Genomic DNA, 121,896 nt, shown 5'->3' with positions numbered 1-121,896 from the left:
AAAGCATTCTTTAGTTCTGTGAAGGGATGTAAGGGATATATGCACTGTACTTCACTTTAATATTGTATGCTGAAAAGCGTATATACTACTGCACGATTTTTTTTGGAATAGATTTGAGTGGTTCAAAATGTAGGGCCGCAATTTATTGACAAAGGAAAAAGTGGGTCTCGAGGCCTGACCAGTTGAGAACCACTGCTCTAGTGTGGACATGTAGTTGAAGCATTAAAAAAGCATAAATCGGCTATACTGTAAGTACAAGGCCCTTTAATTGTTAAATTGTGTGTAGGAGCTTTCCATTATATTACACCTTTTGAAATGCAGTTGAATCAACAGTTAGTGTATATATTTGACTTTAGCCCTGTTTTAAGTCATCTGTTGTTGTTGGTGTTGTTGTTGTCGTCTTGCCAGGAAAAAACACCATGATTCAAAATGAAGGCAAACGAGTAAAGAGGAGAACATATATATTTTATTCCTTCTATAAAAAAAAAAAACATGTCTCAATTTTGAAGGAAGCGGAACTCACACTTCTGTACATATTTATAGGCGTGCAGTCGGTAACAATATGTCAATAAAAATGTGTACCAGCATCAAAATATACATTTATGGAAACATACATTCATGTAATCTGCATGGAAATATTGATAAATATTAGACTGACAGAGGCGAGCCAATGGATGATATGTTTAATGAGCTCTGGAAAGATAAGGAATCTCCACCCATGCTACACCTTACTGTAGCTTCACTGTGCAATATCAGATTGGACAGGCGGATAATAAGGCTGGAGAATACAAAGCTGCTGCTGACGGATGTTCCGACAGTGGGGGGTGCGTAGTATGCCTCCCCTCCTCAGGCCTCCTCATGCCTCCTCATGCTCCATGGCGCTCTCTGTCGTTGTGTTCGCTGAGTTTCCAGCGGTGTCGTTGGCGACCAGCCGCTGTCGTTTCCTCTTCTTCCCAAATCCTCCTTTTTTATTCTGTCTTCTTTCTGATGGATGGAAAGCAAATAAAAAAAGGTAAATAGTACAAATACTTTGGTTTCAGTTCGCAGAGTACTTTGTTAGGCTTTCACTCATCGCACATCTGTATTTGGTTACCGTTGTGTAACTGTATGGTTTGTTTAATCATTTATAAACAGCCTCACCTCAGGTGCTCCTGTAAGCACGGTAATGCTGCTGTCGCCCTCTTAATGTCTATATCAATCATTCTGAAGCTGTGCAGATATACACTATATAGATAAAGGTCTTGGGCCACCTACACATTACACCTACAGGAGCTTTTATGACATCCCATTACAAATTCTTAGGCATTAATATGAAGTTGTTCCCCACTTTGCAGCGACAACAGCTTCCACTCTTCTGGGAAGGCTTTCTACAAGATGTTGGAGTGTGTCTGTGAATGTTTGCCCAGTCATCAAGAAGAGCATTTGTGAGGTCAGACACTGATGTTGGACCAGAGGCTGGCTCTCTGTTCTAGTTCATCCCTAAGGTGTTCAATGGAGTTGAGGTCAGGGCTCTGTGCGGGCCAGTCAAGTTCTTCCACACCAAACTCATCCAACCAGGCCTTTATGCACCTTGCTTTGTGGGGTACAGTCAGTCTGGAACAGAAAAGGGTCTTCCCCAAACTGTTAACTGACATATTTTTCATCATAAACAAAACTTGAAAATCTCAATAGCTTGTTAGAACCACAGATCTTATTTTGAGAATCTTACCCAGCAAAAATGGTCTCTGAGACAAGGGAACTTGTCTCAGAGACTAACTCTTTTTCATCTGTGCAAAACTCTATGGATTACTTTTGGCAAGGAAATAAGTAAAATGTGTCAAAAGACACTATTTACATTGCTCACAGAAAGTGTATATTTTATTTCCCATAAAGATTTTAGAATGACGAGAATAAGTATTACAGTTGTAAAAGCCCTCAGCGCCAGAGTGAAAAGAAGTTTTCCATTTCCCTGTACTAGATCAGTGTTCACCTTATAGGCCTTAAAGTACCATAAACTGTCTGAATGAAATGTGTGTGTGTAAGACACCAGAAGCTTCCACTGTGCAGCTGCAGACCTCAAACAGCTGCTCTGTTACATTTATATATATTTATATATACAGTTTGCATATATTTCTCAAAGACAGACTGGCAAATGTTTCATTCAGTTGCTCTGACTCCCTCAATTAACTGTTAATATTTCAACACAAGATTTAGAAAAAATGCTAATAGTGGCTTGAAACATCTTTCACACACTGTTAATGTTCTTCATGTTTTGGAGTTGAATATTTGGATGCAGGGTAATTATCGTTAAGTGTTATGTCAACTGGTGTTGAGTCCAGTGTGTCAGTGAAATGTTCTCAATTCCTGATATATCGTTTCTTGGAAAAGGAAGTTTTGACCACAAAGAGAAAAAGCTTTTCAAATCTCAACACAGATCTGATGCATTGCGAAGACACAGATAGATCAGATCATATAAAAGCCTGACGACTTTAGATCTAAACTTTAGAAGGGTTGGACTCAATGAACAAACTTTTACAGTCCATCATGAAATATCAGGTTAAACCGTATCCATATATCTATCATGTGCCATTAAAGGAGATTAAGCCTGGATAGAAAAATGTGGTTTTGATGTTCGGGTATACAGAAGATGGCTTCAGTATTTTTGGCTCCGGTTTAAACATGGAATAATTTTCTGTAATACACAGAAATGAGGTTGATTTAGAGGTTGGTTGGACATCAGAGGGTCAAAGTAAAAAGCCATCCTAAAACTTGACCTCTCCTCTAACATTTTGCGACCATCTGCCAAGGGTAATAAAAAACGAAATAATATACTCCCCACAAAACAATCTATCTTGACCTGTTTCTGGGATTTAAAACATTCTTGCGCTTAAAGAGGCTGTTTATGCTGTTTTGGGTTTCCCTTTCCTGGAGTGTGTTATACCGGTTATTCTGCATGTGCATGGTATGCAAAGGCTAAAATCCCTGTGTTTATTTTTATTTTTTAAGCAACCACACATCTCAAGAACTCCAACAAACATTTGTCAAGAATTAAATATGTCAATTTTGGTCTTCAAAGGTTACTGTGATTCCAAGTCCATTTACTCTTTTAAACGCGAGAACATTTGTCAACATTGTCTGAAGATAGAATAGGCATTACGGAATGAGGGAATGATATGCAGCAATGACTTAGCGTTTGTACAGGGGTTGCCAGGTGAGCTTCCTACAGCTCACCTGGTAAGCTGAGATACACTCTCTACAATATCAGGATGATACGTCCACTACTGAACCACAAGGCAACAAAGGTTCTGTTCCAGGTTCCTCCTGGCTCGTAGGCCTTCAAGTACCGTCCAACCTCTGTTTCAGCCCAACTGGTGTTCAACCTAAATTCTCAGACATTGCACCACTCCTTTGCTCCCGAGTTATGCCTGAATCCTCTTGAAGAAACTGGTACTGGCCTACCATGCTGTGAATCGAACAGGTCTTTCCTACATCCAAGCCATGGATAAACTAATCAGCTCGCTACTCCCTCACCACGAGTGGGACCCATGAACCCCTCAACTAAAACACACCTGTCAACTTTCTTCCATAAAAAGGCAAAAATTAAATATAATCCAGTACCAGTTACCTTGAGTGACATGGCTAGTCCAAATGGAGTGATGGAAATTGCAAGTAGAAATTGTGGTGAAAATGTGCGGTCATATTCCATGCAAAGCCAAAGTAAGCAGGTGAATGCAGTCAGAGTATAACTCCTACTAACTCTGTCACCTGCTCCAGTGAACACACCCACCAGCATTAATGAGTAAAAAATACCACCTAATAAATAAAACACACATAGACCTTATATACATAGCCTTTTACATTTCTCTAGAACTCCTCTTCTTGCTTCCCCATTCTCCGCTCCGCTGTGTTTCCCAATTCCCAACATTCACCTCACCATGAGAAGTTCCCTGCTGGGTTGAAAATAGATTAAATGGCATTCCATAAAGTAATGTTGGGACAAACACAAATGATTCAGAAATAATTATGGTTTCCTTTCTTGCTTTTGGCCTTCTTCCTCTCCCGTTCTATCCGAAACATGTGCATGGACGCTGTACACAAGTTATGGCAGCGATAAAGAAAATGCAGATGGTGCTTTCACTATGTCGTGCACGTTAGCTTGCATCCATCAATATGAACTACTGGTTGCCTCTGGGCAGCTCCACAGAAGAATTGTGTTGTAAAGGACCCGTTCAAAGGCACATCACTTGCATTTTGGGGGGGGGCAGCAACGGAATTCCAACTTTCCACCCACAAACCTACACAACAGTCTCAAACTGACAACATTTTGGTGTGGAGCCATTCGCTTGCATGACACCGTAGCCGCTGGCCGAGAAGTGAAGACTCCACACTGGAGGTGGGCCGCAGATTGCTTTGAATGCTATTTAGTAGTTTATCTCTCGCGTCAAAGGCAAAGTGATGAGAAGATGGTTCAGTTCTGCATGTTTACATTAGATATTCTCCTTTGTTCCACACGAAAGGCAGCAGGCCACGCCAAGATGCCCCGCTGTCATCTGTCATCCATTAGTAATGAGAGCCCATCTTCAGATTGGGGTTTTAAATCCCCCCTCCTGTCTCCTCTCCTCATCATCTTTCTTAAATCAGTCCTCTCCTTTTCCAACTCTCTCCATGCGTTCTTTCTCTCCTCTCCTCCTCTGCCATCCCCTCATTCCTGTAGTCTGTCCTTCATTAGGGATGCTGTCACAATGGCTTTGATTTTGGACAATGCGCTGATGAGTAAGAATTAAGGCAGGCTGTCCTTAAATGACTCTATTTCTCTCTGTGTTTGTCCGCATTCACATGTATATACTGTGCGTGATGGCACACGTGTGAATATGAGTATTACCATATGTTAAGCTCTCTCTTACATGGCTTAGTTGTATACTAAATTCTGATTGGTCAATTGGGAAATTCCAAAGTGTGATCATTTTTCATCAATTACCACACCTCCTACCAGCACCTCTCCTCAGCTCATTGGTCACCATTAGCTGCCAAAATCCACTTTAAGACACCAGTACTGGCCTACCTAGAAGTTGAGTACTTGATTCTGATTGGTCAAATTAGACATTTCCGAGGTTGTTAATTTCTGCTAACAGACCGCTGCTAAGGGAAACAGACCGTTGCTAACGATGATCAAGGGAATATGTGCAGTCATGTTAATCTGCAGAAAGAAGTCAGCTTTGGTACACAAACATTAGTAATACTATCTTAATGTTCACTTTTTTAATATTAAGCACAACTATGGATTCATGATTGCTTAACTGTCCTGTAAGAGAAGCAAAGAGATAAAAAAAAACAGAGCGCCATGGACGTCAGAGAAATCAACAGAAGAAGACAGACAGTAACGCTAACTCGAACTCTGACAATATTTAAAGACTGGATAATGGAAAAAGTTACTGTGAACAGACTTGGAAAGTTAGTGGTCAGAAAATCTCGATCGGCGCTGCCGTAATTTTAAGCTGCTTTCGCCGAAGTTCCAGCCTTTGGTGCGCAGTTGAACGGACTATTGTGTCTTAGCGGAGCCACTTTTAAATCAATAAAATAATGTTTTATCAATATTGTGAGTCTTGTCGTTATAATATTTGGCCGTGAAATAAGCGGGATAATATTCAGCTAGGCGTTTATTAATTAAAAAATGTTGGTGTTCTTTTTTCATAATTGTATTTAGCCCTGGCTAAAATGTGTTAGGATATGAATAAATTAATATTTTCTGAAAGTTAAAATACATAAATATGATTTAAAAAGGTTTATAAAATGTATTTAATGCATGACTGAGTTCAAAGGTTGAAAAGGTTAAGAGTTCATGATCATAGTTTGTTTACTGTGTATATGAGTCAGCACGTGTAGTTCACAGCCTAACTTGACACAGGTGTGCAACTCGATTTTGACAGGATAACAACTGGTGACTTCTAGAATTGTGTGAGTAACATCTGTTTTTAGACTTGTTTCTAACCTGTTTCAGTGTGTGTACTGTATAAATGCTCTGTAGCTTATCTGATTGAAATTGTGATTTTAAATCTCAAAACCGCTACAGTATTTTTCAGGTAGAAACTTGGGACAAGTAATTTGACAGAAACCTTAAAACTGAACTAACTGACTCACTGCCAAGGTTAACTTTGATTTAAACATTTGTAGAATACTAAAAGCTTTATTGAGTAGGTGTAACTGTATTAAGGGTTAAACTCATAACTTTATAACTTAGGGTTTAATGTAATTGTAAACTATTGTGCCACTGAAAAGACAATAACAACTCAGGAGGGAGCCAGTCTAGATTTCCTTTTGAGGGCCACCAGCTGCAGCGAATTAACTAATTAAAGGGGCGTGGTCCCATAGCTGTGAGAAATCAGCAATCAGGTGTCCATTTTAGGCAGCACTTTCCTAGAGCGTCAGACGAAGACTGACAAAGACAATAGAGTCCTTTTGGAGTCACGAGGGAGGCAAAGAGGAGGTCAATCTTACTTCAAATGAGCTAAGTATCGCTGGTGTTTTTATCCTCTCTTGCTAAAATCATGTATATATTCTCCATTCCTGTTATGTGTCTTCTCGCAATTATCACTGGCCCCGTGTATCTCCTAATCGCTATAACCGGCCTGCTCTCGTCTATCCCACATGCTCCACTGAGATCCAACATCTAGTTTCAGGTGGCCTGTGGAACTGCCAGTCAGCTGTTCCTAAGGCTGACTTCATCTCTGGCTACGCTTCCCTCCAGTCTCTGGATTTCCTTGCTCTCACTGAGACCTGGATTACTCCATTCAACACGTCCACCCCAGCAGCTCTCTCCACAGCATATTCCTTCTCCCATACACCGAGACCCTCTGGCAGAGGAGGTGGCACTGGACTCCTGCTCTCTCCCAACTGGAGCTGTTCCCTCTTCAAGCTACCTAACTTCACTCCTTCCACCTTTGAATTCCATGCCGTCACAGTAACTCATCCTATACAATTAACCATTGTAGTTCTCTACCGTCTACCAGGCGCCTTGGGGGACTTCTGGAGGAATTAGATAATCTCCTCTCACACATCCCTGAAACTGGCCCTCCCGCTGTACTTCTCGGAGACTTCAACCTCCAGACAGGGAAGATATCTGAACTAACATCTCTGTTAACCACCTCTGCTTTCTCATTGTCTCCATCCCCACCAACTCATAAAGCTGGCAATGTCTTTGATCTCAGATTCTCAAGGAACTGCACTACTTCTAACCTCTCTGTAAACCCGCTCCACACATCCGATCACTTCTTCATTTCATTCTCTCTACCCCTTTCCAAACATAACAAACTAATCTCTTCTCATCCGGCACCTGTCCGCCGTAACCTTCGTTCCCTCTCCCCCTCTACCTTTGCCTCACCGGTGCTCTCAGCCCTCCCTTCCTCTGACTCGTTCCAACTCCTGCCTCCAAACTCTGCTGCAGAAACTCTCCTCTCTACTCTTTCATCCTCTCTGGACTCTCTCTGTCCTCTCACATCTCGGCCGGCTCGTCAGTCCCCTCCTGCTCCCTGGCTAAATGACGCACTGCGTGCTAATAGAACCATCCTTCGGGCAGCAGAGCGGAAACGGTGAAAATCCAAACACCATGACGACCTCCTAACCTATCAGGCTCTCCTCTCTTCTTTCTCTGCTTCGATCTCTCAGGCAAAAAGCACTTTTTTTCAAGAAAAGATCCAATCTTCCTATTCCAATCCCAATAAACTATTTTCCATCTTCTGCACCCTCTTGGACCCCCCCAGAGCCCCTTCCCCCTCCTCCCTTATTCCAAGCGACTTTTTTAACTACTTTGAAAAAAAGGTTGATGATATTCGCTCTTCTTTTTCTGACTCACCCTTACTCACCGCTGGGTCACCAGACCCTCCTTTCACCCACACACTAACCTCCTTTTCCCCTCTCTCTCCAAGTGAGGTTCTTACCCTCGTTACCTTTGCCCGTCCTACCACCTGTCCTCTGGATCCTATCCCCTCAAACCTCCTTCAGACTATCGCTCCTGATATTCTACCGTTTCTCACCCATTTCATCAACACTTCTCTAACTTCTGGTCACTTTCCAAACAGTCTCACGGAGGCAAGAGTAAACCCTCTCCTAAAGAAACCCACTTTCAACCCGTCTGATGTTATAAACTACAGGCCTGTCTCTCTCCTCCCGTTCCTGTCTAAAACACTTGAACGCGCTGTATTTAAACAACTCTCCTGTTATCTCTATCAGAACAACCTTCTTGATCCGCACCAGTCTGGTTTCAAGGCAGGTCACTCCACAGAAACTGCCCTCCTTGCTGTCTCTGAGGAACAACACACGGCTAAAGCAGCATCCCTCTCCTCTGTCATCATCCTTTTGGACTTGTCTGCTGCATTCGATACGGTGAACCATCAGATCCTCCTTCGCACTCTCCAAGAACTTGAAGTTTCAGGTTCTGCACTTTCCCTCCTCACCTCATACCTCAAAGACCGCACCTACAGGGTAACTTGGAGAGGGTCAGAGTCCGACCAATCGTCAATTAACTACAGGGGTGCCTCAGGGCTCTGTTCTTGGTCCACTCCTCTTCTCTCTGTACACAAACTCGCTCGGATCAGTCATTACCCCACATGGTTTTTCATACCACTGCTACGCTGACGAAAATTAATTCTGTCTTTTCCCCGTTCTGAAACCCAGGTCGTCGCACGCATCTCTGCTTGTCTAGTAGACATCTCTCGGTGGATGTCTGCTCACCACCTCAAGCTCAACCTTGACAAGACTGAGCTGCTTTTTCTTCAGGGAAAAGATTGTCCCTCTTGACCTAACAATCAACATTGGCACCTCTGTTGTTTCCCCGACTCAGACTGCAAGGAATCTGTGTGTGACCCTAGATCAACCTGTCCTTCTGCAAACATCGCTGCAACAACCAGCTGCTGCAGATACACGCTTTACAACATCAGGAGGATACGTCCCCAGCTGACCCAGAAAGCGATGCAACTTCTCGTCCAGGCTGGTCTCGTCATCTCACGCCTAGACTACTTCAACTCCCTCCTAGATGGTCTACCTGCATGTGCCATCCAACCTCTGCAGCTCATCCAGAATGGTCTTCAACCTTCCTAAATTCTCCCACACTGCGCCGCTCCTCCGCTCCCTTCACTGGCTTCCATTAACGGCCCGTCCAAACAGCGGCTTTGGAAAAAGCTTACCGGCAGGCGTGTCTGAAGCTCGACCAACAACCAATCACATGAATCTGCCGCCCCTGACACACAAGCAGTGGTTTGATTGGCTAGAGCTTGTTCTGGCATATGATTTGATTGGCTGACGCTTCCAACAAAAGCTTCAGAAGCTTCAAAATTTGAACATTGCTCAACTTTTGGAGCTGGAAACGCCAGGAAAGCTCCGCTCTGCTTGCCACAATGCAGTTCGGCGAAAAGGGACGTCACCCCATTCAAAGTGAATGGGCAGAAGCGTTGGAAGAAGCTTCCAACGCCGCTGTGTGGACGTGCCGTAACTGCTAGAATCCACTTCAAGACACTGGTACTAGCGTACCATGCTTTGAATGGATCTGGCCCTTCCTACATCCAGGACATGGTTAAACCGTACTACCCAGCATGTGCACTCCGCTCTGCATCGGCCAAACGGCTCGCTGCACCCGCACTACGAGGGGGACCCAAGTTCCCATCAGCAAAAATACGTTGGTTTGCTATCCTGGCTCCAAAATGGTGGAATGAGCTCCCCATTGAAATCAGGACAGCAGAAAGCTTACACATCTTCCGGTGCAGACTGAAAACTCATCTATTTCGACTCCACTTCGAGCAATACAATTACTAACAAAGCACTTATATACTAACAAAGGACTGGCTTATCTAAAGCCAGTTGAGTAGCACTTGAAATGTTTTGGCTCTATGAAACCCCAGTTCTCAGAGTAACATGAAGTGAGATGTCTCACTATGGGATGCGCCTCAACGCGTATGCAAACAGAAGCATCAATTTCATTACGCCAATCCTGATTGGCTGGTGATCTTGACGTCTACGTCAGGGAATCCACCCACCCTATAAGTAGCTTGCGCTACGACGCAGCGTCATTCAAAATAAGCACCTCTTCTCGCTTCGCAGGGCCGTCTGGTGAGACATCTCACTTCATGTTACTCTGAGAACTGGGGTTGCGTAAGTAACCTATAGTTCTCATTCATAACACTCAGTTTGATGTCTCACTATGGGATATTGAAACTCCCGTATTGCTAGACATGCTTATCTCGAAAATCACCAAAACAACCAGAACTTAACAGGTAGAACCCTGTCTCAACACGGGGCCCAGCACTGCGTGGGCCACACATGGAGCAGAGACATCTAGCCTGTAGAAGCGGACAAAAGTGAGCGGTGAGGACCAGCTCGCTGCTGCACAAATGTCTTGGATGGAAACACCCTTGAACAAAGCCCAGGATGTAGCCAGTCCACGAGTAGAATGAGCACGCAGGCCCATTGGTGCCTGCAAACCCTGACTCGTATAAGCCAGAGCAATCGCTTCCACAATCCAGTGGGAGAGCCGTTGCCTGGTAACGGGCTTGCCCTTCTGAGGGTTAGCCCAGGATATAAAGAGTTGGTCATTGCAACGAAACTCTTTTGGCCTGTCCATATAGGTGCGTAAAGCACGAACTGGACACAGCAAATTTGGCCGCTGTTCCTCAGAGGAACACAGCGGCGGAGGAAATGCCACAATGTCAATGGGGGTACATGAGCCTACCACCTTAGGTATAAAGGCAGGGTTGGGCTTCAGCAACACTCTCGTTTGCCCCGGGGCAAACTGAGTGCATGAAGGATGTACAGAGAGCGCATGAATGTCACTGACTCGCTTGGTAGATGCCAGAGCCAGTAACAGCACTGTCTTCAGTGACAGGTGTTTCATGTCAGCTTCTTCCAGGGTTCAAATGGAGGTCGAGTGAGCCCATCTAAAACCACTGCCAAGTCCCATAAGGGCACCAGTGACCTGGAAACAGGAAGGAGCCTGCGAGCCCCTTTCATAAAACTGCAGACCAAAGGATTTTGGCTAGCCGTCTTTCCCTCAAAGCCCACATGGCATGCAGCAATAGCAGCCAGGTACACTTTGATCGTAGAGAAAGCTCTGTGTTTATCAATTAGGTCCTGTAGAAATGATAAAATCACCCCGACAGGACATTGAAAAGAGATGTTTCCTTTTTGAAGGCACCACTCCTCAAACACCCTCCACTTACAGTCATAGAGAGACCTGGTGGAGGAAGCTCTTGCAATCTGAATAGTGTTTATCACCTTCTGAGGGAGCCCCACTGTATTCAGATTGTACCACTCACGGGCCAGGCCCATAGTGCCAAGCGCTCTGGGTGTGGGTGAAAGATCTTCCCCCCCGCCTGAGACAGTATGTCCCTGCGTAGTGGGAGCTGCCACGGCTGCCCGCATAGCAGCTGACATATCTCCGCCAGCCAGTACATTGCAGGCCAGTGCGGAGCTATCAGGATCAGTGTGTGGCGTTGTTCTCTCACTCTGGCCAGAGTTGGGGGTATCAGAGCCAGGGGTGGGAACGCGTACAGAAGGGCCGGAGACCAAACGTGCGCGAGCGCGTCCACGCCTACGGTGCGTTTTTAAATCGCGCATTGAAAAGAACAGCTGACATTGAGCATTTTCTTTTGATGCGAACAGATCTACCGCGGCTCGGCCGTAACACACCCACAGCTGACTCACAACCATTGGATGTAGTGTCCAGTCTGCATATATTGTTGCCCCTCTGGACAGCAGATCTGCCCCGAGGTTCATCACTCCTGGTATGTGCGTCGCTCTCAGAGAGAGGAGACGTCCGCAGCTCCATAAGATCAGTTTGCGTGCCAGCATGTGTGACTGGAGAGAACGCAAACCCCCTTGACAGTTTATATACGATATTGTGGTCGTGTTGTCTGTCCTCACGAGGACATGATGTCCTTTGAGAAAAGGCAGAAAGCGTTTTAGGGTGAGGAACACTGCTAAAAGCTCCAGATAATTTATGTGTGACCGTTGGAGGTCTCTGCTCCAGAGACCCCTCACAGGTCGACTTTCGTATATACCCCCCCAGCCCGTCAGACATGCGTCTGTGGTGACCACCTTCCGCGATAGGACAGCACCCATAGGCACGCCCCCTTCTAGAAAAGTCGGGTGTAGCCAGTGGCGCATTGCCATTCCGCATTTCATAGTGACCATCACTCTCCGCGCGCCATGACGCACGGGGTCCAGTCTGAGGGCAGCTACCCAGCGCTGAAACTCCCTCATGTGTAAGCGTCCCAGTCGTACCACCAGGATGGCTGACGCCATGAGCCCCAGTAACCACAGACATGATCTGAAGAGAACATATTTGCGTAGCCGGAAATGAGCGAGGCAAGCTCTGAAGGCTTTCACTCTTTCTGCTGACAGGCGGGCTGTAAAGGGCACGGAATTCAGGTGTAGGCCCAGGAAGAGTACAGTCTGGGCTGGGGAAAACATACTCTTTTCTGTGTTTATTACGAAACCCAGATCGAGCAGGTGTTTTACGAGGACATTCGTCTGCGTAATAGCCTCTTGCTCCCACTGTGCGAGAAGCAGCCAGTCGTCCAGATAAGTTGCCAAGCGAATACCCTGTTGTCTTAACGGGGCTATCGCGGCTTCCGTACACTGTACAAACAATCGCGGGAGACATACCGAAGGGAAGGACTCCGTACTCGTAACAGACACCCTGAAAGGCGAACCTCAGATATTTCCTGTGTGGGTAATATACTGGGATGTGGAAATACGCATCTTTCAGGTCGACTGATGTGAACCAGTCGTTCTGGCGCACGAGACGCAACAGAGATGTGTGAGTGAGCATTCTGAATTTGTATCTTTTGAGATATTTGGTCAGAGCTCTCAAATCTAGTATAGGACGAATTCCGTTCCCTCCCCGTTTGGGAACGAGGAAATACTTGGAATAAAAGCCGCTCTGACTCTGTTCGGCGGGTATTATCGATATAGCCTTCTTTTCTAGTAGCGAGAAAATCTCTTGCTCTAGAATATGGGCCGACTCTCTCCGGGCTTGTGAATACAGAATGCCCGAGAAGCGAGGGGGGGTGACAGCGAATTGGAGCCTGTAGCCCCGTGTTACTGTCTTGAAAACCCAAGCAGAATCTGTGAGCATCTTCCACTTTTCGCTTCTTAAAGCGAGCGGAGATGTCACATCTCTGTCGTCTGTTTTATGGGGCCCTCTAGTGTCTGAACACGGTGGTACCCCAGGTTGAGAACCCCGGCCGACACTGCGCATGCGCGTGGCGGTGGTGCCTTCACAATCCCGTCTAATGTCCGCCTTTTGAGAGAGGCCGTAGCCGCTTTCAAAAGAGGGGTAGACGACATACTGTTTATTGTTTTTATTGTTTTTCTTTTCATTTTTCTTTACTGCGCCCTTGGCTTCAAGCCAGGAAACGACAGTGGAAAATTATTTATTAGGAAACAATAATGATGACATGTGTTTGTGTGACTTAAACAGGCAGTGGAACTTGCCGTCTTTGATGTTAAGTCCATTTCCCTTATGGCGCAAACTTGAGGATGACGTTCTGGCATCACTCGAGGCGGCGGGAAGATGGGGGCATGATGGCACCCCGAAAACACATGAGCATCTAACACTGGAACGTGTTCTGGAGCTGGAGAACAGGGAGCTTCCAACTCTCTCGTCGAGGAGAGGAGAGGAGGCTGTCAGGCCGCCCGCTTCTTCTTCCTCGCCTGGTGGCTGAAAACCTGGGTTGGCTGTGCCTGAGTGGCAGCTGCCGGAACCGGAGATCTTCTTGGCCAGCTCATCCTCGCCTCGTGCCCGGGCTGGGGACCCGGGACGGGCTGTGGTCTCTGCTGCTTCGGTATCTTGAACCGGGCAGGACGTGAGGCAGCTTGAGTGAAGGCCTGCCGCGGGACCGTTGAAGGTGGCGGCTGGACCCTTCGGGGGAGACAGAGCTGGAGAGCCTCGTCTTCCTTCTTTTTTGATTCGCATCTCAGCTGCATTGAAGCTAGAGCGGAGCCAAATATGCCCTCGGGAACAATAGGCATGTCCAGAACATCCTCTTTTTCCCGGTCTGGAAGGTTCGTCAGGTTGAGCCACCTGGCTCTCTCCTGTACCACCATAATTCCCAGTGCTTTGCCCGTGGCTTGGACTGCACAGCGCTGCACACGGAGGCAAATGTCCGTGATCGCTGCGATCTCGTCCCACACAGCAGGCTCAGGTTTGCTCGACAAGTCTTCGCAGAGCTCCGCCTGGTAGGCGGTCAGCAGCGAGGAGACGTTGAGTGCCCTGGCGGACAAAGCTGCAGCTTTATAGGCCTGTTCGGTCATCGCTGACTGAAAACGGTCCGCCTTTGCCGGTAGCGTGGGGTTCCTGCTCGGTGTCGAAGCCAGCCTCGGTTGGAGGAGGGCTGCCACCAGCGGTTCCATGGGCGGCATGCGGAGCAGGCCAAGCCTCTCCATACCGTCACAGTCCAGGGAGGAGGCACCCTGGATTGGGACCTTGTTGCTGAAAGGGCGGTCTCTCCAAGAGACCGACACCTGGTCCAGCATCTCCGGAAAGACTGGAAGGAACTGCCTCTTCGTCCTCGCTGCTTGGGGCAATTGCTTCCCCTCGTAGTGAGATCTGGAGGTCTCCTTAGCTACTTCAGGCCATGGGTTGTCCAGCCTGGACGCAGCGCGTTGACACACGGCCTGCAAGTCCATACTTAGGCAGGGCGAAGCTGGTGTGCTTTCGCCCGGGAGAGCGGACATTGCTCCCGGCTTTGCAGCCTGAGCCGATGAAATGAAGATGTCATCCTCGTGCTCATCCGAGTCGGACAGGAGTAACTCAGAGGCATCCTCTTCTTCCTCCATATAGTCCAACTCCACGACATCCTCCACGGGTGGAACCATGGTGAGGTCCAGTTGGGAGCCCCAGCTTGACACAGCGCGGGGCTCCGTTCTCGCGGCTCTTGCCGCCACCGGACCCCAGCCTGACACGGCGCGGGGTTCAGGATCAGCGGCTGCCACTGTTTTTGAGCCCCAGCCTGACACAGCACGAGGCTCAATCTCTGCGGCAGACGCCAGGGCGTCGGCATGGAGTGGACACGCTAGTAACAGGTACGTTACTGAGAAAAAAATCCAACCTTGTCCTTAATCCGAAAGGAAAAAGAGACGGCGTAGATTTTATTCTTTAAAGAATATTAACTGGTGTGTTAATACCTTTCGTTTTTATCTCCGTCTCCTCTGGTGTGAGAGAGAAAAGAGAACGTCCTTGCTACCGTGGTGTCGGTGTGGAGGGAAGAAAAGCTAGCAACAGGTATGTTACTAGCTTGAAGAAAAAATCAAACCTTACCGTAATTTCGAAAGAAAGAAACGGCGAGGCAGATTACAATATTATCTGGTGTGTTAATATTGTTCAGTCTTCTTGCAAAGCAAAAAAGTAACCGGCAAGCGCCCGTCGACCGCATGTTAGCTTTGGGTTCAGTCTGTGGACCGTTAAGCTAGCCCGGCTACTGATAATTCGAGATGTGCTCTGAAGCGAGAAGAGGTGTTTGAATGACGCTGCGTCGTAGCGCAAGCTACTTATAGGGTGGGTGGATTCCCTGACGTAGACGTCAAGGTCACCAGCCAATCAGGATTGGCGTAATGAGATTGATGCTTCTGTTTGCATACGCGTTGAGGCGCATCCCATAGTGAGACATCGAACGGAGTGTTATGAATGAGAACTGATGTACTTATATGATTCTGTTTTCTTCTAGTTTGTATCTTCTTGGTCAAATGCACTTATTGTAAGTTGCTTTGGATAAAAGCGTCAGCTAAATGCAATGTAATGTGTATAACTGTCAATCTTCTTTCTATAGAGCCGAAGTTCCTCCCTTTCCGGTGGACAATCATGGGAAATTATTTCGGAAAAAATATGTATTGTAGTCAACGGCGAGAGAGAATTTATCTTTCGATCCCGTTTGAATTGTGCCATGAATAACACATATGATGTTTGTCAATTTTTAAAAGATAATTTTGCAAGTCAAGAAAAAAGAGGTTTGTCGTAACACTGTGAAGTAACACTTATTTTTGTGTGAAACCGCTCAATGAACTACATCTCTGGTCTCGCACAATATACGCCAACGAGGTGAAAATCATTACACGTCTGGGCATGTTGAGAGCTGCAAATACACAAAAGGGGAGTTAGTCGGTTCCGTAAGAGCCAGCATGTGGGACCGGCTGTACAAGGTTTCGGTGAGTGTTAAACGAGTGTAATGTGTAACGTTAATGCCAGCTAGCTAACATTAAACTATCAACTAGTTTTCTCGTTAAGGACTGCATGATCGCTGTGTATGCAGTGTGGACAGGGCCGGTTCTAGCCAATTTGATGCCCTAGGTGAGATTTTAGAAGATTTTTAAAAGTAAAATGCTTCAATCTGGTGCACCTTGAGCACAAAATGACTAGAGAATGGCTTTGCATGCAGACATGTTGCACCTACAAATGCCCCTAAGACTGTTTATGCATCTGACAGTGGATATTCCAATTGGAAAAAAGGCGACTTTTAGGGATAGTGGGTTTAATGTACGCTAAATCAGAGACACATATGAATGCAATAATCTCATGGGGTGAACACAAAACAATGGCTGAAACAAACACGTCTGTCCTGGTAATGATGGGAGCTGAACATCAAAAACAAGTACTTGAAAATCAAAAATACATCAAAACCTTTTCTGAAGTTTTGCTGCTCACAGCTACTCAGAATATCGCACAAGGTGGATATGATGAAACTGAAACATCAGAAAACAGAGGTATTGAATCTTGTGAGTAACCATGATCCATTTATTTAAAAAAGAAGGAAGGCCCAGAAATGCAAAGTACACAAGTAAACTTACTCAAAATCAGATATTAGAAAGTTTGCCAGGAATGCTGCAGGAGGGAATTATAAATGAAGTCAAAGCCATTAAGCATTTTTCCGTTATGGCTGATAAAAGACAAAATGCCAGCAAAAAGGAGCAGATGTCCCTTGTGGTAAGGTAGTATGATGGTGTGGTACAGGAGAGCTTCCTTGAGTGCCAGGAAGCAGAACACTTAGATGCAGGTAGTTTAACCAATAAAATAATTTCCTGCTTGGAGAAATATGGGCTGGAATACAGAGATAATCTAGCGGGTCAAGGATACGATGGCGCTGCAGTGATGATTGGAAAATGTTCTGATGTCCAAGCTCAGGGCCGTGGGAAGTAGGGGTGCTGAGGGTGCTGCAGCACCCCCTGGTGGAGGACAGGGGATCTGCACTTCCACAAGATATAATACCAAAAAAAACGAATTTTCAACCTTGGTGTAACAACATTCATAATAAAGTAAAGATAACACCCTTTTTTCAACCCGGTTACATTTTCCATTTGCCCTGTACGATGGGCGCTGTAGTGATGAAAGTGAGGGATGTTGGCTTATCAGGTGCCCGCAGCTCACAGCCAAAGTGAGAGAGAAAGAGAGAGGGGATACCGCGGGGATACGTTATCTCAGTGAGTCTATCTCAGTGAGTCTCAAACGTTTTGATCACAATTTATGTAAACAAATATTTCCAAGGTACACCTTTATAATTATTAGGATAAATCAAAACAGGTTTGAAATCATTCCAATGTATACTATAGGACAGTAAACCAAAAATATCGTTTAAAACTGGAGAGATTTAAAATATGCCTAAATAAATAAATGTTAACTGGTAAAATAAGATATGAATGAACAATACAAATAAAATAAGTTACATTTATTTGTTATTGGCTATGGTAGGTTATTGGAAATGTTCACATACTTATTGGATTAATAAAATGCAAACCGATCTGTTGTACCCCCTAGATCAGTCTCTAGTAATTGGGCGCTCAAAGTGCACCAGATTGAAGCATTTGACTTTAAAATGTTAAAAAAATCTTCCCAGGGGGGCACCACCGGACCCTCCTAGAGGATGTGAAGTCCACCCCTCCAATTAAAACATGTTACAATACTAAATAAATTTGAAATCTTGTTATATAAGCTGTCCACCATGTCAATATGTTTCTCTGTTTGTAGTGTATTGGTCTTTTGTAGAGGTTTTTCATTGCCAGCTAAAATCTTGCCTATATGGCAGCACATTGGTCAGAACCAGCCCTGGTGTCATCCCCACAGCACCCCCCATTTGAAACATGTTCCCACGGCTATGTCCAAGCTAGAGGGAAGCAAGTAGCCAAGTATGCATTCTAAATCCACTGCAATGCTGGATGTTTTTTCTCGTTGTTGGAAAAGCTGTATGTGTTCATGTCAAGCTCATTTGTCCACCAAAGATGGCTTGAAGTCCAGAAAGAAATGTTCAGTGGCCCACCACGGGAACTACAGAGACTTAGCGACACCAAATGGGCCTGCTGCTACATTGCTTGTCGAAACCTCATGGATAGGTTAACTGCAGTATTAAGAGTATTGGAAGAAAACTCAGATGAGCCCAATCCTACCAGGGCTGTAGAGGCACGCGGGCTACTTTGTCAAATTTACATTAAGTTCATTGCTCTAATTACAGTGTTCAGAAAGATCCTAGGTGACACAAAGTTCTTATCAGATATGCTCCAGTCATCGAAAATAGACCTTTGCAAAGCTATTGATCTGATCGAGACCCTCAGGCAGACTTTTGAGGAATATCGCAATGAAAGGGAAAGCTTCAATGAGCTGTGGAATAGATGAATTGAAACATGTGATCATTTCAATATTTCTAAAGTGATCAAACTGAAAAGAGCCACACAGACAGCAAGAAGACTAGATGATGGTGTAGTCACATCCACACTTGGACAGAGAACCCAAGTTTACTGTAAAGAGGCCTTTAGGGTAAACATATTCCTTCCCATCATAGACTCCATGATTAGTGAGATGGAGAAATGTTTCTCAAAGTCCAACTGTAACATAATGGAGGGAATACAGGCCCTAAATCCGTCAAGCAGCAACTTCTTGAAGGAAGAAATTGTGTTGTTATTTGCAGAAGTTTATGGCTCAGGTTTTCCAGATCTGAAGAACGAACTAAATCAGGCAAGAAGACTTTTTGAAGGAAAAAGGGCAAAGGGAAAAGAGACTCCCACCACTTTGATGGACTTAGTCAAGTTCCTGGATCCTTTTAAGGACGTCCTGTTTGAGATTTTTAGTTTATGTAAGATTGCAGCTGTTTTGCCAGTGAGTAGTGCTGGGTGTGAGCGCAGCTTCTTAACCTTGAAGCTTGTTAAAACTCACCTGGTCAACAATGGCAAGTAAGCGGTTGACACATTCAGCTGTGCTCAGCATTGAGAGTGAGCGTGCAAAGCCACTGGACCTAGATATTTTTGTTAGACGCTTTGCTGGACAGCATAATAACCGCCGCCTTAAATTGGCTTAATCTTTGTATACTGTAATGTGTGCAAATGTGTGTGTGTATATATTAAAGGTGTTCACAGTTTCCAGCTATAGTGTTATATTAAAAAGTTTAATTCAGCGTATTTCTATATTCATTTAGAGATCACATGAGATTCCATAAATGATGTATGCTCATTGCAGTGGCTATATGCTGTATGATTGTTGCTACTGTTTGGCTGCTGTGGTAGTGGGTGATGTAACTTCTCATTATTGTTTGATTGTTGTACAACGAAATAATAATTGATCAACTATACCTGTTATGTGCAACATATAGTGAAACATCTGTTATGGAAATTGTGAGATCAAATGTATTAACATTGCTGACTGTAAGCTGTATTCTGAAAATCTCATGTCATGTGGTTTGACTGATTAGGTCAAATCCCTGTAGTGACCTTTGAATGTGTGTGAGTGATCAACGGATGTTTTTGCAAGGGGGTTTGAGGACACAACAGGAAGTTAGGATAAGGTGTTATCTGTTTCCCTGCTGCTCTGTGTAGGGTGTGAGTTTTGCATACGGTGCATGGGGGTCTCAGCTGACCTAATCAAATGTTGTAATGTAGCTAAGCTTTGATAAGAGAGACTGTTTCACTCAGAACAGGACGTGCTCTTTGGAAGAGACGTCATACTTGCACACACACACTGTAAAGAGAGGGGACGGACCAGACGAAATCAACACCAGCTGACTCACTGCTTGGGCGTCGCCCAGGGGTGAACAACAAATTAGAAGATATGAAGGGAGGAGCAACCGACACAACTCCTCCTCCTCCTCCTTATGTGTTTAAATACTGTAACATTTCAATACTGGACACTATTGTTCTGACTGGCTGTAGTGATACGAATATCGCACGGTGGTAGAACTTGAGTCCGGGGTACTCTGTATTTTGTACGTATTTCTGTACTATTGTCTTTTACCAGTAAACTTAGCTTATCTCTTATCTCATATCTCGGTGTCTGAGTCCTTCTTCTTATAGCAGACCACTCATCAAGGGACGGCGCGGAGCAGAGGTGGACCTTCCACTACCGCCATTGGGTGGTGCTCCAACAATATATATATATATATATATATATTAGGGCTGTCAAACGATTAACATTTTTAATCAGATTAATCACAGCTTAAAAAATAATTAATCATAATTAATCACCATTCGAACTATGTGCCAAAATATGCCATTTCTTTATGTAGGCTATATTGTTGTGGGAATGGAAAGATAAATGAAAGAAGGCGGATATATCCATTTAACATACAGTATGCATGTATGTTTATTATAACATTGTTCTGTGTGTCAACATGAAAGACAGCCCACACACCTATCAATCATCAAACCGTGGTGATTTCTATCAAGATGTACTACAGCAAAAAGTATTCTCTGTCAGGACTTCCTGCAACAACACCACGCCGTTATCTTGATTCTGATTGGCCAGAAGACATTATCAAAGATGTTCTATTGAGAAGACGATCACTAAGTGACAAACGTTTTCAAAACCGTTTCTAGTCTTCGGTATTTCCAGACAAGTGACTACTGAAATCAATCTTACTAACTGCTGGCTGTGCAATTTACTCGGCGTGAGTTGGCGGACTTCATTTTGCTTACTTTAACATCATTTTTCATGGTGGAGCCAAGCCATTTCTTGGTATGGCTGTAGCTTACCCCAGCCATACCCTGGCGCTGCCACTGGTGGGATGTATGGGGCGGGCCATTCTGCACATGCGTTAAATATTTTAACGCAACTAATTCAAAAAATTAATTACCACCGTTAACGCGATAATTTTGACAGCATTAATATATATATATATATATATATATACATACATACATTTGCACACAGTACAGTATACAAAGATTAAGCCAATGTGTGTGTGTGTGAAAGTTGAATATTTCTATTAAAAACCGTAAAACTAATTGTTGTACATTTTTATTGCATGCAAGGACTGTGTTCAACATAAGTTGAGAATGCAGAAAATGAAGTCTCTGAAGTTGAAATGTGTTTGGGGGTAGATAACATTTGCCCCCCCAGCTGGAACCTCATGCCACCCTTTCGCCACCCCAGGTATAACTTGCTAGAACCGCCCCTGATTAGAAGACATCCAAATGTTTAATTTCAAAGCTAATATTACTTTTTGTTTATTGAGTAATAAATAACCGGTTGTGTTGCATTTAAAGAAATATCGTTTGTGTCATATTTGGGTAACAGTGAGGTAAGTGAAAGTGTTTGATATACATAATAGTAGGCTTATATCTTACTATTCTTTGAGTTTAATGGAGGCACCCCCAATTAGATGTACTCATTTATAAGACAAAGGATTTAAATAGTGTATACAGGTAACGCGTCAAAAGATTTACATAATACCCAGGGCCCTGCCCATAGTGCTTTACATAAAGAAAAGTTCTCAATGCGGTAAGTTACATGAAGGGACGTGCACAGACATTTGGAGGGGCTATTGCTCTAAACTGGAAAAAGGGCCTCCCCTGGAAAAAAAACACAAGACCTTTTGAAAGTTCTAACTTGTTTTTAATGTAAAAGAAACCAAAAGATTTTTACATTAACTAATTTGAAGAGTAATTCACATAATCATCTCATAACAAAATAAGCTAAGGTGACTTGCATTCGGTAGTTCATAAAAGGAAAACCAGGGACATTTTTTGTTTTTGCGGTCCTTATCTCATTAAAATATCTCATGTTAATAACTATTAAAGAGAAAATGGGGACAATTCTGTTCTAATGTAGTTTGAACATTGTAACTTCTGTGCAGACATACTGATAAAATAGGGCTTCTAACTAATTACCTTAAATAAACTCACTAATGAATGAATCCAGTTCAATAAGCATTATTCTTATTCTTATCATTCTTTATGAGCGCAGTAACGGTACGGTATCTAATTACTTATTTATTTAGTACTCCATAACTTCATAACAGAGATGGTCAAACTGAAGTAGAGACATGGCAGAAATCCTACAATGAAGCAGGACAGTGAACTGTTCTCCTGAGGGCGATCAAGAGAAGAGAGAGAGGGTGAGGGAGTTTACAGATGAAAAGACACAGAAAGACAGAAGCACAATAACAAGTATATTTAGGTGTTTTTTTGTAAATAACAGACGGTGTCAAGAGGAAAGTAAGTCCCCTGGTTTGTCGCCAATACTCTAACTGCCATTAGAAAACTCAAAATCAATTTTCCAAAATCCGACACTAGAGGTGGTAAGCCATAAGCCTGTTTTTCAGGTTTCAGGCTCGAAAATGACATTCCCAGAACAAATGACTATATCTTCCCTTCTAAAAGGGTTAAATTAATAATATTTTTCTCAAAGTAATGATAAACCTGTGAGTTGGATGTAGAAAAGTCAGAATCAATATAGGTGTTTTTTATTTTAAAGACAATTCAGATTGAACATGGTAAAAAACTAAATTATAGTGTCCGTCCAAAAAATATTTGTTACTTATAGTGAAAACTAACCTTGGATGATGGGTTAGTAGACTAAAAGCTTTAGGAATCCAAAGTACAACATATAATAAGTACCCTGTATCAAGATTGATGCAAAACAAGTGATATTTGACCTTTTTAGATAGATTTAGCATAAAAAACCTTCTGGGGCCATTTGGGTGGATTTTCCTTATCTCTGGCCCCCCTTCTTTGATTTTGACATGTGACATCTCTTTCTGACCGTTAGAGCCAATAGAATCGAAGGGAAATCGTCCCGCACACACTCATGTTAAAAAAAAGGTGGCGTCCTTGCACATTCTACACCGAACAAAAATATAAACGCAACACTTTTGTTTTTGCTCCCATTTTTCATGAGATGAACTCAAAGATCTAAAAACAATTCCATAAACACAAAATAATAATTTCTCTCAAATATTGTTCACAAATCTGAAAAGATCTGTGATAGTGAGCACTTCTCCTTTGCCGAGATAATCCATCCCACCTCACAGGTGTGGCATATCAAGATGCTGATTAGACAGCATGATTATTGCAAAGGTGTGCCTTAGGCTGGCCACAATAAAAGGCCACTCTGAAACGTGCAGTTTTGCTTTATTGGGGGGGTCTGGGGGGTCCGAAAACCAGTCAGGTTTAACCCTAACCTTAACCCTAACATGTCACCCATTGAGCATGTTTGGGATGCTCTGGATCGGCGTATACGACAGCGTGTTCCAGTTCCTGCCAATATCCAGCAACTTCGCACAGCCATTGAAGAGGAGTGGACCAACATTCCACAGGCCACAATCAACAACCTGATCAACTCTATGAGAAGGAGATGGGTGACATGTTAGGGTTAGGGTTAGGGTTTAACCCTAGGGTTTTCGGACCCCCCCAGACCCCCCCAATAAAGCAAAAATGCACTTTCAGAGTGGCCTTTTATTGTGGCGAGCCTAAGGCACACCTGTGCAATAATCATGCTGTCTAATCAGCATCTTGATATGCCACACCTGTGAGGTGGGATGGATTATCTCGGCAAAGGACAAGTGCTAACTATCACAGATTTTTTCAGATTTGGGAATAATATTTGAGAGAAATGGTTATTTTGTGTATATAGAAAATGTTTTAGATCTTTGAGTTCATCTCATGAAAAATGGGAGCAAAAACAAAAGTGTTGCGTTTATATTTTTGTTCTGTGTATCTTGCTAGATAGCGTAGGAATGGCCTGCTCTGATATTTGAAAAGGGAATTGCAGTTTTATTGCTTATAGATTATCAGAACATTTCAAAGGGGACACAGTCACATTGGATATTAAACTATGGATTAACTACAGCATAGTTTTTTATCGTTTTAATGCCATTCAAGACCAGTTTTGACCAGACAAAACCAAGGTAAGCCATGTTAGCGTTGTATGCTACCTAGCGCCACATGTTTTGATGTACGTTTTTGTTGATAACGTCGCAAGTTTGTATCTTTCAGTGTTGAGGTGGGCACCGTTAGATTCTGTGTCTTTACGATCATAAACGATGTGTTGGATGTGCAGCTAGGATAAGTAATAAGGGAGCTGGGAGTGATTTTCGGTGCAGTAATAGGTTAGCATTTTTCGCTCGGGGCTAATTCAGAGGCTCACTGTTAGCATAGTGTGTTTTTTTTTAGGAAAAAAAATGAAAAAGATCAGTTAAATGAGTTTTTTCCCGTTACACGGACATAAAATATTCATAGTTTATTAAATGGTAAGGTTCCTAAGACGTTGTTTCCTGCAAATGATGCGACTTCGGCACCGGAACTGGGTCTGTGGGGCTTAAGAGGTTTTAACGCACCGGCAGATGACAATAAAACTAATTGTGGGCTTATCATGTTGATTCGGCCACAACAGAAAGACAAATAAATAAACTCTCGCTCTCTCCAGAGGGGCAGGTCAGGGCAAACGGGCCGTTGCCCGGGCAACCATAGCCCGTACTTGTACACGTCCCAGGGGGGGGGGGGGGGTGGGGGGGGGCTATTGGATCGCCGGAGCTGTATTAGATTAACATTAACATGCTTATTGTAGTTGTAAGTGCAATGCCTTGCGGCCTGTAGCACCATCCTTGATGGAGCATATGTGTTGGCTGGACCTGTATTTTACAGGAGAGGAGTGAGCAGAGGGTCGAGTTGTCGATTCTTGTTATGTTTACTGTGAATATCTTCCTCACCCTCAGACTTTGAGTTGCGAGCACTACTAAAGAGACGCGCTACCATGGAAACCAAACAATGGTGTAGCTGTATTAAAGTCGGAGTGGAAACAGTACTGAGTAAATCTGATTTTGTCAGAAATCGGGAGAAATGTGGAAGAAATATGATCCCGGGAGAAAACCGGGAAAGGGCAATGCAATCGAAAGTCTCCCGCGAAAATTGGGAGGGTTGGCAAGTATGATATACCGTCCGAAGTTTTCAATGGGATTTGAGGGAATTACTATTTATTTACGAGTAGCAGGCGGGAGATGGGAACATTTTCAACTTTATGCTGGAACATTTTTATTAGAGGATATTATTGTTGTAGTTTTAGAATTTCTAAAGGGCTGTTGGGAAAAAACTCAGGGGAGATTGCTACTCAATACCTAAAACAAGCTGGATATGTAGTTCAGTAATATTTGATTTGTGCAAATCTGCATTAAGTTTGTTTATTACTCAACTGTGCAATACACACACTGAATATATTGTACGTTTCTACAAATGTGCACACTTTGACTTGATCTTCTTGTCTATATATTATTTTTATTTTATATCAGTCTAAAGAGGACCAACCTATGAAATCCAAAGTCAGCCAGGATGGATACAAAAAAAATTATTCTGAATCCACATAGAACAGCAGAAAACAGGAGAACTTTGTGAGGAACATCCCTGCAACACTGGTAATTTGTGTTATTTCCTGCCACTTGGACTCTTGGAATCTCCTGTAGGTTTTAGTCCTTCCTGTCTGCTGCTGGTGTTACACGCTGCTGCCGGGCCTCCTGCTGGCACACACATCACATCACCCCGGGCTGGCCTCTCCTTGTTGGCCTCTTGTGCAGAGAACTGATTTTAGAGTCTTTCGGTTTGTTTTCAAGGCTCTTCAGGGGCTAGACGCTCCATATATCTCAGATCCTTTAACCCTTTTCAGTCTCCTTCACATCTCTCAGATTGTCTGACCTGAGGTAGTTGGCTGTTCAACAGTCTGGGCTAAAAGGGGAAATATGCTTTTACTGTTGCTACTAGACTGTAAAGCTTCTCTGACATGAGGATTGCTCAAAACACATTTCTACCTCTTAGCCTTATCTGGCTCTAGGTGTGTTAGGTTACTGGTAAGAGTAAGAGTTAATAAACTTACATTGTGATCTCCTTTTCGATGACAATCTTTGGAATTGTTCCCAAATGACAGTAGAATTTGTTTTGTGTCTGAACCCACCATCATGTGTCTTCAATGAGTTTACTTGGGTTTTCCAAAAAAAAGAAAACGGACTATTTTTTTCTTTTCCAGTGGAAAAAAACATACTATTTTTATTACAGCATTTTCTGTTCATGTTTTTTTTTTTTTAAAGATGCCATCAGTTTTATTTACGGAATCACCCTTTGATGTTTTATGACATGTATAAAGTCATACTCTGCGTATGTAGTGAAGGAAATATCTGAAGTCCTGCTAAATGTATTTCTTCAGTTGAAGTTGCTGCACACTGAAGTCAAGTTCAGTAAATATGTAGTCACTTCTCATCTCTGCTGTGTGTGTCATAAATACTTGTAGCAGTTCCCACCTAAACACACATGTGAGTCCTATCAAACCTGGTGCTAATGCTAACCACAGGTATGCTAACAGAAAAGAGATATTTACATGAAACAATGCTAATCTCTCAACTGCTTTTACTGCGGCAGTAGGTGTCTTTGCTTCTTACTTTCTTACACAAACACACGCAAACACACACACATGTAGACAGTGATGAGATGGAGCTGGTATTTCATGAGAGTGAACCATATCTCTGCCATCTTAACTGAATCAAGCACTGTGCTGGAAAACTGCACGTACGTAAACAGAAATAGAAATATAATCCTTGCGTTATTTTACTGAATTCCACATAACAAATACATGTATGACCACATCATCAACTCTCTCTACCAAACATCTATGTGCTTTGCCAGTTTAATGTTTACCTAAATACTCCAATGGTAAAACTTGAGCACTTTTTAAAAACATATTTTGAATGTCTCAGCTTAGAAACAGGAATAACAATTTAAAATAATGATTGAAATGTCACTTTACAAGATCTTGAATCTTAAGAAATTTAGGAAAAAGTCAAATTGGTTGTTTATTAAGCAGTTGGGTTTTGGAAAGCAAACAAGCCTTTAGGTGATGAAGACTTGTGGGCACCGCAAGCATAATTGTGTTTGTTTCAATTCCTTTGTATGGCTAGATGCCTTCATGGTTGAATGACTCGCCCTTTAAATCCAGATAATATCAGACTTGGATGTGGCCACGTCTCGGAGATCTTAAATTGACTAGACACACTCGAAAAGGGAGGATTTTTCCGAAATGCGGTTATTATCCTTGAGCTTTTACTGACTACTTGCACAACACAGAGTAACACTGGAACCACATGTAGCGGTGGAGGGAGGGGGGGGGGGGGGGGGGGGGGGGGGGGCATGCCATAGTACACTGGCAAAACTGGAGATAAATTGGCACTGTCACGTGAACACATGCTAAAACACGGTACAGCAGAGCAACAGGACCTGAAAGATCACACAAACAACCAATAATAAGGATCCACAACGGAAAGATCTATTGTAGTTTGTAGTAAGCAGCCAACGGTAGTTTCTATCCTTGTCTCAGTTTGAGGACCATTTATCAATTGAAGCAAATAAGACTCTAATAGCCATGCTAGCTTCTGTGAAAGTTTTGACCACATTTCGGATTAAAGATGGTAATTGAGAGAAGTCAGAGTGTTTTTTATTTATTTTGTGAGGGAAATAATGTTTGCACCACATTTCATGACAATGAAACCCTTACTTAGGACATTCCTCTAAAAGGCACACATGTGCACCTCATGGTGGCTCTAGGGGGAAATGCAGGGTCACCAGTCATTAGAATAAATAATTTGATGCTTTCTGTGTCTATCATACAAATTCATCTTAAGATATTTCCCAGATAACTCAAACATTTTGAGTTCCATGGTTCCCTGAGAGAATCTAGTCAAAGTCTATCACCCTAACCCTATGAATGCTGGTACAAAATAACACCACAGTCCATCCAGTAGTTGTTCATATGTGTTAGTGCTGGTCAGTCCGACTGTGATTTATAATCAAACCAAACTCCAAATACCCAGAACGTTCAGGTTAGATGCCTGAAATAAGGACTAACACAAGATTAAGAGATTTTAAGAAATCACTAAATAACCCTTTTGTAATTCTTAAGCTTTTTGGTTTCTTTTTTGCCAAAGGAGACCATTCAAAAACATTACGCCAAACACGAAGCTACCAAAGATAGTTTGGTTTAGAGTTGCGGTGGTCACGCAAAGTCATGTGATTGCGGTGTGATTCTTTCAAAGCCTAACGTTTTTACTTCTGCCAATTTTATCCGTGTTTGAATGGAAAATCCAATGTCAAAGTTCCAAAATTCCCATCTGGGCTACATCAACAAACAACAAAATCAACTGAATAATACAATTCTATTGGCTTAAGTCGAGATAACCAGTGCAACCACTGACGGAAACTGCTGGACAGGTGCAGGCAGGCCAATAGGAAAATAGTTAACGTCCCAATGGCCCCTCAGTCGTTTCCTGTCGTGACCTGAACTAGTGCAATGCTAATTTATGGTGTCTCCAAAAATACGTCATCCCTGCGGCACATATTAACAATAATACCAACATTAAGCTACACTGTTAGGTGATGTCATACCTTCACGGCACACAAAGGTTTACCAACTCAGCCTTTTTTTTATAATTTGTACCAAAATATACCAAAGGCTTGTATTAAGACAACAGGTGCAGTAGGAGCTTTTCTCTGTAATTACAGTTATAAGTTCACTTGTCCTCATACCATTTTACAAGCAAGTCAAATAAGTCTTAACAAGATTTTCTAAGGGACCAATGAGTTGGATTCAATTTTCGAGTACACTGATATAACAGACGAGGGAAATGCCGTGCAGAGGACGAAGGACACCTGCAAGTTGTAAAAGTATCATAGAACCAGACCGACGACATCTTTGGTACATTCAGTACTTCAAAACAGTGAATACAAGGAACACCTGTGGAGCATCCTGAATCTCTAAATTCCTGAGGGTTTGACATAGGTTTATAAAATCAGATTGAAAGGGACTGAATCCAGCCAAATTGAATCGGTCACACTGACACAAAACCTCACGAAAATGCCTGAAATCCACCCAGAACCAGACTCATCCCGACCCACAACTTTGAGGGAAAGGAAGATCAAAAATATCTATACTGTCTTTTACTCAGGCCTGACTTTAAATCACATTAAGGACACTCAAGGGGTAAAAGTGAGAAAAAAGGACTGAGTGTGCAGAAAACCCCTTGTCTCTAATGAATAACTGTTGTCAAGAGCTTTAGTTGCCCAGAGGCTACGTCTGCACTGGGATCGCTATGTGCTAACTAAATGCATATGATTATTGGGAAAATGTACTTTAGCTCGCCGTCTGTGTTGTGTTACAGTGCACTGTAAGCTCTACCCAGATCCATGTGTTGCTGGGCGAGAAGGCCACTGAGTTCTACACTGCAAGGGCTGCATTATGAGGTAGCAGTGTCTGAAACTGTAAAATCTTAAGTAACTTCATTTTTGTCAGGCGGGATTTGTCGGAATTGTTGTTGGAAATAGATCCTTGCGATATAATCCTTAACCATATATTTAAACAATATTGTTTTTCTCTCAACCCTCAATGAAATACGACAAAAATATTGTGTTTCAAAATTGACAAGCCACATTTTCCCAAAGCCTAAGTCTAAATAGTTGGAATCCTTTGAAATAGTTTTTTACAGGGTCATACGGTATGTGTTTTTAACCTTCAGTTGCATTACATTATTTTAGAATACGCACTGACACTTAAATCTTACAATTTCAGGATAAAGACATGGGAAAATTGCAGAGTTTGGGAAAGAAACCACGACAATCAAGACTTTAAAGTAATTCCATTCTAATCCTGATTGCAAGGAAGTACTTTTATCTTTTGTTTATGTAGTACATTATGAGTGGCATTTTATGGTAGAGAAGGCTACTGCTGTTATTACATTTTAGTGGGGAGTAGACTCATTTTCTTGTGTCTGGAATGCTCTGTCTGAGAAAATAACCGTATCGTGAATCAACTAACTTCCGTACTCAGCTGTATAGTGGACTGATTGATCAATATTTAGCTCTGAATGTCTGAACTCAATGAGGGACTTTTAAGATCACACTAGGTCCTTTGCTGACAGCAGTAAGTTCTTTATCTGATGCACATCTGTTCTCAGAGATGGACTGCGGTCAAATAAATAAACTGTCCATGAAGTTTGAGCCAGACTGGCCCTTCAACGCTGACCCAGAGATACCTTTACAGATCACACCTGCATCTCCTGCACTACAGACACATGGAAAACAAAGTACGTACAACATTATATAAAAAACATTTCTTTCTTTTTTCTTTTTTTAATACTGTGTGGTTTTATATAACCTGAGCCGACGTTGAAAAGTGACTTGTCAGGCTATCAAAAGATAACCTTGACCAATCAGATCACTCAGTGCACAGCTTTGGTAATTTCCTTTTAGTATTTCAGAATATTGGTTTGTTAACTGATCACCATATCAGAGTGTTCCCAGAGTGCCGCCCCGTTCTGTGTTATTGTCAGCCTATTGTGTTTTGAACTTGTTTTTGGCTGGCTAGCTATAGCGTGCAGGACTATGCGTGTGATATTGGATTGGACCAAGCCTTTATTACATTAAGTATTGTACTCAAGTACAGCTGCCGTATTCTCTTCCCAAGAGGAATCCCTTGTACAAAAAAAGCATAGCTCTCTTTTCAGCATTCAGAGAACAAAAGTAATAACCAGGCAACAAACCACAAGGGACTACAGTTTTTCTACTATGACTTATATCCAATTATTTATACTTTGCTGCATTTATGAAACAATATACAGCAGCACTAACGGAATGATCATGAAGGATGGACGTCAGGGGAAGTTAGTCTTAGTTGCATTAGCCTTTAGAAAGATAAATGCAATGCAGATGCATGCAAATAGATTTTGACCATGGATAACCACCATTTTCCTTTTGTTTACATTTGTGTTTGAATGCATCATGAAACCCTACCTACCAGCTTCTTTGATTTTTAAACAGGGGAAATGCATTATTTCCCTGAATAAGTGCTGCACTGCAGTAAGTAAATCAGTCTGACTTGGGGGGATTATAACCATCATAAATACAACTAATAAGCTTTCATTCTAAGTTCAAACATGTGTCTTAAGCCACCAAAGTAATTCTAACAAATATAATAAGCAGCCCAAACCTCAGAACCTAGGAAAAGGCTGGTTTAGTTATCAACATGTGGAGAGAGCTTGAATAATTAAACGGTCTCTTTAATCCCCAGCCACTGCAGTCTACATGTTGATGTGTCGTGAGCAAGACTCTATCCCTGAAAGTGCATAAGCGTGTGTGAATCTTTACCTCTCCTGATAAACAGATAGCACCTTGTAAGGTAGCTTCTTTCCCCAGCTTATGAACGGGTAAATGCTTGCTTGTTATTAAGCATGTAAATGTTGTTTGATTCTAACTACAACAGCAAATTCAAACTGATCCCGAGCATCAAGACGTTTTTGTGCTAGTTGAGGTTAAAGAGCAACTTCCAGGTTAAAGACACCTGTGAATAAATGTGTAGGAAAATTATGAATACACTAGATTTTCTAAAGAATATACAGAAATATACACTACAGTGACATTTGGCGTCGTTTTTGTAAGAAATGTTCACTTCCGCATAAAAAAGCCTTGGCACGTGAACTCCCGTGTGTGACGTAACATGGGGGAAACAAGGGGGAGAGCGGCCGGTGTAACGTATTAATAAACATGGATCCCAATGCTAGTTTCGACACAGAAGACACAGAAGAAGTTGAACATGAATATTCGAATGCATATGACGGACCACAACCTTATAATTATGAGCCTGCTAGGCGTCCAAGAGACCAGGAGCAGCCAAGGATTAGAAGAAATAACGGCCATCTGAGAGAAATTGAGCTGTGGTGTGAGGAGAACCAGTGGAGAACTGGGAAGCTATCTTGGTGAGTGACCGGCGTTAGCTACAGAATGTTAGCTAACGTCACATGACAACATTGTGAAGTTAGCTATCATATATCAGGCTATAACTAAATTAACATTGATAATATAGTAACGTTACTGGCAGGACTGTTGATACTGATCCATAACAGAAACTAATGCGCAAGTATCAGCCGTATCTCGTGTTACCTAATGCAACTCCACACTACGGTGCTGTGTACCGGAAGGGAGAAGCGAGATACGGCTGATACTTGACGATCTGGCGGAGAAAGGTTGTGGAGCCTCCGTTGATATGCCGTTGTAAATGGCTTGATGGAAAGCAGGTGTGTAGTCGGGGAGGGTGCACAGCTGATTGCAGCAGGTGAGTGGAGGTTGAGCCGGGAGCCAGGAGTGACAGCCACCACGCCCACACAAACAACACAGACAGGGGGAAACAAACAAACACAAGGGAGACGGCTGGAGCAGTACAGCCACCACAGCGTTACCTAATGCAACTCCACACTACGTCTTACGGTTCCGGAGGGGAGAGAGAGAGAGAGAACAGCAAAGGGGGGGGGGGGGGGGGGAGAGAGATGTAATACGGTTTCCTGATAAAGCTGTAGAGAGTATGTGCTGCAGGGAGGTGGATGCACAACGCACCAAGGAATGAACGCTAGCTCCGGTCTTTTTCCCGTGAGGGAAACTGTGGACTCGATGTCCTGACAGGCTGGTATAACCTGCACAAACACAATACTGCACCATGATTACAAATGGTGAAATACAATGTAAAACTACTAAAAAATACCAGCTCACTAAAACACAACCGCTCAATTCAACGCAACTACTAACTATACCCGTAGTCAGAGAGCGGAGATGTTTACCCTTTGTGATGTAATATGACGCGTTTCACGTATGACCTTAAAAAAAAGCCGTTTTTAAGAGCAGAGCTCAAAATTGCTCCTTTCCCTCTGAATTCCTGCCCTTATGTCTCGTAAAACATATCAAATCCTACATTCACTTTTTTAATTGTAATTTTCAAGCAAGTTTAAGCATAAATGTAGAAAAAAAAAAAAAAAGCAAGATGCTCTTTAAGGGTTAGGGATAGCCTACAGAATCCCCAACTTGACAGGGTATGGAGCTATTGAATGTCATCCTGGCCGATTTCAAATAATGTAAGACGTCTTAAGACAAATCATGTCTATCCGGCGCCTGGCCTTTGTGACTCAGTCATTTGAAATGCTGTCTATCAGCAACAGTCCTTTATTTACAATGTTTTGTTTCTTTCATTTGTTGCAGTCCTACTGTTTAAAATAAAACAGAAAATAAACTGCTTCAACTGGCTTTGGGAAACATCAGAGAGCTGTAGGATTTAGAAAAGTAATGTATGGGATCACTACTACACAACATATTTTGGATTATTTATGGTTTTACAGACTCAAACCCCCTTCAGCTGGTTACAAATATCCACATATTCAGAATGTTGAGTTATTTTTGATTTCCAGTGAAGCACGTCTTTAGCATTGCAGGCTATGAAAGCCTAACCATCTGTGGGTAAGCAATTCTATTTAACAGTAAAACATATGGTTCACCATTTGATTATGCTTAGACACAATGGCAAAACTGGTTGGGTAAAAATAAACACACTTAACAGTCCTTACAGTGAGCAGTGTTCAAGCCATTAATGGTGCCCAGGGGGTGAATCCTTCAATGTTCCTGTAGAGGCACTAGCCTGTCAAAACAAGGACAGATTGGTGCTCAGTTTTTAGCCAATTCTTATACTTAACTCGTCGCATGTAGACAATTGGTCAGGAAACCTTGGCGTCACTTTCTAACTCACTGGCTAGCCTTGCACATCAGAGTATGACGCTCCATACAATCGCAATAAACTGGTAATTTAAGTTTCAATATATATATATTAGGGCTGTCAAGTCAACGTGTTAATAACGCGTTAACGCAAAAAAAATTAACGCCACTAATTATTTTAACACGATTAACGCATGTGTATTTTTTGTCCTCGGCCGCCCCGTAGTTTCAGAGCGCTTTAAAGTTTAAAATACCATCTACAAGCTGAAGCTGACAGCCCCGCTCCTGGGTTATGGCTAGAAAGGATCCGTCTTGTGTAAATATGACATCACGTTCTCGTTGTAACTCTTGTTGTAATCAGAGCGGCTCGGAAACACATCTACAGCAGTAACATGCAACATACACATTAATGCAGCAGCAATATTAATAGAGAAACATCAGACATAATAGTGAAACACTGAAAGGGAAAATTGTATTGCACCAGGAGCTATCTTGGGACTTTTACTGTGACAACGTTGACTTGCCTGTGAATAAAAAATAAACCATAGTGTTGGTGATCTACAGTCTTGTCATTCTTCTTTGACATAATTAATAGATAGTTTAGCTTCTCACCATCATTTGCTGTGGCCCACTGATGTTAGTTAACGATCGTAACTGAAAGGCTGCCTGCCAAACGTAAACATTCAGCCACGTGACTTGCAAACTCTCGCGAGTGTTACACAAGACGGATCCTTCTATTTCGTATATGGCTTCGCCAGGCGCGCCGGATTCATTTTAGAATTGGGGGGGCCAAAAAAAGTGCGTGTGTATGGCCCAATCCCAAACTACGCCCTAGACACTCCCCCTCCGTGACGGAGTGAACTCCGTGGAGTGACACATGAGGCTCCCTCCTGTCAGATGGAGGGAGTAAATACAGCGGCAAGCTTTGGGACAAACTCCCCTCTCTCCGGCAGAAACAGGAAATGCCGTAACGGCTACAACGGTTTCAAATCAGCATCTCTTTGACAAAAAATGTAAATGAATAACTCAAATAAAACTCCAAACATCTTTAATTGTGTCTTAGTTTTAAACCTGATGTTTATAAGCTTCTTAGTGTTTGCAACAGTCTGTAAATATACACAATTTTATAATAAAATGCACACATTCACCTTTTTCTAGACTAAACACAGGTATGATCCTAAGTTAAAAAAAAATGAGGTTATCATGAGGTTGTTAACATCGCAATTTATCACTATCGTTTAGTGGTTTTGCAAAGAATTAACCACTCTGTTTTTGTACCATTCTGCGTTGAAGTACCTTCTCTTTGCCCAAATAATCTACTAGCGGTCTCCTTTTTTCTGATAGTTAGCTGTACAGCTTTAACCGCCTCAATGTCCCGACAGCAAACCTCCATGCAGTTGGAACCAGCCTGTTTCGGTTCAACAACGGCGGCGGTGGGGTCGGCGGCGGTTTTGACAGTTTCTGCGGCCGCAGACTAGAGCTGCTGCTTTTGGGTTCATCTGGCTTCGCTGTTTGAAGAAGCTCCAGCCTCCGGAGGTGTGGTAGTCAGGGATGTGACCTTCCAGTTGTTAAATTTAAGTTTAGATTGACCGTATTTAGTTTTCTTCTGCGCTGGTTCTTCTGACATGTTTGCAAGTGTATATATTCTTTATATCTCTAGGTTAACGGCTGACACACACAGCAGAACAACGTAACAAATAAAGTAAACAACGTAACAAATAAACAAATCTAAGCTTTTTTATTGGTTGTAATTTACATGGATACATTTGAATGGTGTGACAATGTCCTATTTGATTGGGTTAAAATGTACATATTCTTCCTCTTATGTCTGCCTGCTTTATTTTACCTAATGCAAAGTGACCTGCTCCATCGAAATCGTTCGCATTGACCCGAAGACACATTTTGATTCCTAGCTTTCTAATGAGATCAGGATTGTTTTTGTACTCCAAATATTAAGCAAAATATGTCACATTATATAATGACTGTTACAGAGTCATCGTTTTGAGAAAAAGGCCTTTAAAGTGTTTCTCTTCTCTGGAATCCATCGATCTGATTGATTATTAGCGGAGCAAATGATCAAAAATACTACGGAGGGAAGATATTTTCGTTTGGATTACTGCACTCACGGGAAACACCGGCTGTTGTTATGCCTGTTGTGACGTTAAATTACTCAGTTCTCCGCTTGTAATTATGCCATTACAAACTTCAAACCTGTATTTATCATCTGCATTTGCCGAAACAAGTTTAATATTCTGAAAGCCAAGACTTTGTTTATTTGAAATCAGATGAAAACGAACTGTAACGGACCCTGCCGTGTTATCTATGATTACTATGCCTTACATTCATAATTTCAGCGGGAGGGAGGGGGAGCGGCGCTGCGGAAGAGCAGAGTGGCCAGTGAGAGGCGAGCTGTGGTCTTCCCTTTACAAGCTTAAAAAATGCGTGTAGCTAATGAGATTGAATATATATAACAATACAAAATAACAAAATATACACAGCTAGATCAGATCGCGTTTTAGATGCGACTTTAGAGTAGAGGGGAATTATTGAAACGGGATTTGTACAGTGTTCCGCTCCTCGTGTATATACGTGTGTGTTTGTGTATTTTTGCGTTTGTGTGTATTGTGTTTGTTTCCCGGGGAGAAGACTCACGAGAAACACCGGCTGTTGTTATGCCTGCAGTGACGTTACATTACTCCGTTCTCCGCTTGTAATTATGCCGTTACAAGCTTCAAAGTTGTAGGCCTATTTATCATCTGAATTTGCCGAAACAAGTTTAATGTACTGAAAGCCAAGACTTTGCTTATTTGAAATCAGATAAAAACAAACTGTAACGGACCCTGCCGTGTTATCTATGATTACTATACACCTTACATTCATAATTTCAGCGGGAGGGAGGGGGAGCGGCGCTGAGGAACAGCAGAGTGGCGAGTGAGAGCTGTCATCTTCCCTTTACAAGCTTCAAACATGCCTGAAGCTAGTGAAACTGAATATAACAATCAAAAATAACAAAATGTACACAGCTAGATCAGATCGCGTTTTAGATGCGACTTTAGAGTAGAGGGGAATTATTGAAACGGGATTTGTACAGTTTTCCGCGGCATCTGCTGCTGCGAAAATGTGGGGCAGGGCTGAAAAGTGGGGGGGCCAATGGCCCCCTGGCCCCCCTGCTTCCGGCGCCCTTGGGCTTCGCCCTCTAAGGCTATCGCTATTGGGTAATCCCCCTGCGAACCCGCGCAGCACTGAAACACTTGTACTCCATGCCCACCCGCAAGGTGGGCCCCACCCTCGGGCTTCCTTCCGGTATAAATAGGAAGGAGGCCCGACAATCTGCTCCCTCTTTTCTTCAGCAAACCACAGCAGTTACTGAAGCCCAGAACCATTAAACATCATGAGCAACAACTGCGTCCGAAATTGTCCCTCATGTGGCTCAGGATATATCATGAGCTATGACCAGCACGCAATGTGCGAATCCTGCCTGGCTCTCAGCCAGCAGGTCGCTTGCTCACACTGTGCCAGTCTCCCATCAGCCGACAGGAAGCGAAGAGCGGACGCTCTAGCTGCTGCAGCCGACGAGGACGATTGGCCCGTCCAGGAGCATGTGGACGGCAGCATGTCCCTGGAGCCGAGTGCCGGGCAGGAGTCAGACGACTCCTATCCCTTCTCCCTCCATGGTTCACCGTGCAGTTCTCCCCTCCCTCCTCTCCCCTGGACGGGGGAGACAGAGTCGGAGCAGGGGGCTGGTTTGGTGGCCGAGCATGCGGTCCCCTTCTCCGTCGCCACAGGACAGCGCCCTACGTTGAGCTCCCCCAGAGAGTATGTCGCCCGCCAGGCCGACCGGGTGCACCAGTGTGCAGAATATCATTGCGCTGCTCTCCAACTCGGTGGTGACACTGGTAGAGCGGTCCACCACCGAGGCAGAGGAAATCAGCAAGGCAGCCAGCACGGCGCTCACTCTGTGCGCGTCCGTCGCTGTCTCCCAGGTTAGGATTTCCGCGTGGGTGACACAGATCCAGCGCCACCTCTGGCTGCAGCAGGCGTCTGTTACGGAGACGGCGAGAAAAGTGCTACTGGACGCTCCAATCAGCCCGTACAGTTCCACGCCATGGTGGAGTCCATGAAGACGGCCGCGGAACAGGCGGACGGCATTCGCCAGCATGTCAGCTGGCTCCAGCCTGCTGAGCGCCCACAGCGGCACCAACGCCCGCAGCAGCCGCGGCGTCCACGCCAGCCACAGGAGGCCACAAGCGGAGAGACGCCCACAGCAACCGCCTCGGCGTCAGACTCGCCCTTCGGCGGCTGCAGGGGCTACTTCCCACGTCTCCGCTCCCCCGCCACCCCAGAGACAGGGTCTCCCGGCGGCGAGTCAAAGGGGAGTGAGGCTCCCCCGCTCCTGGTCTGCTCCGCGAGACCCTCAGAGCCGGTAATCAAGCCGGCTGCCACTAATCTGTTGATTAACTAAACAGCAGGGCTCCCTGCAGAAGCCTGCTGGATCGGTTAATAACCTGCAGAGCTCGCGGCATTCCTCCGTCCGAGATACGCCTCCTACACATGGTCATAATAACCCATGAGCGCCAGTATAACGCCTCATGTGGACAGCACTGCACACACCTCCACTCATCCCCTGAGCGTGTACACGCCTCATGATGACAGCCGGAGTGAAACGCAGCGTGTGGAGGCTTCCTCGCAGCCCTTTCGCCTCACGGGCAGCGGCGGCGAGGGCAATGGCGTGGCTCGTCACCATGACGACCAGCACAGCACATCACAGAGGAGCCAGAATGGGGGAATGAGCAGTATTCCAGGCTGAGTGACCCCAGCGGCAGCGCCCACAGCGCCACGGCGCCGAGGGCTTGCTGCAGAAGCCTGCTGGTTTTAACCTATCGGTTAATAAACTGCAGAGCTCGCTAATTAAGCCGCCTGCCACTAATCTGTTGATTAAGTAGACAGCAGGGCTCGCTGCTGAAGCCTGCCGGTTTTAACCTCAGTTAATAACCTGCAGAGCAAACGGCATTCCTCTGTCCGAGATACGCCTCCTACACACGGTCATAATAAACCCATGAGCGCCGTTATATAACGCCTCATGTGGGCAGCACTGCACACACCTCCATCCATCCCCTGAGCGTGTACGCGCCTCATGATGAGAGTCGGAGTGAGACGCAGCGTGTGGAGGCCCCCGCGCAGCCCTTTCGGTCCAAGCCCACCTTGGGTTGCCTCACGCCCTTTGTAAGCCAGCTGCCTATAAACTGTTGGCTAATAGCCAGCAGGGCTCATTGCTAAAGCCTGGTTTCAACCTGTCGGTTAATACATTTCAGAGCGCGCTGGCTGGCTTCTGTCCCCCTCCTCACAGGTCGGAGGAAGAAGCCGCGTCTCCTCTCCTCTGTCCTGTGCGCTCGCTGTCCTGCTAGTGGCGCGCACGACTGCCTTGCGCCATTCTCAGCGCCCGTTTGTGCATTATAGAGAGCGCTCGATCGGGCAGCCTCTGTCTGCACAACGGCTGTCACACTGGCTGTGTGAAGCTGTGTCACAGGCTTATGTCTCCTCTGGGGTGGATCTCCCGGAGAACATCAATGCGCACTCCACCAGAGGAATGTCCTCCTCCACGGCTTTGCAGGGAGGAATGTCAGTCGAAGACATTTGCACTGCTGCATCTTGGTCTTCCCCCTGTTCATTTATTCAATTGTATTTGAGGGATGTCTCCGATTCCTCTCGGACACACCCTGTACGGAGTGTCTTGTCAGAGTGAGTGACGTTAGGGATCCAGCTGTGCGCCTCTCTCCTGCCTCTCGGCACGCGGAGAGCGGCCCTTTTTCCCTCTTATGAGAGGGATGTTTCCTTTTTTTCCTTTGACACATTTTGTACGGAGTGTCCTGTCAGAGTGAGTGACGTCAGGGATCCAGCCGTGCGCTCTCCTGCCTGTCTGCACGCAGAGAGCTGCTGTTCCCCCTCTTTTTGTCATTGGGCAAAGTATGACCTTCGTCTCTACTTTTCACAGCGGCAGGTATGTATTGTTCCCAGCCTTCGTCCTCTCATGGAAGATAGGCATTTTTTGCTATGTTCCAGGGACGGTGATGCGCCATTACGCATGGCACAACAGGCATGGGGTGTTATTTAGCAGGTATGTCTGTGCTTCTAGTGCCGGGCGGACCCAGTGGGGCGCAGACTACATCATGCTTCGCCCTTAACCCAATAGCGATAGCCTTAGAGGGCGAAGCCATATACGAAATAGAACTGAGGTTACCTACTGTAACCCCAGCTTCTATGAGTAAATGGCGCAGCCCTCTAAGCGCTGGGCTCCACTGGCTCTACTAGGGTGTGTGTGTGTGTGTGTGTGTGTGTGTATGTGTGTGCGCGTGTGTGCGTGCGTGTGTGTGTGCCGTGTGTGTGTGTGTGTTTCTTCAGACAGCTGAAGAAAAGTTATTTTGTATGGGAGCAGATTGTCGGGCCTCCTTCCTATTTATACCGGAAGGAAGCCCGAGGGTGGGGCCCACCTTGCGGGTGGGCGTGGACTACAAGTGTTTCAGTGCTGCGCGGGTGCGCAGGGGGATTAGCCAATAGCGATAGCCTTAGAGGGCTACGCCATTTACTCATAGAAGCTGGGGTTTCAGTAGGTAACCTCAGTTTCTAGCCATAACCCCGCTCCTGCCGTCCGCTTGCGGCAGACCACACTTCCACGCTCACCGGCAGGCACCGACTGGCCATCGGGAGGACCGGGAGGGTGTGTGTATGTGTGGCGCGAGAGAGACCTTACGTGTATTGTTGTTGTTGTTAGCATCTGGTGCTAGCTAGCTGCGCTAACGGATATAAGGAGCTGTTTAAATGAAAACAGAGGAGCGACATTTCGCCGACAACTGCGCCGAGCACTTCACTTCATGCAGGTAGCCAGACAATGGGACATAGTGGGAAAAAAGTCAGCACACTCAGCACGGATAGTGCACGCAACATGATTGTAGCGTCCAGGCAGCTCCCGTTCGAGCATATGGCGCCTTGAGTTGCACATAGCTCCAACGATCCATCACACACACACACACACACACACGGCACACACACACACACACACACACACACACACACACACACACACACACACACACACACACACACACACACACACACACACACACACACACACACACACACACACACACACACACACACACACACACACACACACACACACACACACACACACACACACACACACACACACACCACCCACACACACACGCACACACTTTGTATTTTATTATTGTATGAGATAGGTTCCAGATTGAATTGAGGGGAATATTTGTAATGTTCAGAGGTTGTTGTGTTTAATAATGAGAATATTTGTCATTGTTCAAATGATAACAAACATTTGCATAAAGCATATTTGTCCACTCATATGTTGATGAGAGTATTATAAACTTGAAAGATATTCCTCTAAGGTACATTTAGAACAGATACAAAATGTGCGATTAATTTGCGATTAATCGCGATTAACTATGGACAATCATGCGATTAATCGCGATTAAATATTTTAATCGACTGACAGCCCTAATATATATATATATATATATAAACAGTTTAGTCAACAAAAAGACTCCGTTAGCCTTAGCTTTACTGGCTAAGTAAGCATGCTAACATCCCAAACAAACATTTACCAGCCTTTATAGCGCCAGGCAACACAAAATCCACCCTCAAAGTCGCCCATGGCTGTAAAAGTAATAACTGTGCTCAATTTATACAGGGTAGTTTACTCATTGCAAATGCAATACAGGTGACTGCTTCTTGTTTACTTGACACGCCCGGGCTTATCTTGCTGGTACCAGAATTTAACTGCTTGCATACCAGCTACAAAAATGCTTCTCTACCCAATGTCAGAGCAAGACTGCAATATCTGCAACCTCTGTACTAGATCTTCACCTTTGAACACTTTTCTTAAACTTGAACCCGTGACCTTTAGATTCTCTGTCAAACAGCTGGGCCACTGTTCATTAAGTGCATATGTCAATCAGATAACATGAACGTAAATATAAATAGATTTTGTGCTACCAATTGAGACATTCCCCTGCAGCATAACATCTCAACAGTCTGTAAGAAATGTTGCTAAATCGCCAGTAGCACAAGCTACAAAGTCCTCGGTTAGCCCCTGAAAGTTTGCTGCCAGCAGCAAGGAGAACCACAGAAGAGACAGAGTGGATTGGAGATGAGACCCATGTCCTTCCTCATCATCTGAAAAGAATAAGACAACAAGAAAGCAGGAATTAAAAGACTAGAGCCGTCTAATCTGAAACAACAGAGGAATGTCAGAGCGATGACAGCACCCTTTTATCCCAGATGTGCGCTATTAGGTGCAAGGGCCCGATCCCTGCGCCAGACTCTGCTGGATCCGATTTCTTTCTCTGCTAATGCCACCGGACATACTATCAATATCTGACAATGATCATGATAATCACTTAAAATGACATGGCTTCCATCGTGGAAGAAGTTGAAAACACACAGGCATGGACACTCACACACACACAAACACCCAGTCACCAAAGCAAGACAATATTTACAGACATTTGAAGAGAGATAACTCTCGGCTTTCCCACTAACTTTGAAAGAGTGAAAAACACAAAGAACTTAGACAAGATAGAACAACAAAAGGTCACAACCACAATTTGGTTTTGGAGGGAACGTGCTGCAAGGTTCTGAAGGTTTTAGAAAAGCAGTTTGAAGTCGGTCATTAATTAAATGCAGAGTTAAAAACAAAGGCCAAACACTGTCTACTATACAATAGTTTCATTTCTGATGAGGGCTCAGCGTAATTGACTAAATACTCTGTGTTTTTGTTCTCTTCAGTACAATTTTAACTAGTATTGACAGCAATTTCACAACAGAGAGTTTTCAAAGTTTTTCTTGCAGTTGGAGATTTTAAGGATTCATTACGGCTCACCAACACAGAACACATGATGAGCATTACCCTCTGGAGTCCTATCGCTGTGAGTTGCACTACATCGAAAAGACCTTGATATCCTTGGATGGAAGCAGCGTTAAAGTAAAACTTCTGATGAAGCTGAGGTGCTGTGAGGTTTTAAGATGTTATCTTGCAGCAGCCAACATTCAGAAAAACAAGGCCTTTTTTGGCAACGTGAAGCCAGGCAAGGTTGACATACAGTCCGTTATCATTTCATCTTCATACTTCATTCTCTACTGTTTCCATTTTCTTTACCTGGTGCTCAAGAGAGAAATCCTCTGTGAGGGGCTGTAGATTTGTCTTTGAGTATGTTGCATTAAACACTGAGATGCCACGCAAACACAGTAATTATGCAGCATTATCAATATGTTTCCTAGTTTTACTCTAACGGAAAGAGAAATTATTTAATGGACGTCCTCTAACTTGTTTATGAAATGCTAGTTTTTGAAAATATCACTTTTTCCTTAACATGTGACTCAGATATTTTGCTTTCCAAAAACCACGCCATGTAGGAATATATTTTAATTTTAATAAAACAGATAAACATTTTGAAAGTGGTTTCCTACCCGCAGCCTTTCAGTTGTTCCACCACATGCCATCATCAGAAATGTTTTGTACCATGCTAGTGTCATATTGCATTTACCATAAACAAAAGCTCCCAAACTGTGTTGTTATGATTTAAAGACAAAATCACAGCACAAACAGGTGAACACTGCATTTCCTAAAGGTTTCCCTGACAGCAGAGGAAATGACATATTGGATAATAGCCCTGAGAAGTAAATCACTGTAATTTGTATTCAACCCACAAAATCAATATGTATTTAACCTAAGTAATAAAGAGCCAAGACAGTTGACGTAGTAAGAGGAGAAACAAAGTCAAGCTGAAGTCAACCTTGAATATCTGTTATGTAACTTCCGCACCTCAGTAAAAATTATTCTGTATGTAGTTGAATCCAAACCAATATCAGAGGGAGGACAAACTCAGCATAGGGAGGAGTTTGTCAACAAAAGAAAACTGGAAACTGCTGTTAGCAAACCGTTTCCTACCACAAGTCCATTTTGATTTATTTTAACCTTTACCAAAATAGTCCTATAACTCTAACACAGCTGTAATCGTGCCACAGGTTTATTGTGATATTTCAAAAATACAGCAGTAATTGATCATAGGATGAGAGAGAAAGGCAAACTCTGATACTTGATATTGACTAGTTGACCATGGAAACTTGCTTTATAAGGCAATGTATTGATACTCCTTTGCTGTGAACAAGTTTGATGTATGTACGTTTACTAGTAATAGTTTATGAAACTAGTCCATTGTTTCCCTAAGTTTGATGTTGTCATGTCCATTGTTTATCACCTAAGTTACAGAATGTCAGTAACTTCAGCTTCAAAGAACTTTCACCTTTCAACCAAAGACAATAAAGTTTAAAGGTGTCCATATGGAGGGATAGCAGGAACATAACACCTCCGTAATATGCAATAAAAACCCTTAACCTTTGAAACTTGTCTGGAAAAGGTCCAACAGTCATGGAGCTTCTTCCCTGCTCTGCTACTGCTCCCGAAAGGGAAAACTGTTAACATCAGCCTACAAGTATTAACTTGAAGTTGCACATGTTTTTAAAGAGGTCCAATCTCCCATTTGGTATTATAAATTGCACAAGCGTGTCAACAGAGTACATTACTCAAGACTTAACAATGCTGGAAATAGACAAGTGTTGGTAGTCCAACATAATAAAGAACAAGCAGCAGCTGGTCTGTGGTTAAATACAAATTGTATATGAACAACTATTAAATGTGTATTGTTTGCGCCTCTAATTTCCCCCCTTTCTCCTCACCTGTGGGACACTTTTTCTTCATCCTGCACCTCTGTGTCTCGCTGTGCGACGGACAAAGTGATGCTGCCTTCTCTTCAGGCGTTCTCCCGGACGGCCCGCCTATCCGGGTCCTGGTCTGCTTGCCCCACCTGAAGCCGCAGGTGACGCCTTCACGGAGACAGTCGCTCCATTCGCTCCATTCTCCCAATGCAGCCAAGAGACCGTCCTCTAAGAGAGAAAAGGATTGAGATTTGTCAAGGTCAGACAAATAGGTAGTACTTCAAGTTCTTGCTTTTTTAACCACATATCTTAAAGGGAGACAGTATTGGGGAAAAGAGGATTGCAGAACCCAAGTTTTCCACTAGTTTAGAATGTGATAAACCAAAGGAACGTCATGGGTGTTGTAGGAGCCAAAATTCTTGTTTTTGCCTTACATTTTTTATTTTGTATTATTATCTTAATTCTTATTGTTTATCACTTCCGGCAATGGTCATGTGGGTATGGTTTATTGGTATTTAGGTCACCTGTTGGATGCCGGTTTGGAGAGGATATGATGTAGGAAGAGGGTGAATGGCGCTCTGATACTTTCTGAGTTGTATATTGTTTGTTTTTGTTTTATTAAACACCATGGACTACAAATGACTACAGACTTTTACATGGAGCGCGTCACAGCAAAGAGCACTTTTTAGCCTCTCAGTAGCTAACTCATAGGGAGTTATTGCCGCTACAGGTGTTTCAACAAGTACATTTTAAAACTTTTAAAATGCACTTTCCTCTCTCTCGGCCTTAAGCTACTATAAAACATCAGATCACCTGACAATCGGTAATACGGCTCTATATTGCTGCCTGCGCCACTTGTCCCTATTGAAAAATAGGTGCCGGCGCATGATAGCAAAATGAGGTAATAATAGAAACAAAACTAACTGTCTGTTTTCGCTGCCATGCTCTTCGTCCAACCTCGCGGTGAACATGGAGTAAATCGTGTATAGTATAAAGGGAGCTTATGTTAACAGGATCTGTCATTTTAAAGCTTCTTTTCATGGTCTAATTGAGAAGCCCTGCAATGCATTCTGGTTGTACAGCATTGAGTATTTAGATGGCGACATATTGTCTAAAGTTGTGGTAAAGAGTACTTTATGAGAGTTGTCCAGTGCAAATCACCACCTTCAGAAACTCCCTGCGCCCTTTTCCAAAACACATTTCATTGATAAGTTAATATAGCCAATAGTTTTAAAACAAACTGCCCTTTGTCCGGTTTCAATTACGGAAGCTAACAAGTGAAATCCTTCTTCCAATCAGGAGCCAAGTCCTAATGCCTAGCGGCATGACCATGAGTCGTCCAATGCTGTGAAGCCGCATGGCCCCTTACTTTCGAAATCAAGGAAACCAAAACCAAGGAAAGTTTCAACTGTAAATAACTTTTTAATTTGAATGTTTTGGCTTAATTTTATCTTCCATTAGAGAAATGCAAGAACCGAGATGGTTTAGATAAATCAATAACTCACAACAATCACCCATGGAGCCGTTGCAATATTTTAAGACAACGGTTTTCCTCAGACACCGGCAAACACATTGCTATCATTTAAGATAGATGAGTACCAGCTGAAGCATTAATACATGGGACGTCACACTCCTATTAACCGGTTGCTGATTAGTGATGTCACCGACAAAATCAATCACTGCCATTTTTCCACAAAGCCCACAGCGGAAAAACCATCAGCCATAGCCAAGTTGGGACAACATTTCCTGGAAATCATCATTATCATTGTCAGAGTTTGGTATAAATGAATAGATTTCCAATGACTCTTTGCTGGAGTTGCTCGAGGTGTGTACCAACAGTGAGGCATGAACCCTTAACATCGCCATCAAAACCAGATGTGGTCACGAAGCCAAGAAACAGCAGAAGCTGCAGATGGCGCAGGTGGATAGCAGAGGGGAAACTCAACAGTACATCTCACTTAGTTAGAAGGGACAATAATAATAATAATACATTTTATTTCTAGAGCGCTTTTCTTGAACCCAAAGGCGCTTTACATTTGGGAGGGAGGGTAGACAAACAAAACAAAAACAACACCAAAAAGAAACAAAGAAACAAAACAAAACAGAAAAGCAATCAGGAGGAAGTTGGTACAAAACACAACCAGATAAGGTATTACATTATTAAACTTCTCAGAAGACTTTAACGTGAATCATGTGTTGAATTGAAAGTTTGGCTGCATATTAGAAAATAATTAATAAATAAAGAGAAATAAATGGAGCACATGCAAGTCCACAGAAACAGACAAAGATAAGAATCAGTTCTCAAAACAAACACTTAAATACTTCAAGACAAAATACCACAAAGGCTGAACTTGTAGTTCGCATGTGTAACTAAACTGTTATGCGTTAAGAAGTTTCTTTACTTTGATATTGTCACTTTCTTCGAGAATAATCATTTTATCCATGAGAAATCGTTTAAAAATAGCTTCAAGATGTGTTTTCTTGTTCATGGTCTTGTTTGAAACAAAGTGCAGTTTACCAAAACAGTTGCAATTTATCAACAGTCGTACATTTTTGACCAAAGTCCGCCTGATGCAACCTAAAAGATACATAACCAAATAAATGATCAACCCTTCAAACATAAAACACTGCAGGAAATGACCACAGAGCCAAAGAGAAACCACATTCAAGGAAAGGTTTTACCAGGAATATGTCTGCTGTTCGTTTGACCGATGCTTCCATTTCAGAGCTGCTTGCATTTAACAGCTGGCTGCTGGTCAATAGGCTTTTAGTTCACTGACTTCAAGTCACTAAATATAAAACATTCATACCTGTAAGCTGATTATTTATAGGTTTTTTGGAGGATAGCGTTTCATGGAATGAGTATATTTACACACTGCTAAACTACACTTTGACTTTTTCATCATTCTACCAAGACATAATAACAGCTGCAAACTATTTTTGGGGACAGGAAACAGTTCCTTTGTTGGGGAGTATTTTCAGCGGCAGATTAATCCACATTTGGGGCTCTATTGAGCATTTGGGACAATGTATGTTCATGGTAATTAAGGAACACTTTATATAGTTCAACAGTGTGGCTCATTATTGTGTTTTTTATAGTTTTCGGACAACAATAGAGCTCTACGGCAGAGAGAAAGATACTGTATATCACGTTTTGATACACACAGATTACCTCTAATTATTTGACTTGATTTCTTCAAATTTGTATTGGGTTATTTAAAAGCATCATTACTTACCAAGGCAGTCAGTTTGGTGGGCGTAGGTTCCTGCCGGGCAGTGTGTCACACACTTGCCGCTGGACATCTTGAAGCCTGGTTTACACTTGGTACAGAATTCCCGGTCAAAACAGTGCTCACAGTCCAAAGAGCGACACCCTAAGAGGAGGGAGAAACAAAAATAGTCGTGAAACTACTACTACTACATTTTGTCAGTTCTAATCCCACCCATGTTCACTTACTGTAAAGTGGGTAATGTATAATGTAGAAAACAAAATGTAATATTTGTTGAAATACTTTTTTTACGCTGACAGCAATCAATAAATGAAATAAAATGTATATAGATATCTGTGCCTGTGACTGTATGTGTGAATGTGAGTTATGACAATATCCATGTTTAGTTGCACAATTTGGAAAAACAAATCCTTATTGCAATTAATTTCAACGTTGTAATATTAGAGGGAATGACTGTTTTAAAAACATTATTCGCATTATCATTGAATAATATGTTTTAATGATGCTAACTTTTCAGGAATCTTTAGGATTTTAGGCCTGCACCCCTTGAATATTGCACGAGTTCATATTGTGATTTTGATATAGGTTTGATTAATTGTGCAACCCTAGCCATGTTTGTAGTTTATGTTCATAAGGAAGTGTTAATGTGGGGGATGGGTTTGTAGCTAGGCCTTGGAACAGCGTATTTCCTGTTAAACAAAATAGGCCAGAGTGTTGGAAAAAAAGCAGAAAGACATAAACCTTAGAGATGTACAGTGGAGGAAATAAGTATTTGACCCCCCTGTAGATTTTGTAAGTTTGCCCACTTACAAAGAAAGGAACAGTCTATAGGTTTATTTTAACAGTGATATTAAGAATATCTAAAAGAAAATCCAGAAATTGACGTTATATAAAAAATTAAAATGTATTTGCATTTAACTGTGGCAAATAAGTATTTGATCCCCTTGCAACCAACAAGAATTCCGGCTCCAACAGACCGGTTACATAAGTCCTCTTCCTTTAGGAAAGTACTCCTAATATCAACTTGTTACCTGTATAAAAGACACCTGTACACAGAATCAATCAATCAGATTCCAACCTCTCCACCATGGGCAAGACCAAAGAGCTGTCTAAGGACCGGGTCCGCACCCTCTGATGACTGCACAAGGCTGGGATTGCCTACAAGGCCATCGGAAAGCAGCTTGGTGAGAAGGAGACAACTGTTGGTGCGATTATTCAGAAATGGAAGAAATACAAAATGAGCATCAGTCACCCTCGGTCTGGGGCTCCACACAAGATCTGGCCCCGTGGGGTATTGATGATTATGAGAAAGGTGAGGGATCAGCCAAGAACTACACGGGAGGAACCTTTTAATGATCTCAAGGCAGCTGGGACCACAAACACAAGAAAACTGTTGGGAACACACTACACCATAATGGATCAAATCCTGCAACGCTGCAAGGCCCCCTGCTCAAGAAGAACATGAATGACCCGTCTGAAGTTTGCCAATGAACATCTGAATGATTCAGAGAAGGCTTGGGAGAAGTTGATGTGGTCAGATGAGACCAAAATCGCGATCTTTGGCATCAACTCGTCATGCCATGTTTGGAGGAAGAGAGATGCTGACTATAACCCCAGAACACCATCCCCACCGTCATGCATGGAGGTGGACACATTATGCTTTGGGGGTGTTCTCTGCTAAGGGGACAGGATGACTTACTGCATCAAGGAGAGGATGTGCGGGGCCATGTACCGTGACATTTTGGCAGATAGCCTCCTTCCCTCAGCCAGGACACTGAAAATGGGTCATGGATGGGTCTTCCAGCAGGACAATGACCCTGAACATACGGCCAAGGCAACACTGTAGTGGCTAAAGAAGAAGCACATTTAGGTGATGGAGGGGCCTAGCCAGTCTACGGACCTTAACCCCATATAAAATCTGTGGAGGGAGCTGAAGCTTCGAGATGCCAAGCATCAGCCTCAAAACCTTCAGGATTTGGAGAGGAACTTCAGAGAGGAGTGGACCAACATCCTTCCTGAGATGTGCACAAACCAGGAGAAACTACAAGAAGCATCTGACCTCTGTGTGTCCAACAAGGGTTTCTCCACCAAGTACTAACACATGTTTTGCAAGGGGATCAAATACTTATTTCCTCCACCATAGAGACAATAGGTTACTTACAGTATACTCTGCTAACGTTAGCACACAAGTTCAGCACTCACACAGCAAGCTCAACCTTTAGATCTTTTTAGAACTTAATCGATCGTTTTAAGACTCTTGATCACGGCAACTGCCTGACGTTGTAATCACACGTTACTACAGCTTAAGCACTCACAACTCTCTTTCTCTTAGCGACTGTAACTCCACAGTTGCCTACACTCTCTTCGGGTTTGCTAACTATAGCTACTTTAGCTTGATAGCTAGCCATGGCTCTTTCCCCACCCTCGGGTGCTATTTCCTGCTCTAACTGTCTCATGTTTGGTTACTTCCCTACCTCCTTTACTGGTACCGATACATGTGTTAAATGTAGTATAGTTGTTAGGTTGGAGGCGGGAATCATAGCCATAGAAGCCCGGCTCCGCATCTTAGAAAGTAACTCAGCTACAGTAAAGCCCATGATAGCCGGTGCGGACCGGCAAAAGGTAGCTCCTCTTAGCCGTCCCCCGGCAACTCCTGAGCGGCAGGGAGATTGGGTGACTGTTCAGAAGGGGCATAACGCGAAACCCGCAGGTCCCCACCAACCCGTTCACGTATCTAACAGATATTCCCCACTCAGCGAGACACCCGCTGAGAAGCCAACTCTGGTTATTGGCAGCTCTATTATGACGAGACACGTGAATTTAGAGACCGAAGCCTCCACAGTCACATGCATTCTGGGGGCCAGAGCGGGCAACGTTGAGGCGCATCTTAAACTGCTGGCTAAAAATAAACGTAAATACAGTAGGATTGTTATTCACGTCGGTGGTAATGATGTTCGTTTACGCCAATCAGAATGCACCAAACTTAATGTGGCGTCGGTGTGTAGTTATGCTAAAACAATGTCGGACACCGTAATCTTCTCTGGTCCCCTTCCCAATCTGATCAATGATGACATGTATAGCCGCATGTCATCATTTCAGCGCTGGTTGTCTTGGTGGTGCCCAGCAAACAATGTGGGCTTCGTAAATAATTGGACAACCTTCTGGGGAAAACCTGGTCTGATTAAGAGAGACGGCATCCATCCTACTTTGGAAGGTGCAAATCTCATTTCTGCAAACATTTCAGGGCTTTGTGGACTTAATCCATGACAAACTGGAGTTGAGACCAGGAGGCAGAGTCGCAGTCTTACACGCTTCTCTGCGCCCCTCCTAGGCAGTCACAGTGGCGTTTTTTCCTGGAGGCCAAGGGAAGCCAGGCTTACCCTGATTTTTCAGATTGTAGTTATAATATTAATAAATAAAGGAAAATACTTTGTTTAGTTTCGGAAATTCTTTGTTGTGTGTTGCTGCCGGCCTGTCTCTCCCCCATTGTCATTGAGGATTTTACAAAGAGTGAAACAGCGCCCCTCTAGGTGTTATGGTGAAACAGTAGATTGCACTCTCTGTTGCGAGAGGAGGCCAGCCGAAATTGGCTTCCCTTGGTGAAAAAAAATTGAGGGATTGACCAATCAGACAAGGCTCACGTCATGCCCCTGCCAACCTGTGATTGGTCAGGGCCATGCCAAGGGAAGCCAGAGGCGGCTGGCTTCCCTTGCTTCACAATCCAATCAAATCGCATCAACTGAGTGGTGCAGTGACGCGTCCCAAAACGCGGAAGCAAGATGCGCTCGGTTTCCCTCGACAAAATAGCAATGGGATTTCTCCATAGGATTTAGGAAAATAGCTCGAAATCAGGTCAGTGGAAAACGAACCTGTTAGATAAATGCATGTTTTGTTCAGTCGGATAATATCCACATGTCTACTCTACTTTTATAATTTTCGAATCATAAATCTAATCGATAGAAGATAGATAGCGTCACTGCACCACTCTCACTGCCGTTAGAAAGTAGCAAGCAACTGAAGCAAGTGCAATTATGGAGGGTGGAGATTTGGAGTATTTAATACAAAATTATTGTACTAAACTTCTGCTGCAGCAGCAACAACAAATACAATCTGATGACAGGCCAATGCCCAAACTGGCTGTGTACAGCGAGGAACAAAGGAGCGAATCGGACGTAAAACGGTCTCTAGTTTGTGAATGAATGCTTATTAGAGTTTCGGCTGGAGAGTGCGTGCGGACCTGTCGGTCAGATAACAGGCGTGTGTAAGTCATGCATCTGTATGATACAAATGTGTGTAAAATGATACCGGGTGCTGTAATCACTCATGTGGTTAGGTTATTACATTGACCACCACACCCCGACCCAAAATAAAGGACGTATTATTGGCTTCCCCTAATTTTTTCCCCACGCCACGCTACTTGGCAGTCATCCATAGGAATCCCGAACCCAATAAAATACCCAATATTAACGGTGTGTGTGTCTGCCCAAGGACAATTTAAGGTAAAACCTAATAGAGGTGTCATACATAATAACCTAATAAAAGTAAATGTAACAACTACTACAGTGCAACAAAACAGGAAGATTAAATGTGGTCTCTTAAACATAAGATCTCTAGCATCTAAAGCAATATTGGTAAATGATTTAATATCAGATTATAATATTGATATATGCTGTCTCACTGAAACTTGGTTGAGACATGAAGAATATGTCAGCATAAATGAGGCCACTCCACCCAGCCATATCAATACACATATTGCCCGAGGCACGGGCCGAGGAGGTGGAGTTGCAGCAATCTTTGACTCAAGTTTACTTATCAATACTAAACAACAATTAAATTATAGTTCCTTTGAAAGCCTCGTTTTTAGTCTTACGCATCCAACCTGGAAAACTTTGCAGCCAATCTTATTTGTTACAGTGTACCGTGCACCAGGTCCTTATTCAGAATTCTTATCAGAATTCTCTGAGTTTTTATCAACTTTTGTACTCAAAACAGATAAAGTAATTATCGTAGACGACTTTAATATTCATGTTGACGATGATAAAAATAGCCTTACTGTTGCATTTAACTCTATATTAGATTCTGTTGGTTTTTGTCAGAGTGTAAATAAACCAACCCACTGCTATAATCACACTCGACCTTGTTCTGACTTATAGTATTGAAATTGAGCAACTATTAGTCGAACCGCATAATCCTGCTTTATCCAACCATTTCTTAGTAACTTTTGAAGTACTGTTACTAGACTACAAAGCATTAGTCAAAAGCTCCTGCAGCAGAAACCTATCTGTTAGTGCTATAGCCAAATTTAAGGAAGAGATTCCACCAATACTTAACTCGATAGCATGTCTGCATGTAAGAGAGGAAACTTATACAAAATGTACACCACCCCAAATTGATCATGTTGTTGATAGTGCTACAGATGCGCTGCGAATAAAATTAGACTCTGTTGCTCCTTTGAAAAAGAAGAAAATAAAACAACATAGATTAGCTCCATAGCATAATGCCGAAACCCGCAAAATAAAGCAAAAGTCGAGACAACTTGAAAGGATATGGCGTTCCACTAAACTTGAAGAATCTCGTTTAATTTGGCATATTACTCTCAATGAATATAAGAAAGCACTGCGTATAGCGAGAGCAGCCTACTACTCTTCATTAATAGATGAGAATAAGAATAATGCAAGATTTCTTTCAGCACTGTAGCCCGGCTGACAGAGAGCCACAGCTCGACTGAGCCTTCTATTCCCATAGCACTCAATAGTAATGATTTTATGTGCTTTTTTAACGATAAAATTGTTACTCTTAGAAACAAAATTAATGACTTCTTGCCTTTGACCAGTATAGTGTTATCAACAGCTCCCGGAAACATAAGTTCTAATATTACACTAGATAGTAAACTAGAATGCTTTTCAGCCATAAACCTTGAACAATTAAATTAAATGATTCTCTCTTCTAAACCATCAACGTGTATCTTAGACCCGATTCCAACTAATCTGTTAAAAGAAGTTTTTCCATTAATTAGCACTGCTTTATTAAATATTATGAATATGTCTTTATTATCAGGGTATGTTCCACAATCATTCAAAGTAGCAGTGATAAAACTGCTTCTTAAAAAGCACAACCTCGATCCAGAGGTTTTAGCCAACTATAGACCTATTTCTAATCTTCCGTTCCTCTCAAAAATTATTGAGAAAGCAGTCGCAATACAGCTGTGTGATTACTTAAAAAACTATGTTTTATTTCAAGATTTTCAGTCTGGCTTTAGAACACATCATAGCACAGAGACAGCTCTGGTTAAAGTCACAAATGACATTCTAATAGCCTCAGACAAGGGACTTGTCTCTATTCTTGTTTTGATCGATCTCAGTGCTGCATTTGATACTATCGACCATGATATCCTATTGCAAAGACTAGAGCACTTAGTTGGCATACAGGGAACTGCTTTAGGCAGGTTTAGGTCCTATCTATCTGAACGCTCTCAGTTTGTACGTGTCAACGATGAATCTCCCATGCAAACCAAAGTTAGCCATGGAGTGCCACAGGGCTCAGTGCTCGGACCTATTTTGTTCACATTATATATGCTTCAGGTAGGCAATATTATAAGGAATCATTCTGTAAACTTTCATTGTTATGCGGATGATACTCAACTATATTTATCAATCAAGCCTGATGAAATTAATCATCTAAATAAAATTCAAGACTGCCTCAAGGAATTAAAAACGTGGATGACCTTAAATTTTTTGATGTTAAACACGACCAAAACTGAAGTTATTGTACTTGGCCCAAATAATCTACGAAAAAAATTATCTAAAGATATACTAACTATGGATGGCATTAATTTGGCCTCCAGTGAGACTGTAAGGAATCTTGGTGTTATATTTGATCAGGATTTATCCTTTAACGCCCACATAAAATCAATTTCAAGGACCGCCTACTTCCATCTACGTAACATTGCAAAAATGAGGCATATCTTGCCTCAAAACGATGCAGAGAAACTAGTCCATGCATTTTTTACTTCAAGGCTGGATTATTGTAACTCCTTATTATCAGGATGTACGAGGAAGTCAGTCAAGTCGCTTCAGCTGATTCAAAATGCTGCAGCTCGTGTACTAACCAGAGTTAGGAAAAGGGACCACATTACTCCTGTTCTGGCTGCCTTACACTGGCTCCCTATAGAACACAGGATAGAATTTAAAATTCTTCTTCTCGCCTACAAAGCCCTTAATGGGCAGGCGCCATCTTACCTTAAAGAACTCATTATACCCTACTGTCCTCCTAGGGCATTGCATTCCAAGAATGCAGGGTTGTTGGTTGTTCCTAGAGTCTCTAAAAGTACAATGGGAGCCAGACAGTGGCGGCTGGTGGAAAATATTTTTGGTGGGGCTGTTGATATAGTGAGTAAAACATTTTTTGGGGGAGAAATGACCCCTTAAATTGGAACTTCTGGTGATGTAATGGCCCCATAAAATCGTGGTTCTAGGGCCAGGAACAACCAGGCTGAGTCCGGCTGAGTATGCTAAACTAACTGCGGTCAAGCCAGCCTTCACTCGGGAAAACCTAGTGAAGCCAGCATCAGAATGTCCTGATTTTTTCTGAGTGACTTGATGGGGTGTCCTGCTATCACCCTGGAGTGAGATGGATCTATGATACTGGACAGTTTTTGTTTTATTCTCATCTAAAAACAGGGATGATAGCTCATATATGAGACTTCAAAGGTCTTTTATTTTGAAACTGTACATCAGAATGTCCTGATTTTTTCTGAGTGACTATATGGGATGTCCTGCTTTCACCCTGAAGTGAAATGAGTCTTTGATACTGGACAGTTTTTGTTTTATTCTCATCTAAACACAGAGGGAGGATTTTCTTTTTTTACTCTACCGTAATGCATAGGATATTCGCGCACCGCAATATCACGTGAGGGCTGGCTTGACTAGGTTTTTCCGAGTGGAGGCTGGCTTGACCGCAGTCTAAACTAGAGAGAGAATCGCTGTCAAGGGGGCTACAACTACAACAAGATGAACATATTTGACCGTGATTTAATTGTAATACACGTTTCAAAATGATGCCGAAGTAACAACATACTGATACCGGTTAGTAAAAACCATGAATTAATGCTTTGACAAGTCTGCAGACAGACGGCAGGCGAAAAACCTTTTAAAATGCGTGTTTTCTAATGGAGATTTGGCTAAGCTAACGTTGTAAATGCTCCGACCGTCCACACTCACAACAACGGCCTATACAGACATAAATAAACCAGCGACTGTATTCGCCATGACACAGACAGTATGTGGTTTGTACTTGTTTAACTTTTGTCTAGTTTCTGAACAGATATGAAGAGCTGTGAGCTCTGAGTGCTAAGAGCTAACGGCTGTGTTGTTTTTCTGGGGAGCTCATTGAAGATGACGTCACGGCTCCGCCTACACTGCGTTACTATAGATACTACCCCAGTTCCTCACGAGTCTAAAAAAACAACTCACGTCAACGCACGTAAGCAACGTGGGCGCCAACGTGAGCGCTCTCGTGACCAAAATATTTGACGGCGCTGATTGGCTGAAATTATGTTTCGGTGGCACAGTTTACTATTGAGACTTTTGCAACGTGCTGGTTGCTGCTGTTTGGCTCGGGGGCAGCGCCCCGTAATGATAAACTAATGCCAAGGGCAAGGCCAGGCAGGAAACATGTGACTTATCAGTAACTTTAGACATCGTAAAACAATTTTAAACAAGATTTTATTGTAGATTATACATTTTACTGATACCAATTGTATGATATTTACCTTGTTCATTAAAAATAAAAAATATAAAATATATATGTTTTTGAAATATATATATATATATATATATTTTTTTTTAATTTAATATTTTAAAAAATAATAATAATTGTATGTGGGAAGAGGTGGGGCGGCGCCCCTAGCGCCCCTATGGGCCGGCCGCCACTGGAGCCAGAGCCTTTTCTTATCAAGCTCCACTTTTGTGGAATCAGCTTCCAGTTTGTGTTCGGACGGCAGACACCTTATCCGTTTTTAAGAGTGCGCTTAAGACCTTCCTTTTTGATAAAGCTTATAGTTAGGGCTGATTAGATTCAGCCCCTAGTTTTGCTGATAAAGGCTTAGTTTGTCGGGGGACATCTTACTTCTTCCTTCTCTCTGTCTATACCTGTGTACTCTCATGTTCCGATTAACCCAGCTTCCCCAAATGTCTTTCTTTTTGGTGTCTATATACGCCGGGATCCGGAGTCATGGATGATCCTGCGGTCCTGTGTCACGGATCGCGAGTCCTGGATCTTGAGTCGTGGCTGTGGTCCTGGATCATAAGTCCTGGATGGATATCCTCGTGGATTCATCTTCCCATTATACACACATGCATTTCCAAACATTTGGACTACCTATGTTGCAAATGTATTATCTTTTCAATTTACACACGGCATCTATTGCACGTCTGTCCGTCCTGGGAGAGGGATCCCTCCTCTGTTGCTCTCCCCGAGGTTTCTCCCATTATTCCCTTTAAACTGTGGGGTTTTCTCCGGGAAGTTTTTCCTTGTACGATGTGAGGGTCTAAGGACAGAGTGTGTCGTATTGTCATACTGATGTTCTGTACAAACTGTGAAGTCCACTGAGACAAATGTAACATTTGTGATATTGGGTTATATAAATAAACATTGATTGATTGATATTACAAATGTTAGCATCGCAGGCTCACAAGTTCTCTGCTCATGCAGATACAAAATGTTGCTCTTAGTTTAGGGTTCTGCTAAATGTTGCCCCGAGCCCTTCTTGGCATCTCTTAAGTCAAATACATTTTCTTGTGAATGGGAATGAACTCAATGAATGAACCAGGCACTCACTAAGGAAAGTTTGTTTTCCCTTTTGTTGGCACAGTGTTTTTCTGGAATGAATTAAGAGTGATTCATCTCAATACCAGGGTTATTCTAAAAGTGTAAACTATGTAGATTGGTATTGTTTGTTTTTGTTGTGAACTTTAAAAAATAATCAATTCCTTCATTATAAAGGGCCTGAAGACAGATGAGTCATGTGTGCTGATGTGAGTAAGGCTAGCTATCAGTGAAGACTCTTTAGTTAGAAAGATTTTTGCAGGTTATAGGCCTTTTTCTAATATCGTACTCATGCAGCGGTTGATGTCCTTCCCTCTCTGTCCAAAGTATCCAGGGGGGCAGGCGTGGAGACAGGTTCCATGGTGAGACATCCCATCCCTCTGCAGGAACAGGAAGAGTCGCTCGGGGCAACGCACACAGCCATTGTCCCGGGAACACTCCAGACAACTTCGACAATCATGTGATGTCTCTCTGTGAGCTGCAGGAGACAACAGAGTGTGGATTAGGAAAGAATACTGGGTGGGCACTATATTAAAGGAGAAATTCAAATACTTTAAAGGGTGTGGAAGAAGGGTGGAGGAGAAGATGAAGGAGGAGAACATTTCTTGACTACTGAAATACATCTGAAGATATACTGTAGTGTAGCAGTGATTAAGCCCTTTTGTATGTATACATTAATGATGTTGTACACCTTTTATATAGAAATCTCTTAACAAGTGCTTTTAACTGATTTTGTATTATTGATTTTTCAAATAAAAAAGTATACTTTCATTAACACTTTGAAATGTAGAACATAGGTCCTTTTATTTAAAAGATGCCATACAGGGTGTTTTAAAAAAAATATTTGTAAACATCTCTTTTTTAATACTGTTTCTTGTTTTTGTGTATTTAAGTATAGAGGCTGTTCTAAAAGGGGATTAGTAGGTGGGGTGTATATATTGATATATTCACTGTCAAAAATGCTTTATGGAAAAAACTATTTTATTTTGCGATATTATAAAGACCAAAAATCTACATTAAAATAATATATATTTTTTTTATATTATAAGTAGCCTTTTTCAATGTTTTCTTACAATCTACTGTTAATTTTGGAATTTCAGCCAGAAAAAGAAAATGTCCCCCATTGTTACATTAAAATCAGGTCACTAAAATAATAGTAAATTGTATTTTATAGGAAGCTTTGATAGGTTTGTTTTTAAATGTTGACTGACATTTTAGCTATAGATGTATTTTCCAAATTATTTGGAAATGAATGATATAATCAATAGAATGGCAGTAGTTTCTTTCTCTCAGGTTAAATGTTCAATATTACCTATTGTGACTGTGGCTTTGCTAAATGTAGATGCCAACAGAAAACAAACTATACAGTATACTCTATAGCTTGTCAGCATGAATCTGTGTTTCTACACAGACATACAATCTATCAAATATGCTGAAGAAAAAAGAAAATACTCTACTCTCTCTTTTGGCAAACAAAGAGAGTTCAGTCCTGATTTGTAAATCTCACTGACCATATATTTCACTTCTTGGTAGAATGACAGTTAGGCTTACAGCTAAGCCAAAATAAGTCTTATTATATTATAACAGCGAGCTAGATCTCTCCTCCAAAGACTCAACATACAAAGTAGGAATGCTTCCGATGAGACAGGGATAAAAGGGGATATGGAAAGAAGTAAAGATTGATGGAAAGATGAAGGGCAAGCAGTGAGTGTGCGTGAGTCTGAGCAATCATGAAGTGTGATCCTAGATATGTATGTGTGTGTGTGTGTGTGTGTGTGTGTGTGTGTGTGTGTGTGTGTGTGTGTGTGTGTGTGTGTGTGTGTGTGTGTGTGTGTGTGTGTGTGTGTGTGTGTGTGTGTGTGTGTGTGTGTGTGTGTGTGTGTGTGTGTGTGTGTGTGCAAAGGTGAAAGGTTTAATCTTGATAAATGTTTTTAAACAGGTTCCCGAAAAAGGTCATTACAGGTCACAGTCCACGCAACAGACCATTAAGTACCATTACACCGGCAAATTCTGCACATTTCTTATACTATCTACATACATAAGAGTATAATTAATGTGTATAATATCAGTTAAAATGAGTGCTTCAACATAGTTAACATTGCAGGAAAGCAATAAATTAGACGTTAAGTACTTTGTCAGGCTTAATATTTATCTGTAGATAGATACTGTCACGATTCTTGTGTTATGTCACGTTTTTAGTTTTGTATGTCTTGTATTGGGTTTATTTTTGCTGTTTGGTTCTCCCTGTCATGTTTTCTTCCTTGTGTATTGTCTGGTCCCTCTCCCTAGAGGTTTCTCAATACTCAAATTTCCCCTCCTCGACTCCTTTCCTCGACTCCTATCCTCGATACTTGGTCCCGCCCACAGGAGATGCAAGCGGAGGACTGAGGAGGGGAACCGGGGAGAGAGGAGGGGAAGCAGCAGGCGGTTAGAGAAATGAGAACTCCTCTCCTCTGAGCGGTCATTTTAAAGAGACGTCCATTAATGACGACAGGAGGCACAGCAGCCCTCTGTCTGATGGACAGATGTGTTCATGACCACTTATATATTTACTTTAATTTATTCACAGTGCGGTATAATGAGACAATAACAGGCTACAGATGCGGACATATACAAACACATATAGTTATATACATTTATAATTTCAGAATCAAAACAAGTATGAGAGCACTATGAGAGTACTAATAACGTAACACAATCAGAGACTGGATACATCCCCCCCTCTCTCTCTGGTCGCTGAAATGGGGAATTGAAATTACGGGCCAAAAGTTGTATTTACAAGTATTTAAAGTAAGCATAGGATACCAAACCAACTGAGACCCGTCTGTCCGCCGCATCTACGCACTGTACAACATACACCTACACACTGTACCACACACACGCACTTACAGCTCCCAAAACAGGCTACAGCCGTTGTGTATTTTATTATGTGAAGCACTTAATGGTCTTAGAAAGATATCGACTCTTTGTTTGTAGATATCTACTAAACTAAAGCAAATAAAGAGAGTAGGCCTGTTATACTGAGTGATATATATTTTACACACTGCTCTGCTTTCTGCACGGACCTCACAGCTGTTCTCTCTGTAAACATCGCGTCGCGATGAAAGCAGTTACTAAAATAATATCCAGAGGATGCATGCAGAGCTCTGATTGGCTGAGATAAGTCCGGCCGTGCGTCACGCCTCCACCGTTCCCGGAAATGCATCCGTGGAGGAGCTGTGGAGGACCCATCAGTGTCTCCTCGGTCATAGCTCCTCCAGAGAGGCTCCTCGACGCTCATTTAGAGAAATTAGATGTCCTTCAACATGGCGCGCTGAAATTCATTTCCGGGTCACTACCGGAGGACCGAGGAGTCGAGGAGTCGAGGAGTCGAGGAGGGGAAATTTGAGTATTGAGAAACCTCTCCTGTGTTTTTCCTCCCTGTCGTTAGTTTCCCTGGTGTGTCTAATTGTCTGATTGTGTTCACCTGTTGCCCTTGTGTTTCTCCTCCCCTGCTAGGCTGTTTCTCGTCTCGTGATCACCCCTCCCTGTATTTAGTCTTTTCTCTTCCTGTGTTCAATGTTGGTTCGTCTTTTGTTGGTGACTGAGTTCACCGGGGAGTGTTCTGTTTGTCTAAATTATATTATTATCCTTGAAATAAAGGTATTATCAGTGTTATCTGCATTTGGGTCCTGCTTGCTTCACTCAACCGTAACAGAACGAAACAACCAAGGATGGGCCCAGCAGATCCATTTGAGCAGGAATTATTGGATTTTTCCTTTTCTTCGGCTTACTGCTCTGATCGATGGAGGGGAGCGTCTGGGGTTCAGCAGCGAGAGGCTGCTCTGGCAGAGGCGTGCCAGATGGCTATGGAGCAACCAGGCTTAGTGAAATTCTTACCTAGCTGGATTTTGAGCTTCCTCTCAGTGTGTGATTTCCAGCCTGACACCATACGTCTCGGTGTGTTCCATCTGGAGTCAACCCCATGCTTCTTCCCCAGTTCCTGCTCCTGTCCAGGAGCCGTTCTCCGGAACTCGTCTGGCTTTCGGAGGTCCACAGAGCCTCCAAAAGGCTCCTAAGAGAAGGAGTCGCAAGTCCAGGCTAGCAGCCCGAGCCCCAAGAGCCATGGTTCCGACCCCAGTTCTGGCCCCAGCAGCCATGGTTCCAGACCCAGTTCTGGCCCCAGCAGCCATGGTTCCGGCCCCAGTTCTGGCCCCAGCGGCCATGGTTCCAGACCCAGTTCTGGCCCCAGCAGCCATGGTCCCGGCCCCAGTTCTGGCCCCAGCGGCCATGGTTCCAGACCCAGTTCTGGCCCCAGCAGCCATGGTCCCGACCCCAAGTCTCCTCTCAAGTCCCCTTTCTAGTCACCTCTCGAGTCCCCTTTATAGTCACCTCTCGAGTCCCCTCTCAAGTCCCCTCTCGAGTCCCTGCTGGGGTGCCGTTGGGGGTTCCGCTGGGGGTCCTGCCGGCTTCATGTCCTGTCCCGTTGGGGGTCCTGCCGACTACTCTTCTGCCGGGGGTCCTGCCAACTCTATGTCCCGTGCCGTTGGAGGCCCCGCCGATGATTCTTCTGCCGGGGGTCCTGCCAAACCTATGTCCTGTGCCGTTGGGGGTTCCGCTGGGGGTCCTGCCAGCTCCATGTTCTGTCCCGTTGGGGGTCCCGTCGACTACTCTTCTGCCGGGGGTCCTGCCAACCCTGTGTCCTGTCCCGTTGGGGGTCCCGTCGACTGCTCTTCTGCTGGGGGTCCTGCCAACCCTGTATCCTGTGCCGTAGGAGGCCCCGCCGACTACTCTTCTGCCGGGGGTCCTGCCAACCCTATGTCCCGTGCCGTTGGATGCCCCGCCGACGATTCTTCTGCCGGGGGTTCTGCCAACCCTGTGTCCTGTGCCGTTGGAGGTTCCGCTGGGGTTCCTGCCAGCCCAATGTCCTGTCCCGTTGGGGGTCCCGCCGACTACTCTTCCGCTGGGGGTCCTGCCAACTCCATATCCTGTCCCGTTGGGGGTCCCGCCGACTACTCTTCTGCCGGGGGTCCTGCCAACCCTATGTCCTGTGCCGTTGGAGGTCCCGCCGACAACTCTTCCGCTGGGGGTCCTGCCAAGTCCATGTCCTGTCCCGTTGGGGGTCCCGCCGACTACTCTTCTGCCGGGGGTCCTGCCAACCGTATGTCCTGTCCCGTTGGGGGTCCCGCTGACTACTCTTCTGCTGGGGGTCCTGCCAACCCTATGTCCTGTTCCGTTGGAGGTCCCGCTGAGAGTCCGGCCAATCCCATGTCTTGTTCCGTTGGAGGCCCTGCCGCGGTCCTGCCAACTCCTGGTCCTCTTCCATGGGGGATCCTGCCGAAGCCTGTCCCACCGGCTCCGATTCCTGCCCGGCCTCCGGAGCTGTCCCGTCAGCACCTTCCTGCCCGTCCTCCGGAGTTGTTCCGTCGCCGCCTGCTTTGCCCTGAGTGCCGCGGTCTTCGCCCTCGAGCCCGGCCCCCTGAGAGCCGCGGTCTTCGCCCTCGAGCCCGGCCCCCTGACTTTCCCGGCCGAGGTCCTCGCCCTCGGGCCCGGCCCCCTGACTCTTACTGCCGCTGCCTTCGCTCTTATGCTCGGCCCTCTGAGTTCGCCCGCTGTGGCCTTCGCCCCTCCATGATCTCTGCCTTGCCCCTGGGCCGTCGGCCCGAGACCCCCTCCATGGTCTCTGCCTTGCCCCCGGGCCGTCTGCCCGAGGCCACCTCCATGATCTCTGCCTTGCCCCCAGGCCGTCCGCCCGAGATCCCTTCCGGGTCCTCTGCTGTGCCCCTGGGTTATCAGCTCAATCCCGTCCTCCTGACCCCCTCCACCCACCCTGGTGGTCCTAGTGATGCGTTATTTACGGCTAAAAAGCATGCTAAAAAACCCAAGATTATAGAATTAAACTAATAAATAAAGACAAGGATAATTATGTGTTATTGTTGAGTAAATAACAGTGTGTTATTTAGAAAAGAATAACAAATTAGAAGGATTTTTTTTATTCAAAAATACAGACTTCAGTATTTTGAGGCTCTAAGCCCCATTTATTTTCCTCACAGACGGGGAAAAAAAGTCCGACATTATACGATTTAAAATAAAAACAAATAAATAAAAAGATAAAACACTGGCATGTAATTTAGGTTAGAATAAATAGAATGGTTTTGAATAATAGATGAGTAAAATCTACGTCACTTTACAGCCCCGCCCACTTTTGGGGAAACGAACGCTGTCATTTGAACGGCGATCAAGCCTGAAGCCACAGAGATCTTTTGTGTTACTGTCGTTTCTTCTTAGAGGAAGTAGAGAAACACGTAACTGTGGATTTGTTTTAATGTTTGAGGTGCAATAAACGACACCGCAGCTTTTTGGCATGTTAAAACTATTATTTTCTGCCTTGCTCATGAGAGTAACAGCTGGCGAAATTACAGCCTCGCCTACGGATTTCAAATGTGTGCTCTAAAATGATATTTATAAATGACTTATCGTTATTATAAGCAAGACAATAAACGGCATGAGTCCTAAAACCCGGAAGTAAGTTAGCATTTTACCACTACCGGTTCCCTCGTCTCAGAGTCAATGGGATTTCTCCATAGGACTTTGGAGACGGATCACGTTTTGTTCTACCACATTAAATACATCAGCAGTGACCCCTTTGGTGATTTTTGTACGTCATTACGCCGAATACATAAACACTCCCGCTAAGTTTGTTTGCCCCTGTTCTGCTTGAAAGCAAGTACCTGCGCTCTTGCAAACTGTTAAAACAAACGCTTCAACTTGTACAATTTTGAATCTGTATTTTTGAATACCGATCTTAAGTTGGCGTGACGTTGAAGTCATGCGACCCTGCTGTACTCAGGTGTAGTTCGTTTATAGCAAGGGGAAACTGTGGCACGCTTACACCAATAGCGTGTAATAGCGCCGCATTAGCGCATAAAGGTGCACCGCATTTGCACTTCAGATGAGGCTCCCTCCATGAGATGAATTTATTTCAATGCCATGCGATCTACCCACACTACGTTTGCGATCGACGTATTGGGCACCCCTGGTTTATAGCATAACGTTTTGCTTCTGGCGATTAGATTTATGATTCGAAAATTATAAAATTAGACATGTGGATATTATCCGGCTGAACAAAACGGGCATTTATCAAACAGGTTCGTTTTCCACAGACCTTATTTGGAGCTAACTTCCAAAATCCTATGGAGAAATCCCCTTTTTTGTCGAGGGAACTCATGCACAGCTTATTTCCGGGTAAATACGTCATCCCTGCACCACTCTATAAGAACTGGATACAGCATCGGAGGCGGGGTCTCGTTCTTTCCTATGAGAGCTGCTATCTCAGGCACATGAGGACAAAATGGCCTGAGATTTTCGAGAGCAAAACGTCAAAGATTACCCGTCATGCCTGGCTGTCGGAGCAGAAGTACCCGTATGAAGTTTATAGAGCATGCGCAGTTGAGTTGCCCCTTAAGCCCCGCTCTCGGCTCAGTAGAATGAATGGAGAGAGAAAATAAATCGGGATTCGGCTTTTAGTGCCTTTAACAACTTTAAGGATCTAATGATTCTAATAAGATCTATACAATAGTTAATACTGGATAGTTTATTTAGTTTCAAAAAAAGTATCCGCTGATTTACAGACGTCTCTTTCCCCATGTTAGTCAATGTGAAAAAGTATTTCTGGGCCCAATGACGTCACGGGCTGATACAGGAACTGTAGTACCGCCGTTTAGACACAACAAATATTATCCTCAGAGTCTTGCACACTTCCTGGGGGCTTGTGCTCCATGTGCATTTAGAGAAATGGGATGTCCTTCGACATGGTCACAGGAGGGGTGGGATGTTTATCAGTAATCCAGTAACGCCTGGATTCCACCAGTTCCGTCTACGCCGTGTTCTGTCTGCGCCGCACCGTGCTCAGCGATCGCGGCCACTCTAGTCAATGCGTGTGTGTCCACCAGACGCGCCGCGTCGCGGCTCAGAAGCGTCGCGGCTCAGAAGCGTCCCAGAAGCGCCTCGGCGCTGGGCTCTGCTAAAAATACGAGGCTGGTCTATTTTTGACGGAGACGCGAGGCGTTGTGTAGCACCGGGCAGGAAGTGGAACGGTCAGAGCATCCGGTCAATCCCCAAAATAAACACATTTTGCAGACCACCCATCCCTCCGTAGTCTTTCAAGTAGGAGAATAATGCCATTGTTCTCCGGTTTACAGGCACTGTGTGTACATTATATAATGAATAATTATGATGATGAATGCATTTTCTTACCACTAAAATGCAGCAATACATCTTTGATTCATGTCGTTTATAACTGGACTATTACAATTATTATTGACTTTGTCTGTACAAAGTAGCCTAGTTACTTTCTTGTAGAAGTACAAATGTCCAGGAAATATGCCCAAATCAACCAAAACTGCGAGCCGGCACGCAGGACGCTCTGCTTCTGAAACACGCCCGGTGGGGTAAGGCGCTGCTTGGAGGTCGGAACAAAACCGTGGCGCAGACGGAACGCGGTGAGTGGCACGGGACAGAAACATGGAGAAAGGTACCAAACTCTAACATGGTCATTTTACATCTCTTATTAGTTATTAATGCAAAGTTGGATTTTCTTATCTCTGGACTCAGAGGGTAACTTGTTCTTCTTTAACAAACTACATATAGATAAAACTTTAATGCCTTGGCAGTGGCAATAGCTTTGGTTTCATATGTGATTTGATTACATTAATTAATGTTTAAGTTGAGATTTACAATACATATTTTAACTGCTATGTATAAAGGGAATATTGCTGTTAAAAAGCACATTCTTTTTTTAAAGTGTTCGCAATGTTATTGCCCTTTTTTTCATATAGCAGTACATTTAAAATAAAAGTGAACAACTACTTTTGAATTCATAATTTAATTTTGCGCATTTCAAAGTAATAATTTGCGATTAATCACAGAACATGCGATTAATCAAGATTAAACATTTTAATTGTTGCCCAGCACTAAATATAATTAAACGGAAGTATAATCAAGATCAAAAATAGTACATTTGTGAAATGTATATGTCTGCAAGTTAAATAGTAAAAAGGAGAAATACAAAATAATTAAAGGGATAGTTGAATTTTGTGTCAAATGTTTTTGGGCGTTTTCCATTTTTGTGCATGTAAATGGTCTGCAAAGGCTGTGTTCCCTGTGTTCCCTACAGAAGGAGTCTTTTCTAAGATGCAGTCTTTAAAATGCCAAATTACACGAAAAAGAAACAAATATCTGATTAAAACCTTACCAAAGTAAAGTATTCAATAAAGACTCAGACTTGGCAGGTCAAATCTTATTTTCTGCTGTTGACAGACTAAAGCAATTATAACAATCTAAGAAAATAGTGTAAAAAATATTTTTAAAACAAGTATTTGAAAGACTTGCCAGGCAAGTGCCATCTGTGCTGCAGCATGTATAAAATAGTTGTATGCTGTTCCTTTATCTGTGTGTTTCTGCTGCATACTGTCCTGCTGATACACTTTGGAAGAATCGAATGCATCATGTCTGATAGTAGCAATTGACTTCAGATGTTTTTTAGGGATAGGAACCATTTCTAAGAGATCCTGCTGAAAAATCCTCTGTACTTGAACAATAACAGGTGCCGAGCAGCCTTTTAACAGAGCACTTAACCCAAGTGACTTTGGTTTAGTAGCTCATTGGCAAACAGACTCAGCAACTCCTGGGTGTAAATATAGGACTAATTCATCAAATAAAAAACAAGTATGTGAGATCTGTACTGACATAAGCTTTCAGAGAACAAGGGCTATTTTTAAGAGCTGCCATTCTAAAGCCATTCAATCACACTAGGAAATCCATCAAAGAAGAGGAAAAATAAGTAGTTTCCTTACCAACAAGAGTCGTCATAGACCAGAACACAATGCAGACTCTTCACATACACCTTCTTGAATTCTTCCATGCTTGAAATATTAACATCCACTCCCCCAAACTGCACTAAGGGTGGAGTCACTTTTTACATTCATTCAACATTAATAACATTTACTATTAATTTTTACCCACAAGTATGCTTTTATAGTTTTCTTCATTCCAAGTTCATCCATTACAGTGATAGATCAAGAGTCAAATGAAAAAGTAAATTGTGAGAGGATGAAACAAAAGAAAGGGGGTAAAACAGCCGAGGCTTGCTGTAGCTTACTCTAAATGAACATCATTGCAACTAAATTAAGAATCACCATATTGTAGTGAGTATGGTTTGCATTTGAGTAAAATAAGGTAAATAAATACACAACCCTGCGACCACGCCATGTGACAAATCAATCAAACCCCTGCGGGACTACAGGTGCATTATGTGACTCCTGATTTCAGTTTGAACCTTTTTCAATGAGACGTGTGAGGACTTTGAGAAGAACACTCTGGGACAGAGAAGCTAAATGGACTGGTTTCACTCTGCAAAATTAACAAAAAGATTGCGCTGAACTTCAGGGTGCTCCATGCGGTGAATATCGGCCACTCATATGAGTAGTACAACACTCTTAAACAGGTCCTGTAGTTTGTTATAGATTTGTATGCATGTAAATGGTCTGCAAAGGCTGAAATCCCAAAGGTCCCTCTAGAGCAGGGGTGTTCAAACTTCTTTCACCGAGGGCCACATTCAGAAAAATATACGAAGGGCTGGGCCACTCACTAGAGGTTTATTGCCTCATAAGTTCAGCTATAAGTTAGCAAAATCAATCAAATGTAGGTAAATGATGCTTGTGAGTGTTGGCAGCTCATCCCTTAAAACAGAAGCCTCCGATTGATTATAATAAGGAGAAATAGGAAGGGTATATTTCAAGCTTGTTATGTAAATAAGTCATTGGGCTTTTTTCTTATCAACTAAGATATACTAGAAAATGTTTCCAACTTTAATTGAGTGAATTTATTTGAAAAGTGGTGTACATGAATACTACTGTGTGATATATTTTTACATTTATAGTTAAGAAGTACAATATAAGACAGGCACAAGTTTCATTTGTGGGCCGTATTACATTATACTTTTTGAATTTGCTGAGGGCCGATTCTAAATGGTCCGCGGACCGCATTTGGCCCCCGGGCTGTAGGTTGGACACCCCTGCTCTAGAGGGAGTTCACTACCAAACACTCCCGTCCTGCCTGAAACGCCTCCATTGTAACACATGCGTTTCTATTGACTAGTGCTCCAACACATTGTACGTGATAGGCTAAGGTACATTTCCAACACATCTTTAAGCAGTTGACCAATCAAAACAGAGCCGGCTAGCTAACCAATCAGAGCAGACTGGGCTCTGGTTTCAGACAGAGGGTGAAAAGAGGTGCTGCACCACAGGCATGTTCTTTAGTGAGGTTTATTCAGAGAACATGTTAACACTAGTTGGCTAATTTTAGTTTTAATTTTGAGTATAATGTCTTTAGAGTAACATTACTTTGACTTGGCTACAATATGTTGGCACTCTTTCCATCCCTATTTCATGTTGCCAAGTTGCCACTAACAGGTGATTTACTGTAAAGATAACAAATCCCCAACAGCCAATCCATCCATCAGCAGTAAGTCCTGTAGAATTTTCACTTGAAAAGGTGACTAGATTTCCTTCACACACCTCCTGCATTACATTAACAACATGCATTAGGTAATGTCAAACTATAAAAGTGACCCCTGGGTAAAAACTGGTTTTCTCATAACTTTACAGTTATCTTTATTTCCTGTTACAAACAAAATGTCCAAGCTGCAGTGGAGTTTGTTTTTGAGATTTTGGAGTCTTTTACATGTAAGCATGACTATCTGCCCGATATTACTATGCACATTATAGCTGCTCTGTCACTGGCTGAGTTATGGTTTAAGTTTTTAAAAAGGTTAAACCTGCGTTGTCTGGGTCAACGTCACATAATCACTCAAATCAGATAGTGTCTTTAGCCAAACCAACTTGCAGTATAGACTGAAACAAGCTGCTGTTTCCTTTGAAATACCCTGAACTCTAAGGTCCATGTATCTGAAAGTATTTTCATGGCTTAGTTGAATACTCGATTCTGATTGGTTAATTTGGACATTCCAGAGGTTGTTAATGTTGCCAATTGACTGCTGCCAAGGATAACAGACCATTTTGTAAGGATGATCAAGGGACTATGTGCAGTCATATCCATTCGCAAAAAGAAGTCCGGTAAATTTAACGTCAGCTGTGGCCAACAAACATTTGTTTTCATTATTCAGAATACACAGCACCACATTTTGGATTAATGATGGCCATCTGTCCCCAGTTAAGTAAAGAAAAAGGGAGCAAGAGAGATTAAAACTTTAGAGAAATCTAAAACTTTAGAGAAATTATGAGGAAGAACACAAACAGGAAGTAAACACTAAAGGGAACAGCAAAAGAAGACAGACAGGAAGTAAACACTAAAGAGAACAGCAAAAGAAGACAGACAGAAAGTAAACACTAAAGGTAACCTGGTATGGGCTCTGGCACTGTAATGACTGGTTAATGGTCAAAAAAGGTTTGAACACACTTGGACAGTTACAGAAGACATCCATCAGTGCTGCCGTCATTTAGTGTAACGTTGCTGTCGTTGCAGTTCCAAACATTGCTATGCATTCAAACAAAAATTTGTTCTTACGGGGTGTTCAAAGTAGACCATTGGTTGAAATTAAGACAATACGACAAAGAAGGAATCAAGCTCAGAAATGCAGAAAATAATGACTATTTTTAACCCTAACCCTAACCCTTACAGCCATTGTTGTTGTAAGTTTGTTGATTCAATGTGATTTACCTTCAAATACTCTAAAGTTTAGATACATTTCTGATCTTTACAAACAATTTCGCCAAAATAGGCATAATTGAGTGCTAATAAATGATAACTACATTAATTTACATAGTGGCACATATGGAACTAGTCGGTGCAATATACGGTGTACTTTAGCTGCAGTTCAGCTAAAAAGGTTCTTGTTGTTTCATACATCTGATTAAACTATGTAAACTACTTATACTACCACAGCTAATCTAGCTAGAATCACATGCAAACACCTAAACACACAGAGCCATGTGCACTGGATTATGGGAAACAAATTCGAGCTTCACCACTTTGAACTTGGACAAACACTGTCCTTATCGGCCAATCATTACATTAGGGCCTAGAAATGTTAACTGTTAAGTAGCTAATCCCTGTTTATCGGACACACCTTCCGAAAACTCTTTGGAAATGTAATAAGACAAGAACAACATGGAAAAGGCATTAGAGGATTAGATGGTAAGAGGACAGACGATATCTGGGAAATAATGTGGTTCAGAGAAAACAAAGCCCAAAAGATGGAGACAAATGATAGGAGAAGATGTCAAGGACACTTTGTTGTTTCCCAATTACTCAGCCACCTACACTATTTTTGGGCTTCTAAACCAACATTTTAAGTGATTTTCTTGTCAATCTGTCATTATATTGTGCTAGTTTAAGTAGCAATGAACTTTGACTTTTCACATGTAAAGGATATGTTTCAAAGGAATTTGTTGAACAGAGTTATAAATAGTTTTTGAATTGAGATGCGAAAGGTGAGTAAGAAGTAAAGAAGAGTCCAGTGCAGACCATATTTCCTCATAATGAGGGCCTATAGGCCCCTTGTCATGTCTGCCGATATCTGGTTTTCTTATATCTGTTTGTTTTTATCTGTGTCTATGTTGTTGTCAGTGATGTATTGTCTTATCTTTTTAAATGCCTTTGTGATGTGCTGCAACCCATTTTCCACTCGGGGACTAATAAACGAATACTACAGACGTGTAAGTAATAACTAATTTCCATGATTTTGGACGTGACTGTGAGGTCTGGACTCATCGTCCGAGAAACAGTTCCCTGCACATATGCTATCGATCTGCGGGCTTAAGGGACTTTAAGAGGCGCGGCAGGTTTAGGTAGCGTAAAACGCTGACCTCTGCCCTTGCATGGGATTGCGCTGGGTTTTTAACAAGCACCAGGTGTAATAAGGTCCGTCAGGGTTCCAGGGAAGCATGCTAGGGTTTCAAAGAGGCATTCCACCCTGAAACTGAATTCACATCATGTGCTGAAGGTAAGAAAATGGTTAAGAATTATAAGATTTTTTTAATGAAGCCAATAAGGTTTAATATAAAATATTTCGTTGTCAGTTGTGGGAGGAAAACAACTGAAAACAATTCCAAAGGTACTAACACACGTATATAATAATATCAATGCAACATATGATATATTCTCAAAAGCAATTGATCTACGTATGACAGAATATCTTTATATCTTTAGCTTTGGTAAAGCTGCAAGCAGGTATAAAAATGGTAATCTTGTTTGCACATCATTGATAACCTTAAACGTAAGCCTAATTTACCATGATCATATGATTTTAACAATGTTTATTGACATATAAATTGTATGCTGTGAACAACATTTTAGGTTAGCTGTGATTATGACTTTTTTCCAAATCAGTAACCTCAATTAGAAAAGAAAATGTACATCATGCTATGAAAATCCATATTGCAGATCACAGGGTGAGTTCAGGTGGGATCACAAGAATTCCGTTTTAGGGTGCGATTTCAAGGTAACATACAGCAGCCCCCGCTTCTGTAGATGGTGCCAGAATACCCACAATGCACCACAATGTGTACACTAACAGGAAAAACGTACCAGGTGGGGGTGACGTGTTAAAACAACACAAGATGTGAAGTCCCTAATGACCCACGTGTGGATATCCAGACAATTGATAGCAGTTGTGTGAAAGATGTGCTGTTGTTGAACACATTTTTCACCACGTGACGGAGGGAAGTCAGAGCAGCGTGTGTTACATCTTCATCCTCCCACCACACACTGTGAATGATGGTTTCCTCCAGTGTGACCAAAGCGTTAAGCAGCTTTCATTCTTGTGCTAATACTAAGATGTCTATAACCCATACTTCAAAGTAAATGAGTCCAAATTTGATTTTTGTATTTCGTATGATTACAAGATAAAAAAAATCACAGCAAGGCATCTGTTGACTTTTAGGGCTGGGCAATAAATCAATATAATATTGATTTTGTGATATGAGAATACTTATTGACTTTTGGATGTCTTACCAAGTTTTGCCCTCCTGCTTTTAAAGGCTGCATGATGGTATGATAGTATACATTTTAGTTTTTTTTTACCACTAAGTCATTAAATCCACATTACTGATAATTATTTACTGAGGTATTAAGATACTAAGTACATTTACTCAAGTACTGAACTTAAGTACAATTTTGAGATACTTGTACTTTACTTTCCATGTTATAATACTTAGCATTACCCAACTAAAAGGTAAATGGTGTAGTTTTCCTCCACTAAATTGATTTAATACCTTTAGTTACTTTACAGATTTGGTTTAATGATGTGAAATATAATATATATATATATAATCAACAGACTTTAGTTCCACCTGGAGTAAATTCACAAGCTACCCTGCAGTATACAAAGTCATTCAAACTAGCTGCACCTTCACCAGCTCTGAGAACACTTTCATGATCAATCATTATAAAACATATCATATATATTATTCTGAAATCTCATCAAACCTGCAGAATGAGTACTATTAGTTTTTGTGTTTTAATTATTTTTGTACTTTTACTTGAGTAACCTTTTGAATGCAGGACGTTTACGTGTAACAGAGTATTCTTTCACTCTTGTACTTCTACTTTCACCTAAGTACAAGATCTGAGTACTTCTCCCACCTCTGATTATTTATCACTTAGAATCTGATTTTGAAAAATATTTTTGATGAAAACACCAATAATGAACCCATTGCAAGGTTGAGATTTATGTATTTGGTAACAAATATTTTGATATTTAAAATATTCCATATTGCCTAGCCATACTTGAAGCTCATCATGGACTGTAGCATTCCTGAATTTATTCCCAACATGCTTTTGCGTTGAATGTCATGTGTTGCTCCTCCAAATGCCTCAAGAGACTAGTCAATCATTTGTCTTCTCACACGTTTCATTTTTCCCCCCAGTTTTTTCTGTTGGTTCATGATTGCATGACATGTACTTAGAGGAGAGTCTTCACTGCTGTCACACATGTTCTGATGAAGGATTGCTCCCCTATGTGATTAAAGGAGCCCTATAATGCTCATGTTCAGGTTCATACTTGTATTTTGTGTCTCTACTGTGACATGTTGAAATGCTTTAATGTTCAAAAAGCTCTTTATCAGAGCAGAGCCCAGTTCGGCAGTGTTGTGATTGGTCAACCGCTTAGAGATGACAACATATGACGTGATGTAGTTGTATCTGAAATTGTCTCCACTTATGTTATAAATAATAACAGAATCAATTTTAAAGGAGCCATTCTGCACTAAGAGTACTTTTACTTTTGATACTTTGATTACATTTTAATTCAAACTTTTCTTAACTTTTTCAATTTGAAATCAGGCCTTTTCCTAAACTATTTTTTAAAGGATCGTATTTATACTTTCACACTGTTTATTGCTGGTGCAGATCGGTGAAGTTTACATCCTGATTTATCATGTTATTAAGGATATCTGAATTAGTCCTCAATATTAAATTAATTATGTGGAAACAGCGGAAAGCCAGCTGGGATCTGAATACTCAAGCAGGGAAGCATTTTATCTCAAACATTGATCAGTCTCACTCCCTCTGAATTCTCACAGGTGCTCACAATTACCCACAGTAAGCTTACAGAAACACTAATGGACAAAATAATGGGTTCAACCTCCTGACTTTTACAGTTCAATTTTCCAGCTCTGAAACACTTTTTTTTTTTTAACAGCTTAAAAAACCAGGTCCAGATGTGAGAGAGGGCGAAAGGGTGGGAGAGGTGGAGAAAAGGGGTAAATAAAGGAAAGGAAAAAAGGGGTACAGGGGGAATGAAGGGGAGAATCAAATGACATAAATCCCTCTGTTGTGAAGTGATGCATTCTGACAGCAGGTCAACCTGTCGCGCCAACAACCAGCATTTGACCCTTTAGACCGCAAAACGGTGCCTAGATTTAAGCTGTTCTGATCTATTAGCATCAAATGCCTTCGTCAAAGACTCAAAGTAATTTTAAGCAACATTTTTATTGTAATTTTGTAAAATGTTGCACAATATCGTGCTCAAAATGTATATGTTTCAAACTTATACATATATTTTTTTCAACATTTGTTCAATTATTTAGTACTGCCTTGAGACAATGCATTATTTTAAATCACGTTTACGCACATTTAATGGTTCGATCTATTTTTGAACCTGCAGTCATTTTCGTTGCAATTAAATAAATAAATAAAAAACGATATGTACTAGTGCAATATCCAGATTGCGGTAGACAACTTTTTTAATGAAAATAAATATGGTCAACCTCTCGAATATCGCATATCATATCGCAGTTGCAATGCAAGATATTTTTTTCTAAATTGTGCAGCCCTATTTTTCTTCAATTATCTAATATTATTATAATAGGTTATCTATATTATATTATTAATTCTTAATTGAGCATGCCATCTTTGCTAAATATTGCATCGAGTAGAAGTTTTATTATATGTTTTCCTCTGATAGTCTGACTTTTACCTGGTATTATTGAAAGTGTGTAATCTAGCTGTCGTATGCAGTTACTCTGAATGAGAGTCAGTGGAACCTGATGGCTTAATGCGCCCCCCCTCAACATTTCCTAACGCCTCACCTCTTGGCGTGGAAGGTTACGAAGCTAAAATGACGGTGTAATTGAGACCGGATCCCCCTCTATTAGTTCCAAATTCCTGAGGAAATACCAGACACCATTGAGCGTGAGGGTCACCACATACCTGTGAGGCTGTGGTGAGACTGTTTTCAGAGGGTGGGGGGGTGGGGGTTATTAAAACTCATTTGCCACAAATCTGGTTTCAAGGGGAATTTGCAACAACTGTGGAATCTCTGCTGCTGCAGAGCTTTACAAGGAGTGACAATCCAACCCCTTATTCGAACCGTGAGAATGTAACATGGTCAACATTTAACGATGGTCTAGATTCAACTTCTCCCGAAAAATATTTTAAAAGTCGTTGATTTCTAGATTTGTAGCAATGGACGAAAACACTGTTGCAAAATGATGAAATATAACCTATTCAATGTCTACTGCAGTGGTGGATGTTGATAAAGAGAAATCAAGCAAAGAAAATATATTTATAAATGTCAAATTTCTTTAGACGTCTAACAATACTGAAAACTTTCTGTACTAAGAAACTTTTTTTCTTCTGTTTTGCTACAAAATATATAAAAAAACATATAGATATAGATTAACGGTAAAGAAAATCAATGTCGTAAGTTAAAAAATCTAATAAATAAAAAAAATATTATTAATGCTGTTCCCTAAATGTTAATTTATCTATTTGAAAATATATCCCATTGTAAAATAAATATAATAAATCATTTTAAAATTAACATTTCTTAGCGTTTGCTTTTTGCATATTGTGTAGAATCCGGAAGCTTCCATCAAGTAGAATATCAGCTCAGTGACGCTTTAAAATAAAAGTTATTGCATTGAATCCGGTTTTTTTTCCCAGCGTACTCACCACTTTGCTTCTGCACGGCGCCAGAGCCCATTTTGATCACCTCACACAGCAAGATAATCACAATGGCAAAGAGTTGCAAATGCATCTGGGCTGCTGGCAAGCGCCCGCTTCAGCGCCAGGCTGCGGACATCTGCCTCCAGGACTCCAGGGGTGGCAGGTTGGAGATTTAGTCCCACAGCGAGGGACAGAAAGACAGGAAAAAAGGGGAGAAGACAGGGTTTAAAAGATGATGGGATTGATGGAGAATATAATCTTTCAGGCCCAAAGCAGCGCTGAAAAAGATTAGTGTAAAGGTGAGAGGCGAGACAGAAGGAAATCCTCTTCTTCTCCTTCGTTCTATTTCATGCAGAAGATTCAGGGCTAAGATGAGGAGACAGGCAAACCTAAACAACACAAGAGGAGCTCATGAAAGTCTGAAAGAGCGGAGGTGAGGAGAGCAGAGAGCCTCGTCTGCTTCTCCAGACTGGCAGCTTGGAGGGAAAACTCACCATTTAACTACCACTGTCAAATTTGCGATAAACGAGCTCCACTTATCCCGTAGCCATCTTTAACCCTTTACGTGCTCTTAGGGCCTAAGTGGTTCCATATTTGCAGCTTGATCTTTAGCCCCCTCCTCCTGGCTCTATCTATTGTTGTTCAGTCTCTTCTTTTTATTTTATTTGTTTACTGTCTCTCCCTGTACTGGGCAAATTGGTTTTCTGTGGCAATCATATTAAATGCAGGCAGTCGGTAGACTTCATTTGAGACTGAGACTGAAACTGAGAGTTTAAAGATGGATATAGTGTAGCTTTGTGATTGATTTGTTGTTCCTGTTTGGGTAAGGAGTCGATTTGTAGTAAGACGTGTAAGATGAAAAGGCTGTGTTAAAGACAGTAATTTGTGAAGTTATAGAGTAGATACAGTATCAGTATAAGGCAAATTAACCTTTTGGTTGATCATAAACATTTAGGTCGGGGCCAGTAACTGTTAAGAGCAACTTCCAGGTTAAAGACACCTGTGAATAAATGTGTAGGAAAATGATGAATACACTAGATTTTCCCAAAAATATACAGAAATATACACTACAGTGACATCTGGCGTCGTTTTTGTAAGAAATGTTCACTTCCGCATAAAAAAGCCTCGGCACGTGACCTCCCGCGTGTGACGTAACACGGGGGACACAAGGGGGAGAGCGGCCGGTGTAACGTATTAATAAACATGGATCCCAATGCTAGTTTCGACACAGAAGAAGTTGAACATGAATATTCGAATGCATATGACGGACCACAACCTTATAATTATGAGCCTGCTAGGCGTCCAAGAGACCAGGAGCAGCCAAGGATTAGAAGAAATAACGGCCATCGGAGAGAAATGGAGCTGTGGTGTGAGGAGAACCAGTGGAGAACTGGGCAGCTATCTTGGTGAGTGACCGGCGTTAGCTACAGAATTTTAGCTAACGTCACATCACAACATTGTAAAGTTAGCTATCATATATCAGGCTATAACTAAAGTAACATTGATAATATAGTAACGTTACTGGCAGGACTGTTGATACTGATCCATAACAGAAATTAATGTGCAAGTATCAGCCGTATCTCGCGTTACCTAATGCAACTCCACACTACGGTGCTGTGTACCGGAGGAGAGACGCGAGATACGGCTGATACTTGACGATCTGGCGGAGAAAGGTTGTGGAGCCTCCGTTGATATGCCGTTGTAAATGGCTTGATGGAAAGCAGGTGTGTAGTCGGGGAGGATGCACAGCTGATTGCAGCAGGTGAGTGGAGGTTGAGCCGGGAGCCGGGAGTGACAGCCACCATGCACACACAGACAACACAGACAGGGGAAAACAAACACAAAGGAGACGGCTGGAGCAGTACAGCCACCACAGCGTTACCTAATGCAATGTCTTACGGTGCCGTTTACCGGAGGGGAGAGAGAGAGAGCAGCGAAGGGTGGGGGGGAGAGAGAAGTAATACGGTTTCCTGATAAAGCTGTGGAGAGTATGTGCTGCAGGGAGGTGGATGCACAACGCACCCAGGAACGAACGCTAGCTCCGGTCCTTTTTACTGTGGACTCGATGTCCTGACAGGCTGGTATTTGTGCAACCTGCACAAACACAATACTGCACCATGATTACAAATGGTGAAATACAATGTAAAACTACCGAAAAATACCAGCTCACTAAAACACAACCGCTCTACTCAACGCAACTACTAACTATTCCCGCGGTCAGAGAGCGGAGATGTGTCCCCTGCGTGATGTAATATGACGCGTTTGACGTATGACCTTTAAAAAAAAGCCGTTTTTAAGAGCAGAGCTCAAAATTGCTCCTTTCCCTCTGAATTCATGCCCTTATGTCTCGTAAAACATATCAAATCCTGCATTCACTTTTTTTATTGTAATTTTCAAGCAAGTTTAAGTATAAATGTAGAAAAAAAAAAAACCTGCAAGATGCTCTTTAAGCAAGAATATTGGATAAATCATCCATACAGTACATGACTCAAATGAACAAAAAATTCTTTCTCCAATTTCTCAAATGTATAGATACCAGTATACTGTACACTTTTTGACCACTTTTTAGGTACACCTTGTTGGTAAACTTCCAAAGTATATGCCCTTTTCCCTTCAGAACTGTTTAATTCTTTGATTAAACATTTCTCAAGGTGGTGGTCCATATTGACATGATAGCATCATGAAATTGCTGTGGTTTCTTGTCCAAATGGTCATATCCCAACTTCTCTGTCAGACACATCATAGGGCCAAAAGAAAAGGCAAAACCCCATTGACTTTCATTAGGAAAGAGATCAGAATCAGAATACCTTTATTAGTCCCACAGAGGGGACATTTACGTAGTTACAGCAGAAAAAAGAGCCACAGAAAGCTTATTGTTACATATGTTACATGCATTAAAAAGTACTAAGTTATGATAATAATAAAAAAACGTCTGTATATCAGCGTATGTTTCTTTTAGGGGTGCATACACTTCCCAATATGAACACATGATAAACCCTAACCCTTTAAATCATCCAGTCATTATCCCTCTCCATGCATTAGACTGAGCAAAGAGCAGCTAAGATGGTGTGGCTTAGAGAGAAAACACAAGTGCCCACGCTCTATGGCCTCATTGATGAATATTTTTGTTCTTGAGAATCAAGCCATTTTGAAGTGATGCACAACTGAGCAACTTTTGTAAGAATCAATGTGTAAGCATCCAACCCTGTATCCAGATTCTTTATGCATTCACTCGTTGTCTACAGTATTTAAGGGGGCCCAACTGTGCCAACCAAATATCCAACACACCATTATACCACTAAAATTAAATATATCTTTATTCAAACTTGATATTACTGCTTTCAACTATACCCTAATCCAGTTTTGTGAAATCTGTTGACATAAAATATTTAATCAAAGTCAAAGTTTCAGTTTGGTCAGTTCAGGCTTTAACCAGTTAAGCCCCATGACCCCGGTACCGGGGGCAAAACGCAACATCTTGCAAGAAACAGCGTCTGAGGGCTTCTTAACATTTAACAAACTATGAATGTGTCATCCACTTAACGGGAAGAAAACTCAGCTATCAGACAATATTAACAATTTTTAGCTAAACGAAACACAAGGGTCATACCTAGCTTCTGAATTAGCCCTGAGTGAAAAAATTGTAACGCACTTCGCACAGAACTCACGGTAAAATATCCTTATTTCTTATCGGATCTGCACAAACAAGATATCAGCTAGCAAACTGAGATTCCACAGATTCTAGAAATATAAGTATCACCACTGAGCGGCAGGGGAAGCAAAACCCGGCATCACACAACGTAGCTTTAAGGAGGAAAAAACGGAAAATATGTCTTACCTTTTGCTGTTTCTGATCAAAAGTTGTGTTCAATGGCATTAAAACGATAAAAACGCTGCTGAAGGTTAATCAATGTGTCTGTCACTTTGTGACGATTAGGGGTGTAACGGTATTCATACCGAAAATATTCTGTATGGGCCCATTCGGTTCGGTACACGTGTGTACCGAAGTGTACCGAACAAATATAACATTAAACGTAAAAAAGGTTTGGAACTAATCTCAGGTGCTGCGTCGCAGCGTTCGAGTAGAATGTTCCTGCAGCCCATGCTCCGGGCGGTGCTGCAGGAACGCAGCGTTCAGTGTAATTTCAACGCGTCATAGAGCGACCAAGTCATTTCATTGGACGAGAGGCATACTATGAGAGCTGGTCACAGGGAGCGTTCAAATGTAGTCAGTTGTTTGAGGAACTGTCGAAATGGCAAACGCAGATAAAGTTGAGCTCGAAAATCCCCAAGCATCATTGAAGTCTCCGGTTTGAGAGCATTTTCATGTTTTGTGATGTTTTCATTGTTTCTGCTGTACCGAAAACTTACCGAACCGTGACCTAAAAACCGAGGTACGTACCAAACCGAAATGTTTGTGAACCGTTACAACCCTAGTGATAATCCATTTTCATATTTATGTCAATAACGGAGATTTCATATTAACTGCTACGAGAGTGTATGAAAGCTTCCGGTTTTGGGCATTCTGGCAACGCATCAGTCATTCACCAATTGGTAATGTTTAGATGGATTTTAGGAACTTCCCCTCTATCAAAATCGACCGAGGGGGGCCAGGGATATGGAAAAATCCATCCAAATGACCCCAGAAGTGTTTTATTTTTGCTAAACGTCTCTAAAAAGGTAAAATGTCACTTGTTTTGCATCAATCTTGATACAGGGTACTTATTATTGTTGGGGAATAATTTGGCCTGAATGTCCTCCTTCGCCCTCTGACGCAGCTGGCCAACCTTGAGCAGCCGTTATCTCCCATAAGGAGGGGCTGCCTAGCAAGTTTATGACCAGGCAACTCTCTGTCAGAGATAGTTATTGTTGTGGGACACATGGAACACATCCTTCTCGGGGTATAGATGACCCCGAGCCATTAGCGACAACAAATGTGATTCACTGTCCTCAGCTGTCTATATATTGAAGATTTTTGATTATTACACTCTGAACTAGTTAAAACCTCTAGCTACAGGAGGGTTCTTCCGAATTGATTGTGGCATCTCAACCGTGTGGTCAAACCGTGGCCACATGTCTTGTGAATTCTCCGGCCGAAGCTCCAAATAAACCGTCAGTGTTTGTCATCAAAGCTCCAGCTCTCCTCGTGTCTCTCTTGCCCCTTTCACACCAATGCGGTTCCCGTTCTAGCTCCGTGCTAGAGCTTTTCTGGTTCGGAACCGGTTTTTCTTTTCAGCTCCCGTTTGTTCACACCGCCCGACTGGTGCTGCCGCTGCTGCGTCATGACGTCACCGTTTACGTCGCTGCTTTTCTCCTCATCGGCATTACGACGCTCACTACAACAATGGGGGACTGCGTCGGGTCGATGATCGTGATTTTAATCATATACGAAGCCAGATTAAATTAAATAACGACTTCTCCAACCTTATACTTTTTTCCAGAGTGCCGTGGTTCATTGTTTATTAATGTGTTTCAGCGGCATTTACCGATCACTGCAGTGCTGCTCTTCCACCGGAGTTTATTCTTCCATTAGCTCCGGGTTAGCTCACACGGCAGCGGCCACAGTAAAGTATTCACTGTCTGACTGTCACACAAGCAGCTGATCAGTGGCAAGCTGTCAGGGCCCTCTAGGCCCTCTCTTACCTCATTCACACCAACGGTGTTTCGGAGCTGGAGCTTGAAAAGCACAGTTTTTTCCTGTTCCCACTGCAGCGGAGCAGCCTCTTTCAATTATAGTAGAGATACTGTAAATATTTATAAGTCTAGGCCTATATATATTAAATACAATAGAGCTAGAGCTCACTATAATGAAACCTATAACATTATGAAATGACAAGGTGTGCAATATATTTTTCTTTTTGTTACTTTCTTTTATTTAATTCAAGTTCCAAGTACAATAAGTTTGAATGTATTGAGTGGACAAAGAAGAAGCTTTATCAAAAATACGAAAAGGATTAGGCCTCAAGGAATAGCTTCAGCCATTTTCAGTCCAACACTATTAACATGTAAGCCAAACATTGCTTGCTACTAAATGCAACGTAGGCCAAAAAGAGGAGCCCTGCTATTTGCCAAACAACGCCTAGAACATAGGCTACCAAACAAAGTCTGATCAAATCTAAATACAAAAAAAGGCCTCGTAGGAAGTACTCAGCTGTGGTAACGGGCTGTAAGTCAAAGGCAAAAAAATCCTCCTCACTGGAGGCAACAGCAGCAGGTTGAGGGACATCGGGCATGAGGGCTGCAGGCTCTTGTGTTGTTACGATACGATACGATATACTTTATTGTCCCCGTAAGGAAATTTGTTCTGGACTCCGTCCTGCAGTTCTGCATACATTTACATACAAACATAGTGGACGTTAAGAGACATACACATATCATCAGTCATACACCGTTTGAACAAACACAATACACAGACGCACATACTGACAATGGCGACCTATTGCACTACCCTCATGGCCAATATTTAAAAAGTACATTTCATTACATTTGACTATATTTCATTTCATGTGAATGTTAAGAAGCTTAATCGACATAGGTAGGAATGAGTGCTTATAGCGATTCAGCCTGCTCTTGGGAACCCTGAATCTTCTACCAGAAGGTAGGAGCTGGAATTCTGGGTGGAGTATGTAGGTGGGATCAGACACAATTTTGTTTGCCTGTCTGATAATGGACTGCTCGTATATGTTTTGGAGAGATGGGTGTTTTTTAACCCCCATCATTTTCATAGCAGTCTGTACCAGGCGAGCAATCTGTGACTTTGACTGCACTGTCAAGTTTACCATACCAGGCAGTAATACCATACCTAATGATGCTCTCCAACACAGCATGAACAGTAACATGAACTTCTGTTCGACTCCGAAAGCCCGGAGTCGACGCAGAAAGTACAATCGCTGTTGAAGTCTAGAGCACAGACCTTGAACATGCGCCTTCCAGCTGAGTGTATTATCTAGATGGACACCAAGGTACTTATAAGAGCTGACCAGAGTTATGGGTTCATTAGGGATAACCACCGGCCTAAGGTCACCCACTGCCTTTGGGTCCCACACCATCTCCTCAGTCTTCTTCACATTCAGCACTAGATGGTTAAAATCACAGCACTGCACAAATCTCTCTATTTCAGAGTGATAAGCCGATGAACTGCTGCCTTTGTGCATTAAGCCAAGGATGGCTGTATCATCTGAGAATTTGATGATATAATTCTCCGGGTGGATTCTCGTACAGTCGTTTGTGTACAGTGTGAAGAGGACCGGGGGGGGCTCCTGTACTGATGATCCGGGGCTCTGAGAGGGCATTGTTGACCCTGACATGCTGAGTGCGATTGGTTAAAAACGAGAAATACCATTTCGAGATAAAAGGTAAATACTGATCTTTATCAGTTTTTGAAGCAAGATGTGAGGCTGGAGTGTATTAAAAGCCAAGCTGAAATCCACAAACATTAGGCGTACATATGCCTGCTTAGGGTCTTCCAGGTGTTTAGTGACCAGGCGTGTGATGCTATTTAGAGCATCGTCTGTGCCACACCCTTGCTTGTAGGCAAACTGAAAAGGGTTTAAATGTACATCAACCTCTTTCTTTAGCAGCGGCACCATGATCCTCTCAAAACATTTCATGACAATGGATGTCAATGCAACAGGCCTAAAATCATTGTTTACCTTTGGACAAGGTTTTTTGGGGACAGGTTTTATTATTGATTTTTTCCAGAGGGTGGGGATGGTGTGAAGATCAACAGATTTTTGAAATATGGGACACCATGCTGTTCTTCTGCAAATGTCTTGAGAAGGAATGCAGAGATGCCATCTGGCCCTGTGGCCTTCTTAGTACAGGTGTGTTTAAAAAGTGATTGGACCTTTAAAGGGTCAATCACCACCCTTTCGTCCTGGTCAGTAGCAGAGATTGTCTCTAAGATGTCTGTACATTCAGAGGAGAAGTCCTGGGTTTCAAATATCATGTAAAAGTCATTCAGTTAATTTGCTTTTTGCAGGTCATCAGAGGTACAGAGAGTTTTTTTAGCTGGAGTCATATTTGTGATTGCCTTCATAGTGTCCCAAAGTTCCTTGGAGTTAATTGTAGAAAACTTATGTTCAATAATGTCCTTATGTCTCCTTCTAGCTTCTCTGAGCATGTAGTTAAGCTCCTTTTGCACACATTTTAGTTGCGTTTTATCCAGGTTTTAAAAAGCTATATTTTTTTACGATTGATGCAGTCCTTAACCTCTTTAGTTATGTATGGTTTGTTGTTGGGGTACACAGTTATTTCTTTCTGAGGTATCACATTGTCAACACAGAATTGTATATAGTCAGTTACCATCTCAGTAGCATTATCCACGTCCATCTCATGAAAGATACTCCACTCAGTAGAGAGAAAACATCCTTTAAGAGACTCTATGCGGTCACTAGTCCAAACCTTTACAGTCTTGGTCTGTCGTTTACTACGCTTGAGAACCGTTTTGTAGGTAGGTATTAGATGAACAGTGTTATGGTCCGAGTTCGAAAGCGGGGGTTTGGCTCTACTCACATATGCGTTGTTCACATTTCCGTAACATTTGTCTAGAATTTTATCTTCCCGGGTCTCACATTTAATGTATTGTTGAAAACCGGGTAGTAATAGTTCAAGTTTGCAATGATTAAAGTCCCCTGGAATAAAAACCGGAGCGTCAGGAGTGTGTAGTAGCTGCTGGTGAACACAGTCAGTTATTTGAGCTGCTGCACTTGCTGCGTTCCCGCTGGGTGGAATATAAACAGTGCAGAGAATGATATTCCCAAACTCTCTAGGCAGGTACAGGGGTTTTAGGCTCAAGCACATAAGTGCAATGTCGGGGCTGCAGATAGTCTTACGCAGGGCTGTGGGAAGTAGGGGTGCTGAGGGTGCTGCAGCACCCCCCGGTGGAGGATAGGGGATATGCACCTCCACAAATTAAATACAAATATAATACCAACAAATAAATGGAATTTTCAGCCTTTATGTAACATAGTTAAGTAAAATTAACACCCTTTTCACCCTGGTTACATTTTCCATTTGCCCTGTACGATGGGCGCTGTAAGTGATGGAAGTGGGGGATGTTGGCTTATCAGGCGCCCGCAGCTCACAGCCAGCGTGTGAGAGAGATAGATAGATAGATAGACAGAGAGAAGGGGGTGCAGCGGTACCGGCAGGGATTGTTGTTAGCTTCTGCTGCGCTAACGGATATAAGAAGCTGTTTCTACAATAATGTGGAGGGAGAGTTCTGTCTTGTCAGACTGAGAGGCTCAGTGAGGTAAAGGACTCTGAGGGTTTAGATAGTTCACTTTAGTCTAAGTTGTCGCAGTGGGTCTCAAACGTTTTGATCACAATTGATGTAAACAAATATTTCTAAGGCACACCTTTATAATTATTAAGATAAATAAAAACAGTATTGTGTGTTGTATACTATATATACAGTAAGAAAACATATTGTTTAAAACTGGAGAGATTTAAAAATATGCATAAATAAATGTTAACTGGTAAAAGAAGATATAAATGAACCACAAAAATAAAATAAATTAGCCTACATTTATTTGTTATTGGCTATGGTAGGTTATTGGTTATGTTCACATACTTATTTGATTATTAAAATGCAAACCGATCTTTTTCACATGGGTGTTTTAGATTTGTAAAACTAGATCAGTATCTAGTAATTGGGCGCTCAAAGTGCACCAGATTGAAGCATTTTACTTTAAAATGTTAAAAAAAATCTTCCCGGGGGGGGCACCCCCGGACCCCCCTAGAGGATGTGAAGTCAACCCCCCAATTAAAACATTTTTATGCAATACTAAATACATTTGAAGCCTTTTTATATAAGCTGTCCACCATGTCAATACGTTTCTCTTTTTGTAGTGTATTGGTCTTTTGTAGAGGTTTTTCATTGCCAGCTAAAATCTTGCCGGGCAGCAAATTGGTCAGAACCGGCCCTGGTGTCATCCCCACAGCACCCCCCATTTGAAACATGTTCCCACGGCTATGGTCTTATGCAAAGTGTGTTGTCTGTACCACTTGTCATTGATAAATACACAAATGCCCCCACCTTTGCCTTTCCCCGACGTTTCACTCCTGTCCAAGCGGATGAGTGAAAAACCCTCCAGTTCACACAAAGAGTCGGGAATATCCTGATAAAGCCATGTTTCACAAAACACCATAATCGACGACTAACGGTACTCGAAACAGGCTGTAGCGTTGATCCACAACTCTTCCATTTTCCTCCGTAGTGACCTCACATTACTGAGTATCAAGGAGGGTAAAGGAGGCCTGTTGCCTCTCCGTCTGAGGCGCTGTTAGGGAACGACACTCTGACATGAGGAGTATCTTGATATGGTCTCCTCTGGCTTCATCTTTTACCCAACGCAGCTTAAACTTGGGCAGTGACACAGCGGCAAGCAGCACTTCCTTGGAGTCAATTATTCCGGCAAATCGAGTTTTGATTGATACCACAATAACTTCAGGCAGCCCAGTGGTCATTGCTGATAGGCCAGTTTTCATTGCTAAGATTTTTCCCATGAGAACTTCTAGTGTTGGTTGAAGCGTTCCATAAAAACAAGTGTCCTCACCCTGTAAGATGTCCAGTGCAACTGTGAAATGCTTCATAATGGAACAGTATTCCTTGAGAAACTGGTATTCACTGTCATTCATACATTTCATTTGAAATTGTGTGCAGATATTATTGATGTCAGTGAGGGGCATTTCCGAGAATAGGCGTCAAAGTATGAGTTCCATCTTGTAACTGTGGGGACACTCAACTTTCTACCACTGACCTCTTCCAGGAACACTGATGTGACTGTGGAGCGGCTGGCCTTCGTACACAACGCTGAACATTTGGCTGTAGCACTACGATACACAGCCCTAGATTCTTTGCTTCCTCCACATAAATATCAATAGTAGTTGTAGGATTTTCTTTAAACTTAAAACACATTAAAAACGGTCCAATCAATGACCCAATCTAAAATCCCCATTTTATTTCAATACATGGGCATAATCCAGTGGATGAGCCCCATGGTGCACACCATGTGGTTAGAGGGTTGTGGTTTGAACTTCATTCACAAATGTAGTTGCATGTTTGCTCAATTGTTTGTTCTGTTTCTCCATTTTAGAACAACTTTGTTTAATGTCATGTCTCTGTTTTTCTAAACTGAAATATGTTGCTAACCCACACACTGCACCCTTCGTTACCAGATCAAAGATGCAGTGTGATTTAAAGGAGACATTTTTAGTTTTGTCACACTCGGAAAAACAAAATAGCTTTGAGTAACCCCCAATGTCTCTTTCACAAATGTCTTTATAATGTTTTTTATGAACTCAGCAGATGCCTTTACAAGTTTTCCCAGGAAATCATGTAAATGTATTTGTAGGAGACCTATTGAACAAAGAGTATCCTTTAAGGCCCAGATACACCGGCCAGTCACCTGAGAAGTCGCCGGCGCCTGTTGCGTCGCCGGACTCTCCTGCGTATTTGCCGACTTCGCGCACTGGAACACACCGCAAATCCGAGCCGAGCACGTATGAACTGCGCATGCTGAAGTATTATTTGAATTATTTGAAGTATTAAAGTAACTTGTAATGGCAGGAAAGTTCAATCTGGTATATTCATTTTAATGTCACCTTATATAGAATGTGTGTTAAACTTGTGATTTCTGCATTGAGTGACTTCTGCCTAGCAGATACCAAGAAGAGGCCCCTAGGGTCTCTCTGTTAATTATCAATAGTCCTTGCAATCAACAGGGGAATTCCCAGATACATTTTCAGATATAAGGCAGTTAAAGTCTTGTAGAATTAATGATTTATCTCCTACAGACCCCAAAAGAGGCCTTGAGACTTGGGTCACCCAGCAGTAAACAAGATAAACGTCCTTTTGAGCTTATCAATAAAATGTATTCATTCCTAGTAAGCTGACTTTGGGGTGAAGGGAAGTTCAGGAAAGCCATTAAGCGATAAGAACAATTAACTTCTGTTAAAGATACATGATAGGATGTGTGTGTTGAAGATGTTTAGGGGGAATGAGTATGTGTCCTGTCAAAGAGTCCTCTGTCATGACTCCAAATCATTGATTGGGGGATCTGCCTAAGGGCAGAGGGACAGAAACAAACACACACACACGCGCACAGAAGCAACATGGAATCAACTACTGCGGACTTACTACCTGGCATCCCGCCCAGAAGGGAAACCGACCAATGGAACACTGCCAACTCACTGTCTAGCTCGCTCAGAAGTGAACTCTGTGTATAAATGTTGTGATCATTTTGAAGATCGGCGCTCTTGTTTTTGACTTGCCGTTCCTGAGACGTGTCTCATACGGTGGTAGAACCTGAGCCCGGAGTACTCTGCAGAGTGCTTCGTGATTAGGTGATGTATTTGTACTTTTTATCATTAAAACAAGATTATTGTTTAACTTGCATTCTGGTGTTTCTTAATCCCTTCCTTTTTTACGAATTTACCCAGCTTACCAAACGACACGCGGAGACGAGGTTGGTTTTAAACATCCTCCGATCTCCAACAATGCGTGAGTGGCAATAACTCTCCTTACCAGCAGACGGCGGTAGTGTGTATTCATCATTCAAAAGAGACAACAACCGGAACAACCGGAAGACAGAGAAGAAGAACAGACTGTGATATAAAGAAACAACAAATAGCGTTTTTCTTTCCATTTTCACTCTCGTCCATTGAAAACATGAACGAACAGGAGCTCTATAAACCGATGAGGTGAAATAGCCGTCCGTGTGTGTTCCATCTTCCATTTTAAATCATTTGTTTACCTCCCTCACTTCCGTTAACGCTTCTCATGCACTGATTCGCTAGCTGAACAGCCAATCAGTGTTATCCCTTTGTCCGAGTTCCGGTGGTGTTCCCGACGCCGATTCAAGACCCGACAGTGCAGCGCACACCACTCCGAATAGGGCGTGCCCACGCTCATGTTCGGCCCGACTCCCATTTACTGCCGATTTCGGGTCGGTGTATCTGGGCCTTTAAAAGAGCAGCATGGCAACATGTCTGAAGAATTATAATCACACATCGTTGTTGAATGGCAACCTCATACCTCTGAAACAGGAGGGTTTTTTTCCGCAGTCAGGGTGGCCTAACAGTTAAGTAAAACCTCATAAAAGAAAGGTCACAGGTTTAATCTTTGCAGCATCCAATGGATCCATCTCTGAAGTTCCTTTGAGCAAGACACTAAATCCTGCTTCTCCTTTTCATTTGATGAGGATAAGAGTATCAGCTGAAAGTGGTTTGCCAGTAGGCTACAGTAGAAACATTATGCGTTAAATAGGGGAACTTCAGAATTGTATTTACTGTACACATAAAATGTGCCTGGATTGCACCATCATGGTTTTATGTCAGTTTTTAAAACAAAAAGTGATGTCTTTAGGATGTTTTGAGCTTTTTATTTGTATTTTATTGGAATAAAATAAGGGTAACAGGGCAACAAACCCTGACATATTTATATTTTGGCAGTTTAGGATCTACTTTTGCCAAAAGAACAAATTCAAGACACTATAACTGTAATATTGGTCATTTCTATGTTTACATACCACATGCTAAATATGTTTTATTTGACTCTACATTGTCTCCCCTTTAGCTTAGATTCACAGAGCAGACTCTATTGAGATACAAGGTTTTCATTTGTTTCCCTCCCAACACATTTAACAATAATTGAATCCCTCTTGTTACTTTATAGCTTCCACATTAAGCCTGGTTGTCATTTTTATGTAGATGTTTTTCAGCCACAGCCTTTTTAAGGGTTGGACAGAGTAAACTGTGGCCTGTGGTAAAATAATAAAAAGAAATACATTAAGAAAGGAGATCTTTTATGGGTATTTGGAGTTGGCTGCCTTTGTCTGCTTGGTTTCAGGACTTCAATCTTACTTTAATAGTCTGTTGTTCCGAACATATTCAAAATGATTTCCTTTTTTCAAATGTTAGTGTACTGGTTTTCTGGTATTCAGACATTTTTGTTCAAATCAGCTCGTCTTGAAATTGCAACGATTATTATTTAAACCTTCTATGATAAACCCCCCCCCTCCTCCCCCAAAGAAGGAAAATATGGAGCCATGACAACATCTCAAACAATACAAAGTACACAACACATCAAATAAATATAATACATTACAATGATACATGTGTACATGTGTGTGAGAAAAAGTAAATAGCAAGGAAAAATAGCAAAGACAAAGAGCAATACAAACAATTTGAATACAAATTAAAACTCTTATTTAAGCGTCTTGTAGAGTAGATGTTCTCTGGCTTCAAATATGCCATCATACTTTCCTTCAATTGGGAATGCAATGGTGGCTTGTTTATATCCACCAGGATTGTGTGGATGAGTTTGCGCTGTTAGCTTTAGCCTTTGGCTTTTTGAACTGTGTACATTAGCTTAGCCAACCCAGTCTCACGGCATTTCGTGTTATAGTCACGACATTTAATCTATTGATTCATGTTCAACAACACGATTTTCCCCTTTTTCTTTGTGTCACACAGAACGATTTTAAAAGCAATGTATTTATATTGGTAGTATGTTTCGTGCCTGCACCACGTCTTTTCGTCCGGTCAGTTCTTGGAAGTACGGAAGCTGTGTGGTTCATAAAAACATTTTCTTACTCAATATCAAGCCACGATTATTGTTTTTATTTAAATTGTATAATGTCTGACTTTTTTTGCCGTCCGTGAGGAATACTAAAGTATGTATTTTAAAAAAAATGTTTCCTTCTAATTTGTTATTCTTTTCTAAATAGAAAACTGTTATTTACTCAAGAATAACATACAATTATCCTTGTTTTTATTTATTTGTTTGATTATATAATGACAGGCTTTTTTGCCGTCCATAAGGAACTGAATTTCAAAATAAAGCCATTAATAATATTATATATGAAATTATGTTGTCTATTAACTAGAGCCAGTGGCGGCCGGTCCATAGGGGCGCCGCCCCCCCTCTTCCCACATGTTTGATTGTCATTAAAAATTCATTAAAAAATATATTTCCCAAAAATATATATTTTTTATTTTTAAAGAACAAGGTAAATATTATATAGTTGGTATCAGTAAAATGTATAATCTACAATCAAATCTTGTTTAAAATTGTTTTACGATGTCTAAAGTTACTGATAAGTCACATGTTTCCTGCCTGGCCGCAGCGTGTATCATTACCCTCTCTCGTCCGGGCGGTAGAAAAGAGCCCTCAGCCAGAGCAGCTGCAACCAACAAGCTGACTGTTGCTATCTGTAAACTATGCCGCCGAAACATAATTTCAGCCAATCAGCGTCGTCAGATCTGATGCTCAAAGGGCGCCCTTTCAGCGCCCTGGCCTGTGTGTCTGTTTAGACTCATATCCAAGGTGACGCTACAGTAGGGGATGGCTGCGTCTGCAGTTGTAGATTCCGGTGCTAGTGGATCGCCGGAGCTGTAGATTAACATTTGCATGCTTATTGTAGTTGTAAGGGCAAGGCCTGTGGCACCATGGAGCATATGTGTGGGCTGGACCTGTATTTTACAGGAAAGGAGTGATCAGAGGGTCGAGTTGTCAATTCTTGTTCAGTTTTCATCTTCCTCACCCTCTCAGACTTTGAGTTGCGCGCGCTGCTAAAGAGACGCGCTACCATGGAAACCAAACAATGGTGTATCTGTATTAAAGTCCGAGTGGAAACAGTCGTGAGTAAATCTGATTTTGTCAGAAATCGGAAAATCGGGAGGGTTGGCAAGTATGACACACACACACACACACACACACACACACACACACACACACACACACACACACACACACACACACACACACACACACACACACACACACACACACACACACACACACACACACACACACACACACACACACACACACACACACACACACACACACACACACACACACACACACACACACAATGTTCGTATTTAGTCTCCTGATTTTAAATGCCCTAGTATGGTTTTGTCACCATTTCCCTAGCCCCACCAAAAATATTTTCCACCAGCCGTCACTTACTAGAGCGCTGGGCCATGTTATGAGGTTTTTCAATCGGTTTGGGGTTTAAAATATAAAAACAGTAATAAGTAATAAGCCAATAAGTGATAAGCCTTATCAGCCATAACTATCAACATAACTGCGTTGCCAGGCAACAGCTTGGGATCATGTTCATTTATAAACTCTTCAACTAGAACCCTAGTTATATTTAAAAGCATTTTAGAAGGCCTCACAAAATACTTTAATGTAAATTCAAATTAAATTAAACTGATTACCAGAGATCCTCAGCTATGGTTGAAGACAGCCACAAGTGGGCAACTGTTACTTTGTCTTTTTCTCGTTCTTTTGTGTCTCACGCTGCGCCTCCCCTGAAGCTCTCTGGCGCCCCCCAGGGGAGGCGTGCCTCACACTTTGAAAACCGCTGCTTTAGACAATAAGAAACATAAAGTTCACTGTTGGGCTGCTCAGTTTTTTTAGATTGTCAATACTATTACTGTATAACTAATATATCAGCTTAAGAGGCACATTCAAATAAAGATTGGTCTTTAAATTCATGTTGTCTTTTGAATTGTTTGTCTAAAGTCAAGGATTTAGAACTGGTACTTAGTTTTAATGATACAGTCTGGTTATTATGCTGTTTGGAGGAGGCCTCACGGGTAAGAGCACTAACTACCATCACATGTACCTTAGCGTGATTTAAATGTATTAAACGTATAGTTAAGTGATATCAAAATATAAATAACTAATGTCATGCAAACATATTAATATTGGCTTGATTCCAGTGTTGAATTTAGCACAATTGCATACAAACGTTAAGGGATTTTAAGGTTCTGAAGTATTATGCTAAAAACTCAATAACTCAGATTATTATTTATAGTTTTGCTGAATAGTTTCATGTCCGCTTACCTTAGAAACGTAAAATGCCCTGGCAGTGTGCAGATGGGGAGCATGTTAGCTTAGCTTGGTAGCTTAAGCTAGCTCTGGAACTTTCAGCTTGGTGGCAGCAGGTCCCGCCTCGGCTCCGCCTCTTTGCCCTTATTTGAAGCGGGCTGGAGTAGGTGGGAGTTGAACTCTGAAGTCACTGTCGAGCCGTTAGTGTCCGACTCCGCCTACTAAGGGCTTCTCGGCAACTCTGCAGAATCCTATGGGTGACGTGACGGATCCTACGTCCATTTAGTCTATGGGTTCCACACTGGAGCTCATGTGAAATAAAGTCAGATACAGTACGCTGGATGTACAGCGGAACTTTGGATATCATACTCTGTTCTAAATAAGAGACATGTAATCATTTACAAAACATAAGCATGTTGTTATTTAACAAAATAATGTTGTTTAGTCGCAAAAACCGAATGGGAGGAAATGCAGCCCGGCTCTCGATTTTTAATCCTAATTTAATCATCATCTTCACCACGATCATTTATGTTTATGTTCGCCGAATTTACATGAAATCACTGACAAATATGAATATACTGTATTCAACTTCATTAAAACGTTATTAAAGTGCCTAAACTCAGTAATTCACTAAAAATATTTATATTTTAATGGAGCCTCGTCGGCAGATCAGGATCCCAACGCGTAGCGGAGGGATCTTGATCTGCATGAAGGGTGTTATTTTCCCCATAAGGAACAAGTTGCTGCAAATTATCCCGCTTATTACATGGCCACATTCTCATCAAAGTAACAACATGACTCCCAATATTAATTGAAATGCTTTTATGGATTTAGAAAATGTTTTTATTGATTTAAAAAATAGTTGTATTGATTTAAATTGACATGCATTCGCTAAGAAAAATAGTCCGTTGTTACCGTTTTTTAAACAGTCTGAAACGGCAGCTCTCAGCTGTGTATTTACACAACTAATGGCCCATCAACCACAGCTCTCTCCCCCCCTCCCCCCCTGGTCTTTCTTCTACAGCAGCTAAATGAACTGTAGGTTACTCTGAGTGACAAGCTTACAGTTAGACACTACACTGTCATTGCAAGTGACCCTCAGTTAGTTGACTTTTATGTTCAACTGCTAAATTCGTTACTGATAAAAAAGGGCTTCCACTGTACCTAATTACCTTAACACTAGAACCGCCAAAGGTTTTTGTATAGGCCTACCAAAAACCGTCAAATCCCGCTATTAGAATGCAATTTTTAACAACATAGGATGCTACATAACACACTTTCAGGAAAAGTCGGACTGGGAGACTTTAATATTTTATTGAAAAAAGTTACATTGCACACACACAACACACATCACACAAATTGACCCGATTGGCAGTTCTATAAACTCACTAAATAATGAAACCAGTTTAATACGCATTATTCTTATTCTTATCATTCTTTATGAGCGCAGAAATAGTCTTAAAATCAGATCTGTTTTTTAAATGAAATCTGACAGCAGGCAGTTAGCTCTGATCACCTATGATAAATGCGCCACACCTAATCGCTGGCCATTCAGCCACAGAGCTCCCTCTATACAAATCAAACTGTAGACGGTGTGAAAGCACCTATTGTTTTAAATAATGGTCGGAATGTGACCTGTGAGCCTTCTGAATTACCGTGGGACAGCACATTCTAAACTAAAATGTTACATCAATAAAGTAACATCTTATCTTATCTTATCTTAATAATATCTTAATATTAATAATAATAATAAATCATACAGTATGTGTCCGAAAGGGAGCAAGAGGAAGCAAACACAAAAATATACAAAAAATATACTGCATATTAAAGCAAACGATTGTAAAGGTAAAAGTATGAGCATAACAAATAAAGAAGTGTAATGTAAACATTTACATTATTATTATGATTATTTAATATACAAAGACTATATATTATTGAAATACAAGATTAGATATACTTTAGTTGATCTAAAATATTGATGTGTTCAAATGCTCTTCAAAACACAACTGAAAGTCCATGAAACTTGTCTTTCTGTATTTGTGAATGAAGCGCCATTTCCTGGTTAAAACCTGGAATTGAAAATCCGGCAACGCCCTCTTGGAAAATAGTGGGAGGGCTTAACATTCCTCATTACTGGTTTTAGGCAGGTCGTAGGCAGGAAGCTGTAAGCTGGAGTCTGAAATGAGGTGCTACATCTGTAACAGCATTGTAATACACGGTTCGGCCGAATTACATATAACACATCTGCCGTAGTTCTTTATTTATAGAACCCTGATTAGAAGGCTTCTAGACAAACTGGAAGAACTGCCACCGAAACTGAATATGTGACGTGGATCATAAATATATAAGCAATTAAACAACATCTTCAATTTATTTTCACACAATACGTCTCCTCACAGCATCAATACTAATTTGGCTGACTTTTATATTTGATCCAATTTGTAGATAGGCTATATTTACACCATAGCGGTGCACAGCTGATAATAATAATAATAATAATAATACATCATATTTATATAGCGCCTTTCACGAAACCCAAGGTCGCTTCACAAGTCGGGCAGGGGGGGGGGAGTAGGGGAAAAGAGGCAGACAGGTCAGGGAGGGGGGGGCAAGCAAGTAGCGGAAAAATAAAAATAAACCTATCAAACTAACTATATAGTAGGGAAAGCCTTGGTGAAAAGGTGCGTTTTGAGGGCTTTTTTGAAAGTGTCCAAGGTTGGGGCGCTGCGGATTTCGGGGGGGGAGAGAGTTCCAGAGGGTGGGGGATGCTACACTGAAAGCTCGGTCACCGAAAGTCCGCAACCTGGTGCGGGGGGTAGAGAGGAGATCCTGTCCAGACGATCGGAGCTTCCGGGATGGAGTGTGGTGGCGGAGAAGGTCAGACAGGTATTGGGGGGCGAGGGCATGGAGGCATTTGTAGGTCAGAAGAAGGAGTTTATATGTGATACGGTGCTTGACTGGGAGCCAGTGGAGGTGGATGAGGGTGGGGGTGATGTGCTGTGAGTGAGCACCCTGGCAGCCGAGTTCTGCACATACTGGAGCCTGTCCAGGGCTTTACTGGGAACCCCGAACAGGACTCCGTTGCAGTAGTCCAACCGGGAGGAGACGAATGCATGGATGAGGCTCTCGGCCACGGAATCGGAGAGTGATGGTCGTAGATGGGAGATGTTCCTGAGGTGATAGAAGGCAGACTTGGTGACGGATTTGATATGTGACTGAAATGAGAGAGTTGAGTCAAGGATGACACCCAGGTTACGGACTTCGGGAGACGGGGAGATGGAACAGCCGTCAATGTGGAGGAGGAGATCCCCAACCTTCCGGAGCAGTGCCTTGGGGGCCACAACCATGAGCTCAGTCTTCTTACTTTTGAGTTTGAGTAGATTTGCTGTCATCCAGGTTTTTATGGCATGGAGACAATTGACCAGAGACTGTGGAGGGAGCTGAGCAGATGGTGAGGTGCTGAGATAGAGCTGAGTGTCATCAGCGTAGCAGTGGAAATTGAGACCGAAGTGACATATGATCTGGCCAAGGGGGAGCATATAAATGGTGAAAAGTAGGGGACCAAGCACGGAGCCTTGGGGGACACCATGGTTGACTGGGGCCGGGGGGGAGGATGAGCCGTTGATGCTGACAAACTGAGACCTGGTTGAGAGATAGGACTGAAACCATGACAGAGCTGTGCCAGTGATGCCAAGGTTGTCGGAGAGGCATTTCAGGAGGACTGTATGAGAAACGGTGTCAAAGGCCGCAGAGAGGTCGAGGAGGATGAGAATACTGATTTGTCCGGAGTCAGCAGCGAGAAGGAGGTCCTTAGTGATCTTGAGGAGGGCGGTCTCTGTGCTGTGATGTGCTCTGTAGGCTGACTGTAGGGGTTCGTAGAACTCATGGTTGGACAGATGTTGATGAAGCTGGGCGGCGACTGCTCTTTCCAAGGTTTTACTAAGGAAAGGAAGGTTGGAGATCGGTCGGTAGTTGTTCAGCTCCTCAGGGTCAAGAACAGGCTTCTTGAGGATGGGAGTGATGGAGGCGGTTTTGAAGCAGGAGGGAACTATTCCAGATGACAGAGAGGAGTTGATGATGTCTGTTATGATGGGGCAGAGGGTGGGAAGGCAGGCCTTGACCAGCACCGTGGGCATGGGGTCAAGGGAGCAGGTGGATGCCTTAGCATTGGTCACCAGCTTCGAGACCAGTGGAACATCCACTGGGGAGAAGGAGGAGAGAGAGCATTGGGGATTGAGGGGTTGAGCTGGGAGTGTGCATTTCTGTGTCAGGGGCCAGTGCAGAGAGGGGGAGGGGGCGGGCACCAGGAGTTGTTGATGAATGGAGATCACCTTAGCCTGAAAAAAGTTGAGGAATTTGGAGCAGAGGTCAGGAGCTTCAGCAGTGTACGTGGCAGGGAGGGGGCGGAGCAGTCGATTGATGGTGGAGAACAAGGATCTGGGGTGATTTTGTTGTGAGGTGATGAGGGAGGAGTAGTAGGCGGTCTTGGTCTTGGAGAGAGCCTCCTTGTAGGACCTCACATGGTCCACCAAGGCCATACGATGGACGGTGAGGCCAGTTCGTCTGGAAAGCCGCTCCAGCCAACGACCAGTTGGCTTCATTGTGCGAAGATCAGAGATGAACCATGGTGCCGGGCGGAGAAAAGACACCGTCCGGCTTCTGAGGGGAGCCAGAGAGTCCAGGCTGAGAGAGAGGACAGTGTTGTAGCGGGCCACCAACACTTCCGGCGAAGTGTCGGAGAGAGCCGGGGCCATGTGGGTTATGAGGAGGTCTGATAGGGCTGATGCACTCACTGATTTGGTGTCTCTAAAGGTGATTGTGCGCCTGGGGCGCTGCCTAGGCAGGGGGATGGGGATGGTGAAGATGATGGCATGGTGGTCTGATACTGCCAGGTCTAGGCGCTGCAGGTGAGAGGGGGGGGCACCAGTGGAGCAAACTAGATCCAGCGTGTGACCTTTGGAGTGGGTGGGGCCCTGGACATGCTGTGTTATGTTGAGGCAGTCCAGAAGTGACAGAAATTCTGCGGCAAAGCTACAGCTGGTGGAGTCGACGTGGATGTTAAAATCTCCCAGCAGATAGGTGGAAGGTGATTTAGAGCAGAGAGAGGACAGAAGCTCACTCAGCTCGGACATGAAGGTGGTGGAAGCTTTGGGGGGGCGGTAAATCAGGGCAACCTGGAGTAGAGGTGATATGTGGAGAGGGAATCTCCCTGACCTGGATGCCTGCTCGGTGGATGACAGCCAGCCCGCCGCCGCGGCCCGTGGAGCGAGATTTATGGAGGTAAACGTAGCCTGGGGGAGTAGCTTGGTTGAGAGCGAAGAAATCCTGCTGGTTCTGCCATGTCTCCGTTAAACATAAGAAATCAAGTTTCCTATCAATGATGATGTCATGGATGAGTAGTGCTTTATTGTTGAGGGAGCGGGTATTGAGCAGCATGAAGGTGGCTGCAGAGGAGACAGGAGGAGTGCTACTGTCAGAGCAGGCCAGGGGCTTCAAACAGCTGGTGCGCACGTGACGTGTGTTTAGATGACGTCGACAAGCAACACGGAAATGCAGAGCCGATTGTACCATAGGAATACTAGAATTTGTGTGAATAAATTTGTAGTGGGATGATCTGTGTATGTAGCGGGGGCGCTGCAAGAGTCCTGATGATCTGATGGCATCCAGGCAGATTGGTGCAGTAGAGCTGAAAAAACTCCGAAGTTGGAGAGCAGAGTATTGAAGCACCATATCCACAGCAGCTAACCGGCTAGCGACCGAGCCTCGAGCAACAGCACTCCGCGGTGCAATGATCGGAGCTAACTCACGGACAGTTCGGCCCTCAAGGCAACAGTCAATCCGGTTTAGGGATAATCCAGGTGGCGAGAGAGGTGGAAGTCCGAGCCAAAAACCCAGGGGAAAAATGGGATTCGGCGGATGTCGATGCTAACAGCTGACAGGTAGCTAGCCCCAGACAGCTGATCTACAGAAATGGTGAGTAGCCAGATGAAAAAACTGAACAATGCGATCATCACAGTTGTGACAGAACAGTAGGCTATATATAATCCAGCAGTCAAAACGAACACTTTTTACAAGGCAAGAAAAGTTAAAACGCCTTGCCTTTTTACAAGGCAAGAAAAGTTAAAACGCAGACGGAGAAGCGGCGAACAAGCAACGCCAGCGTCCTCTCACTTATCTGGGATGCGCTGTCTCCAAAGAACTGGAGAAAGGGACTTTTAGTTTTTAAAGATATTACTGATTTTCTTTGAATATAAGAATGTAAATACTGAGTTGAGAGAATAGTCAGGGGTTTTGGGGGATGGGAGACACATCTATGGAATCAGAATTTCAATAGCTTACCGTTAAATGACGGATATACCTTTCTGTCTGTGATGCTTTACAAATCAGATATTAATGTGTAGAAGTAAAACGTGTGAAATAATATAGCAATATCCTGTAAAATTATGTGAAAACATGAATAAAACGACACATCTTCAGATCTTATACATACATAAGTGTCCTACACTAATGATACAAAGTTATTATGGCATTGCATGCTGTGTGTACCTTATTTCTAACATCTTCAGAAGCTACCTTTCCAACTCCTCAACAGTTGCCTGTCTTTAACTGTTACAGGTGTAGGTTCATGGTCCAATGCATAAGCTTCAATTCGAGAGAGATGGGGCCTCACACGGACACCAGAAACTGTTTTTGTCTTTACTGTTCTGTTTTAATTTCACATTAAAGTTAATATTATGTTTGATATTATTAACTGGACCACTGGGTCATGTTAACCTCTTAAGCCCCACGGACCCAGTTCCGGGGCCGAAATTGCGTCATTTGCAGGAAACAACGTAGGAACCTTAATATTGAATAAACTATGAATATTTTATATCCATATAACGGGAAAAAACTAATTTAACTGATCTTTTTCATTTTTTATTTAAAAAAAAACACACAATGCTAAAGTGAGCCTCTGAGTTAGCCCGAGCGAAAAATGCTAACCTATTACTGCACCGAAAATCACTCCTAGCTTCCTTATTACTTATCCCTACAAGGCAAGGCAAGTTTATATATATAGCACCTTGTCACGATTCTTGTGTTGTGTCACGTTTTTAGTTTTGTGTGTCTGGTTGTGGGTGTTTTTCTGTTCTCCTTGTCATGTTTTCCTCCCTGTGTATTGCCTGGTCTTTCTCCCCGTGTTTTCCTTTCTGTCATCGTTAGTTTCTCTGGTGTGTCTAATTTCCTGATCGTTTTCACCTGTCATCCCTTCTGTGTCTCCTGTGCTCATCAGTATCAGCCCCGCCCCTGATTGTTCCCACCTGTGTATTATTGTCGTGTGTTTAAATTCCCCTGTCTCCCAGTGTTCAGTGTCAGTTCGTTTTTGTCTCTTGTCATGTTCAGGTCTATGGGTTTTGTCTATTGCCATGGTAAGGTCTCAGTGAGAATGAACACGTTACAGTTCTTAATGTCCCGTTGAAAAGCAATCTGACTTCTGAGTTCATCTAGCTTGATTTCAATCGATTGAACATTAGCCAGAAGAATACTCGGAAGAGGGGCTCGGTTTTCTCGTTGTCTCAGTCCGACCAGCAGCCCGGCCCTCTCAGGTAGGACAACAGGTAGCCATGGCGAATCTCCATTGCCTGTCGGTGGGCTATTGTCCACAATGTTTCTGATGTGAAGAAGTTCCTCTCTGCTATATTATATAGCAGAGTTGGTTCGGTCGGTTTACATGTTGCGAACCATGTTAAAAGCAAACGGCAAAAAGGAAATAAAATCTAAAAAATTATGAAAAAGGGCAAAGTTGGAGAGGAGCCAAAAGACAATGTGGCCATCTTCACCGGCGCATCACATCATGTCACAACTGATATTATACATATTAATGATACTCTTATAAGATGTATGTAGACAGCATAAGAAATGTGCAGAATTTGACAGTTTAATGGTGGAGGTATAGACACATATTGATAGATGTCTTGTAATGCACTGTTGAGGAACCTGCGACCCAAGTTTTTAATTCATTGCATAACTACACCGTAGTTGTGTATATGATATGTCAATAAACTTTAGAAAATAGCCATTATATACAGCAGGGGTCGGCAACAGGCGGACCGCGGTCCGGATCCGGACCCAGACGCCGACCTATACGGACCCGGACCTATAATCAATACATTAATAGGGGATATTTCGGCACCTCCCGCTTTTTTAACGCTGATTTGGGTGGCTTGTGTAATTCGAAGAGTTTCCGTTTTTTTTGGGGGGGGGGTCCGTCCGTCAGTCCGACTGACGGACAACTTCTCACTTCAAAAAAGAAGAAGAAATCTAGACCGCAAAAATAATTAAACAAGCGAGTATCTGTTTTTCCTGGCCAAGGACAGGTTCCTTGAACACAACACGAGCGTAACGTGTCTTCACGTGGTATATGTCTCGTCTGAAAGGAGTGCTGACGGAGAGCACCGGAACGCCGCTCCAGCCCTTTGTATTAGTTTGTAGTTGTAAGCACAGTGGCGATCTGTTGTTATTAGCATCTGGTTAGCTAGCTATGCTAACACATTTAAAGAGCAACTTGCAGGTTAGAGACACCAGTGAATAAATGTGTAGGAAAATGATTAATACACTAGATTTTCCCAAACATATACAGAAATATACACTACAGTGACATCTGGCGTCGTTCTAGTCAGACATTTTCACTTCCGCATAAAAAAGCCTCCGCACGTGACCTCCCGCGTGTGACGTAACATGGGGGAAACAAGGGGGAGAGCGGCCGGTCTGACGTATGAATAAACATGGATCAAAATGCTAGTTTAGACACAGAAGAGGTTGAAAATATATATTCGAATGCATATGATTATAATTATGAGCCTGCTAGGCGTCCAAGAGACCAGGAGCAGCCAAGGATTAGAAAAAATAACGGCCATCGGAGAGAAATGGAGCTTTGGTGTGTGGCGAACCAGTGGAGAACAGAGCAGCTGTCTTGGTGAGTGACCGTCGTTAGCATGTTAGCTAATGTCACATCACAACATTGTAAAGTTAGAAATCATATATCAGGCTATAACTAAAGTAGTATTGATAATATAGTAACGTTACTGGCAGGATTGTTGATACTGATCCATAACAGAAACTAATGCGCAAGTATCAGCCGTATCTCACGTTACCTAATGCAACTCCACACTACGGTGCTGACTGGAGGGGAGACGCGAGATACGGCTGATACTTGACGATCTGGCGGAGAAAGGTTGTGGAGCCTCAGTTGATATGCCGTTGTAAATGGCTTGATGGAAAGCAGGTGTGTAATCGGGGAGGGTGCACAGCTGATTGCAGCAGGTGAGTGGAGGTTGAGCCGGAAGCCAGGAGTGACAGCCACCACGCCCACACAAACAACACAGACAGGGGGAAACAAACAAACACAAAGGAGACGGCTGGAGCAGTACAGCCACCACAGCGTTACCTAATGCAACTGTACACTACGTCTTACAGTGCTGTGTACCGGAGGGGAGAGAGAGCAGCGAAGGGGGGAGAGAGAGAGCAGCGAAGGGGGGGAGAGAGATGTAATATGGTTTCTTGATAAAGCTGTGGAGACGGAGTATAGTGCTGCAGGGAGGTGGATGCACAACGCACCCAGGAACGAACGTTAGCTCCGGTCCTTTTCCCGTGAGGGAAACTGAGGACTCGATGCCCTGACAGGCTGGAGTTTGTGCAACCTGCACAAACATAAGTTCACTTTGATTACAAATGGTGAAATGCAATGTAAAATTACCGAAAAAATACCAGCTCACTAAATCGCAACCGCTCAAACCAACTACAAACTACTACCGCGGATTGGGCAGAGAACGAGTCCGAGAAAGTTAACTCCCCCATGTGACGTAATATGACGCGTTTGACGTATGACGTAAAAAAAAAGCAGTTTTTAGTAGCAGAGCTCAAAACGGCTCCTTTTCCTCTGAATTCCTGCCCTTATGTCTTGTAAAACATATATAATCCTGCTTTAACATTTTTAATTGTAATTTTCAGGTAAGGTTAAGCATAAATGTAGTAAAAAAAACAACCTGCAAGTTGCTCTTTAAAGAGCTTTTCTACAACCAGGTGGAAGAGAGCTCTCTCCTGAGAGGCTCAAATAAACTCAGCTCAGTGAGGTTAAGGCACACCTTGATATGATCATTAGTTATTAATGAGACTAAATGAAAAACATGTATAAAATACTATATGACAGTAACAATAAAGTTGTTAAAAATAACAAGAATAGAGTTTAAAAGGGGAGTGATTTGTAAAATATCCAAAAAGAAAAATCTGCTTACAGTTCTATTTCATATGGGTGTTGAAAGATGTATCCATAGATCTCTTCATTTTGCTCTCAAAGTGCACCAGATTGATGCTTTTAACTTCAATATTAAAAAAAAAAAAATCATCCCGGGGGAGCATGCCCCCGGATCCCCCTAGAGGAGGTTAGGTCCCCCCCCCCCACTAGGTTACTAAATACATTTGCACACATCTTGTGTCCATATCTTTCTGTTTTGGTGGTCATGCCACAACCGTGCACATGCATGCAGGCGCGAGTCATGGTAAAATATCTGGATTAAGAGGTTGCTTTTTCTTTGCACAGCATGAAAGAAAGGCGAAATGAATGGGCTGTGATTTTAGTTTTTTTAAGCAGAGATTGAGTTCAATAATTTGTACGACCCTCGAAGGATGTTTTAAAAATTGAAAGGAAAAAGGTTCCCCACCCCTGCTGTAAATAATAATAAAAACCCTTGATTTATAACTTAACATCTCTGTCTCCTATTGATCTGAGTATATTACAAAGAATAGCCAGTTAATTTAAGCATTATAGCACAGGCCTTTGTCAGATGGTATATTACGCTGTTTCTTTCTGCTTCGAATAGTTCTCTCTTTTTTCACCATACCTGTGTTTGCATCCCTGTAACCAATGAGTAACCATTTCAGCCCAGATTTACAAATTCCTTGCAGGACAAGCTCAAGCTCAATTCTCGCACTGAATTTAAAAAAAGTGAGTGAGGGACTGCAATATAAGAGGGAAAGAAGGAGAAACTTTAAAACTGTTTAATTGTTATGATGTGTAAAGACTGATATTGTTCTATAATCGGTCAATGTAAATTGACAATAAATATTGTTGTTTTTGAATTGTACTTTCTTTATTTGACATTTTTATGTTCCGGACCTTTGCATCGGGAGATTTTCTCTAACTGGACCTCGTTGAATTTTAGTTGATTACCCCTGATATACAGTCTTTAATTAACTATTAGTAGAGAATAACGAGTAATTAATATACTTTATAGGGATCTGCAGTTAAATGTTTAGTCTTCTCAAGCACCAACTATCAAATATCTCTCCTGATTGTTGGCACTTGACAATCACCTTCCCTGAATTTTACTCAGGTGTAACTAAAGTCTGCTTTAAGGGTTGTTTATATTCCAAATCATTAATCAGAATCTGCAAAGTAACTAAAATAAATGTAGTGGAGTAAAAATACCAGGTTAACCTCTGATTTGTAGTGGAGTAGAATTACAAACTAACAATAAATTGCATGTTTTACATGCTGCTGTGTATTACTTGGATCAATTAAGTATATCTTAAATTATCTTAAGATAATTGATGACTACTGCCATATTTGGTAAATGTGCCTCTGAACCTTGACAAGTGCATGTTTCAGGCTTATCAATTAACAAAAGGAGGGGTCACAGACATAAGAACAGCTGTTAAATAAAGCTCCTCTGACCTTAGCTATCATGTGGGTATATATTAATGCTGTCCGTTTATTAATACCACTGTTGAAGTTTCGTCTGCTTTCCCATTTTTTTACCCGGAGCGGCTATTGTAGCGAGAGCAACCAGTTAGCTTAAATGTTAGCTAAGAGGAAAGAACCGAGGTCCAGTTATGAAAGATACTGTACTCAGTAAGTTGAGTGCAGCTTTCTACGAACATTTCTACTGTGTATATATAAGTATTGTTAAATGGAGTTACAGCAACAGAAGAAACAGAGTAGGAACATATAAAAACGATTTAGGTAAAGAAACACAATCTTGGTAGGCACAGCTGCTCATCTCCCATTATTTAAAAAGACAAAAAAACAAAACAGGAATGTCATCCGATAATGGGAAAAATATGTTTTATAGAGGAGTGAACTGAAAAACCATATAAACAACTCACTGAAGTATGCCAAGCAGGGGATAAAAGTCCAACAAGCTGAACAACCATAAAAGGGTCTGCATGCATACCGTAAAGAAAAATACTAGTTTGATCTAAGTTAGAAAACTGCTTCACTGCACGCCTTTCCTGGGTCTCAAAGCTAAAGAACGCTAAAAATGTTAAGTTTATAAGATAAGCTAAAAAGGAAATAACAGGTGCTGTTTTGGACCAGAAATAATCGTCAGAAAAACTATAATGTATGTCATTAACGTACCTTACCAGCAGCCATTAAATATGAATTAAGGGTTGAAGTTTTTTTTCACCTCAAAAACATATTCTCCTGTGAGTCAAGTATGAAGACACATTTCCTGAAGGCTGCAGGTTGACCGCAACAGCACGCACAGGCTTCTCCATCAAAACAAAGGCAGGTTATTAAAATGCCAAGCTGCTATTTTCTTTATTGACTGAAAGACCTTTATTTACCCCAAAGACATAACCAGCTGCTGACAGACTGCCACTAAACACATTGTTAGCACACACTTAACTTCACAGATACACACAGTGCTGGACATGGAGGTTGGAGGGTAAAGCGTTTCTCTTCCCCAGCAGTCAACCGCTGGCAGCAGGGGCTCGTACTCCCTCCATCATTTCACTTTGACAACTTCAAATGTTTTGTCCGTACACGTACGTTCCTGCTCCACATGTGGCAGTTTGGACGTTAAAACACAACAAAGCCAACCATTTGCACATGTATTCGCACAGGGAAAATATTTGAAGTTGAGTTATGTGGTTACACGTCATTTTTTTCTCAAAGATTATTATATGGGCTTTCTGCCTTTTTTAATTGATAATTTTATATAATGTCATCAATCAATGTCTTACAACTCCTTTATGTGATCTCCCAGTACTCTCAAACTATATTTTTTGTTATTAAAACAGACCTTAATAAACAATTAAGTTACTTCAGAGTTCACCATTTACCAACATGAATGAAAAACAGACACATTTTGGCGAAATGCTTGTTGTTCTTTTCATTGGTTTTAGGATGAACTTTTCATTCTTAAAATAGTCATATTGGCAAGTTAGATGTGAAAATGTGTTGTCTGTAAACCCCGGATTGCACTATAATCATTTTAAGATTTCACACACATTTCATACAAACACTTTCTTTTGTAGCTCTGCAAAAATGAAATCACTCCCTTTTACATAGTGCTTCCTCTGTGTGAATGAATAGTAAGAAGAACAATTAGTGGGATTATAACCACTTCCCTTTGCTGGTAGATAAGGGAAGTGTGTGTGTGTGTGTGTGTGTGTGTGTGTGTGTGTGTGTGTGTGTGTGTGTGTGTGTGTGTGTGTGTGTGTGTGTGTGTGTTCGGTTTTTATGCAGTTTGTGTGTAGAATTCCTATATGTGGCAAATAAAATGAGCTTAAAGCTCCTGCATCGTTTCTCAATAGAATAAATCTGTAGTGGAATAAGTAACTCGATTTTCACGAAGCATAAATATACTCAATTCATTCCATATCCTACTGAACTGAAAGCACAAAAGTATTGTCATCAAAATAAACTTTAAGTTTAAGTACTTGCAATTGGTAATAGCCCATTTTAGAATATATTTATATATTTAAAATTACTGAGTTATATCTATTTTATGTATTAGCTATCTGTATTTGATGTATTTACATCTGTTAAGTAAGTACATTAAGTGTAGTAAAAAGTTGAATTTTGGCATAAAAAAATTGTGTAAACTTGCAAAGTAGTATCAAATAAAAAATAAATGATAAAGTATAAGTACCTGAATAAAGCACAATATATATTTGAGGATATGTACTTTAGTACATGCAACGCACTGGAAGAAAGTACATAATAAACATTACTGTATTAACGTTGATGACTTGCAGGATGGCCTCTCTATGAGAGCTCTGATACTTCAAACAAGGATTTATCTTTAAATAAAAATAAAATGTGTTGGCCTTGACTTCTCTTGAGCACCACAATACCTGATTCAACATTTTTTATTAAACATATTTTTTCTGTGAGCAGAGATATTACACCGTTGGCGATTTGAATAATACACTATCCATACTGTGATTTAAATTACATTTCAATAAATTGGGGTGTCCTATTAAACATTCCCATTAAAACATCAGTTTTAAATGTTGTTGTGCATTCTTCTTCTTCTTTCATGTAACGTCAGAGGTCCAACTCGGTGTTGTGTAGCCATGCCCGCATGTCTGGTCCTACGTCGAAGAGGCCGGCTTCCGAGGGTGGTCTATATAAAGATTAAAGTTGTTGTGCATGATGGCATTATCATTAAAAAGATGGAAGATCACAATTGTGTATAATGTCTTAATTGCTATAACACTGTATGCTGGAGTATTAACATATCCCTTAAAAGTACAAATCATGAACCACAAAAGCATAATGTAATGTTTAAATATAACTTCAATGTCATTTCATCTCCTTTAAATGTGCTGCTCCAGACTTTGATACATTGCAAAAAACACCAGCCTGCTTTAATAATATAAATGCTTCTTTAATATGTTTTCCCAATGGTTTAACATATAAATCTCAAAAGTGAGATTTACAGTTTGAAGGAGGAGACATGGGGCAACAGAAAGAGGAAACACAGGATGATGAAGAGAGAGGAGAGTTATGGCTGCTCTTTGGAAGAGACCAAGAGGGATCAGAAAAGCCTTTCTGAAACAAAGGGAGAGAAAGAGAGGAGAAGCCGGGGTTCCACAGGGCCATGACCACAGGGTAAATGTGCAACAGATGCTCAGTGTGTGCGTGAGTTATAGACTGTTTAGTGGCACCCCATGGCAACGCAGGATTATCTGCACATCGTGTCTCTGACACCTCGACTCCTGACTGTTCTTCCTGAACACCCAGGCTCTGATCAAACACACAACACCTACAAACCCACAGGAAACACACACACCAGAATACACACCCAAACACATTACACAGGTTATACATACATAAAACATGCACAATTACTGTTGGTACTTTTCCTAATAGATAAAAAGGCCATCATAACGTTTTTTCTTGTAACTAAAATGGCAATTCTACACAGCCTTTAGTTTTATCTGCCAGTGTCAGATAAGCACCTGGGCCCAGGAGTTCAAAACTTTTAATCTCAATCAGATCCGATCCGATTTTGAAATCCCATTTTTTGTGATCCAGGATCAGACAAGTCGGCCAGATTTTGTCCCTGGAGTTCAAAGCAATTCAGGATAGGATCAGCCTGATCCAGATTACGATTTTTCAAGATGACTAGATCCTGAATATCAGTGCTTTAATCCTACCGATCGCCATCGAGTGGACATGAAAAATAATACAAGGAAGACAAGAGACCACATTACAGACATCTATTGTCAGCAATTACTTTTGAAAGGTGATGACAGATGGACTTTTTTTTTTTTGAAGGTATTTTTTCTTTAATCTAAATTACATTTGTGATTGACAATCTTTGTTGTGATACTTTCATGAGCATAAACATTTATGTCATCAACATTTGGTTGAAAGCAAAATAGGCCACCACAAACGTGACCAAAAAATGAAAAATAAAATGGATTTGCCATGAAGGCTAAAAATTGTGTATTATTTCAGTTAACAAACGTTGCCATCTTATTTATATTGAAACATATTTTTAAATAAATGGTACAGTACATTTTGCTCTGGTAATCCACTGGAAATCCACCCCTCTGGTGGGATCAGGATAATCCAGTTTTTTGGGATCAAACTGATCCCAATCCTGTGTTGTCGGTTTGAACTACCCGTTTTGAAGATTTGATCTGGATTAAAGCTTGGATTGGATTTCCTGATCTGGTCGGATATCAAAGTGATCCTAATCCTGTTTTTTGGTTTTGAACTCCCCAAAATCCAAATCTGATCTGATCAGATAAGGATTAAAAGTTTTGAACTCCTGGGCCCTGGGCCCTGGAGATGGAGAACTTTGGTATTACATGTAACCTGTGTTAAAGAAGGCCTGGTACGAATCATTAAAACTAAATGTACTTTCGAGATGTAAACGTAACATCAAGTTTCGAAAAAAGTACTGAAAAATGCACCAGATACTTTTCTTTGAAGAGATATTTCTCATTTCATAAAAAAGCTAATTTAACAGCGATAATATGAGTGTTATCATCTACAGTAGATACACTCTGATTTGTATCTATTTCAGGATTTGTTCAAAAATCCATTTGACTATTTTTCCTAACCTTGTAGGCATACAACTTCATGTAATAGCATAATAAAGAAACACAAAAAGGACTACATTAATATATATAATACAATCTGAATGTTAACACATGCTATTACATGGTTTAGTTGAATACTCGATTCTGATGGATTTATTGACCGTTGTTAAGGACGCTCACATCTGCACAAAGAAGTCCTGATCGGCCTGTTGGTGTTCTTTTCCCCATAATGACCGCGTCGCTGCACATTATCCCTTACTTCACACACACACACACACACACACACACACACACACACACACACACACACACACACACACACACACACACACACACACACACACACACACACACACACACACACACACACACACACACACACACACACACACACACACACACACACACACACACACACACACACACACTTTGGAAGGAAGAAGATGTGTCCCATCCATCACAAGAACCTTTGAAACAGATATACCCTGGAGATCAGTCGCCTGTCTATTTCCACAAATGTAAAAGAGCTTAAAAATGATGTGCGCAACATTTGTACTTATGTGCTCTAAAGAGTTAAGGCCTGCAATAAAAAGACAAGGGAAACCCCTGAGACAGGTATACAGGCTGATATAAAGTATGTCAGCACAGAAGAAGAAGAAGAAGAAGAAGAAGAAGAAGATTTTGATTTTTAAAACAAAATTGTATTTCCATTTGTTTTAACTATACACCGAAACAAAAAACAAAAAACATTACACAAATCAAATAAATAAACAGATTTTCACGTCTACCAAATAAATGTCATTTGAAAACGTTTTACCCATTTCAAAACATCATCTTTTACACACCTTAAAAACAAAAAAATTCACCTACCCTTTAAAACTTCAATATTAGAGAGTCATTTTCCCCCAGTGAGCACAGAACCTGCCCAACAGCCCACACATCCAGAAACCCCTGTAGATGATTGATCAGCATGCATGCTCCACCCTCAGACGCGCTGCCACCAGCCCCCTCAGACAGAGCACTGCATCCGTCCACCCTACTCCAGCAAGTTTGTTCTTCCTACTTTTCCAGATTGCTAATTTTGCATTAGCAAACAAGAAATTGATCCATAGTAGGATTTCCTTCTTTTTCAGGATGTATTTGGGGCCATGGACAAAAAGTGGTATGGAGAAAACCTCCCCGAACCCCTCCACCCACTCCTGTAACATTTTTTTAAGACCAGCCAACCGGGGACAGGACACCACTAAATGCTCCAATGTTTCTGCCATAAAACAGAACGGACAGCCCCCCCTTGTGCCTGGGTCAAAATGAGCCCTGTATTTGTTAGTGGCTATTGCACCGTGTATAATTCTCCATTGGATGTCAGCCATCCGTTTTTCAACGGGAGACTTATACAGGATCCGCCAGCTGCCCTGAGGGGAAGAGCCCAAACCAAACACATCTGTCCACCTCGACTCTCTGACGCCTGCGAGCGAGCTGAGGTTTAGCACCTTTACGCAGCTAAGATATAGCTTCTTCCCATTGCAGGAGCTGAACATTCCAGGTGTTAGAGTCCCCAGTGATAGCAGGAGACCATCCTCCTCTCTCCATTCCCCCACCGCAGGACCCACCCTCAAGGCAGGAAAAACATAATCATGTCCCTTTCTCCACTGGTCGGCCAGATCTGCATCCAGAGCAAAAGTCCGGTGGGATGGCGACAGCGACTGCCACACCTCTTCTACCAGGTTCTCCAGAACTCGAGTTGATCGAATGCCCGTCACCTCAGCCAGTTTTTCCGTGGAGATCCCTGTCAAATGGCCAAGTTTTACCACTCCCGCTTCAATGAACGCATTTTTTAGGGCGGCTGAAGAGAAAATGGTTCCGGAAAGAAAACCAGTGTCAAACAGGGGCTCCTCAAACAGCCACATCCCAGGCCGGGGGTCGGGTGGTCTGGTAAAACTCAGAATCTTCCAGGCATTGATGACTGAGCAGTAAAAAGGTGCAAGTCCAGTTATCTTGTACGCAGGGGCCTTCAGCAGAAACAGGTGTTTATCAAAACCAAAGCCCCCTGCCCTCCAGAGCAACAGCCGGGCCATAGCCAGCCAGCAGGGAGAGGCACCATACAGCAGCCGCTGAGCTGCTTGCAGTCTAAAAGCAGCAGTCCTCGCAGTAATGTCCACAAGGCCCTGCCCCCCCTCCGCCACAGGGAGGTACAGGACCGATGCTGGCACCCAGTGATGACCCGACCAGAAGAAATCCACGAGGAGCCGCTGCAGTTGTTTCATGAGGTCCGGCGGTGGGGTTAACACCTGGAGTCTGTGCCACAAAGATGAGGCAACCAGATTGTTGGCTACAAGAACTCTTCCCCTGTAGGACAGCTGGGGTAGCAGCCATTTCCATTTAGCTAATTTTGCTCGCGCCTTTCCCAGCAATCCCTCCCAGTTCTGTGCCACCATGTCCTCAGACCCCAACCAAACTCCCAGGACCTTTAAACCCTCGTTTCCCCAGCTGAGGTTACCAGGAAGACTGGGCCTATTTTCTAAACTCCACTGACCTACCAAAACTGCCTCACTCTTCTCCCAGTTAACTTTGGCTGAGGCAGCCTTCCTATACAAAACTAAACTGTCCTGTAGCTCCTGGATATCTCGCTGACCCTGGATAAAAACACTGACATCATCAGCATAAGCTGATACAACCACCGGGGGGGCCTGAGCTGACACTGGCAGACTCAGGCCCCTCAGCCGGTTTCTAAGCCTGCACAAAAGTGGCTCGATGGCAATACTATATAATAGGCCTGAGATAGGGCAGCCCTGCCTGATCCCCCTTTTAACTGGTACAGGTCTGCTCAGCCCTCCCCCCACTTTCACAACACAACATGCATCACTGTACAAACACTTCACCCAGGACAAAAAATGCTCCCCAACACCAAAAGCCTGCAATGTGGCAGCCAGAAAAGTGTGATCCACACGATCAAAGGCCTTCTCTTGGTCAATAGAAATAATACCAACATTTATATTGTACAGTTTGCAAACATCAAAAGTGTCTCTCATCAAAAACAAATTGTCCACAATTGATCTGCCAGGGATGCAATATGTTTGATCAGTACCAACAAGAAGTTCGATAAAACACTTCAGTCTGTTAGCTAAAACCTTTGACAGTATCTTATAGTCCGTACATAAGAGAGCCACAGGTCTCCAATTCTTCAGCAGGGTTAGATCTCCTTTCTTAGGCAACAGTGAAATCACTGCACGCCTACAGGAAGCTGGAAGAGTCCCTTTCCCAAAGGACTCCATCAATACATCCAACAAATCATGTCCTAGAATGCTCCAAAAATGTTTTAAAAAGTCTGCAGGTAAACCGTCTATGCCCGGAGCCTTGCCGGAGGCCATCTGTGTCACCGCAGAGGTCAGTTCCTCCAGCGTAATGTCAGAGCCCAAGGTGTCACTTTCGGCTGGACTCAGCTGTGGAAGACCCTGAAAAAGTTCATCAGCGGCTTCCACGTCACAACCTTCGGCTTTGAACAGGTCCGTGTAGAAGGACACTGCATGTCTCCTCATCTCAGCAGGTTCAGAGGTTACCTGTCCATCGGGAAGACGCAGACATACCATCTGCTTCCTTTGGCCCACAGACCTCTCCAGGTTGAAGAAAAAGGTGGTTGGTGCATCAATGTCTCTCATGGAAGTAAAACGGGCTCTAATCAGAGCTCCCTTGGCTTTCTCCTGAAGAAAACAGTTAAGCTGTTGTTGTTTTAGGAGGGACTGTTCTATATTTCGAGCAGACACACTCTCTAACTCTCTGATCTCTCTCTCTAACTGCTCTATAGCTCTCCTAGTGTTTGCAGTGGAATACTGTAGGCTGTATACTGTTGACAGAACACTCTAATCTGAGCCTTTCCTACCTCCCACCACTGACTCAGGGAGGGAAAAGACTCTTTCTTTGATTTCCAGTTGATCCAAAACAAATTAAAATTCTCACAGAAAATCAAATCTTGTAAAATTTTAACATTAAACTGCCAGAACGATCTAGGTTTCTCTGTGTTGGATAAAACCAAATCCAAAGAAACTAGCTGATGATCTGTAAAACCAACAGGTTGGATGTGACAGTTCACTGCACGAGTAATAAAAGAAGAAGACATGTAAAATCTGTCTAGCCTGGCTGCACTGACGCCCCCATCTAGCATTCTCATCCAGGTGTATTGTTTAACGGAGGGATGCTTCATCCTCCACACATCCACTAAGTCAGCCTCTCTTATCACCTGTGACAGTAAAAGGGACGACTGAGGATGAGGCTCCCGTCCTATTCTGTCTAAAGTGACATTAGTGCAAACGTTCCAGTCCCCCCCGAGTATAACACACTCCCCCTGTACACTAGTGTCTAGCTTGTCTTTTAATAACTGAAACACAGATACACGTGCAGGGCCCTGATTGGGTGCATACACATTAATAAAGGTGAAACTGAACTCTAACAGTTCCACTTTCACCATCAAGGCTCTACCTGCCACTATCTCAGTGCTGGATAAAATCTTTACATTTAGAGAGGGGGAGAATAAAACAGCTACTCCAGCACTAAGGTTTGAGCCATGACTGAGTACATACTGACCCCCCCACCACATCCCCCAGTCCGTCTCATTCAGGCTATCACTGTGCGTTTCCTGCAGAAATATCAAATCTAATTTTTTCTGATTAAAGACTTCTAACACTAAAGCTCTTTTCTGTGCACTTCTACCCCCGTTCATGTTCAAGGAAGCAACCCTTAAAGCCTGCATTAGAGGAAGGAGACAGAGAGAAAGAACAGACAGGTACACACAGCAGAGAGGAGACACCCAGTGTTGCATGATCATGTTGAAATTATTTAGACCTTTTCAGTTTCTTCCCTCTTTTGCTTCCTGGCGTATCTTTTGTCACAGCAGTTACATGCCTCCTGAGACGATAACGTTTCTTTTCATCCAGCAGGTCTAACCCTACAACTTTCTGAAGAGTTCTCACTGTATGAAGAAACTTGTCAATGTCAGGGAAAAAATCTCTCACTTCCACTGACTTGCCAAAAGACTCGTCTAAAAAGACATTAATCTCTTCCAAAGAATATATCTCTGCGTTCTGAGAGAGACTATCTGCAACTGAACCACAGTCAGAATCCCCCTCACCGTCTGTGTCCATCTCTGTCACCTCATTATTGTCTGCAGCCTGTTGAAGCTAATTTTTCCGCCCAGAGCCAGACGGCAGCTCCTTCTGTGTGCCAACAGCCCCTACCTGTCCCACAGCACCAGTCCTCACCTGTCCTGCTACATCATCTCTCACCCGTTTACCTGTTTCCACATTTTTTCCTCTCACACTCACCACACTCTCTACAGTCCCTGTTTCATCTCTCACGATATCCATCCCTACTTCCTCCGCAGCCACCGGGGCCCCGGCGGGTGCAGCAGCAGCCCCCGCGACACCGGGTCCCGCTGCCGCGGACCCGGCCGCCCCAGCGGCCCCGGCCGCCCCAGTGGCCCCGGCCGCCCCAGCGGCCCCCGGCTCGGCTGCCCCAGCGGCTCCCGGCCCGGCCGCCCCAGCGGCTCCCGGCCACCCCCGGCTCGGCTGCCCCGGCGGCCCCCGGCTCGGCGGCCCCGGGCCCAGCCGCACCCGGCGGAGCGGCGTTCCGTCTCTGTGGACATGCAACACGTTTGTGAGCCGACTCCCCGCACTCAAAACACTTTACGCTCCCTGAGCTCGCATAAACCATATAAAAACCCTCTTCGTGCCTCACCCGGAAGGACACATCTAGTGTCTTGAGTGGGACAATTCAGAAACATGAAAACCTGTCTCCGCAGAGAATGGACATGTTTTAACTTTTCATCCTTACACCCCAGAGCAACAGTGCGGAGACTACTGGCAAACTTACCAAAACGCTTCAGCTCCCGTTCCAGCGCGTCATTCGGGATGAACGGAGGAACGCCAGACACAGTGATCCGCGTGGACGGTGTCGCCAGCGGTGAAGCTTGAATGTATTCCTCGTTTAGCATTAATCCGCTCTCGATAAGTTCCGTCACATATTTCTGGTCTTTCAAAAAGACCACGACCGCTTTGTTCATGCGGGAAGCATAGGAGATATTTACATGACCGACCTGATCCCCCACAGCCAGCAGCACCTGCTCCACTGTGCTTGCGGCCTGAGCCACCAGCCGCACTCCGTGTCTCAGAGACACCGGCGGCGCCCCGGGGGACGCCATCCCCGCCACGAGGCACGGAAAAACACTAAATTAACAAATTAACCGTACTTGCAAAGGGTACAAAAATCCCAACGAAAGATCATACAGTTAAAGAAACGATTGAAACAGAAACAAAAGAGTTAAAGTTGAAATTCCCTCTTCCCTCTTCAAACACACATCCACCACCAAAGAAGAAGAAGAAGAAGAAGAAGAACAACAACAACAACAACAACAACTTGCAGAAACATTTATTTAAAACATCTTTCATTTAATAGCAAATGTGTTTGGTTTAATAATGCCAGATGCACTTTACTTAGGATGGTGTGATCATCATTACACACACCTTTTTGACCACACACAGAGGGAAATGGCGTAATACGTTGCAGTGAGGAAGTTTAAAAAAAACAATTCAGCCAAAGTTGAGTTTGTTACTAATCAAATTAAGATGCTTTATTTTTCAGATATTCAAATATTATTAATTTCTTAGCTTGATATATTGGAAAATTCAACAAATCTGAGATATCTTGTTGTCATAGTTAAATGTTCGAAGCTGTAAATTCTGACATGAACAGTACAAGTTCAAACCCCCCCAAATAACTCATACAATATTTTTATTATGCAATTAAACCTAAGTTATTGTGAGCAAGGAGGGACTTCTAGATAATTGAAGTAAACATAATTTATTATTATCTGCACTGATACACACATATATGAATAGAATATTATATATCCATAAAACAACAATACCCAAAACAGCACATAAGAGGACATGTTGGGTGGTGGAGGTAGCTAGGGCATGTAGCAGCACTAATATGAGTATTGGTAGAGTAAGTAAAGGTGTGCCTGCGAGACTTTTTTTTATCGGTTTTTCCTTTCTCATACTGTAGTTGTCATTTCCCTCAACCACTGACAATCTCCTCTATCCATAGACAAATGGACAAATGTGATGTGTGATGTATCACATTGAAAGACTGAACCTCTTCAATATAGCTATTACCTTCCCCCAACAGAGGCTCATGTAATGCAATGGATAAGCATATAGGCTACAAAGTGCTGCCACATGAGGGAATTTGGTAAATCAGCATAATTGAGAATCCAGATGAACTTCTCCTGCTCTGCGTTGACTTAAACAATTCATGCTGTTCAGAAAGCTTAGGAAATGTTCTAACCAACAATAGGTGTAGCTAATCTGCTGCCATCTGTTTATAGCTATTTTTATATCCTCATGGCTCTGGTACTTGCAAGGCTTAGGGTTTCCCACAGTTAACCATCCATAAACGAAAATGCAGCTTTATTTGAATTAATTTAATTCGACTAGTTCTGTTGTTTTGGCCATATTTTGGCCTCAACCTCAAAAGGTTGTTTTGCTTTGTTAAAGACACTTGTTATGATTCCGTTCTGGTACATGTTATTGGCGTTTATAAGTTTCACTTTGACAATGTAGTGCAGTTCGCCCATCACACAATAGAAGCCCTAACCAGAATATAATTGAATAGAATTGGGATGGATGAAACCCTCTCTTAATGGTCACACATGCAGAGCACACGACACACAGTGAAATTTTGGCCTCTGCATTTAACCCATCCTAGTACCAGGAGTCTAGTACTAGGAGCAGTGGGCAGCTATTGTACAGCGCCCAAGGACACCAATGACAATAACAATTTTGTCATAATAACATTTACAATACATGCCTTACAACCCAGTCTCACGGCATTTTGTGTTATAGTCACGAAATAAATGTAATCTATTGATTCGTGTTCAACACGATTTTCCCATTTTTTTCGTGTCACACAGAACGATTTTAAAAGCAATGTATTTCTATTGGTCGTATGTTTCGTGCCTGCACCACGTCTTTTTGTCCAGTCGGGTCTTGGAAGACCGGAAGCTGTGGGGTTCATAAAAACATGTTCTTACTTACTTCATGTTCTTCTTATCAATTCACGATTATTGTTTTTATTTTAAATCGTATAATGTCTGACTTTTTTTGTCATCCGTGAGGAAAATAAATGGGGCTCAGAATACTGAAATATGTATTTTTTAAATCTGTTTTTCCGTCTAATTTGTTATTATTTGGTGCAGGCACAAAACATGCTACCAATAGAAATAAATTGCTTCGTTTCGTGAGTGGGGAAATCGTGTTGGTGAACACGAATCAATACATTACATTTCGTGACTATGACACAAAATGCCGTGAGACTGGGTTGGATATTATGGTTTGAAAGTTTTCATGTCTCATTTCACTTAGTACACCGCCATGTCGTGCACTGAAACAGTTATACAGTGTGTGCATTTCAACTTGGTGCACACTGCTGCTGAGCCCTCTCTTTATAGCTAGAAAGCTACATTGCTAGCTAACAATGAGACTGCTGAATCAACCGAATATATTTAACTATAGGCCTTATTTTGGTATCTTGCTTTAATAGTGAACAACACCTACAAACAGCGATGGAAAAAGTACACACATCCTTTACTCAAGTAGAGGTACAGATACTCGTGTTTAAAAATACTAAGTACTGACTAAACTTATTTACTCAAGTAAAAGTAAAGAAGTATGGGCTTCGAAATGTACTTAAGTAAAAAGTACCCATAACTACCAGCTGTTTTAAAGAGTACCTGACCTCCCTTTATATTAAAAGAACAATAATGCCATTGTTAGCTAATGAATGTTTCGATGCTGAACTACGGCAAAATGACAAAGTTCTCATTGGTCCCTCTTCTTTAGAGAAGACCAGGGGCCTCATTTATAACGCCTTGCGTAGGATTCACGTGGGAAGGTTGCTTACGTAGTACAAAGCAAAAAAATAGGTACAGAAATGTTCCGACATTTTCCGATTCACAAAACATTGCGTACCGGCGAGGAAAGTGCGTACGGCACTTCCTACGCCTGTTTCCCTTTATAAATCACAATCAACTCGAAATGCGGCGCAGCTTTTGCGGGCTTCACGTAACGCCCATATTTGCCCATAAATAGTCAAAGAAACGCCCATTCATTCAATCATTTTGACTGACTGCATGAAGAAGATCGCAGGAAATGACGACAGAACAGCTAAAAAAGACATCTCACACCGTGTCAGATTTTGGTTATTTTGGGGAGGTCGAGGTAAATCATATTGTTTGGTGGATGCAGTTTGAACCAGAGTAGCAGCATGGAGGTCGGATCGTCACCAAAATAAATAAATAAGTGGTCCGAAAAAGGTTAATGACAAAAAAAATACACATAGCACTAACCTTCCTCAGGCACTAGGCTTGTTTGAGACAAGCGAGACCTGCGCAGACCTGCGCAATTGCGATCAACGTCTTGCTAGTGCGTTGCATGATGATTAGTCATTTTGTCCGACTTGCTCTGGAGGCTCGCTTGCATGAGACGTTGAAATCTCGCGGGACAAAGACGCCCGCAGACTTGAGAGCGAGGCGCGGCGAGCCGGCCCAGTTCCTCTCCACGGGCTATAGAAGCAAAATGCTTGATGGGAAACGACTCGCTGGTATCTCGAGCTGAGCGCTCATTGGTGGTTTTTACCCCGTGCTGCTGATGAAACTCGGTAATTGGCTCTGCAAAAGTTTGTTGTTGTTTTGTGTCAGTTTTACGTCGCCACTTCCATTCACATTTTTCATCATTGTTCCGCAATTTTTATCATCATAAAATGAATATCTATATATTTTATACTATACTTGCACTGCTTACCGTTTTTATACTTTATATATCTTAGCATATGCATACACACTGTTCATACTGCTCACAGGCTGCTGTGTATATCTAGTGTATTCATACCCCTCACTGTTTATTCATCATTCAATTCATTCTATATTTTATTCTGTAGATTGTGTACATTACTTTTCACTTTACTGCTTTTTGCACTCCTGGTTAGAATCTAAACTGCATTTCGTTGTCTCAGTACCTGTAATATGTGCAATAACAATAAAGTTTAATCTAATCTTGAGCAGGAACAAATGTATTTACTGAGTACATATCTGACATTAACGATTAAACACGTGTGCATAAAGTTATTAATGCAAGTCAAGAAGAAGAAGAAGAAGAAGAAGCCGACGAAGAAGAAGAAGAAGAAGAAGAAGAAGAAGAAGAAGAAGAAGAAGAAGAAGAAGAAGAAGAAGCCGACGAAGAAGAAGCCGACGAGGGCAAGCTTTTTGAGACCTCCTCCGGCTGCGATAGGCTATTCTGCTCTACTATCGAGGCAAGCCGCAACTCGTCTGAAACAAGCCTAGTGTTTGTACCGGGGACAGGAGACACCCCCTTGATGAGAAACCCTAAGAAATGATCGGGGAATCCCTCCGGAGTGGAGTCATGACGACTGGATCTGAATAATTTGTTTGTATTTGGTAGTTTGTGTTCCAGCTTTCGATCAGCAACTATATATCCATAATCCACCAGTTAAAGGAAATACAACTAAGGTGTTGTGTTATATCAGCTTTTCAATTTACCACATATGGTGTTCTTAGTTTCCATACCTCCTGTGTTTTACGAGCGACTTATCAAGTCTTGGCAAACGGCATAAAACACGATTAAACGTGATAGTATATAAAACCATGCTTGTATCTACAACCTATAGACAAGTTTACGCGCCAAAACACGGGTAGCGCCATGACACTACACAAATGCACTTCATTTCCGCCGGAAGTCTTTTGCACAGCGTCTGTCGGTGTAAACCGATGTAAACAGTCAGACGGGCACTGGTGTAAACACAGCGATTTCGATGCTAACAGTGATGCTAGCTTGGGAACACGATTCTACTTCTTTGACTGGAGATGGCGTTACTCTCCCCCACCCGAATTCAGTGCAAAACTGGGAGGATAACATGACGACGTGGCCCAGCATAAAACCAAAATAAACTGCCTTATTTAGGTCATGCCCACAGGAGCCAACAGTTGTCTGTTGTTTACATAATGCACAATTTACATGATCTCTTTATGCTGTGCAATATATCATATGTGCCTGTACTGTTTGAGTGAAAATAAAGTTTGATGTAATTTAATTTCATTATTGCACTGTTATTGCATTATTGCATTTCATATGTTCCTTAGAGTGCTACAATTTCTTTTAACACAGTTCATCATTCATATTAAGCTCATACTGTACATAAATAACACTGAATTAATTAATTGTTGAGAGGAAACTAAAGAAATGGCTTCAACAAGAAAGATCACATGTTTAATCCTAACAGGTATTACAAATTAAAATATAAAAGCAGCCCACACAATTACATCACTATGAAAATATTCATATATAATATTAAAAAATACAATGCATGCAGTATTTGTTGTGTTTATCTGTATTTAATGAACAACATGGCTGGGTGCTGGGTGCTGGTTTGTGGTCGTAGCACTCTCTATCTAACCACTCGTTCAGGTGCTTTCTCGAGTGATTGCAACCAACTACCGCACACGTAGTTCCCGAACCACTTTTCTTCATGTTGTAATTGTTATATCCTCTTTGTCTCTGCGATATCAGTGCTTTGTCGGCACAACGGAGCTAGCTAGCAAAACAAACCCAGTCCGCCAAAACGGAAGTGCATTGCATCGAAGGGAGGAGTTCAGGATGTAGAGCGGAAACGGCTCAATAACTTGTGTATAGAAATGCAAAACGGCGTCAGTTTAGACGTAATTCTGTCCTCCTGCTTACCGCATCATTTATGAGAAAACATTTCATAACATTAACACAACATATTCGAGGTGGTTTTAAATAACATATCCGTATTTATTTATTTATCCAAGTTATGTTTGTGTGTGCACTGAGAAGTCGCAAACAGGCGTTTGTTTAATCATTTTAAGATTGGCTTTGATCAATGTTTGAAAAATGAATTCTTCATATATGATAAATGAGAGGTAACATTTTATTTATGGTATTATTCCCACATATTTCTCTCCATTCTTCCTTCTGCCAACGGTGTCGCAGTTTCTCGTCTCTCCCGTTTTTGTGCTTAGTGCGTACGCATGGGTTAGAGTTTGCGTGGAGGACCGCACATTTTCCTGTCAGGTTAGTGTTTTATAAATAACAAACATTGCGTAGAAACTGGCGTACGCAATTTTTTGAGCGTATATCCCTTTTATAAATGAGGCCCCAGGAAATGATGGATTCACGGATCGTGTTGAAATCAATAGGCACGCAATGACTCTAAATAATAATGATCATGCCACCAAACGCAGATTAAAACTAAAGTAACAAACCTGTTTTGAAAATATAGGAAGTAGAATGTACAGGTATTTGTGCTAAAAATGTAAGAAGTGAAAGTAAGAAGTCGTCAGAAAAATAAGTAGTGGATTAAACCAGAAAAATCTCTAACGTTGTATCCAATTTCTCTTAAAGAGCAACTTCCAGGTTAAAGACACCTGTGAATAAATGTGTAGGAAAATGATGAATACACTAGATTTTCCCAAAAATATACAGAAATATACACTACAGTGACATCTGGCGTCGTTTTTGTAAGAAATGTTCACTTCCGCATAAAAAAGCCTCGGCACGTGACCTCCCGCGTGTGACGTAACACGGGGGACACAAGGGGGAGAGCGGC

At 42.4% G+C, this 121,896-nt stretch overlaps 1 protein-coding gene across 4 annotated transcripts; it reads right to left on the bottom strand.

The window, feature by feature from the left end:
* Positions 1-493: 493 nt before the first annotated feature.
* rspo4 (R-spondin 4) lies at positions 494-93,023 on the bottom strand. 4 transcript variants are annotated; one of them, XM_079683345.1, is made up of 6 exons: positions 92,896-93,023; positions 76,038-76,179; positions 57,871-58,059; positions 47,763-47,900; positions 44,548-44,754; positions 41,147-41,985 (listed from the first exon to the last, which is right to left on the bottom strand). In XM_079683345.1, the coding sequence occupies exons 2-6, from the start codon at positions 76,120-76,122 to the stop codon at positions 41,837-41,839; spliced, it is 768 nt and encodes a 255-aa protein (XP_079539471.1). In that variant the 5' UTR covers positions 76,123-76,179; positions 92,896-93,023; the 3' UTR covers positions 41,147-41,836. The 4 variants fall into 4 exon arrangements, with proteins under 4 accessions (XP_079539473.1, XP_079539471.1, XP_079539472.1 ...); XM_079683346.1 differs by having other exon boundaries at positions 76,038-76,167; positions 92,896-93,021; XM_079683347.1 differs by lacking the exons at positions 41,147-41,985; positions 92,896-93,023 and adding an exon at positions 494-984 and having other exon boundaries at positions 76,038-90,040.
* Positions 93,024-121,896: the final 28,873 nt, after the last annotated feature.

The sequence above is a fragment of the Notothenia rossii genome (genome assembly GCF_949606895.1).
Source record: "Notothenia rossii genome assembly, chromosome: 5".
NCBI lineage: Eukaryota > Metazoa > Chordata > Actinopteri > Perciformes > Nototheniidae > Notothenia > Notothenia rossii.
Note: the sequence above shows the minus strand (reverse complement) of the source record. Positions and strands in the feature narration are given on the sequence as shown.

What these genes read in the sequence shown, in the direction of transcription:
- rspo4 (XM_079683345.1), bottom strand. Translation starts at nt 76,122, where the DNA reads ATGCATTTGCAACTCTTTGCCATTGTGATTATCTTGCTGTGTGAGGTG. An exon ending in CGCCGTGCAGAAGCAAAGTG is followed by an intron (nt 58,060 to 76,037) that starts GTGAGTACGCTG and finishes TGTCTCCTGCAG; the next exon opens with CTCACAGAGAGACATCACAT. An exon ending in GGACATCAACCGCTGCATGA is followed by an intron (nt 47,901 to 57,870) that starts GTACGATATTAG and finishes CCCTCCTCTTAG; the next exon opens with GGTGTCGCTCTTTGGACTGT.